The sequence below is a fragment of the Staurois parvus genome, unplaced genomic scaffold, assembly GCF_062004578.1.
Source record: "Staurois parvus isolate SC_StPar_1 unplaced genomic scaffold, SC_StPar_1.0 ptg000375l, whole genome shotgun sequence".
Lineage (NCBI taxonomy): Eukaryota > Metazoa > Chordata > Amphibia > Anura > Ranidae > Staurois > Staurois parvus.
The window spans coordinates 1441897-1586075 of NW_028318171.1; the positions used below are offsets into that span (position 1 = coordinate 1441897).

General features: G+C 40.6%; 1 protein-coding gene across 1 annotated transcript; it reads left to right on the forward strand.

Annotated features, from left to right (window-relative positions):
- Window positions 1–4578: 4578 nt before the first annotated feature.
- Window positions 4579–93706, forward strand: AMPD1 (adenosine monophosphate deaminase 1). The gene is made up of 15 exons (XM_089685428.1): window positions 4579–4689; window positions 22822–22996; window positions 27926–28082; window positions 46428–46593; window positions 46937–47156; window positions 48410–48539; window positions 52009–52203; window positions 53472–53603; window positions 56205–56368; window positions 61673–61799; window positions 64384–64547; window positions 75007–75127; window positions 77498–77671; window positions 82565–82675; window positions 85200–93706. The coding sequence occupies exons 1-15, from the start codon at window positions 4674–4676 to the stop codon at window positions 85356–85358; spliced, it is 2211 nt and encodes a 736-aa protein (XP_089541554.1). The 5' UTR covers window positions 4579–4673; the 3' UTR covers window positions 85359–93706.
- The last annotated feature ends 50473 nt before the right edge of the window (window positions 93707–144179 follow it).

Consider the following 144179-nt stretch of genomic DNA (forward strand, 5'->3'; position numbering starts at 1 on the left):
TCTGGGTATAAAATAATTTGTTTACTAGTCTTTAGATCTGGTGGCTTCATTATTTTAAATTTTTCCTTTATTTTAACCTGGTGCAACCTGGGCAACCCCTCTACCTAAAATCCTCCTGAGGAAATTAGGTGCCCATTATTGCAAAACGCGTAGAGGAATAACAATATATATAAAGAAGTATACATTTTACACGCTGGAGGGACTAGTTACCCCATGTTTGAAACCAATGATTCACCAATGAGTCACAGTATAGATGGATGATGTATTATTATTGGAAGGGAGCTGGTAAAGCAGTTTCTTCTATGCTAAAATTCTTTAATTATGTAGATAATTTGTTTTAATTATTTGTAGAAATAAAACTGGTTAAGGGGTATATATCCCCTCTATTTTTCAATGTGTGTTGTGGTGGCTTTATCTGGGGCACCTCAAAAGTCCATTGTTTAAGGTTTTGAGTCTATATTGTGAATAGGATGTGCTGCCCCAACATAATCCTGAGGCATCCCAAAATTATGTGATTGAGCTGCTATATTAAATTATCCCCTAAAAAAAAAATAGAATTGAATGAGCCATAAATACAGCACTGACTATTCTGTCAAAATGTGCGAAGAAAAGTTTGCAATCACCATTCTTCTCCTGATAGCATGAATAAACTGGAAACAGTCCCAATGTGACTGCAATTAAAGGGTTAAACAACACAACTTTAAAGGATACACATAGTGTCAAAGGAACATAATCCACAGTAAAATATAACACTCTACTTCATATGTGAAACAAATCAAGTAAACGGATACAGTGTAATACAACATTGTTGCCAAGAAAAAGAAAAGTGTCCTTCAAATATCCACAGGAAAGTTCCAAGCTTTAAGCCCTGGGTTCACACTGATGCAGTGCGGAATTCACGCCGGTTTCTGTGTGAATTCTGCACCGCATCAAAATCACACCCCGTTCATGCAAACCGATGCAGGTGTGTATACTACGTTAACAACACCCCGAAAGCAGTCCGCAAAACATGGTGCAATGTGTAGAATTGCATCTCATAGGTGTGAATACCCATGCGATCTGATTCTAGTGCGGACCCAAAAAGAGTCCTGCACCTTTTTGGTGCAGGTGCGGTGCGATTAGAGCCATACAAAATGTATGGCTCCAATCGCACCGCACACAACTCGCATGTGATTTGCACAGGAATGCGGTGCAGTTCCTGTGCAAATCACATGCGATGTACCGCATATATGTGAACTTGGGCTAAGGGATAAGTTCGCCTTTTGAAAAAATATAATAGATGCACTTCATTTTGCAGGTTAAAAAAAATGTGCGTTTATTCATTTTTTGTCTAAGGAGTCTGCAGAGCATTGCACCAAAAGAGATAGCAGTAAAAGTGATTACAAAAAGACAGTGCAAAAAAAAAATTTTTAATTTTTAAAAATTTTTAATTTTAAAGTGCCCCTGTGCTCGTACGCAAATGTGAGTGCACACATTTGTCCCGCATGCATATGTAAACTTCGATTGCACCTCACAGATATCGCCACAACTGTCAGAGTGAAAGCAATCATTTTACCTCCATACCTCCTGTGTAACTCTAAACTGGTAACCTGTAAAGGCATTTAAAGCATCCCTTATGGAGATTTTTAGGTGCAGTAGTTTGGCGCCATTCCATGAGGGTATGCAATTTTAAAGTGTGGCATATTTAGTATCTATTTACTTGGCATAATATCATATTTTTTATTCTACAAAAAAAATATTATTATATTGTGTTTTTGTGCATTAAAATTCAGTAAAGTGTTTTTTTTTTAAATTGCATTTGAAAAACGGCTGTGCAAATATCATGTGACTTAGAAATATGCAACAACCACAATTTTATTCTTTAGGGCCTCTGCTTAAAACTATATAATGATTGAGGGTTCTAAATAGTTTTCCAGCAAAATAAAAATGTTTTTTTACATGTGGAATGTCAGAATTGAACTACTGATCACTAATGTAGGATTGTTCTGTTTTTTTGGGGGGGGGATTTAAAGTGCCACTGACCACCAATGATGGGGTCGGGGGTTTAAACTATTACTAACCATTAATGATTTTGGGTTTTCGTTGGAGGAAATTAAGTGACACTGACCACCAACGTTGTGTGATTGCTTTGGAGGGGGATTTAAAGTGCCAGTTAGCATCAGTGAAGCCAATAAATGGGTATTGTTTTATGGGGGGGGGGGGTGTTTAGCTGCCACTAACCATAAATGATGGGGGTGGGGATTATAAAAAGCTACTGATCATCAATGATTTTGTGTTTGCTTTTGGGGTATTTAAGTGCCACTGTCCTCCCAAAATTGTAGGATTGTTTTGTGGTGGGAAAGGGTAAAATGTTTCGGGTTTATCCATGACATCTAGCCATTTTCATGCAATTTTATTCTCCAGGGAACATTCTTAACTTTCTTCCAATAATAATACAACACCTTAATTTTTTTTCTTTAACCACTTCAATACCAACATGTTTCTTAATTTTAAAAAAAAGTGTGATTGTGTGTGGGATGTTCATTTTCCAGAAAAATAAATTATTTATATATATATATATATATATATATATATATATATATATATAGCCTTGAAAAAGTATTCATACCCCTTGCAATTTTCCACATTTTGTCATGTTACAACCAAAAACATAGATGTATTTTATTGGGATTTTATGTGATAGACCAACACAAAGTGGCACATAAATGGGAAGTGGAAGGAAAATGATAAATGGTTTTCAACATTTTTTTTATAAATAATTATCTTAAAGGTGTAGCATGGATTTGTATTCAGCCCACTTTACTCTGATACCCTTAACTAAAATCTAGTGGAACCAATTGCCTTTAGAAGTCATCTAATTAGTAAATAGATTCCACCTGTGTGTAACTTAATCTCAGTATAAATACAGCTGTTCTTTGAAGCCCTAAAAGGTTTGTTAGATCACATTAGTGAACAGCATCATGAAGGCCAAGGAACACATCAGACAGGTCAGGGATAAAGTTATGGAGAAGTTTAAAGCAGGTTTAGGTTATAAAAAAAATATCCCAAGCTTTGAACATCTCACGGAGCACTGTTCAATCCGTCATCCAAAAATAGAAAGAGCATGGCACAACTGCAAACCTACCAAGACATGGCCGTCCACCTAAACTGAGCATTAATCAGAGAAGCAGCCAAGAGGTCCATGGTAACTCTGGAGGAGCTGCAGAGATCCACAGCTCAGGTGGGAGAATCTGTCCACAGGACAATTATTAATTGTGCACTTTACAAATCTGGCCTTTATGGAGGAGTGGCAAGAAGAAAGGCATTGTTGAAAAAAAAAAAAACCATAAGGCGTCCCATTTGCAGTTTGCATGAAGCCATGTGGAGACACAGCAAATATGTGGAAGAAGGTGCTCTGGTCAGATGAGACCAAAATTGAACTTTTTGGCCTAAAAGCAATATGCTATGTGTGGTGGAAAACTAACACTGCACATCACCCTGAACCAGGGGCGTACTGACTACTCATGGGGCCCCTGGGCAATAGGGGATCATGGGGCCCCTGTGTCCTGGCCCAAACTCAAAAAAGCCTATGAAAAAGGTACCAGGTGCATCTCATGGGGCCCCCTACTGACCCTGGGCCCTCGGGCAGTGCCCGAGTTTCCAAATGGTCAGTCCGCCCCTGCCCTGAACACACCAACCCCACCATCAAACATGGTGGTGACAGCAACATGTTGTGAGGATGCTTCTCTTCAGCAGGGACAGGGAAGCTGGTCAGAGTTGATAGGAAGATGCATGGAGCCAAATACCGGGCAATCTTAAAAGAAAACCTGTTAGAGTCTGCAAAATACTTGAGCCTGGGGAGCAGGTTCACCTTCCAGCAGGACAACGACCCTAAACATACAGCCAGAGTTACAATGGAATGGCTTAGATAAAAGCATATTCGTGTGTTAGAATGGTCCAGTCCAGACCTAAATCCAATTGAGAATCTGTGTCAAGACTTGAAAATTGCTGTTCACAGACGCTCTCCATCCAATCTGACAGAGCTTGAGCTATTTTGCAAAGATGATTGGGCAAACATGTCACTCTCTAGATGTGCAAAGCTGATAGAGATATTCCCCAAAAATCTTGCAGCTGTAATTGCAGCGAAAGGTGGTTCTACAAAGTGCAGACTCAGGGGGGCTGAATACAAATGCACGCCACACTTTTCACATATTTATTTGTAAACAATGTTGAAAACCATTTATCATTTTCCTTTCACTTCACAATTTAGTTCCACTTTGTTTTGGTCTATCAGATAAAACCCCAATAAAATACATTTATGTTTTTGGTTGTAACATGACAAAATGTGAAAAATTTCAAGGGGTATGAATACCTCTTCAAGGCACTATATATATATATATATATATATATATATATATATATATATATATATATATATGTGTATATAATATATGTAAGTGCTGTAGCTTTGTACTTAATCTCTTTAGCTGTAGTAGGGAATGGGTTTCATAGCATCTGCTCTTCTAGAAACTACTTTAAAGCCTATGCTGGAAATAGATTCCTATCCTTTTAAAGTGTATAGATCACATTACAGCAAAAGGAGACTGCACACACTAGCAGTTTGACACTCCATCCCAGTACCAGTTAGACTGCTCACTTATCCTTCTGCTGAGCTGTGAAGATCCAGCCTCAAGATGTCAAAAGAAGCCAGTAAGTTTTGTTGTGTGCCTAGGATCTCAGTGCATGCTGCAAACACTTTAACAAGCCAGACACCATCTAGTGCAGACTTAACCTGTGGCTTTTGTTTCACTGTTGAGCAAGAGCTTCCAGACTGCATTGTCTGCTAGTGGCATACAAAAAGCACAAATAGGCTGGTCAACCTGTTAGCACTAGGGATGAACAAATCTCTTTCAGGAAGTCACACATTTCTGATTTGTTAAGGTGTGTATGTATGTTTATTCAGTCTGTGTGCTGGGACTCATGCTATTCCTGATCCTAATTTTATGGCTTTATAAAGTAGGTGATTCTCTGTAGACCAGAATGACAGATGCACATATGTAGGAGAAAACAACTCTACAAGTCTCTGAAAAAATATGATTATTCGAATTTGCCCAATTTTCCAAATTCCCCTTTGCTTTGCAACACAGGTGTTCTAGTTTTACTCCTCAGCAGGACAACTGCATGGAGTTTGCATGTTTTCCCATTGTTAGTGTAGTTTTCCTACAAATACTCCCATGCTTTCAAAATTGACTCGTGCGTTTATGACTTAATATTGGATTGTAAGCTCCTCTAGCAGCAAGAACCAACGTAAATACAAGTACTTTGTAAAAAGCAGTTCAGTATTTGTCTGCAATATATAGATATAAATATTACAATTTCAAGAGCAATAATGTTGTGCAATGCACAGTAACCCACAGCAGCCTTAGACTTCATGCGGCTCTAGTTTGATCAATGAAGAGATGTTTTCTCACAGGTTTGCTCAGCACATGGTCATCATTCTTGCTGAAAGGCAAACAAAAAAAATCACCCACAAGTCCTTATGAAAGGATAACATTTGTAGTGGACATATGCTGAACATTAAAATTGTTACATAATACACAAATTACAATTGTTACAACTGGTTTAAAATAAAATAAAGACATTTCTTGTCAATACAGTCTATAGGGGAACACATTAGAAGGGCTGCCATCATTATGAAATGTGAAAATCTTCAACTACGTGTTTACTGATCTGCACAGGTGTGCAAGACTTGGAAACAGTACTATATCAGTGGAATAATTCAAATATTTAGTGCTGGATAGCAAGCAAACTAATGCAAGCAGAAAACTATTATCAAAATTAGCAGAAGTAGGATAAAAAGTGAGCACTTTTCAAATAAACAGCTGTACACTCAAGGCAACCAATGTAAATCCTTAATCAAAGTAACAATAAAAAGTGCAGCGCTAATAATGATGCGAAGTTATGTAGGAGAAATAAATCAACAATGAATAATGACCAATGAAGTAAAATAAATAAATAAAATTAATATACCAGAATCATATACAGCAACTACAGGTGTATATATATATATATATATATATATGTGCAAACATCCGCAGGGATAACTAAATTAAGAAAGAAAGTCCCACAGTTTCAGACCAATGCTAGTGCCTTGTGTGAATAGGAGAAATGCGCATTCTCCGGACGTGCACTATTAATGTGCAGTGTATATATAATATCCTGGTGTCATCAGGTACTCATCTGGGTCAGCAGATGAAAAGCCCCCTCTTGGGATGATTATAGTCCAGGGATGAAGGTATTAATGCTCCAGGAGTTTCCAGAGTTCCCTTTTAGGGATAGGTGGGTGCTGCTCTCAGATGTCAGGAGTATCCCTCTCTGGATACACTGGGTATTGGGGCATCTAGGAAAATAATAATCCTCCCCACATGGGGTCAGAACAAAAAGGTGCCCATAGTGTAGTAGATAAAATGAAGTTTATTAAATAAATGAAATAAAACAGGTAGGATGCATCCAGATAAGAACATAGTAGAGAATCGGTGAGAACAAACTGACCGTCCCTGAAGGGAAATGGCCGCCGGAGCTCCACGATGCTCCGACGGCGTGACGTCAACGACGCAAGCAGGCCCCTTACTTACACGTTACGTGCCATGCACATCATCAGATGGCTCACCCTCTGATGATGTGGAGGAGCCTGCTCGCGCCGTTGACGTCACACCGTCGGAGCATCGTGGAGCTCCGGCGGCCATTTCCCTTCAGGGATGGTCAGTTTGTTCTCACCGCTTCTCTACTATGTTCTTATCTGGATGCAACCTACCTGTTTTATTTCATTTATTTAATAAACTTCATTTTACCTACTACACTATGGGCACCTTTTTGTTCTGACCCCATGTGGGGAGGATTATTATTTTCCTAGATGCCCCAATACCCAGCTTATCCAGAGAGGGAGCCTCCTGACATCTGAGAGCAGCACCCACCTATCCCTAAAGGGGAACTCTGGACACTCCTGGAGCATTAATACCTTCATCCCTGGACCATAACCATCCTGAGAGGGGGCTTTTCATCTGCTGACCCATATGACTACCTGATGACACCAGGATATTATATATACACTGCACATTAATAGTGCACGTCCGGTGAGTGCGCATTTCTCCTATTCACACAAGGCAATAGCATCGGTCTAAAACTGTGGGACTTTCTTTCTTAATTTAGTTATCCCTGCGGATGTTTGTACATATATTTATATATATCTATCTATATATAGATATATATATATATATATATCCACCTGTAGTTGCTGTATATGACTATTTGTCACCCTTCTTCTGGTATATTAATTTTATTTATTTATTTTACTTCATTGGTCATTATTCATTGTTGATTTATTTCTCCTACATAACTTTGCATCGTGATTAGCGCTGCACTTTTTGTCGTTCTTATCAAAATTACATTTATTAAAGTATATATGAATCCTCACCTTGTGAGACAAGCCATTCAGTTTAAAATAGAAACAAAAGGCAAACGTGCGTATACATATAAAAAACATTAAAAATACATTTCCCCCTTTTTTATAAGTGATCACATAGTCTCTGTTCTCAGGCTGCATAAGGAACTTCAGAACTGGGGCAGGAGAAGCAGCAGTACACTGGTCTTCCCAGTGAATGGTTGCGCATGGGAGGTTAGGGGGTGTGTTAGCAGAAGCCTGATCATTGGAAAAGAGCAGGCTGAGTATTCAGCACAGCCAAAAAACTGACCATGCCATGCTCTCCTGCCTAGTATGGTCAGTTTTTACTAGGAAAGCAGAGGAACTGCTAAGCACACCAGGGATTTCACAAAGAGGAAGCAATGCAGAGAGAACAGGATACTTTTTCAAGTGCATGGTAAATGCAGTAGGCACATATCAGGAATATGACATTTTGGGTTGACATACTCTTTAAGTCCTTCATACTACTTTTTTGTTTAAGTATATGGCTGGTCAAAGTAAATAAATCAAAATAAATGCAGCATATATCTGCAATGCATTGCACATTGTGCCAGTTTTTGTCTTAAATTGTTGAAAGTACAGAAAACATAACTGGGAATTCTGCCAAAAATCCATCAATCTCCTAGCTTCTTGTGTAAGCTGACAATGCTGCCTCTAGTGGACTGAAATCCCAAGCAGTGTTGTCAGACCTGCCTGACTTTTTTCTGATGGACTACAGAACACCCCCCTTATGGTATGAAGAAAAGGGAAGAGGAGGTGATCTGTAGTTCACCAGAGAATAACTGCAAGAAAACAAGTGTTGCTGGCTTACTACTGAAGGGGAGAAGTATTTGCAGGTATTTCCAAAGAGGAAAAACATACGGAAATGTGCATGAATCGCTGTGACTCACTGCTTATTTTTTTAATAGTTTGGCCAAACATGAAATGTAAAGGCCCATACACATTTGTGTGCATCATTTTAAAAAAGAGGTAGGGGGAGGGGCAAAAAAGTACCTAATTTTTTTTTTAACCTTGCACTGTCAGGCAGGTGCTAGCCTGATGATCTATTGGAATGATGTATGAAACTCCTGCACATTTGTACAGAATTTACTTTGTATCCTCACAGAATCATACCATGACTGTACAGTAAGCTGCATATGTGCAGCTCAGTGTACACAAACAGAAAAAGTGCTGACAGTTAGGAAGAAGCATCTATGACAGAAGAGACTTACATGGTTTATCCTGTCATAAAAAGCCTGCTTTTCAGCCCTTTTTTTTTAAAATACGGTCTTTACTTCCACTTTCAATTGGACCATAATGGTTTAAACGTAATATTATTTTTCTTAAGTTGATACATTTTGAAATGGTTATTTTATACCAGATAATTATACCTGCTGTTTTATACTTGTTTTCACTATTTAGGTATAATCTTTTTTTTTTTTTTTTTACAATCTTTTACATGACTAAGGATTCCCAGAGCACTATGGGTTTTCCTAACAGTACAGCAGTTCAGCTTGCTTTGCAGCTCCTTTTGCCTAAAACCAAGCCATCTGATAAGGAATGGTCTTATGACTTGATACATAAAGAATGAAAATATGTACAAAACCATTATACATTTCCATTAACAAAACCAAAATGATCACAAATCCTTAATAGGCTCTGTTCACACTTGTATGTATTTTAGATGTGGTGCATTAAAAATAATCCTACTTTCTGCATGTTTGATTTGCTTTCATCAAAACACGTGTTATATAGAATTCAAGGGTAATGCTATTAATACACATACAAAACACACCCAAAATGCACAGCAGTGATGTAAACCAACCCAAGTCAAATGTACAGTATGTACCAACATACAGTACTGTGCAAAAGTTTTAGGCGAGTGTGAAAAAACGCTGTAAATTAAAAATGCTTTCAGAAATAGAAGTGTTAATAGTTTATTTTTATCAATTAACAAAACGAAAAGTAAGTGAACAAAAGAGAAGTCCAAATAAAATCAAATATTGGTGTGATCATCCTTTGCCTTCAAAACAGCATCATTTCTTCAGTTCTTCTAGGTAGACTTGCACACAGTGTCCAGGAACTTGACAGGTAGGTTGTTCCAAACATCCTGGGGAACTAACCCCAGATCTTTTGTGGATGTAGGCTGCCTCAAATCTTTTTGTCTTTTCATGTAATCCCAGACAGAATCGATATTGAGATCAGGGCTCTGTGGGGTCCAAGCCATCACTTCCAGGACTCCTTGTTCTTCTTTACACTGAAGATAGTTCTTAATTACATTGGCTGTATGTCTGGGGTTGTTGCCTGCTGTAGAATAAATTTGGGGCCAATCACATGCCTCCCTGATGGTACGGCATGATGAATAAGGATCTGCCTGTATTTCTCAGAATTGAGGACACCACTGATCCTGCCCAAATCTCCAACTCCATTTGCAGAAATGCAGCCCCAAACTTGCAATGAACCTTTGCAATGCTTCACTGTTGCCTACAGACACTCATTATTGTACCGCTCCCCAGTCATTTGTGAACAAACTACCTCCTGCTACAGCCAAATATTTCTAACTTTGACTCATCAGTCCAGAGTACCTGCTGCCATTTTTGCTGCACCCCAATTCCTATGTTTTTTGTGCATAGTTGAGAAACTTAGCCTTGTTTCCATGTCCTATGCACGAAAACAGAAACCGGGGCTGCATGTGGGTAAAGGAATGCTATTTACACGCACTCCCTCACCCTCACTAATGTGAACCTAGACTAAAACAATTTTTGAATGTTGATTAAATATATGCTTTATTTGCAAATAATATTTGTTACATAGTTGGTAAGACTGAAAAAAAACAAAACACTGGTCTATCCATTTCAACCTGTGTGTGCATGTCACTACCATTTTCAATATCCTTGTACATTGTTTTCACTAAGAATCAAAGTTATTTGAACACCAACTGTGGAAGGGAGTTCAACATCCTTAGCACTCTAACAGTAAAGAACCTCTTAAGCAGTTTAACCCCTTGACACTGACGTAACACAAATATGCGGCCTCACAGAATTGGGCTTTTTTCCATGGGGTCGCACGTATATTTCAATACCTGTCTTTTTGCTGGGAGCGTGCCGCACAGCGTGTTCCCAGCACAAAGACCGTGGTGTCACTGGGAGCACCGGGTCCTGTTCTAACGATTGGGACCCGGAACTCCCGATTCCGGGTCACATGATCGCTGTGATAGCCTTTGATTGGCTATCACAGTGATCAGTCACTGTACAGCCCGGCCCCCTTGTTTTTTTCTCTCTATATGAATGGAGGAGAGAGATACATTGTATCTCTCTAACTCCTGGCATAGAGGGGGGAAAACATGTTTGTAATGAATAAATATTAAAAAATAAAGAAAAAATACATAGATCAAGATTTGATCTAGTTCAGTGCCAGGGTTAGTGTTTGGGTCAAGGTCAGGGTCAAAGGTCAGGATTAAAAAAAAAAAAAATTGGTATCAGTGTCAGTTAGTGTCAGTGTCAGTGTTAGTGTGTTTTAGGTAAAAAAAAAAAAGACAAAACCAAAATGCGCACTATTGTTTCTGGGCTGTACTAAGGGTACAAACAACAAATAACATACACATATATGGTATTTCTGCGATCGTCAAGAGCTGGAGAATTTATTTTGTTTTGATTTTTGGTAGTAGGTTCTGGTAGTAACAAGAAACACACAGCTAAATAAAAATAATATATATTTTTTTTACTATTTTGGACCAGTTTTCCTTTGATAATAAAAAAAAATCAGGAGATATCCATTACCATTTACCACCAAATGAAAGCCCAATTTGTCCTGAAAAAAACAAGGTATAATTAACCTGGATGTACAAAGTAGTTGTGATGATATGTACGGTTTTACTAACACATGTCAACCTTGCAAAATTGTGCTTAGACATTTAGATTTGTTTTACCCTTAGGCGTGAAGGGGTTAAGATTGAACTGTTTCTTGTCCAAATTCAATGAGTGGCTACGTGTCTTCTTAAGAGACCTAAGAGTAAATAGTCTTTTCCCAGTGATACAGTCGCCATTTAAATATTTGTATATCGCTATCCTATCACTTCTTAACCACTTCAAGTCCGGACACTTTTACCCCCCTTCCCATCCAGGCCAATTTTCAGCTTTCAGTGCTGTCACACTTTGAATGACAATTGTGTGGTCATGCAACACTGTACCCATATAAATTTTTTAGCATTTTTTTGAGGCAGATAAAACTTTATTTTGGTGGTATTTATTCACCACTGGGAGTTTTTTTTTTGCTATATAAATGAAAATGTCCAAAAATTTTGAAAAACAAGGTTTTTCTTATAAAATTTTGCAAATAAATAATATTTCTTCATAAATTTTGGCCGAAATGTATTCCGTTATCTTTTTAGTAAAAAAAAAATAACCCAAATTAGTTTATAACCAAAAATTATAATTTTTCTAAAAAGTTTTTTTACATTTTTGTTTTATTGTTTAATAAAATGATTTATGTTTTTTTTTTAACATGCTGTCACTCTAGCAGTATAGTGTCACCATAGTGACACTGTACTACATGTGGAGGGGGGGTGATTTTTTTTTTCACACTGATTGCTTTTACACTCATAAAGGCTGTAAAAGCAATCATTTCTCCTTCTCTCTGGCTGCATTTTTGCAGCCATTGAGAAATACTGTGTGAGCTGTAATTGGTCACAGCTTGTCACATGGTACAAGGCTTTTGTGAATAGCCTTGTGCCATGCGATCTCTGTGATCATTCACAGATTTCACACGTAGTAAGCAATGATGTCAGGAAGTGACATCTTGCTTACTCCTATTCATGTGATCACTGATTGGCCAATCAGTGATCACATGATTGGGACCTCACACAGTGGTCCCATACAGCGATTTGTGTTCCGCTGTGTCTGAAGTGGTTAAAGGATAAGTTCATCTCTTTACATGTTACTGATGCAGCAGCCCCACCGATCCCCCATTGGGACAGAGGGCAAAGGATCTTCTCCGCGCACCCACTGTCACAATTTAAAACTTGGCCCATCTGGCCATGAGTTCTGTGAATGGGATAACTACAACTACCACAGCCATAGCAGCTGACTGTTTGTAGTTCTCAATGAACGCTAATGATGCTGCTAATGATGGTGCTAATGAGCACTCCAGCTAGTTCATTGATTCTTCCTGTCATTCAGTAACTGCCTGCCCGTACAACATATGAGCAGACAGCTACACTGACAGTTTGCAAGAGCCTGAGTTTGCACTAGTGATCTGCTGATTGCTGGTGAAATGCTTTACAGGCTCCTATTAAAAAAATATATAAATGCACATTTTTTACCTGCAAAAAGATGTGCATGTATTATTTTTTTTTTACAAAGGTGAACTTATCCTTTAAATGCCTCTTCTTCAGGGAGAATAAATCATCCAGCCCATTTTTAGCTTTGTGGCCATTCTCTGGACTCTCTCCAGTTTAAGCACACCCTTCCTTAGGATTGGTGGTAGAAATATCGTTTTATTTCTTGAGTAATTACCCTTTTTAATGCATGTAATAATCGACCGGCCTTGCTTGCTGCACCTTGGTATTGCATGTCATTGCGGAGTCTGTGATCTACCAGGACTCCCAGATCTTTGCCATCCTCCTTTCCTCCAAAGGTTCTCCCCCTAGCATGTAACTTGCTTTCATATTTGTAGCTCCCAAGTGCATTACTTTACATTTTTCTACATTCTACATTGAACCTCATCTGCCAATTGGCTGCCCACTCCTCTATTTTATTGGGGTCTTCTTGTAAAGTTGCTTTATCCTGATATTAAGTTATTAGCTTGCTTAGCTTTGCATCATCATCAAACATTTAGAAAGAACTATTTATTCCAACCTTTATATCGTTTATGTACAAGTTAAACAGAATTGGTCCCAGGACAGAGCTCTGTGGTACCCCACTCACAATTCTAGATTAGTGATGGGCCGAACACCACGGGTTGGTTTGTGGTCAAACATTCAAACCTAACAAAAGTTTGACCATGACATTCGAACAGAGGGGACAATTCACTAAGCGGTATCTTACCACATCTGAGTATGCGGTAAGATACTACACAGGTACTAAAATACCGCATGAGTTATAATATTAAGTCATGTGCTATTTTAGTAGTGAAAACACTCTTTCATGTTTCAGCTGTCAGATGGGTTCTCCGCTGACAGCAGAATCTAAAAAGAAGTGCTGGCCTTTCCCCGGCAATTTTTTTTTTTTAACACGTGGTGTCTCCCCCAGCATTCATACCAAGCTCTTTGGGTCTGGTATGGATTTAGAAGGGAACCCCCATGCCAAAATGGTTTTAAAAATGGTGTGGGGTTCTCCCCAAAAATTCATACCAGACCCTTTTTGGAGCATGCAGCCCAGCAGGTAACCCGTCCTCCTGAAAAATACCAGGCCACATACCCTCAACATGGGGGGGAGGGGTGGTTGGGGCTCCCCCCCAAAGCACCTTGTCCGCACATTGATGGGGACAAGGGCCTCTTCCCCACAACCGGGGTTGTGGGGGTGTTCTCCTTTAACAAGGAGACCCCCAGATTCCGCCCCCCCCATGTGAATAAGTATGGGGTACATGGTACCGCTACTCATTCACAAAGAAAAAGCGTAGTGTAAAAAATGACAGTCCTTTATTAAACACAAGAATAACAAAAATGTCCCCTGAAGTAGATCCAACATCAATCACGATGCCCGCCGCCACTACTGATCCCAAAAAGGAAAAAAAAAGGCGCCTCTCTCAAGGCTGGCTCCTGCTGACTAACAGCCGCGCTGGAATGACAGTTCTTAAATAGTGTGATGATGTCACAAGGGGGTGGGGTCATCCCAGGTCCTTGTGATGTCATCATGTGCTGTGATTGGCCAAAGCATTGCACCTGACCTGTAGTCAGGTGCATTGCTTTGTCCAATCACAATGCACTGTCAGGGTGCAGTGAATTGTGGTGTGTGGTGGGCGAAAAGCCAGCCGAATGCCCATACCGTTCGTGTGTTCGCCAAACACATGAACGACCGATGTTCAAGTCAAACTTATGTTTGACCCGAACATAATGCCCATCACTATTCTAGACCATTCAGAAAATGCTCCATTAACCACTTGCCTTCCAGGCACTTATACCCCCTTATTTACCAGGCCAATTTTCAGCTTTCAGCGCTGCCGCACTTTGATTGACAATTGCGCGGTCATGCAACATTGTACCCATATGAAATTTTGATCATTTTTTTCTCACAAATAGAGCTTTCTTTTGGTGGTATTTAATCGCCACTGGGCGCTTTACTTTTTGCGCTATAAATACAAAAATTGCAAAAAATTTGAAAAAAAAAAAAAAGTTTCTTTGTTTCTATTATAAAATTTTTCAAACAGGTAATTTTTCTCCTTCACTGATGTGCGTTGATGAGGCAGCACTGATGGGCACTGATAGGCGGCACTGATGGGCACTGATAGGCAGCACTAAAGGGCACTGATAGGCAGTACTAATGAGGTGGCACGGATAGGCGGCACTGAAAGACAGCACTAATGAGGTGTCACGGATAGGCGGCACTAATATGCAGCACTGATAGGCGGCACTGATAGGTGACACTGATGATGGGTACTGATAGACGGCACTGACTGGCACAACCCCTGGGCACTGACTGGCGGCACTGACTGGCACAACCCCTGGGCACTGACTGGTGGCACTGACTGGCAGCACTGGTGGGTGGCACTGGTGGGTGGGCACAGGTGGGTGGGCACAAGTGGGCACAGGTGGGTGGGCACAGGTGGGTGGCACTGCTGGGCACAGGTGGGTGGCACTTCTGGGCACAGGTGTGTGACACTGCAGAGTGGCACAGGTGGGTGCACTGCTGGGCACAGGTGGATTGCACTGCTGGGCACAGGTGGGTGATCTGCTGGGCACAGGTGGGCGGAGCTAGTGGGCGCACTGCTGGGCACCGATCATCAGGGCACTGATCATCAGTGCCCTGATGATCTGTGCCGATCCCCGCTCTGACAACTGCCGGTTCTCGGCAGTACTTTCCTCACGATCTGACAGCGTGAGGAAAGTGCAGCCGAGAACCGGCACTTGCATTTTCCTCTGATCAGCGTGTCATTGGACACCGCTGATCACGTGGTAAAAGGCTGCTGTGATTGGCCTTTTACCACATCACGTGATCAGCTGTGTCCGTAGGACACAGCGATCACGGAGATCGCCGGGTGCGCGCCCCCTGGGGGGCGCAGGAGAGCGCGTTCTGGGAGGACGTCATATGACGTCCACCCAGAACTGGCCGGCCGCAGTGCAGCCGTCATTCGGCTATCTGCGGTCGGCAGCTAGTTAATCACCACCCTCTGGACACACCCCTGCAACCACTTTTCTATCCAGGTACATATGATTTCATCAATGCCAAAAGACCTTCATTTATAAATGAAGCATTTGTAGGGTACTGTATCAAGTGCCTTTAAAAGTAAACATTTATTTTTAGAGATTTATTTATTACAGGTACCTATATAGCGCTGTCAATTTATGCAGCGCTTTACATATAAATGATAAATTCACAACGGTTGCTGTCCTCCTGGATCTTACAACCTAAGGTCCCTAACACACTTTCATACATAGGGACAATTTATACAGAAGCCAATCAACCTACTAGCACACACTACTGTCTTTGGAATGTGGGAGGAAACCAGTGCAGCACAAGGAGTACATGCAAACTCCAGGCAGGTGGTGCCGTTGTTGGGATTCAAACCGATGATCGTAGTGCTGCTAGGCAGAAGTGCTAACCACTTAGCCATTGTGCTAAGTGGTTAGCACTTGGATCATGTGGATACATACAAATACATATTGTAGTTGGTCTAATAAGCAAAACTGTAAAATCTGCTAATAAAATAATTTTTTTATAAAAAAAAAATTCTTGAGCTTTTGAAAATAGCTAAGACAAGTAGCTTAAAGGATGTCAGTGTGACACCCACAACTGAGAACTTCAGCTACAGACACTCAGTTACTGTATATGTCTCAGTTCATAACTCATGTTGAATGTAACTGGTGAAAAGTGGGATACATGATGCTGTGTTTATTCGTACACTGTGGCTTCGCTATGCGTAGTTTACAGTCACTGCATAGCTGCAAAAGACAAGGTCTCAGCGAGGACAAAAACATGAAACGTTTTAGTCAAGCAATGTGTACATTAGGATCTCATCACTAGAGAAGTACGGGATTGTAATAGGAGCACACTATGGAATTCATATTGACATTTTCCTGTGGCGGGGTTATGAAGTTACATCATTATCTTAATTTTGTTATCAGCACTTTATAATTATGAGATGTGATTTTAATTAGCTTAAAGCTCTGCTGTCATAATGAGAGCTTTTAAAGCCTCCAACTGTCTTGTCATTTGGAGGGGATATTCTTCTATGGCAGTGGTCTCCAAACTGTGGCCCGTGGGCAAGATGCTGCCCTTTGCAAGCCTTTACCTGGCGCTTTATCTGACACTATTACTCTTAATGTTATGAGGCACTGTTCCTGCTACTGACACCAACAGAGACATAATTCCTCCCACTGAGACTAATGATGGAGCACTATTCCTACCATTAGTATTAATGATGGGGTGCTATTCCTCTCACTAGTATCAATGATGGGGTGCTATTCCTCTCACTAGTATCAATGATGGGGCACTATTCCTTCCACAAGTATCAATGATGGGGCACTATTCCTTCCACAAGTATCAATGATGGGGCACTATTCCTTCCACTAATATCAATGATGGGGCACTATTCCTCTCACTAGTATCAATGATGGGGCACTATTCCTCCCACTAATATCAATGATGGGGCACTATCCCTTCCACTAGTATCAATGATGAGGCACTATTCCTCTCACTAGTATCAATGATGGGTCACTATTCCTTCCACAAGTATCAATGATGGGGCACTATTCCTTCCACTAATATCAATGATGGGGCACTATTCCTCTCACTAGTATCAATGATGGGACACTATTCCTTCCACTAATATCAATGATGGGGCACTATTCCTCTCACTAGTATCAATGATGGGGCACTATTCCTTCCACTAGTATGAATGATAGGGCACTATTCCTTCCACTATATCAATGATGGGGCACTATTCCTCTCACTAGTATCAATGATGGGGCACTATTCCTTCCACTAGTATCAATGATGGGGCACTATTCCTCTCACTAGTATCAATGATTGGGGAACTACTTCTTCCAACAGTATCAACGATGGTTCACTATTCCTTCCACTAGTATCAATGATGGGACACTATTCCTTCCACTAGTATCAATGATGGGGCACTATTCCTCTCACTAGTATCAATGATGGGTCACTATTCCTTCCACCAGTATCAATGATGGGGCACTATTCCTTCCACTAGTATCAATGATGGTTCACTATTCCTTCCACTAGTATCAATGATGGTTCACTATTCCTTCCACTAGTATCAATGATGGGGCACTATTCCTTCCACTAGTATCAATGATGGTTCACTATTCCTTCCACTAGTATCAATGATGGTTCACTATTCCTTCCACTAGTATCAATGATGGGGCACTATTCCTTCCACTAGTATCAATGATGGGGCACTATTCCTCTTACTAGTATCAATAATGGGGCACTGTTCCTTCCACTAGTATCAATGATGGGGCCCTATTCCTCTCACTATTATCAATGATGGGGCACTATTCCTTCCACCACTGATTATACAATGACGTCTATGTCTCCTGAATGATTAATTCATGCAGTGGTAGCTCATGAATAGGATATTGTATGGGGAGGTGGGTGGTAATCTGTACTGCTGCATTGACAGCGGGTGGTGGGCAGGTTTATAAGAGAAAGGGAGGGTGATGGTTGGGGCTGAATGATGCTGGTTGATAGTGGGGGTGTGATCTCGCTATGCAACTGGAAAGCATTCTCGCTATAGTGAAGCAGTCATGATTGAAGACACAAGTCATTCCTTACATGCACTGCAGCCACATGAATGACTCATTCAGGGGAAGATGTAAACATTAAACTTTGTGAGCATTATGAAGACCTTCACATCTCTGAAAAGCAATCAAAAATTGAAAATAAACCACTGTAATAGTTAAACTAAATAAGTATATACATCTGCCTTTTGAAGACCCTCATCCCTCTGAAGGGCAATCAAAATTTAAAAAAATTAATTGAATAAACTGAGTGAGTACAGTAATCATAAATACGTGCAAAAAAACATGATATGTGGTCATATTAATAAAAAATATCATGCATTATCTATGAGCCCTATGAAAACCCTCACACCTCTGAAAGATGATCGAGGTTGAGGATAGGTCAAATTTCAATGTGCAATTAAATTCACCTCAAATATACATAAAGGTTAGTAGAAAAATTTAAAAAACAAAAATTTCAAAAACAAAAAACAATAACAAAAAGTTCATAAAGACATAAACCATAGTCCATAAGTATGAGCAGAAAATTCAACAATCGATGGTATTATTGTAGATAATGCTGTAAATGCAATAAACTTGCTTCAACAGGTCAGCAGAGTGTACACCACCACCAAAGTAACGAATGGAGGCTTACCAGAAATGGAGACCCCTTAATTACAGGGGGTCCCAACCAGCTTTATAATGTAGAGCACTGGCAGGTTTCCCGTATTATGCCCCAAAGCATGGAACTTCCTGGACTCCAACTCGACTGTAAACTCAAAGTGTAGCGCCTGACAAGGTCATGGAAGAAAAAACATGCCTCTTAAAGTGCAATACGTATCAAAAACTTCTTTATTTGCACAAATAGGATCCTCCTTACAAGCTGTAGAACAATTAAAAGCATTCCCATGAACCATATCCAAGATGGCCGACAGCGTGATGACGTCAGAGGGAGGCTATGCCTGACATGTTTCGTCATCAAAAGACGTCCTCTAGGGGCTACCAACTGTAGCAGTGTATATTTACTAAAATAATAGCATTTTCATGTTGTGTGTATTGTGGGAGACCAGATATAGCGAATGCAGGTTCTTGAAAGCCGATGGTTTTGGGTCCCCCTTTTGTCCTGCACATCCAGGCACCACGCTTTTTCTAACTTTCATTCAGAGTCAGTAACCAGTCCATGGGCTTGTTTTTGTTGTTTTATTTGGGGATAAACAACTTGGATAGGGTCTTGGGGTATGTGGGATGCCCAACTGGACTAGAACAATAAGTCTGAGGAAAAACTTTACAAAAAATGTAGGATCCTGGACTTTCTACTCTCTGCCAAGTGGCAACAGTCTTTTCACGGATCAGTGACACAGTCTCTATAAGCAGTTGGTCCCTTCTAAATGAACCTCTTCAGACCCCAGCTAGAACTATCCATCCACCTGGCTGTCTCTCGAACAGTATCCCAAAGCAAGAGATTCCGAAACAGGCTTGCAGCACTGTCCCAGGAAGAAATGGTTAAGTATAGAGCCTAGCATCCCCCCTAGGCCCTGGGGGTGTAGAGGTACTCACACAGTCCTTGTGTCCTAAAGCTTTGGATGAACTGCTGTCAGGCTTTTACTGGGCTGGTTCCCTTCCAGGCTAACAGACTGTCCTTCCTTGGTGGACTGTAAAGCAATGGAGCTCCCTCTGTCTGCTTCCTTCTGACCTCAAGCCTGGAGGCAGAGCCCCCTTCTCCAAGATCCCCTTCCAGGCAAATAGCAACATTCCAGGCTAACAGCAGCACTCTTTAGTACTCCATTCTCCACCTGACTCCTCTACTGGCCAGGCTCTCTTATATTTATGGGCCACTCTGCCACACTGTCTGCCACACTACCAGACCTCCTGCTTGGGATTGGTCACACTGTAATGAACATGTAGATCAGCTCCTACTGATCTCCACCTACTGGCTTCTAGAAACATCTCCAAGCTTCTAAAGCTGGGGGAGGTACCAAAGAACTGATCTGTAGAGCCCTCAAGACTGACCTGAAGTAAATCCTCTGACTCACACTCAGGCTTCTAGCAAGCCACTAACTACACTATATACACTAGAGGGTGCTTCAATAGTTTTAGTAGGTTTTAAACCAGCCATAGGACAGAATAGCATTAAAGTGGTTATATAGGTTTGTTTTTTTTCTCTTTAAAATAATTAACACATCATACTTACCTGCTCTGTGCAATAGTTTTACACAGAGCAACCCTGATCCTGACCCCTCCCTCCTGCTGAGTTCCTGAGCAGCTTGCTCTGGGGGCTCCCAAGCCACCACTGTGTATAACGGATTACATAGGGTTAACACATGGCAAGAGTCTGAACTTAGCCTAAAAAGATGCAATAATAGTTTTGGTTCCATTATTTATTTTAGGTTTCAGATGTTTTTACACTGTTTATTTTTTATTCTTTACTGCAGGTACTTATATAGCACCATCAATTTACACAGTGCTTTATTTACATATATTGTACATTCACATCAGTCCCTGCCCTTGAGGAGCTAAGATCCCTAACTCACAATTGTACATACGTACTATGGCCAATTTAGACAGGAGTTCTACCTACCAGCATGTCTTTTGTAGTATGGGAGGAAACCCACACAGGCACAGGGAGAACATGCAAACTCCAGGGAGGTAGTGTCGTGGTTGGGATTCGAACCAACAACTCCAGTGCTGCTAGGCAGAGGTGCTAACCACTTAACCACTGTGCTGTTTCTTTAAATCTGTTTTTAATATTTGTCATATACATTTAATACATGAAAAAGCACAATACTATGGATTAGCCAAAAAGAGAGTACAGCAGACACTACTTGCTTTGAGGCCTTGTGTGTATGAAAACAACCTCAGGTAAACCATCTGATTAAAGATGAGTCTCTGCTGTGATGACCTATTGAGTTCTGTAAACAATAGGCTTCTTAAAGCAAAGCTGAAAATGATACAATGCTTTACATGTGTAAAGAAGCTTACAGCTCCACCTGCTGAATCAAAAGGGAAAGCAAAATATTTATATGTGATACAAAATTTTTTTTTACCAAAATAATCATTAGATAATTGACATGAACGTAGGCTAGTAGTAAGATTACTTTTGTGATCCTTTATATGTAAACATCATTTCCTGCAAGATTTTTCCTCCATAATTTAGCAAGAGGCCATAGGGGTCAAGAATGATCAGCCAAATGAGACTCACACTCTGCCATTTCAAAAAAAAATATAAAAATACTGATTAGGTATTACAGAACATGACCTTTGTATACAGCAAGCTGTTCTGGGAGTTTTTTTATCACCTTATTATCTTGTACGCCAAGTTACAAGTTGCAAATCCACCGTGAATAGTTTACCCAGCTGAAGACTGGCATGGCACAAAGAAATTGTCCAATGAAGCAAAGTATCATCTTTGGGTGACACATGTCGAATGTCGACTGTTAGGAGAATGAAAATGTGTAGCTATTGTCAAAGAAATCTTACAGAATTCAGAAAAACATCCCATTCTAGCTTCAAATTTGGAAGTCCAAGGATTGTTGCAATTAATCTTATCAAAGCAAGCAATGCTTCTGGTTCTGAACATGGCTTGAGATTACTGGGCTAATAACAAGACCCAGTTGAGGGTACTTTTTTTCTGCACAGGTAGACTTTCTAACCTGTTGTAAAATATTTCTGTGAGTGGACACTTATACCTTTTAATTATTGTTAAGAAGGGTCTGAAGCAGTGTGCGTGTGAATCCACACCAGGCAAGGGTTGTGCCATGCTGATTATTGTATATCTGTTTTACAATTTAAGCTATATTAGAACATATGACATGGTTGTTGGGTGGCATCCATTTACCCAAACATATCATCTTTCTACTACGAAGAATCAAATAATTCATTTATAAATAGTGTAAGTAAAAAATACAGCATATTCTAAGTTATAGAGAGCTTTCATTGATAAATAAATTATTGATTGATAGGCTGTTGGTGGCAATAAAATAGCTTAGAATGCCCCTTGCCTACTTCCATCTAAACCAAGTAACACCTGATGATACAAATCTCCGAATGGATTTTGTTATTAATGCAAATGTCTGGAGAAAGAACTGTTCATGCCTATCAAACCATCCTTTTTATTTTTTCAATGCAGTATGGAAAATCAAAACAGGAATCTGTCTGGCTAATATACTGGCGGCCCTTCAGCTGTTGCCAAACTACAAGTCCCATGAGACATTGCAAGATTGACAGTTACAAGCATGACTCCCAATGGCAGAGGCATGATGGGACTTGTAGTTTTGCAACAGCTGGAGGGCCACCAGTTTAACACCCCTGATCTAAAGCAACTTTCTCTGGGGGTGGTTTGTTGTATATGCGTAGGTCACTTGGTTTAATTATTTAACCGTTGCTATACCGAAAGCCATTGTCAGGAATAGTTAGGCTGTATCTTTAGTTATTTCATGTTTCCACGTTTGTATTTTGTCTATGGTAAATCTGGCTTTCATCTCTGCAGAAAGCAAAGAAGACATTCGTACATTAGCTGAGAAAGTGTTTGCAACCGAGGTTTTTGGTGATGATGCCAAGGATGAACTTAACCTCTTTGATGTTGTGGAACACTGCCCCATAGCACACCATGAAATGAAAGATCACATGGTTCTTCTAGATACCAAGGAGGCTCAGGATAAAAGGTAAAGACTTATAGCCTAAGGTAAAGACTGATGTATAGTCTACACCAGTGGCTGTCAACTTTCTTGATATATGGGGACACGCATGAATTGAATATAAAACTACAGAAAACTGTCAGAGAATGTGACATGCAACAGGAGATGTTCAAGGAATATAGGCATGCTATAAGAGATGGTCAGAGGCTGCAAACAATAAAGAAAAATTATATATAAAATGAATAATAATAAAATAATATAAAATGTAAAATTTTAAAAAATTATTTATCTTGAGAAGTAATTATTTGCTGGCCATCATCTGTAAGAGTTTTTACTCTGGATCGGTATATTGGGCTCCATTCAATAAATTAGATCACATGCGGCATTTAGTTGTCCAGACACATTTTCCCTAAACATCGCATGTGATCCTGTAATTGTCAAAAACACACGATACAAATGTTATAAATGGAGTTGCAGTTCAGTGAGTAAAATAAGTGTTTGATCCCCAAGCAAAACAGTGCTTGGTAGAGAAACCCTTGTTAGCAAGCACAGAGGTAAGATGTTTCTTGTAGTTGGTTACCAGGTTTGCACACATCTCAGGAGGGATTTTGGTCCACTCTTCTTTACAGATCTTCTCTAAATCCTTAAGGTTTCTTGGTTGTTTCTTTGCACCTCGAAGTTTCATCTCCCTCCAAAAAATTTCTATAGGTTTAAGGTCTGGAGACTGGCTAGACCACTCCATAACCATAATGTGCTTCTTCTTGAGTCACTCATTTGTTGCCTAGGCGGTATGTTTTGGGTCATTGTCATGCTGGAAGATCCATCCACGAACCATCTTCACTGTTTTGGTTGAGGGAAGAAGGTTCTCATCCCAGATTTTACAATACATGGCCCAGTCCATTGGTCCCTCAATGCGGCAAAGTCGGCCTATACCTTCAGCAAAGAAACAGCCCCAAAGCATAATGTTTCAACCTCTGCACTTGACTGCAGAGATTGGGTCATAGTCAGCATTTTTCTTCCTCCAAACACCATGAGTCGAGTTCAATTTTGGTCTCATCTGACCATAGCACTCTCTCCCAATTCTTCTCTGAATCATTTAGATGTTCATTGGCAACTTCAGATGGGTCTGTACATGTGCATTCTTGAGGAGGGGTACCTGGCGGGCGCTGCAGGATTTCAATCCATGGCAGTGTATTGTGTTACCAATGGTTTGTTTGGTGACTCTGGTCCCAACTGCCTTGAGATCGTTCACAAGCTCCTCCCGTGTAGTTTTGGTTGTTTCATGGAGCTCCAGACCGAGGGTGAATGATGGTTATTTTGTATTTCTTCCACTTGCGAATAATCGCTCCAACAGTTGTCACCAAGCTTCTTGCTGATGGTCTTGTAGCCCATTCCAGCCTTGTGCAGGTCTACAATCTTGTCCCTGACATCCTTTGACAGCTGTTTGGTCTTGCCCATGGTGATGAGGTTTGAATGGAAGAAAGATTCCATGGACAGGTGTCTTTTATACACATAATGAGTTGTTAGGAGCACCTTTTTAAATTGATAGGACTAATCTGTGTACCACATGAGCACATAGCCAGTCTGTGGGAGCCAGAATTATTGTTGGTTGGTAGGGGATCAAATACTTATTTTACTCACTGAACTGCAGCTCAATTTCCAAAATTTGTATCATGTGTTTTTTCTGGACGTTTGGTTGATATTCTGTCATTTAAAATAAACCTATGATAAAAATTATAGACCCTTAATTTCTTTGTAAGTGGGCAAATGTACAAAATCTGCGGTTGATCAAATGATTATTTTCCCTAGTGTATCATACATTTATTATATAATTGCATGGTTGATATTTGTGGTCCCATCCTGTAGGTGTCAGTATAACCCGATTAACTGACTCCTGTGTCCCTTAAAGTGGAACTAAACTCACCTACAGTATGCTTTACAGCCTGTTTGATCTACAGTTGTCATATTGCTGCACATGTAATCAGTTATGACACCAGCCTTTTGATGGCTTGACAATTTCAGTTGAGAGCACAAGCATCTGTGACAGTGATCATTCACGGCATATACACAAATCCTGTTTTTCTGCACTCACTGAAAAAGTTTTTAGCCTGATAAATTAAAAATAATACAGCCACCATATGCAGGACTGGTATACTAAAATATATTACATTTTTGCTTTTGAGTTCAGATATGCTTTTATATAAAACCACTTGCCTACCGGGCACTTTCACCCTCTTCCTGGCCCGACCAATTTTCAGCTTTCAGTGCTGTCGCACTTTGAATGACTATTGCGCGGTCATACACCACTGTACCCAAAAGACATTTTTATAATTGTTTTGAGACATATATAGCTTTCTTTTGGTGGTTTTTACTCAACACTGGGGTTTTTTTTTTCTAAACAAATTAAAAAAGACCAAGGATTTTGAAAAAAAATTAAAATTTTTTCTTAGTTTCTGTTATAAAATGTTGCAAACAGGTAATTTTTCTCCTTCGCTGATGTGTGCTGATGAGGCTGCACTGTTGGGCACTGATATGCGGTACTGACAGGATGCACTGAAGGGTACTGATGAGGTGGCAATGATGAGGCTCCACTGAAAGGCAGCACTGATGGGAACTGATAGGCTGCACTGAAGGTCACTGATAGATGGCACTGACTGGTGACATTGAATGGCACTGTCTGGAAAACACTAATGGACACTGACTGGTGGCACTAATGGACACTGACTGGTGGTACTAATGTACACTGACTGGCGGCACTAATGGACACTGACTGGCGGCACTGGTGGACACTAACTGGGCAGCACTGATGGACACTGTTGAAACTGCACTGATGGACACTTCTGGGACTGCATTGATGGACACTGTCGGGACTGCACTAATGTCCCCTTGGGTCTGCACTGATGTTCTCTGATGTGTAAATACACTTGCTCTCGGCTCTCCAATCTTCTCACTCCGTGACAGCGTGAGAAAAGTGCAGCTGATAACCGACAACTGATCATGTGATAAAAGGGCGCTGTGATTGGGCCAAAGGACACAGCGATCACAGAGCTTGCTGGGTACGCACCACATGGCACATGGTTCTGGAGCACGTCATATCACGCCCTCCCAATACGTGACAACCGTGCTGTAGCCGTCATCCAGCTATAGCCAGGTCATCAAGTGGTTAAAGTGGCTGTAAAGCTTTGTTTTGTTTTTTAATTAAAATAACAAACATGTTATACTTACCTGCTCTTTTTAATGGTTTTGGACAGAACAGCCCTGATCCTCCTCTTCTCAGATCCCCCACCAGTGCTCTTGGCCCTTCCCCCTGCTGAGTGATGCAGAGCAAGCTGCTTGCTCAGGAGGCACTCATATGTGCTCGCTCCTGAGCAGACCCTATATGTCCACCCCCCGTTCCCTTGTCACTGGCTGTGATTGACAGTAGCAGGAGCCAATGAGGAGAGAGAGAGGCCCGAGAGAGCCCAGGCTCCTGTGCACAGTGCTGGATTGGGGTCGGGATCAGATAAGTATTGGGTGGACTAAGGGGGGGAGCTGCACACTGAAGGTTTTTTACCTTCACGCATAGAATGCATGAAGGTAAAAAACCTTAAGCCTTTACAACTACTTTAAACAGATTATTTGTATATTTGTAATAAAAGAGCAGCTGAAGTATAGTCCTCTTACTGGCAGAGTGAAAAAAATAGTGTCTATACCCCCATGGCCACTTGCCACTGTTAGTATTTGTGCATACCTTAGCCACTTCCCGACTGCCCTATAGCTGAAATACTGCAACAGGGCAGTACGGTGCACAAAATCACGTATATATACGTAATTTCGCATTTCCTGTTAGGGGGTGTGCGTGCCCTACATGCACTGCCATTCGCTGCCATGGCTGTCATTCACCGGGTCCCAGCTGGTAATTATTTGCCATCGCCCGGTGATTTCTGAAGATCTCTGACAGGGAGGAGGACTGTTTTGTTTACTAACAGTTCTTCTCCCTATCATCTTGGGCACACTGCTCTGGATGGCTGTGCACCAGGGGTGGACGTACAACTCATGGGGCCCCCGGGCAATAGGGGATCATGGGGCCCCTGTGTCCTTGCCAAAACTCAAAAAAGCCTATTAAAAAGGTACCAGGGGCATCTCATGGGGCCCCCTACTGACCCCGGGCCCTCGGGCAGTGCCCGAGTTTCCAAATGGTCAGTCCGCCCCTGCTGTGCACAGCACATTCATCCAGAGCAGTGTGATTACAGTGAAGCACACAGACACCACCCTCTAGTAAAACACTCCCTGCACACAGTTAACCCTTTGATCGCCCTTCATGTTAACCCCTTCCTGCCCAGTGCCATTAGTACAGTGTCTGTGCTTTTTTTTAGCACTGATCACTGTATTGGTGTCGTTGGGGATATCAGTGACACCAAATCAGTTCTCCCCAGTTTCAGAATGTCTGCCAAAGTCCTGCAGTCCCGCTATAATTCGCTGATCGCTGCCATTACTAGTAAAAATATATATACAGTATACTGCCATTTGTAAACACTATAACGTTTGCATAAACCAATTAAATTACACATATTGGGATTTTCTTTAGCAAAGACATGTAGCAGAAAGCATTTTATTGTAAATTTATGATGAAATTTGTTTTTTTAAACATTTTTTACTGGACATGTTTAATAGCAAAAAGCCAAAAATATTGTTTTTTTTTTCTCAAAATTGTCGCTTTTTTTATAGCGCAAAAAATAAAAAACCACACAGGCGATCGAATACCACTGAAATAAAGCTCAATTTGTGGGGAAAAAAGGACATAAATTTAATTTAGGTGCAGCGTTGCATGATTGCGCAATTGTCAGTAAAAGTATCGCAGCGCACAAAAAATGGCCTGGTCAGGAAGGGGGGTAAATCCCCAAGAGGGCATGTGGCTAGTAATGCTTTCCTTTGTAAAATATTTATACATGTGTTGGTCTTATTTTTCTTTTAAAGGAAGAAGCGTCTACAACGTCTGAAGACAATTGCTCTCAAAGTCCCTGAAGCAGAGCAGAAACACGCTTCTGTAGCAGACATAGCAAATTCTGCACCTCTCTATCAAACTGTACCAGAGTTCCAAAGGGTAGAGATTACTGGTGATTATGCATCTGGGGTAAGGAATAAAACCTTGTACACTTTCTTTGAAGCTGTGTTCATTTGATGGTAAGATTGTAATCCTAAGGTCATTTTTTTTTTGTGGCGCTGTCAAAGAGCAGCAATGCAGGTTGTAAGTCACCGTCACCTATTTTAGAATGCGTCCCACCACGGGACACAGATAGTTCACATTTGTACATTGTGGAGCACACTCATGTATAAACCTTGTGCAGCTCCCCCCAGACCCAATCACTCAAAGCCCAGTAAAACCTTAACAACGAATGGCACAAGGCTCTCACCAGTGAAACTGGTCCCTGAGTCTCCAGATAGTCCTGTGTTTGCAGGCAAAGGGTCCTCCCTCTTGAGCCTGCTCCTATCAGCTGTTACAGGAGGCCCCCTTAGTGACACCATACACAGAAACTCCTCTTTAGGATCAGTAAGCCTAGAACTACAGACCTGTATGGCACTCACTGGAACCACAGATCTGGTAGAACAGCCTGCACAGTCCAGGTGGCCACATCTGTGGCTTTTTAAATTGCAATTAGTGTCAGTGCACAAATAGCCAATGAGTTTGTTAGCTCTTACGTGGAAGCACTGACTAGGCTAGATACTGAGCCATGGGGAGCAGAAAAGAACTGTCAAAAGTCCTGTGTAACAAAGTAATGGAACTTCATAAAGATGGAAAAGGACATATAAAGATGTCCAAAGCCTTGAATATGCCAATCAGTACTGTTAAATCACCTACTAAGAAGTGGAAAGTTTGGGGATCTCTTGATACCAAGCCAAGGTCAGGTAGACCAAGAAAGATTGCAGCTATAACTGACAGAAGACTTGTCCGGGATTCAAAGAAAAACCCACAGGCAACCTCAAAAGAAATACAGGCTGCTCTGGAAAAAGACAGTGTGGTTGTTTTTAAGGAGTACAATACGGTGATACTTGAACAAAAATGAGCTGTTTGGTCGAGGTGCCAGAAAGAAGCTTTTACTGCACCAATGCCACAAAAGGCCAGTTACAATATGCCTGACAACACCTTGACATGCCTAACCAGGCCTTTTTGTGTCATTGATGCATTTTTTCCAGAGCAGCCTGTATTTCTTTTGAGGTTGCCTGTGGGATTTTCTTTGAATCCACTTCTTAATAGGTGATTTAACAGTACTGATTGGCATATTCAAGGCTTTGGACATCTTTATATGTCCTTTTCCATCTTTATAAAGTTCCATTACCTTGTTACGCAGGACTTTTGACAGTTCTTTTCTGATCCCCATGGCTCAGTATCTATCCTAGTCAGTGCTTCCATGTAAGAGCTAAAAAATTAATTGACTATTTATACACTGACACTAATTGCAATTTAAAAAGCCACAGATGTGGGACATTAACCTCTAATTTCCATTTTAACCTGTGTGTGTCACCTTTTGTGTCTGTACCAAGGCCAAACATTCCAGGGTATGTAAACTTTTGATCATGGCCATTTGGGTGATTTCTGTTATCATTATGATTTAAAAAGGAGCCAAACAACTATATGATAATAAATGGCTTCATATGATCATCATCCTTCAATAAAAGAGCATTATTTGGTATGATCAGTCATATTTTCAATATCAATGCCAAAATGTCACAATTTCTGTCAGGGTATGCAAACTTTTGACCACAATTGTACATATCTCCCAAAGCCTAGTTGAAAAAGTTGCAGAGATGACATCATTCCATCCTGCAATCTAAGGTCCCTAACTCACATTCCTACATACACATACAAGGGCCAATTTAGACATGATCCAATAAACCCAGCAGCATGTCTTTGGATATACTGTCTCTCCCCTGCAGCAGTAGCTCTGAGCTTAGCAATTCTGCGATGGAGGAGATAGTGGACCACACATGTGCGAGGGTTTGAGAGCTTACTCCCATGATGGAGTAACAGCTGTGAGTGTCTTAGCAACACCCAAGCAATAAGTCAGGGTGGGAGGATGCCATCTCTGGGAGTTTTTCATCCAGGCTTTGTGAGGAACGTAAAAGACCTACACTTATAGCAAGGGCATTATCAAACTTTAGTCAAAGTTTGTTGTTATCTACAGGCAGCCTTGCCGGCATAGGCAGTTTTTTGATAAAGGTGAACTAACCTTTAAGGGATCTTGATCTGCTGGTGTTACTACTTAAAGTGGAACTAAAGCAATTGATTTGTTTTGAAAACAGTTTCATTTGAGGCATGCTGGGAATGTCTGTTACAGTTGCTTGTGTTCTCAAACAAACTGTCAAGCTAAAAGGCTGGTGTCCTAATTGATCACAAGTGCAGTCCCATGGCAACTGCAGATCTAACAGAGGCCAAGATGGTAGCTTCCTTGGCTGTAAATAATAGGAGGATTTAGTTCTGCTCTAACTGTAATCCTTTTCTTTTAGAGAACTTACTCCAATCAGGAGATGGAGTATTAAAGTTCAAAGGTCATTAATTGGCAGTTGGAAAGTTCAGTTTAGACTGGATAGAGAAAGAGTTTCTTTTTTTTATAATGCAGGTGGAATAGCTACCCAGCCATGTGAAATCTGATGCCATCTGAAGTCCTGAGGAAAGACCTGCAGTGCAATTGAAGAGAACAGCTGAGCATGCTTGACCCCTAAAGGGGAATCCCCTTCTGCTGCTCCATGTGGTAATGGAGTGTGTGGAGTACCCGGCCAGGAATACATTTGCTTACTAAAAGTGATCAAAATGAGAGATATGTATTTCTTGAAAAAGATAGCCATAACAAAACAGGTTTCACGTTCTTAACAATTTGAGATGAGAGTTATGCCAATTGTTGCTGCGATCGGTATGCTAGCAATCCTGCCTTGACTTTTCTCTCCAGTCTGTTTGACCTTTGACTACAGACATGGATGTTAAAAAAACATTGTTTTCTCTTTTTTGGAGTAAAGAGAATGATTTCTTATTGGCTACAGAGATATTCTAACGTGTTAAAAAGCCTTGGTAATTTAAGATGTATTTAAATTTGTTTAAATATATATATATATATATATATATATATATATATATAAAAATAATTTTTGTTTGTTTGTTTAGTTAGGTACTTGCAAACGGCTGTTGCATATAAAAATCTAACTTGAAACTGTGGGAAAATTAAAAAAAAAAATGAAATATTGTTTTAGGTGGTCTCTAATTTATCAGCAAACAAATTAAAGCCCAACTCCAGCTAACACGTTTAAGCACTTACAGTAACAGTTTTTTATTCTTTTTTCAAAAAACACAGAAATATAAAAGAGTAACAACCAAAAAAAGTGGTCAACCAAGCGTGCCACGTTAAGAAAAAAAATACATATTTTTGTCGGAGTATAGACCTATGTTTGTTCCAAGCATGTTTGAGCCTGGGTTCACATATATGCCATGTGGTATATTGCATGTGATTCCCACAGGAACTGCACAAAATCTTGTGCAAATCACGTGCGTGAACAGGTATCCCAGCCCATGATGATTGGACTACATTCCACAGTTCTTCTCTATTTCTTGGTTTTGCCTCAGAAACTGCATCTTTGATGTCACCCCACAAGTTTTCTATTGGATTAAGATCCGGGGATTGGGCTGGCCACTCCATAACGTCAATCATGTTGGTCTGGAACCAAGATGTTGCACGTTTACTGGTGTGTTTGGGGTCATTGTCTTGTTGGAACACCCATTTCAAGGGCATTTACTCTTCAGCATAAGGCAGCATGACCTCTTCAAGTATTCTGATGTATTCAAACTGATCCATGATCCCTGGTATGCGATAAATAGGCCCAACACCGTAGTATGAGAAACATCCCCATATCATGATGCTTGTGCAACCATACTTCACTGTCTTCACAGTGTACTGTGGCTTGAATTCAGTGTTTGGGGGTCGTCTGAAAAACTGTCTCCGGCCACTAGACCCAAAAAGAACAATCTTACTTTCATCAGTCCACAAAATGTTACGCCATTTCTCTTTAGGCGAGTCAATGTGCTCTTTGGCAAATTGTAACCTCTTCAGCACATGTCTTTTTTTCAACAGTGGGACTATGCGGGGGCTTCTTGCAGATAGCTTGGCTTCACATAGGCTTCTTCTAATTGTAACAGTACTCACAGGTAACTTTAGACCTTCTTTCATCTTCCTGGAGCTGATTGTTGGCTGAGTCCTTGCCATTTTGGCTATTCTATCCGTTCGAATGGTAGTTTTTCGCTTTCTTCCACATCTTTTCAGGTTTTGGTTGCCATTTTAAAGCATTTGCGATCATTTTAGCTGAGCAGCCTATCATTTTCTGCACTTCTGTTTTCCCCTCTCCAATCAACTTTTTAATCAAGGTATGCTGTTCTTCTGAACAATGTCTGGAACGACCCATTTTCCTCAGAATTTCAGAGAGAAATGCACTGTAACCAGCATGTACAAAATTTGCTGCCTTCCTTCCTTAAATAAGGGCAATAATTGCCACCTGTTTTTCAAAGAATGAATGACCTCACTAATAGAACTCCACACTGCTATTATTTTGAACATGCCCCTTTCAATTAGTGATTCAATTCCACAGAATCAGCAGCATGCATGTCATGACTGTTGGGTCTGTTGGATTTCTATTACTCTACTACACCTGCTAGTAAATTATTTGCCATGTAGAAATATCATTTCTACCAAAAACAATGATTGATCAGGTTAGTGATGTCTGACTGCTATTATTTTGAACACAACTGTACCTATATCATCAGCAGGTGGAGCTCTAGGTTTATTTTCACATTTGTAGCTTTCTAGCCTCTTCTACTCTGTTGAAAAAAAAGCTTTTGTTTACAGAGCTAAATAGCTCAAGGTGCAATTTGCAAGAGTCAGTGAGATTAATAATTTGGCCTCCTCCCTGCTTGAGTTCAAACAATTCTGTACAACATTTCAATCAGAGGTAGAAATTCTAAAAGCAAATGGCTATTGCAATGCTCTCTTTTCAAAAAACCTTTGGGGCCCTTCCAAGGGAGTTTTATAAGATCGGGGGACTGCATGCAAGATTATAAATTAGCCACCATTGATTGATGAAAAAAAAAGGGGTGAACAGTGGGTGTGGCAAAATGATGCTTACAGTGAGAGACCCTTGAAAGGGGCATTGTTAAATAAAACAAAAGCCTTCTTGTACACATAAAAATTCTTAGATTTATGTGCACAATTAGGAGACTTACTGTAAAGACATGTGTACACCTCAGCACAATCATTTTTGAAAAAATGATTCTCTTTCATGACGTGATTTTGTGCAAACTGAAAACAGACAGAGAGCTAACACTTTGTCTGAGCCTACCTTAAAGAAAAACGTCATTAAAATAGTCGGGGACTGCTTAGCAACTATCGGCTGTTGCGGCAATGAACACTTTGGTCAGATATAGGTAATGTACACAGGAATGTTGGATTCCTATCGCCTGACGCCCGGGACATGTAGTTCCGGATGCCGGTCAGGTAGTTTCTTTCTACCTTAAGCCCTGCTGCGGGCAAGCAGCGGACTCACCTGTCATGTGAAGCAATTGGCGGCAGTGCTGCCACCGAATGCTTCACACAGTGCCAGCCTCTCCGCGACCCTGGTGTGAGGTCTCCCGGGCTCCGCTTGTCCATCTGCAGGCCCGGCTCACCATCAACTAAAGGGGAGGGAGAAGAGCGGACACGAACGCTCCCCTTCTTATGGTGACCCGGAGGTGATGTTTGTCACAATCGCGGCGTCAGACCCCAGACCTCCTCACCAAACTCGTGACCGAAGGACTGGCCGATCCAAACCGCAATGTGACGTGCGTAACAATGCCACACCCAGCTGCACCCTGCACAGCGATTTTCCAGCTAATGGACTACAATCTGTGCCTGCAGCCTGAGCGCGCTTGTTACTGGGTCAGGTTAATCACGCAATTAACCATTCACTGCCACCAGCTCCTTTTTATCAGAGAAAGAGGAAACTCGGGGTTCAGCTATAACACTATAATGATTGAAATAACTGTCTGTATAAAACGGTCCGCAGGCCGGTTATACAGAGGTTAAACAAACAGTAGCGTCTCTTCAAAGGCAGGGATTCGTGAATTGCGATTAAGAGCTATAGGAACAGTTCAACACTTTCAGAAGAAAGATTTGTTACTAAAAGGGTCAAACAGGTGCAATAAAAATATTTACAAAGAAGATGTAACTAAGATAAATATATACATATATAAAGAACCATAGCATAGAAGGAAGTTAAAGGGTTAAGTTACTTGCCAGTACGCCTTGGTTTGTAAGCAGATCCAAGCTGCAGAGCAAAAGGGTCTCCCCAGGTGGTATTGATGTTAAAATGGGAGATGTCTTTAACTTAACTCTTTAGGCCTGCTAGCCTGTTTTTTAAAGTCCCCCAGCAAGGGGGTGGCTCTGAGTAACTGACCAATACTCTGTTTAGGGAGGAATTGACAGGCGGAACCCAAAAATAGAACCAGCATCTTTCATAATTCATATTCTGGCCTATAACTTCCCAGCTGCACAAGCGACAATCTCTCCGCGAGGATTTTATTATGCAGATAAGTCTAAGGATCATGTAGATAAGAATTATGAAATTGTATGTTACACTGTGTATGAGTTCTATGTTTTGGCTCCCTTGATGATCTGAGGTGGATGAGTGACCTATTAAACGATTCGCCTGCTCATCGTCCATCCAATGATATGTCCGGCTTTTATGTATGTCTCTCATATTCCAAGATATGAGACATTGGATAAAAATTGATTTGAGGAATGTTCATTTAATTCTGTCACCTACGCTGCTAGGTTTTATGAGGTTAGAACCTCTTTCAATTCCTGGGAAAGCTGCCTCTGTTACGAGGTGAGAAATTACACAGGTTCTTGGGCAGAGAGGCTCTGTCTCTCTTGGGAACGCTGGCCTTATCCTGGCCTAGGTGAGAAAGGCTACACTTTCCTAGACAGCTTGGCACGGAACTAGGGCTGCCTTGCCCTGCCATTGACCCATAACCAGCACACACACATCTGTCACTGTGCCTCTCAGGAAGGGAGGGGGGGAAGGAGAAGGATAAGGAGGAAGATGGAGATGCCAAAATGGTTGCACCGCGTCCATCTTTGATGCACAAGTTTACGACAAAGTTACGATGTCATTTCCGGGTCCCTGCTGAGAGATTATAATGCTATCCCCTGGGAAAGAATGTAATATGGTGAGATGTGCACCACATTACATTCACTGGAGCACAGGGGAGCCATGCAGGGTCTTTTAGACCTTGAATGTCTCAAAGAGAACTTGTCACCAAAAATCATCACATGGGGACTGTGTCCCCATGTGATGAAAAAAAATAAGTAAAAACAAAAATTATTATATTTTTATTGCAAAAAATTTAAGTTACACCCAAGCACATACCATCCCCCCAAAAAGAATATTGAGGTACCCCCCCCCACATATACAAACGTACAAACGTAAAAGCACACGCTGGGGCGCCTATGCATGAAACCGTCGATTGCGATACACATGTCACATATCACTGCGCATGCCAGAATGAGAGCAATAATTCTAGCACTAAAACCTCCTCCGTAACACTAAACTGGTGACTTTCAAGAAGCTTTAAAAGTGTTGACCTACAGAAAATATAGGGTACTGAAGTTCATAGCCATTTCATGAGAGCGCACAAATTTAAGGTTTGACAAGTTGGATATCTGTTTACTCGCTGCAACCTCATCTTTTATATTTTACTAATAAATAAGGCAATTTATTGCTTTTTTGTGCCCTAAAATGAACTTATTTTTTACTGAATTTTTGTGGTAATATCATGCAACATAAAAAATTGGAACTACCACTATTTTATTCTCTAGGGTCTCTGTTTCAGAAAATATATAATGTTTGGGGGGCGGCACAGTGGCTTAGTGGTTAGCACTTCAACCTGGCAGTACTAGGGTCGTTGATTCGAATTACAACCACGGCACCACCTGCCTGGAGTTTGCATGTTCTCCCTGTGCCATATAGGGCGCTATATAAGGACGGCGCTATATAAGGACCTGAAATAAATAATAAATAACTGTAATCTTCAGGCCTAAAACGATTTTTTAAACGTGTGCAAAAAACGCAAAAATGGCTCTGGCAGCAAAAATGCAAAAACAGCTCTGGCAGCGAAAAGGATAAAGTAAATGCCCCCCCCCCCTTTTCCAGCCAATCGGTGCTGATTACATTGCAAGGTCTTTCTCCTCCCTGATAGTCCCCAGGTGTTGGAGAGAGGCAGGGAGGGGAGGAAATAAACAGTGCAATGTTAAAAATATTACATGTTTAAATCACCATAAAGCTTCTTTTGTTTTCAAAAGCCCCAGACAATCCTAAAATCACCTCCAATTTAAATACGGTTTTGGTTAAAAATTTTTTTTTTCATCTGGACAAGTAGATTGTCATGAGGGGACAAGGAGATTGGGGCCCCGATTTCGTCCCTGGGCAAGTAGTTTTTTTTAAAAATTTCCACACCCCCGTGTACAATATATTGTATATAGTGCAGGATTCTGTAATGTGCAATATATTGTATACAGGTGAAACTCAAAAAATTAGAATATCGTGCAAAAGTTCATTTATTTCAGTAATGCAACTTAAAAGGTGAAACTAATATATGAGATAGACTCATTACATGCAAAGCAAGATAGTTCAAGCCGTGATTTGTCATAATTGTGATGATTATGGCTTACAGCTCATGAAAACCCCAAATCCACAATCTCAGAAAATTAGAATATTACATGCAATTAATAAAACAAGGATTGCACATAGAGCAATATCGGACCTCTGAAAAGTATAAGCATGCATATGTACTCAGTACTTGGTTTGGGCCCCTTTTGCACCAATTACTGCCTCAATGCGGCGTGGCATGGAAGCTATCAGCCTGCGGCACTGTTGAGGTGTTATGGAAGACCAGGATGCTTCAATAGCGGCCTTCAGCTCTTCTGTATTGTTCGGTCTCATGTCTCTCATCTTTCTCTTGGCAATGCCCCATAGATTGTCTATGGGGTTCAGGTCAGGCGAGTTTGCTGGCCAATCAAGCACAGTAATCCCACAGTCATTGAACCAGGTTTTGGTGCCTTTAGCAGTGTGGGCAGGTGCCAAGTCCTGCTGGAAAATAAAGTCAGCATCCCCATAAAGCTCGTCTGTGGAAGGAAGCATGAAGTGCTCCAAAATCTCCTGGTAGACGGCTGCGTTGACCCTGGACTTAATGAAGCACAGTGGACCAACACCAGCAGATGACATGGCTCCCCAAATCAACACAAACTGTGGAAACTTCACACTGGACTTCAAGCATCTTGCAGTGTGCCTCTCCATTCTTCCTCCATACTCTGGGTCCTTGGTTTCCAAATGAGATGCAAAAGTTGCTCTCATCAGAAAAGAGGACTTTGGACCACTAAGCAACAGACCAGGTCTGTTTTTCTTTAGCCCAGGTAAGACGCTTCTGACGTTTTTTGTTGTTCAGGAGCGGCTTGATAAGAGGAATATGACATTTGAAGCCCATGTCCAGGATCTGTCTGTGTGTGGTGGCTCTTGATGCACTGACTCCAGCCTCAGTCCACTCCTTGTGAAAGTCCCCAATACTTTTGAATGGCCTTTTCCTGACAATCCTCTCCAGGCTGCGGTCATCCCTGCTGCTTGTGCACCTTTTTCTTCCACACTTTTCCCTTCCGCATAACTTTCTATTAATGTGCTTTGATACAGCACTTTGGGAACATCCAACTTCTTTTGCAATTACCTTTTGAGGCTTTCGCTCCTTACGGAGGGTGTCAATGATGGTTTTCTGCACAACTGTCAGGTCAGCAGTCTTTCCCATGATTGTGATTCCTACTGTACCAGACTGAGAGACCATTTAAAGGCTCAGGAACCCTTTGCAGGTGTTATGACTTAATTAGATGATTAGAGTGGGACACTTTGAGCCTAGAATATTGCACCTTTTCACAATATTCTAATTTTCTGAGATTGTGGATTTGGGGTTTTCATGAGCTGTAAGCCATAATCATCACAATTATGACAAATCACGGCTTGAACTATCTTGCTTTGCATGTAATGAGTCTATCTCATATATTAGTTTCACCTTTTAAGTTGCATTACTGAAATAAATGAACTTTTGCACGATATTCTAATTTTTTGAGTTTCACCTGTATAGTGCAGGATTCTGTAATGTACAATGTAGTTTATATAGTGCCGAAGTCTGTAATGTGAAATTTAGCATATATAGTGCAGGTGTCTGTAATGTAAAATATAGTTTATATAGTTCAGGAGTCTGTGATGTACAATACAGTGTACAGTATGTGGTATGGGAGACTGTAATGTACAACATAGCATACAGTATATGATGCAGGAGTCTGTAATGTACAATATAGTGTATGTAGTATAGACGTCTGCAATGTACAAAATAGTGTATTCAGGGTCTGTTAAGCTACCCATAGACAGTTTTTTTCTTGTTTAGCCAGCAGGCTGAATGAAAAAACAAACAAACAAACAAATAGATTCCTCCATCCACACAAATTAGGTGTCCCTCAATACAATCCCTTCCTCTCAGGTCAGTCTGTCCGCAAGCACAATTTCCCTCTAAGGTCAATATGTCCCCAGAACAATCCCCTACCCCCCTGGTCAGTCTGCTCCCCAGAACAATCCCCTGATGTCAGTCTGTCCCTGATTACAATCTCTCCCCAGGTCAGTCTGTTCCCCAGAACACCCCCATCAGAGTAGTCTGACCTCCAGGTCAATATCCCCAGGTCATTCAGACTGGGGGAATTGTACTGGGGGACAGACTGACTTGGATGGGTGTAATGATTGTATTGGAGGACAGTCTGTCTCCCAGTACAATCCCCTATCCCTTCCCCCAGGTCAGTCTGTGCCCAGTACAATAATTATATGCCCCCAAGTCAAGTCGGACATTATCTGCACCATGACCCCTTTCCTATATTTACAGATCTCAAACAGATCTCAGGCGGAGATTTCCTTTCTTTGAGACTGCTGGTGGTTAGGATTACATCATCGTGCCCCAATCCCACCCCCGAGCAATGCCGAACCTGCCCCCTAACAGCTGCCTGCAGCTCCTGGTTAGCAACAGGATCCAAGTGTGACTGTGAGTCACAGAGGATCCTGTGACGGGGCAACTTGGGCAGGGACAGGCACGGCTGCAGTGCTTGAGACTTGTCTCCTTCATGAGTGCACAGTGGGCCATCCTCCTTTAGGACACACAGATGATACTGCACTGGGCCCATCTACCCTTCTACTTTGTGTTCTTGTGCACATTACTGTAATGCAGTGTTTTATGATAAGGGTCAGGTACAATTTTTAGCATCTTAGTTTATGTCGGCAATTTAATGCACATTAGTGCATGTGTGCTAATGCACCACAAAGACTTAAATGGGCTCTTAATGGTTAGTGGTGCTGTAATGGATGCACCCTGTATTAAATGTTTACTTGTATAGTCTGTCTATCTATCTATCTATCTATCTATCTATCCACACACACACCCTAAACTATCATAGTTTCACGATAAAATAGGTGCTATTAACACGTGCCAGGATGTGAGGATAACCTACATAAGTTCATTATTGCAAGTGATGCTGAAATAATAGCGCCTGTTAAAATTGGGCTGTATATGGGCACCCTAATAAAAAAAAAAAACAGGTCATTCAGGTATCAGCTGTTATTAGTAAAAATTAGGTGAAGCTAGGTCAAGCATAACCAGAAGCAATATGAGTGAGTAGCTGACTGGGAATAAAGCTGGAGATTATCATGTAGTGTGTGCAAGGAAATGAATGTAGGACATTAGTTAAGGAAGAACCTGTCATGAAAGCTAGGTGAGGTGATAATTTACAAGTATCTGCTTTATTGGCATGTCTCCACAAAACTGAAGGATTTAGATGAATGACCTTGGAGTATTTGGGAAGGACTGTAGAGCAGTAGATATCTGATGCTGGTCCCTACCCAAAGCTGTGGATATGTGACGGCATATAAAATTCCTAGCTGTGGAGTTTATAGGCTTGTGTGATATAAAAAACAGTTGACAGCTCTTCTTAAATTAGTATTAGGTAAACGCTAATTGAATGAGATTTAGTTTCCTAAAGCACTTTTTATTATAAACTATTGCCATTAAAAAATAAAAATTATACAATCATATCATTTCACACTCATCTATCATTGACTTTTGGTGCTGATTAGATTTTAGTATTACAGGCCAAAATTCTGGTAATCTATAAGCATTCTGTAGTCTATTAACGTTCCTTATTTGTGATCCAAGCCACTACTGATTTATCTCTGGAGCCAATTTAAAATTTTTCTAATGAATCTTGCAAAAATGATCAAACATCAGCTGTTGTATGGAACATGAAAGTGTTATTTTTCATTCCTAGTATGGCAATCATAAAGATTTTTGGTTACTAAACACAAGAGAACATGTCTGGTTTATTCCTTTCAATGCATGTACAGTAGATCAAGGAATCATGAGTTCTTTGTGTGGAAGGTGATCTGAGAGCCTTTGCTTGCATACTTGATAACATATTAGTCCTAGTCTCAAGATGTTGCCCCCCACCCATGACCCACACCTAATATGCCCATCTTAAATAAACCTGTCCAGATCATGCCCACTTTATAGGTTGTCCCATACCTAATTACGTAAGAGTTTCCTAGTCTTCGCATGCTCAGTAACTGAAAAATGGGTGACACTGTGATTCTGGGATGCAGCCCAGGACACAACATCATGGGAATAGAGCACCTAGATGTGTGATGACAATTCCAATACAGTTGGGATCTATGCTTGTTATGCAACAGAAAAAAATCTGAAATCCACTATAAGCTTCATGCTGTGTCTCGAATAAAGAACTGGTTAACAGAACCAACAACAGGATAGCAATGCAGAACAGGGCAAATATTCACCTGGTTGTACGTGTCAAAGCCTTTATGACCAGATGAGCACAGTATCACTAGCGAGTGATGTTCGGTGGTGTTCCATCAGCAGTGGAGCAATGGTTTGCTAACCTGGACAGTGAGGGAGCGAGAGGTGGAACCATGTGAGTGACTACTCTGCTCTGCATTGCAATCCTGTTGCTAGGCTGTTGACATGTGACACAGCCCTCAGACTAGAGTTCTGGTATTCCCCATTTTTCTACAGTTGAGTTTCCAACAGTGAGTGAACAGCCATAGAATTAGAATTAAATCCTTTCTTTATTAGGTGCCATTACATAACTGGGAATGTTCAGACACATTAAGACCTAGAGAATGCTATTAGGTGACAAACCTTGATTTCTCATTTACAAAACTGTGACAAGATATGTCTACCATCTTAATAAATATGGCCAAGACGTGGGTATCAGTTTACAGATGGCTGTCAGCTGTTGACCTGGATGACCATGATATTGCAACTTTGTAAGACCACTTGAAATAGACTTCTACTCTTCTCAAGTATTAGGAATGTGCCATGTTAGGGGATGCAATGCTGGGCTTAAGAACTAGGGCTAAGAAAGATATTTAAGTACACATTAAAATCAATAAATCATAATGTTAAAACATGGAAACGAACATTAAATAAGCATTACTTTGTCTTTTTTTCTAAAACATGGAAGCCTATTACGTATGGCAGAATGTTTCCTGCATAGAAAAGAGCTGATCATACACTGCATCAGGTATTGATATCAGCTGGACAACTATTATTTGATTTTATTCTAGTGGTCATTGCTTTTCTATTCCCTGTCAGGATCTAAAGTTAAACCTGAACTCCAAGAAGATAGAAAAGACACAAATCAATGCAACTCTGTGCAACAATAAACACTGGAGGGACCATTGAAAATTAATTGTGTCCCCCTTACCTGGCCAGAGGCTGCCTGTGTTCAGTCCCAGAAGCACACTGACACATTCAGGCTCAGTCTAGAGGGGTCTTTTGAAGATTTATTACAGATTTTGAACAAATGCGGGTTTTGGGGTTGCGTGATACTTAGTGGAACATTAATTCAACTCAAACATTGGCTGTTCGTGTGTTCGGCAAACACATGAACGACAAGAGCATTCAGCAGGTGGTTTGCCCACTGTGCCTCACAATGCACTGCGTCCTGACAGTTCATTGTGATTGGCCAAAGCAATGCACCTGAGCACAGAAGCAGAAGATCCCCCAAAAATTTGCAGGTTGCCCTGGGTCTCTGCCAGGTCTATAAAAACAGCATAACAACAACATACACTATATTGCCAAAAGTATTGGGACAACCCTCCAAATCATTGGATTGGATTCAGGTGTTCCAGTCATCTGCATGGTCACAGGTGTAAATCAAGCATCTAGGCATGCAGACTGCTTCTACAAACATTTGTGGAAGAATGGGTCGCTCTCAGTAGCTCAATGAATTTAAGCCTGGTACCGTGATAGGTTGCCACCTGTGCAGTAAGTCCATCCGTGAAATTTCCTTGCTACTAAATATTCCACGGTCAGCTGTTGTGGTATTATAACAAAGTGGAAGCAACTGGGAACAACAGCAACTCAGCCACAAAGTAGTAGGCCATGTAAAATGATAGAGCACGGGCAGTGCATGTTGAAACGCACAGTGCGCAGAAGTCACCAGCTGTCTGCAGAATCAATAGCTAAAGACCTCCAAACTTTGTGTGGTCTTCAGATTGGCACAACAGTGCATAGAGAACCTCATAGAATGGGTTTCCATGGCCGAGCAGCTGCATCCAAGCCTTACATCACCAAGTGCAATGCAAAGCGTCGGATGCAATGGTTTAAAGCACGCCGCCACTGGACTCTAGTGCAGGAGAGATGTGTTCTTTGGAGTGATGAATCATGTTTCTTTGTCTGGCAATCTGATGGACGTATCTGGGTTTGGCAGATGCCATGAGAATGGTACTTGCCTGGCTGCATTGTTCCAGTAAATGGAAGTCTTAAGGCGTCAGCATACCAAGACATTTTGGACAATTTCATGCTCCCAACTTTGTGGGAAAAGTTTGGGGATGGCCCCTTCCTGTTCCAACATGACTGCACACCAGTGCACAAAGCAAGGTACATAAATACATGGATGAGTGAGTTTGGGCTGGAGGAACTTGACTGGTCTGCATGGAGTCCTGACCTCAATGAGATAGAACACCTTTGGGATGAATTAGAGTGGAGACTGGGAGCCAGGCCTTCTCATCCGACATCAGTGTCTGACCTCAGAATTGCGCTTCTGGAAGAATGGTCAAACATTCCCATAGACACATTCCTAAACCTTGTGAACAGCCTTCACAGAAGAGGAAGCTGTTATAGCTGCAAAGGGTGGTCAATATTGAACCCTACATACTAAGACTGGGATGCCATTAACGTTTGTGTGTGTGTAAAGGCAGGTGTAACAATACTTTTGGCAATATATTGTATATGTGTATGTGTGAGATCTCGCAAACTGCCTCCTGGGATGTGTGACATAGACATCCCAGGAGTCAGTGAGTTGCAAAAGATGTCATCCTCACCTGGGCAAGGATTCCGAAAGTGAACCTGTAAAGAAAAAAAGGGTTATTTACTAAAAAAAACTGTAATTGTGTAAGAGGATGGAAGTGAACATGGGCTTACCTCACTTCATGCTTCAATAAGTCAGGTAAGTATAAGACAGTGCAGAAGGAAGTAGACATCACAGATCCGTCTTGTGATCAGCCTGTCACACTTGTCTGAACAACCTCTATTCAGGTAAACTACTGCAGTTGAATTCATCCTCCTATGGCAATTTCCTTTTCAGCACTTTTCTTTGACATACAATAAGAGAAGACTGTTTAAACATAACCTGATTTTCTTCCACTATGTGGTTCGGACCTAACTTCATATGATGTTTTTTTAGCTAAGCTCCAATAACTGCCATTCCTATGTCTAATTGAACTTCAGCAGTACCAGGTAATGACACTTACTGGACAGGGTAATGACAATTGATGGAACTTTGCCATAAAGTCGGGTAAGGTCAAGCTAAAGTAACACAATGAATCTAGATCAGAGAGGGGCACAGAAGCTGCTTTTTAAGTTCCACATGAAAGCCACTGACACTGACCATCAAACCTTTTATTGTCTACAAATTAATTGTTTGTCTAATGAACTGGCACAGCTTTATAAACAGTGTACATTAAGAGATCTTTGCAGGATTAAAAGTATACTTGTAATCTTTTGGCTGAATTCATCCATAAACTGGAATAGTGATACCCTCTAGTGATGAAAAGTGAAAATGCAGTTGCAGGCAGTTACTTTTCGCTTTGTAAAATCTCCACTCCAAATACTCTACTCTAAGGGTTTGTTTACATTTGTGTCGCTCTCTGAAAAGTGATCATTGTTGGATTTAATTTCAGAGGGTGTTTGAAAGGTGGCTGGGAGGCGATATGTTGACTCTTCACCACCTGTTTTAACCCTGTAAATCCACCATTTTGCCACTATTACACCACAACTGTGTTCATTGCATGTGGTTGCAGTGTTGCTGCAATGCGGCCCCATTCATTTAAGGGGATATAATTTTTGCCTATGAAGTAAAGCATAGTGGCCACGGTATGTATATAACCCACTCTAACCTCTGTGTTCGGGACTGTAAAACTGCAGCTCAACCACCTGTATTTTTTTTTGTTTTTCCACAAAGTTTATTAAGAAAACACAAATCATATAAAAAGTACAAAGAGATACAATGTGCCAATGAAAATTGCAATGTACAACAATTAGCAAATACCATACATTGAGAGATGCTAAGATAAGCAGACAGAGAAAACGATCTCGTCACACATATTATTAATGGCATTCGAGTAGAGAAGACAACTGAGGATCACAGCAAAAATGAAGGCATATAATAACCATAATAAGGCTTAAGATATCCACAAGACGGGCGGGATCATTTGTTTGTTCCCCCATATGTCTTTCATCATATAAAAGCAGGGTAGAGGGGCAGAAGATATGAGTAGAGGCTCTAGGCATCTTATAGTGGAAAAATGGTGTAGAGAGCTCCATGCTATCCATGAGGTAGAACGGGGGCTATGATTAGTGGTTGCCAGTGTATGAGGAGATGTCTTCATGAATCAGATAAAGCACTTTAGCAGGTTGTGTATGGGTATGGGAGTATGTCACCTATGGGCAGGGGAAAAAGTGATAAGGGTGGGAGGAGAATAAGGTAAGACATGGAAAGTAGAAAGGAGGAAAAGGAGGTATTTGAAGAGCACCTGTGATTGATTTGCATCTTCTTCAGTGGAGTAGGAAGCGTCTTCCTATCAAGAAATTGATCTTTGTTTGGACACATTATTTGGACACTTTGCATATTGGGACTTTATTTTATTTTTGTTCTTTTATATATATTTGATATTTTTTAATTTTGGGTAATCTCTTTGGGTCTTGATTTTTTCACTATAATTGTGGGTTTTTGGGTTTAAGTCAATGAATATATGTTTTATTAGTACTTCAGGGGAAGGATATTGATATGACTTTAAGGGATTTCTGAGGATTTTATATATATATATGTGTGCTGATTTATACTTATTCAGTATGTACAGCATTGCCCTAGCTCATAGGATCCATGGTTTCCATAACTAACTACATTAGTGTTTGACAACTTCTGGCAAACACATAGAGAGATTTATTATCAACAGCTAGAGGAGTCTGCTGGATTGAGTTGCATACTTGTGCATTGGCCCTTCCATGTCTCTGTATTGGTACATCAATGTAATTTATGGTTTTACAGGCCAATTAGGAGCCACAGGAAAAGTGAGGCCAACCACCAACTTTAACTGGGAAGTCAATATTAGCTTACTTGGGGCTTAAGTATTCCCAAGGCATTTCAAAAGACCATACAGACTGGAGATAACCATTACTGCTTTCACAGTGACTGATTACAATGATAATTCATCTACAGGTTTGCTCTGATTATATATATATAGGCGAAAAAAAAAATGGAATGGAGAAAAACTCCTAAAATCTGTTGAGAGGTTTTCTATACACATGTAAACATAATATAATGGAGATATTTGTAACTAAATATATTTTCACCTATTTTAAAAATATTCTTATATATTCTCAACTAAAGTTTTAAAAGATATAATTTATTTTTTACAGGTACTTATATAGCTCCTTCAATTTACGCAGCGCTTTACATATATATATTACATTCACATCAGTCCCTAACCCTCAAGGGGCGTACAGTCTAAGGTCCCTAACTCACATTCATGCATACACATACTAGGGACAATTTAGACAGGATCCAATCTACCAGCATGTCTTTGGAGTGTGGGAGGAAACTGGAGTACCCGGAGGAAACCCACACAGGCACAGGGAGAACATGCAAACTCCAGGCAGGTGGTGCCATTGTTGGGATTTTAACCAATGACCCGAGTACTGCCAGGCGGAAGTACTAACCATTTAGCCACTTTTTCTCTTTAAAACCATGATCACTTCTGGAAATGTAATAATAATAGTAATATATTTAATTTACTTGTATTACAGGTGACAGTTGATGACTTTGAGTTGGCTGGAAAGGGTCTGTTTCGTGCATTGACCATAAGGGAAAAATATATGTGTACATCTATCCAGAGATATCCAAGAACAGTAGCTCAGTACCTCCGAGACATTGAAGGTAGATCTTGGAATGAGGGAGATGAGATCTATCCAGGTAAGACATGCAAAGGATAGTTATCATACTCAAACCAGGGTTCACACAGCACTACCAATGTTTAGTGGATAGGATGCATCTTGAAACAAGTGGTGTCATTTTCTCTCTTTCTGTTTGCTGTATTACTACTTACATTCAAACGTCTTAGGCAGGTTTGAATCTAATGTTTTGTACAGGCTCCTCAATCTTTCAATCAATTTTTCTTTGCATGTATTCAACATGCAAAGAAAAAAATACACAGATGTGTAACTCACAACTAAATGCTGTCCCTAAATCTACCAGGGTGACAAATATAGAAAAAAAAACATCATCAAGGCAATATCTTATTTGTTCTTCTTTGCAGACTTCAGCCCACCACCACAAAAGGGAGAAGACCCTTTCAGGACTGATAATCTGCCTGGTGATCTTGGATACCAGCTGGCAATGACAAACGGTGTGATTTATGTTTACCCAGACAAAGATGCCGTGTCCAAGGGTAAACCTAAAGATTTAAACTACCCAGATCTTCATGAATTTATTGATGACATGAATTTTTTGATTATGCTGATTGCTCAAGGGCCTGTGTAAGTACTTTCAACCAGGGCAGAAAGGTAGATATACATAATACATGTTCTGCGTATTTTAATGCTAAATGAACTGCCACTTCTTTTTTAAGTGTACCTCACAAAATTTCAATATCTAGGATAAGTAACGATATATCCTCCTTTTTCTAGTCTGCCCAGCTCCCCCAACTTTCTAACACCTGAACATGCTCATATATAGAATACTACACTAATTAAGAGAATTAAATTGATTATTTTCACTCCAAAATTGAAACAATAAGTATTAAATTATGCTTAAGTGTTGTTCTGTTTCAAATGCCATTTTATGCATTGACACACCTCCTTAGGCCCAGTCTGTCCAGACAGTATGATCACCTGCTGAATTAGCACCATCCACAGACAGCTTAACTCCTTAAGACACAGAAGTTGAATCCAATGCAATTTTACTTCACCTAATGACACTACATAGCATGTTTTTCCAGTCTTCTGAACTGTAAGAACACAATCACTTTCTTGAGCCCTGTCTCTATGAATAAATAACACTGACTGGGGGTACATGAAAGAATTGTGGAGGGTCTAGCTTGGACTAAACTAATGAGCAATGAAAAGGAGGGGAGGACAGAGGAAGATATCAAACTCACATTAGTAAACAAGTTGCATTGATCCACAACTGTCACTAGATGTCAGCATACTACAGAAAACTGCTAACCTAATACAAGACATACATGAAAGTGGGGCAGAACAAGTACCGTGATCTCATTTTTTAACTCAAACTAAAACCTTTCCTGTGATGGGGAGATAGAATGTGCAGTTGTTGCTCTCTAGTTCAGTTAAGGGAACGATGTTGAGTTTTCTCAACTGGTAAGCTTTACTAAAGGTAAAACATTTATTTTGTTCCTTTGTCAAGATGATTTTAGGCAACTGTCAGAAACAACTCTTAAGAGATTCCAGGTGGCATTAGATTATGACTAGACTGGAGAATTTTCCAGTTTTCCCTACAAATTTGAAAAACCACAAAACCTCAAATACAAGAGAGCATGGCTAATAAAGTATACCAATGATCTTAGAACTGAGAAGGCTGGGACAACAAAGTCTTCTGCATGTCTGGTTTAGAAGATCAGGAAAAGCAGAAGACCTTAACTTAATAACTGAGGCATGTTGGTGATGCATAATATAGAGATCTGAACAGATCTTCCATTAGAAGTATACAAATGTTTACTTAGATAAGATTTGTCTTTAATGTAATATATTTACACATATGTGTCTGACTGCAGTAAGACCTACAGCCATCGACGTCTTAAGTTTTTGTCATCTAAGTACAAAGTCCATGAAATGCTGAATGAAATGGAAGAGCTGAAGGAGCTGAAAAATAACCCACATCGAGATTTCTACAATTGTAGAAAGGTAATATTCATAAAAGTACTTGAAAAGTGAACCCCACTGTCTAGAATATCAGAACCTTAATATAGATTTAACTCCTTAATTTGCACATAGTTGCCAACAGTCACGGATTGCCTGGGACATTCACGGAAATCAGACAGATGTCCCACTCAGAGCTTGTCCCAGGCAGAATCCCAAAAACTTGGCTTTGTCACGGACAGTGGGAGTTTGGCACTGATACAGTTAATCACAACCACTGGTATAGCTACAGGATTCCCATGAGGTCTCCTTGTCAAACTCACGCCCACTATAGGGCTCCTTCTAGTCTCCAGTCCTGGTTCTGACTCAACTGCCTGTGATTGCTGGGATTGGCTGAGGAGAGGCTGGGTGTCTACTGTGCCTTATGATGGTACTGGAGCGTCCCCTTCCACTCGACTTGTCTCTGGGATATTGAAGGATAAGGGTGGCGCGGAACAGAGCGAGACACCCAGCGTGCGGCAACACCATGTCTGCATCCCTGCCAGCCATAGTGCCCATTGCCAGAAAAGCCACATGCTGGTGAGTGCTCCTATAGAAGGCCATCTGCTGATTGTCCTGTGCCGAGTCTGACTCCTCAGTGTCACTGCACACTGCATGTACTTGGCAACTTCTGTGTGCCTGTCTCCCCAACCGTCTCTGTCCCAGTGTCACTCTTCCCTCCCAGCAGCCTCTGCTCTGACCCCCAATACATAAGTCCTGACTGCCCGGAACAGCCCAGCTCTGATCATTACCACCCTTCACCAACTCCGAAAGGGGCTGGAAAGGAGTTGAGTCTGTACTAAGGTGGGGGGGAAACAAGGAAGGATGGTCTGTACTAAGAGGGGGCCTGTATTGAGGACTATCTATAATGAGGATATGGGCTGGCAGTTTACACCACACCCATTTTTTTAGCATGGCTAGGTCACACCCACTAATGAATGTTTCGCCCCTAATTAAAATTACTCCACCTACCTGAAAAAAAAGTTTCCCTAAAATTGTTTTCGGAATGCTGGCAACTATGAATTTACACTGCAATCTGTCTACACTGTGACATATAGTATGTCTTCACAAAGACGTCACTTAGCTGCTGTTGAGCTGATAACATTATGGTGACTTGGAGGCTGTTTTGTAATGTTCTAACAACCCAGATGAGATGTTTTTCTGTTTGTGGTTTGGATGTTCTGAATTCCACAAGTAGTTTTTGGTGCAGGGCCTGCATGGCTTGTGACTGATCCTACTACCAAATACTTGCCTATGCAGGTAGGGGACATCTGTAGATAAATGCAAACTGTGCAGTTTTGACCAAAGATGAAAAATGCCCTTGCTATAGGTATAGGTCATTTATGTACCTCATGAAGGCTGACTTATAAACTGCCAGAAATTGCATCTCCTTGTCCTGCCTTGTTGCTAGGGCGTTGCTAAGACACACCCAGTTGTAGCTGTTCACATCTACTATCACAGGAGCTCTCAAATGCTGATCTAAGAGCTACTGCATCAGGGGAGAGAAAGTGCAGAAGAGGGGGTTTGAAACAGAGAAAGAGCTCAATTCAAGCTTGAATTTTGAATAGTGTATGGGCAGCTTTAATTAGGAACAGCAGTGTATAGTAAGACTAATAACTGATTAGCTGTTGAAAAATCAGTACATTAAAAAAGGTGCACACGGAGGGAAAACCTGCTGTGCTCCTGAATGGTTGCAATTTGCAAAGATAGAAGTTTATTGATTTTAACAGTTTTCAAATACTTTTTTTCACATAATGTTGCCTGTGTAAATACAGTGAGGAACAGGAGTATTTGAACACCCTGCGATTTTGCAAGTTCTCCCACTTAGAAATCATGGAGGGGTCTGAAATTCACATTGTAGGTGCATTCCCACTCTGAGATACAGAATAAAAAAAAAATTCAGGAAATCACATTGTATGATTTTTAAAGAATGTATTTGTCTTGCACTGCTGAACATAAGTATTTGAACACCTGAGAAAATCAGTGTTAATATTTGGTACAGAAGCCTTTGTTTGTAATTACAGAGGTCATACGTTTCCTGTAGTTCTTGACCAGGTTTGCACACACTGCAACAGGGATTTTGGCCCACTCCTCCACACAGATTTCCTTTAGATCTGTCAGGTTTCGGGGCTGTCACTGAGCAACACGGAGGTTCAGCTCCCTCCAAAGATGTTCTATTGGATTTAGGTCTGGAGACTGGCTAGGCTACTCCAGAACCTTGATATGCTTCTTACGGAGCCACTCCTCGGTTATCCTGGCTGTGTGCTTCGGGTCGTTGTCATGTTGGAAGACCCAGCCATGACCCATCTTCAATGCTCTGACTGAGGGAAGGAGGTTGTTGCTCAAAATCTCACAATAAATGGCCCCATTCATCCTCTCCTTAATACAGTGCAGTCGTCCTGTCCCCTTCGCAGAAAAGCACCCCCAAAGCATGATGTTACCCCCCCCATGCTTCACAGTAGAGATGGTGTTCTTGGGATGCAACTCATCCTTCTTTTTCCTCCAAACACGCGAGTGAAGTTTAGACCAAAAAGTTCTACTTTGGTCTCATCTGACCACATGACTTTCTCCCATGCCTCCTCTGGATCATCCGGATGGTCATTGGCAAACTTCAGACGGGCCTGGACATGTGATGACTTGAGCAGGGGAACCTTCCGTGCAATGCATGATTTGTAACCATGATGGCATAGTGTTCTACTGACAGTGACCTTTGAAGCTGTGGTCCCAGCTCTCTTCATGTCATTGACCAGCTCCTCCCTTGTAGTTCTGGGCTGATTCCTCACCTTTCTTATCATCAGTGATACCCCACGAGGTGAGATCTTGCATGGAGCTCCAGTCCGAGGGAGACTGACAGTTGTCTTTAGCTTCTTCCATTTTCTAACAATTGCTCCAACAGTTTATCTATTTTCACCAAGCTGCTTGGCAATTGCCCCGTAGCCATTTCCAGCCTTGTGGAGGTCCACAATTTTGTCTCTGGTGTCTTTTGACAGCTCTTTGGTCTTGCGCATGGTAGTAGTTGGCGTCTGACTGACTGTGGGGTGGACAGGTGTCTTTAAAGAGCTCAGACAGGTGCTACTAAGTTAGAATAATGAGTGGAGTAGAGGTGGACTTTTTAAAGGCACAGTAACAGGTCTTTGAGAGCCAGAATTCTTGCTGTTTCTTAGGTGTTCAAATACTTATGTTCAGCAGTACAAGACAAATACATTCTTTAAAAATCATACAATGTGATTTCCTGAATTTTTTTTTAAATTCTGTCTTTCAGAGTGGGAATGCACCTACAATGTGAATTTCAGACCCCTCCATCATTTCTAAGTGAGAGAACTTGCAAAATCGCAGGGTGTTCAAATACATCTGTTCATCACTGTATATATGAGCAAAGTTATATATCAACAAAGTCCTAGTGATGTATCATTTAGTAAATTGAAAACAAGGATTGCTATTATAATTCTACTGATTGTCACTTTCTTCTTATAAGGTTGACACTCACATCCATGCTGCTGCCTGCATGAACCAGAAGCACCTTCTACGTTTCATCAAGAAGTCATACAGGATAAATGCAGACCGTGTAGTGTACAATGCAAAGGGAAATCAGTTGACTTTAAAACAGGTGTTTGAAAAGTTGAACCTTCACCCCTATGACCTCACTGTAGATTCTCTAGATGTCCATGCTGTAAGTATTTATAAGCACATAATGAGCTCAGATAATTCTGTATATTTTGTAATTCAAATTTTAATGTAATTACTCTATCTATCTAATCTATCTATCTATCTATCTATCTAATCTATCTATCTAATCTATCTATCTATCTATCTATCTATCTAATCTATCTATCTAATCTATCTATCTATCTATCTATCTATCTATCTATCTATCTATCTATCTATCTATCTAATCTATCTATCTAATCTATCTATCTATCTATCTATCTATCTATCTATCTATCTATCTATCTATCTATCTAATCTATCTAATCTATCTATCTAATCTATCTCTAAAGCTGGAGAGTGTAAAAATCTGGTGCAGCTCTGCAAAGAAACCAGTCAGCTTCTATTTTTATTGTCAAAGCTTAATTGAACAAGCTAAAGTTAGATGCTGATTGACTACCATGTACCGCTGCACCAGATTTTGCACTCTCCCATTTACGTAAATCTACCCCAATGTGTATTTGTTGAGGGAATCCTTGGTTTATGGATGATGTGGAGGAAATCAACTTTTTGCTTTTTTCAAAATAAATTCTGTTCTGGGTTTTGGAGCCTGAAGGCTTTATAAAGCTTTGGCTGAGATAAAGCCTCCATTCCTAGGTCCACATTTTACCTGGTATCCAGACCTAATTACTTATCTCAGCTGTACACAGGCCTTTATATATGTGATCTGGCTGATGCTCAGGGTTCTCTCTTTCACTTTCTGTTGTGGGAGTCTGCTGCTGGGTGAAAAGGCTGAGTGATGGCAAAACACTAAAAAGTACATGCGATGCCTGTTTGTTTTGGGGAACCGAGTATGGGGCACCCTATTAGTCAGGAACTGATTTGAATCTAGTTAGTGGCTCAAATCAGCAGATGGTTGTTTTTATGCTATATACCAATATATTTCTAAATATATTGAATATGACCAAAATTGTAGCATTTCAAATATATGTGAATATATTTGAGAAGAATATTTTTAAATATATTTCAAATATATTTTCCTTCCATGTGGGCTGTCCTTGTGATGCAACAGGGTGAAAACTTGAAAGTATCATAACTTGAGAGTTGTCATAGGAACTGGTGTCTCTGATTTTTCCTCACTCCTTACTCTGAAAACTCTGAAATGCTTGATTTTTCTTCAGTTACATTCTCAATACCAATGGTTTTCAGCACAAGTAGAGGGTGGATCTCTCTAGTGGGAAAACAGACAGCAGTGAAAACCCTGATAATAACCTAATGCTTATTTTTCTCCAGGGAAGACAAACATTCCAGCGCTTTGACAAGTTTAATGCCAAATATAACCCAGTAGGTGCCAGTGAATTACGAGACTTGTATCTGAAAACAGAAAACGTAATTGATGGGGAATATTTTGCTACTATCATTAAGGTAAGAATTATTATTTTTATTACAGCGGTGCAAAATCATGGTATTGCTTATAGCAGGGGTCTTAAACTACAGCATATGTTGCACACTACAGATTTCATCTGACATGCAGCTGATGTGTACAGTCTTTGCCCTCAACCTCAAACACCCCCCCACCCCTTCCCAAGTGCACTCTCCAGTTCAGATTTTCCTTTGCTGTGCTGTGTATTTAGTTTCTAGGACTGATGGCACCCTAGCGACCAATGACATGCATGGCTCAGCATCATTCACAGGAGGAAGGAACTTCTTCCGTTCAGACATGTTCTGCCTCCCATCTCCCACCCTGCTGCTACACAGCTACAGCCACACTGTAAACTGAATTAAATAGGTAATGGAGACTCTGATGGGGACATGTATCTGGGGGAGGAGGGGGCACTGATATAAGGCTGGACTTTGATAAGGACACTGATGCAAAGGGGAATGCTGAAGTAAGGCTGGATGCTGATGGGGACACTGATGTAAGAAGAGACACTGATGTAAGGCTGGATGCTGATGGGGACACTGATGTAAGAAGAGACACTGATGTAAGGCTGGATGCTGATGGGGACACTGATGTAAGAAGAGACACTGGTGTAAGGCTGGATGCTGATGGGGACACTGATGTAAGAAGAGACACTGATGTAAGGCTGGATGCTGATGGGGACACTGATGTAAGAAGAGACACTGGTGTAAGGCTGGATGCTGATGGGGACACTGATGTAAGAAGAGACAGTGGTGTAAATCTGGATGCTGATGGGGACACTGATGTAAGAAAAGACACTGATGTAAGGCTGGATGCTGATGGGGACACTGATGTAAGAAGAGACAGTGGTGTAAGGCTGGATGCTGATGGGGACACTGATGTAAGAAGAGACACTGATGTAAGGCTGGATGCTGATGGGGACACTGATGTAAGAAGAGACAATGGTGTAAGGCTGGATGCCGATGGGGACACTGATGTAAGAAGAGACACTGATGTAAGGCTGGATGCTAATGGGGACACTGATGTAAGAAGAGACAGTGGTGTAAGGCTGGATGCTGATGAGGACACTGATGTAAGAAGAGACACTGATGTAAGGCTGGATGCTGATGGGGACACTGATGTAAAAAGAGACAATGGTGTAAGGCTGGATGCCGATGGGGACACTGATGTAAGAAGAGACACTGATGTCAGGCTGGATGCTGATGGGCACACTGATGTAAGAAGAGACACTGATGTAAGGCTGGATGCCGATGGGGACACTGATGTAAGAAGAGACACTGATGTAAGGCTGGATGCTGATGAGGACACTGATGTAAGAAGAGACAATGGTGTAAGGCTGGATGCCGATGGGGACACTGATGTAAGAAGAGACACTGATGTCAGGCTGGATGCTGATGGGCACACTGATGTAAGAAGAGACACTGATGTAAGGCTGGATGCTGATGGGGACACTGATGTAAGAAGAGACAATGGTGTAAGGCTGGATGCCGATGGGAACACTGATGTAAGAAGAGACACTGATGTAAGGCTGGATGCTGATGGGGACACTGATGTAAGAAGAGACAGTGGTGTAAGGCTGGATGCTGATGAGGACACTGATGTAAGAAGAGACACTGATGTCAGGCTGGATGCTGATGGGGACACTGATGTAAGAAGAGACAATGGTGTAAGGCTGGATGCCGATGGGGACACTGATGTAAGAAGAGACACTGAATGTCAGGCTGGATGCTGATGGGCACACTGATGTAAGAAGAGACACTGATGTAAGGCTGGATGCTGATGGGGACACTGATGTAAGAAGAGACACTTATGTAAGGCTGGATACTGATGGGGACACTGATGTAAGAAGAGACACTGATGTAAGGCTGGATGCTGATGGGGACACTGATGTAAGAAGAGACACTGCTGTAAGGCTGGATGCTGATGAGGACACTAATGTAAGAAGAGACAGTGGTGTAAGGCTGGATGCTGATGGGGACACTGATGTAAGAAGAGACACTGATGTAAGGCTGGATGCTGATGGGGACACTGATGTAAGAAGAGACACTGCTGTAAGGCTGGATGCTGATGAGGACACTAATGTAAGAAGAGACAGTGGTGTAAGGCTGGATACTGATGGGGACACTGATGTAAGAAGAGACAGTGGTGTAAGGCTGGATGCTGATGGTGACATTGATGTAAGAAGAGACAGTGGTGTAAGGCTGGATGGGGACACTGATGTAAGAAGAGACACTGCTGTAAGGCTGGATGCTGATGGTGCCTCGATCCCACTGCTCTTATTTTGACAATAGTTTATCTTTTAGTTTGCTAGTAAATTCCATGGGGTTACTTAGGAGAAAGTTAGCTATGGGTTGAAAATAAATTGTCTCTGGCCTGCCATCTTGAATTTAAAGATATTCTGTTTTGATAATCTTCTGTAACATTTTCATATTTTTTTCATAAGTTTTTTTTTTACATCAAATTATAAATATAATAATTATATAATTTGTGTAAAGCGACCCTTTAAATGTAAAGCTGAACAAATGAATGCACTTTTTTATAAGTACATATTCTACAAGTATTTTACAAGTACATAATCTTACATATAAACATTTTCTTCCTAGGAAGTGGGATCAGATTTAGAAGATGCTAAATACCAGTATGCTGAACCCCGCCTCTCAATCTATGGACGTTCCCCAGAAGAATGGACAAAACTTGCAAGTTGGTTCAACAAGCAAAGAGTCTACTCTCCCAACATGAAGTGGATGATTCAAGTGCCAAGAATATAGTACGTATTTCTATGAAATACCAGAGTTTACTGTGTCCATATACAGCAATAAGTCTCCATCCTGGCTGCAATTGTTTCTGTTGTAGCCCTGAAGGAGGGGAGCTGTTTGTAACCCTAAAATGTATTGGCTCTTTTATTCTGTGTTATCCTGCCTACAAGGCTATTATTTTTTACTCGAATATCAGTCGTGTGGTACTAAGATTACTACCTTCACCATAGTATTCCACCCAAGATGTCCCTGGTAGATGAGAGGTGCCCAGGCAGAGCAATTGTTCTCTATTTACCAGACACAGTTAGTTGATATTGGACTATAATGATTTAAGATCCAGTTCCTTATATCCAGACCCCAGTACTAATGTGACAGCCAGGGCTAAACCTTTTGGTTTCCCTTTCTAAAGTGCATTCTTTCAATGGATTTTCCATAGTCATACCGTATATTGACAATATGCTCCAGAGATCAATTTCTACCAATCTCTTGCAGTCACAGATAGCCATAAAGACTTGTCACCCTTCTCACCCACAACCTCTAGGGGTACTTACTTCAGGGTAATTTAGTAAAGCAATGATGAGTTTCTAGATTTTAAAAATGTTTTAATCAATTTCTTGGTATAAGACATATTACATTTTATTATATAAAATAATTGTAATGTGGATAGTTATTAACCTTTCTTAATGATTAAAAGCATGCTGATATTGCTCAATTTTAGAGGCTAAAATACTGTATATTTACATATCCTTCCAAAAAACATTTGTGCTTGCATCGCTTTCTATAATGAAAATATAGATCATCTTTCTTGCAATAAACTATTTTCCAATGAAGTTTTGATCTTGAAAATCTGGTTTATAAATCTAACTATAAATAGGGACTGGGCTGTGGCAACACTGGGGTGGCTTGTTACGTGATGAAGATTCTACACAATGCCACATCTTATTTGTAATAAAGTGAGCTTGTTCAGACATGCTTGCAGAAGTTCAATATCTGTATACTACAACATCAAATTAGAAAAAATGCAGACATTAATGACTTGCATGAGGAAAAAAGCAGCTGTTTCTGAAATGACTATCAGTGACTACAAGCTCTTCCTCACCTGACACCTGTGGAAATGCCCTTTCTACATTTAGCCTGTCTGAAAACGCTTGATCGGCCAGGAAAGGTCCAGTGCGTGAAGCAGTCTACCAGTAAAATGTCGAAAAATCTGTGGCTGGCCAGAAAGGAAGGGGCAATAAAGCCAACCAAGCTTTATTGCATTGCACAGGGAGCTGGCTGATAGACTAGTATGAGAGATATGACATCATCAATGTATTGCTGCTCCTTCACTATTCAATAACAGGCTGAAGTGCTTCTTCACCAAGGTATTTTTCTTTAACTGCAGTAGAGCTAGCCATAGACTGATCAAAATCTGATCAGTGTGTGGCCATCCCTGTTTGACAAAAGTTGATATTTTCCCAATCAGCAGCTGTAGCTGCTGATCAGTGTAGTCTGGCAACAACCTTGCTTGTGTGGCTGTAGGAATCTGTACATTTTCTTTTTTGTTTAACCCGCTGGCTGATCGAGAAAAACAACTACTCGTCTTTTGCCATCATAACTGTTTCCCATTTCTGCTTTAACCACTTCCTTTCTTTGTAACAATGACATGCACTGCAAGGATTTTAACCAACTTCATTGTAAATCCTTACCTGCTTCTGCTATGAAGATAATACAAGTCATTCCACTGATATCCTGGAGGTGATTGTAGCCGTAGTAGTGCACTTGCTACAGAAACAATTGAGTACTGTCCGTGACACTTTTTTAATTAGCTCTAACATACAATCAATTTTGAGGATGAGCTTTCGGGGTATGTCCCCTTCTTCAAAGTCCAGACATACTCCGAAAGATAGTCCTCAAAATTGTATGTTAGTGCAAATAAAAAAAATATTACTGATATCCTGAAACAGAATGAAGTGTATAGGGGGCTGAGGGGAGTGGGAGCATATACCTGCTTTAATCACACAAGCAGATATGGTGTTCTAATAAGATAAAAAAAAAGCAGCGAGCCAGTCCCATATGCAAGAAATTCGATTTCTGTTATTTTTAGGCACATAATGTACAGGATGCTTCCAACAATGCCATTGTTATCATGGTGTAATATCTGATTTTTGTCAATTTTGCAAAAACATATCTGACTAACGATTGAAATATAAAGATTAAATGTATTAATCAAGCATAACAAAGTAGCTTTTGTTGCGATTGCATGTGTTATTTACAATTGTCTGATGAAATGGAGTATTGCTTTAAATATCTGAGTATTTTTTCATGATGCTAGATGGCGACCAATGACGCTTTGCACAAGTATGAAGCCTATTACTTGCTGTGATTGCAGTACAAACCTTATAGTTAGCAGTGTGGGGACAGTAGTTGCTTTGTAGACTGCTATATATGACTTTCATTTCCATTTATAAGTAGGGCAGCTGGTTCCCTGCCATGGGAATAATAACATCAGGGTGGATATAGGTAAAGGTTGTTATTTTAGCAGTGAAAGCAGGAGGTGCTACTATGGAATACTTGGCAAAGACATATAAAAGGCCCCTTTCCCTCAATTAGGGCAACATCGCAAAGGCACAGCCCTTCCATGAAACAAGAAAAATAAGCTGCGTTAAACCAGTTTCCATGTGCATTCTAATGATATACACTTCTCTGGCAAATTCCTTAATCAGTAACACACCTCTTCTCACCCTCTACCATCTGTTGGCACTAACTCCCCAGCAAAATGCTTTTTCTCTTACAACAGTTGCTTTCTATGTCAAACCCAACCCAGTACCAACTCACATCTATTACCCTGATTTACTAAGGCTAGGTTCACACCAATGCAGGTTGCGTTTGAGCCGTTTCTGCATTGCGTTTTCGCCGCGTTTTGCATTATTTTTCTTTTTTCTTCTTTTGCTGCTAGGCTGATTTAAAACTCATAAAAAATGCGGCAAAAATGCATCAAAAACACAATACATGATTTTCTGCAGCTTTTCCATTGGTCTATAGAACCAAAAACACAATTTTGTGTGTTCAAAATAGTCCCTTGTAAAAAATCGCACCGGGTGAAAACACGCAGATGTGAACATGTCCCAAAGGAAATCATGTTAAATAGACTGTACTGCATTTCTGCAAAACGCACGCTTTACTTTCAGTGAATTTTCACTTTGCAAACTACATTTTTACTTATCTTAGTGAGTAAGGTGAATTAAAGGAAATACATAATCAAGTTGCAAGGAAAGAAAAAAAAACAAAAAGGAAACAAAAAAAAACAGGATTTCGCTTCCATTGGATTGAACAGTTAAAGTCAGCACAAATTCACCTTTTTCATTTAGCTAAGTGCAATTCTATTTGCAAAAAGAAATTTCACTTGGCTTTGGATTGAGGTTAAGTTGTGCTTACCTCAATTTTCCAATTATAGCAAGCTGGGGTTTTTTTTAGCTTTTTTTTGATGATTAGTGAGAAATGGAAAAATGCTGCTGTGCTTAGGAATAAATCAATACTATCAAAATAACCGTAATGTGCAGCAGTCCTAATTGTGAACTCAAATACACAAAATCATAAATAGGTACCATATGGACCGCGCATATACCTTGCTATTAATAAAACCTTAGTGACACTAAATAAATGACTTGTGACAATCAATAAACATTTGTAAAACTGGTATTAATTATTCTGTCCCAGTGTGTGAAAATAAAGTGCTCAATTCTTGATTGTGACAGGTGCTCCATTGTGCCCAGACTGGTGCCCCACATGGACTTGCACTCACTGTCATCCCATGACCACCTATCTCTAGGATGGTCGTTTGCACTTTTGGGACTATCCCAATGACCATCCTAGAGATAGGTGGCACAGTAGAGCACATCACAATCAAGAATTGAGCACTTTGCACTTAATTTTCACACACTGGGACTAAATTATTAATACCAGTTTTACAAATGTTTATTGATTGTCACAAATCATTTATTTAGTATCACTAAGGTCTCATTAATAGCAAGGTATATGCGTGGTTCATATGGTACCTTTTTTTGATGATTGCATATTCTTTTCAAAGCAAATTTTCACTTTGTTTTACCTCATTCACTAGGAAAAGTGAAAAATTTTCTTTGCAAAGGGAAAAGGCAATTTGAAAGTGAACATATTCTTTCACTCTTGCAGTTGGGGGAGGGGAGTAAATACGTGTGGCTGAGCCACATTTTTACCATAATCACTGCAAAGGCAGAGGACAGGGGAAGGAATATGCTGTGGCTGAGAGCAAACTGTCCCACAACCACATGAGATGCATGTGGTTGTGGCACAGTGGTGCAAGCATTTAGGGGTTAAAATAAGCAGCGAGGAGGGGACATAGTGCCTTCTCAACAGCTGTCAAATGTCCTCTGAAAACTGATCCACTGCATATCGCTCTTCAGAATGCCAACACTTGCTTATATGATCCATTAGTAAATCAATCCATGTGTGTAGTATTGCACACGTACAGCATATATTCAGCTGCAAAAAAGCAATATAAAACACGCAGGCCCTTTGTTACACTTTAGGTGTACACAAATGATCAGAAGATGTCTTCAATTGGTAAGACAACCAGGTTTTTATATGGCAATACCACAGCACTCTATTAAAGGGGTATCAATGGAATAGTGAATAGAGTACACAGAATACACTGACATCCTTTGGAGTTCCCTACCAACCTGATGGAGAAGTACTATCCAGGGGTGGACTGACAACTCATGGGGCCCAGGGCAATAGGGGATCATGGGGCCCCTGTGTCTTCGCCCACACTCAAACCATACCCAAAAAAGCCTATGAAAGGTACCAGGGGCATCTCATGGGGCCCCCTACTGACCCCGGGCCCTCGGGCAGTGCCCAAGTTCCCAAATGGTCAGTCCGCCCCTGGTACTATCATATTCTGCTTCAATCATCTCCAAGTAATACTGTATTTAAGCTCCTCAGTTTCTGTTCAAGTGGAAGATGAAGATAGAAGTCATATATACTGCAGAAAATCAGTTCTAAATAGCAAGTCTTGATATTGCCATTTCATCTGCAGCTGACTGCTACTAACTTTATTAAAGTATATGTAAACCTGATAACTTAAATCTAATTTATACTTTAACATGTTAATGTACATAACATGGTAAAGCTTTTTAAATTTACAGGCATCTATATACTATGTAGTCGAGTTATACTATATGTTCCACTTTAGAAGAGCTCAAATTTAATGGTTCTCATTTAAAAAACATGCACATCAAAATCAAGGCCATATTCCTGATAATTAACTATTTTTTTTAATTAATTTTGCATTATAGTGATATTTTCAGAGCTCAGAAGTTTGTGCCACATTTTGGAAAAATGATTGAAAATATCTTCTTGCCAGTGTTTGAAGCTACTATTAACCCCAGTGCAAACAAAGAACTGAGTGTGTTCCTCAGACACGTAAGTGTATTACTTTGACGTGTAAATGTATAGCGTCATCAATCCTCCACAACTTGATTATCCTTCTGTCCTTATCAAATACTGCAGCCAAAAAATGGTTTACATGACTACATGTATTATAGTGCCTGCCACATGCTCATCTAATACTGTTTAACAGCAAAATTGTTCTCAATAAATCTGCTGTGCTAGGATTTTAAAGAAGCCTTTCTAGAAACATTGTGTATTTGTATGCAGAGTCAGATTTCTGCCAACATAGATCCTACTAACCAATAGTAACAGTAGAAAACATAAATTGCTGAAATCCACATCTAAATGTTATCGGATTCTGAATAACATTCTAAATATTATTTGCTCTGTGTTGTAAAATAAAGGTCTATTTAAGGTTTATTTTAATCATTGAGAATTAAGCCTTTCTACAGCCATGTTTTAGAGTTGAAAAGAGTAGGATCCTTCACCAAGTGTCTATTGTTGTCTGTGTCCTTATTGGGGAATGAACAGGGGCGGACTGACAACTCATGGGGCCCCCGGGCAATAGGGGATTGTGGGGCCCCTTTGTCCTTGCCCAAACTCAAAAAAGCCTATGAAAAAGGTACCAGGGGCATCTCATGGGGTCCCCTACTGACCCCGGACCCTCGGGCAGTGCAGGAGTTTTCAAATGGTCAGTCCACCCCTGGGAATGAACTATTTACAACGTACATTTTAACCCAATTGTGGGTGTATATGGGTAGTCTATGAAAGTAAATCTCCCTGACAGGGACATAGGGTATGATAAAATCTTGACAGAAGTTCAAACCCTTTTCCTTTCTACCCTCCATTCTACTTTTACCTAAGGTTTGGTTGAGGATGGGTTTTTGCTGTAACTAAAAATTTTTTAGCTCTATAAATCATACCAAAGTACAGGGGAAACTCAAAAAATTTGAATATCATGCAAAAGTTCATTTATTTCAGTAATGCAACTTAAAAGGTGAAACTAATATATGAGATAGACTCATTACATGCAAAGCAAGATAGTTCAAGCCATGAATTGTGATAATTGTGATGATTATGGCTTACAGCTCATGAAAACCCCAAATCCACAATCTCAGAAAATTAGAATATTGTGAAAAGGTGCAATATTCTAGGCTCAAAGTGTCCCACTCTAATCAGCTAATTAAGCCATAACACCTGCAAAGGGTTCCTGAGCCTTTAAATGGTCTCTCAGTCTGGTTCAGTAGGAATCACAATCATGGGAAAGACTGCTGACCTGACAGTTGTGCAGAAAACCATCATTGACACCGTCCATAAGGAGGGAAAGCCTCAAAAAGTAATTGCAAAACAATTTGGATGTTCCCAAAGTGCTGTATCAAAGCACATTAATAAAAAGTTATGTGGAAGGGAAAAGTGTGGAAGAAAAAGGTGCACAAGCAGCAGGGATGACCGCAGCCTGGAGAGGATTGTCAGGAAAAGGCCATTCAAAAGTGTTGGGGATTTTCACAAGGAGTGGACTGAGGCTGGAGTCAGTGCATCAAGAGCCACCACACACAGACAGATCCTGGACATGGGCTTCAAATGTCGTATTCCTCTTGTCAAGCCACTCCTGAACAACAAACAACGTCAGAAGCGTCTTACCTGGGCTAAAGAAAAACAGACCTGGTCTGTTGCTCAGTGGTCCAAAGTTCTCTTTTCTGATGAGAGCAACTTTTGCATCTCATTTGTAAACCAAGGACCCAGAGTATGGAGGAAGAATGGAGAGGAACACACTGCAAGATGCTTGAAGTCCAGTGTGAAGTTTCCACAGTCTGTGTTGATTTGGGGATCCATGGCATCTGCTGGTGTTGGTCCACTGTGCTTCATTAAGTCCAGGGTCAACGCAGCCATCTACCTGGAGATTTTGGAGCACTTCATGCTTCCTTCCACAGACAAGCTTTATGGGGATGCTGACTTTATTTTCCAGCAGGACTTGGCATCTGCCCACACTGCCAAAAGCACCAAAACATGGTTCAATGACCGTGGGATTACTGTGCTTGATTGGCCAGCAAACTCGCCTGACCTGGACCCCATAGAGAATCTATGGGGCATTGCCAAGGGAAAGATGAGAGACATGAGACCGAACAATGCAGAAGAGCTGAAGGCCGCTATTGAAGCATCCTGGTCTTCCATAACACCTCAGCAGTGCTACAGGCTGATAGCTTCCATGCCACGCCACATTGAGACAGTAATTGCAGCAAAAGGGGCCCAAATCAAGTACTGAGTACATATGCATGCTTATACTTGTCAGAGGTCTGATATTGTTCCATGTACAATCCTTGTTTTGTTGATTGCATGTTATATTCTAATTTTCTGAGATTGTGGATTTGGGGTTTTCATGAGCTGTAAGCCATATACATCACAGTTATGACAAATCACGGCTTGAACTATCTTGCTTTGCATGTAATGAGTCTATCCCATATATTAGTTTCACCTTTTAAGTTGCATTACTGAAATAAATGAACTTTTGCACTATATTCTAATTTTTCGAGTTTCACCTGTATAGCTTAAGAATGGTGTCAACTTCAAATGGTAGAAACCATATTAATTGTTTGGTACTTTGGCTTTTATTTGACAGATTACTGGCTTTGATAGTGTGGATGATGAGTCTAAACACAGTGGTCACATGTTTTCAACAAAGAGTCCACCACCCGAGGAATGGACCATTGAGAAAAACCCATCATACACTTATTATATCTACTACATGTATGCCAACATCAGAGTGCTGAACAACCTCAGGCGGTAAGTTATAAATTGCTACATACTGTATGTTCTAGATTATCTAGATCTTATACATAAAATAACATCCTCAATTTTTATATTGTAATTTTACATAGTTATTGATATCTATCTAGAGGCTATGCCTAGGATTCAGAACCATAGATGCAGTTTAATACAATCTATTAAATTGAGAAAGTTATAGCAAATTTGGTTTGCACCAAAATTCTAGAAATCAATTTTCCATTTTTATATAAATGTTCAATTCAGTATTTCTCAATGGATGCAGGAATGCAGCCAGAGAGAAGGAGAAATGTAAAGAAATGTAAAGAAGCAGTGTAAAGAAAATCTTCATCACCCCCCACAAGTAGTACAGTGTCACTATGGTGACACTGTACTGCTAGGGTGACAGTATATAAATGAAAAAAACATAAATAATAATATAAAAATGTTATAAACTAATTGGGTTATTTTTTTTTTTAACTAAAAAGATAGTTGAATACATTTTGGCCACAATTTATGAAGAAAGATTATTTATTTGCAAAATTTTATAAGAAAAACACTTTTTGTTCAAAATTTTTGGCCTTTTTTATTTATATAGCAAAATAATAAAAATCCCAGAGGTGAATAAATACCACCCAAATAAAGTTTTATCTGTCTCAAAAAGATGCTAAAAATGTCATATGGGTACAGTGTTGCATGACCGCACAATTCTCATTCAAAGTGTGATAGCACTGAAAGCTGAAAATTGGCCTGGACTGGAAGGGGGTGAAAGTGTCCGGACTTGAAGTGGTTAAAGTGTTATTCCAGTCAAATTCGAACTAAGTCTAAATCTTCTTCCACCCCCATTCTAAGATTATTCAAAATATCTTGCAAAGGAAAGATGTCTATACTTACCTATTCTGAAGGTCAATCACATGGTTGGGTCCCAGCACTAGCTTCAGTGTAGAGCAAGGACAGCTGAGAACGGATGCTCCATAGTAAGCCTATGAATGATGTAATTGGCCATGCTCTGCCTCTCAGCCATTGTTGCTGCCTCTCGCCCTCGCTTTTTAAAATTTAGACATTTTTTACTGTTATTACGTATTTGTTTTTACTATTTATATACTATTTATGATGGATTGCAGATTTCCAGTTTGCTTCACAGTGCATTCACAGAAGGTGCTTTTCAATCTGCATAACATTTACACAAAAATGTTCAAACTGGTCCTGTTCTTCTGGCAGACTTCCTTCTAGGGAAATGAGTTGCTGCTGTATGGTGAATTTTACATAGCGGTAGCGGCCAGATTGATCAAGTGTAACAAATTATATCATTAATATTTGGCATTTATGGAAGCCCTAACTTGTTATCAAGCATCACATCCAGGCTTTTGATGGGAAAAAACAATCTTTTAGATTTATAGTGATCTTCCTAAACCTTACTGTATGCCATTCATATCATCAAAGAATAAATTAAAAACTCTTGGAACAGCCATTGTGTTACTTCTAGTCAGATATCTATGATATAAGGATCTTCTGCTCTAGTTTTAGACAACTAATGATGGTACTTATCATGATTTGGTCAGCTTATATTTTTGAATATGACATGTTCACAAGTTAGATATTGTAATTTAATACAATTATGGCTTTAATTGTTTTTATTTTACTTTGATAGCAATAAATATTGCTATGTATCGCCAACATTTTCTTTGGTGCAATATGAAGCAATATTTCTCTTGGAATGACCTTTTGGGCTTGATTACATTACTTATTGTTATTGTATCTGTTGAACTCAGGAAAGGAGGGCTCTTTCCAATAATACAATTTATGTAACCCTATGACTCCAGAATTCCTAATTTTTAGGTTTAGAGAATCTTTTCTGAGTTTTGATGTCTATGAAATGTTTTACATATAGACAATTAAATGACACAGGATTCACAAAGCACTGTGAGTTTCCTAAAGAAAGTGCACAGTAAACGCTGTTCACTTGTAGACTTTGTATATATGTGTTTCATACATTAATTCATATTTACCTGACTAAATTATTTTGTTAATGTATTTTAAATGCTAACCATAATAGGTATTTTGTATACAAAATTACTATGATTACCTTTGAATGTAATGCTAGCCTTAAGCTGCTCTCAGAGTACAGACATTAGATATGCAAGTGTCACAACTGTCAAAAGATATTTTCTCCTGAAAGATATTTATATAAACCTACATGCTCAGATTGCTCAAGTGTGTATGCGATAGTTATAGAGGAAGTTGGGTATAAGGCATGCACAGCATTGTTGTATCTTGTGAAAAATAGCAAACAGCCAAAAAAGTTCAACAGGGTTCTTCCCCAGATATTAATCAGACAGCTTCCAAAAGTCACAATTTCCTGATATGTCTGTAACCAGCCAGATTAGATGTAGTGTTGTACCATTTATGTACCAAAAAAGTGTCTCTTTTAAGTAACACATGGTGCATTGATATATTTCATTACACATGAAAGTACTACAGGAGATTCATTAACAATTATGTTCATGATAATTTATGAGTTTTGTTGCTGTTTTATGGAGCCCATGCATCTCAATCTAAACTTAAACATTTGACCAATAATCCCCAATATTTTAAAATCATGCAAATGTTCACAAGGCCATTGGTTGTAATCTAGATGATGGGTTAAGTGCCAGGATGAGTGGGCTTTAATCGCAACTCGAAGGGAGGTACCGTTTTGGCCCATGATCCAAAGCATTACATAGGGATCAGTTTGAATACAACACACAGGTATGTGCAGGCACCAGATAGCACTGTTGAAATCCTATGCATTGTTTTGGCCATGTTAAATCCAAGATCCCTTTAACTTTGCACCTCAGAGGCAGGTGAATAACTGTTGTAAAAAGGTCATAGAACATCTCTGTTATGCTTTAGGGATACTTATTAACTTTAGAAACAATATATATCTATATTTGTATTTATGAATTAAAAAGTTATGTTTAATTAATGTTTAATCCCCAGCAGGTGTATAGCTACAGGAATTGCTGAAAACCCCCCCCCACACACACTTTTACTGTATTTACTAGTTTATATATGTTACACATATTAGTGAAAGGGCTTTATTTGTACAATTGCCTATTAGTATTATGCCAATGCATGGCTGAGACATACAAAAAAGACAATGCTAGCCTTCCTCACAACACTAACCTTGCCAGGAGGAAAATGGGGACTCTGTAAAGTAAAGGTCTGAAAGGTTCAGGGAACTCTGGGGAGGTGACTTCCCTGGATTCTCTGCTTGTATCTGTAGAGCTACCTCCATAGGAGTCGCTTCCCCTAATAGTGTAGAGGTTGTCAGTTCACATAAGCACAAGCGCATTAATTCCAGCTTCAATAAACAGTCTAGGAGTTTGTATTTTTGTTGCTTTGCAGAACTTGTTGCAGGAGAGGGATTGGGGCATGGGATACTCCAAAACGCTTAGTAGCATTAAGCTGAGGACACTCTTCTCCTTGTTGATATAGCACTAAACCTTCACAGCTGGGGACCATGAGGTAGTCTCAGATCAATCTAAGGCCTTTAAGCTGAGGACCCTGAGGCAAGTTTTTTAGCATCTGGTTACCCTGCACGAATGCACAACTTTACATAAGCAGTGCAGTTGTTGGGGTGCTGCATAGTCAAAGGGGTCAGGGTGTCTTACTCACAAGATCCCAGTACAGCTACCTCCTTCCAGCTTCCTTTGGACACGGTCCAGTGAGTGACACTTTCCCTCCAGATTCGAACCCCTGGTAGAGAAATCCTGAATCCAATTTCACATTAGTCCCAAGTCCCAGCCCTGCCACAGGCAAGACCTAGCAAACCAGCAACTCAGTCCAAAAGGTGCTTCAGGGACTAATCAACCACCTGAATCTCTCGGAACTTTCACTGACAAAAACAACAGTCTCCTTAGGGCTTCAGGCTATTTAACACCTCCCAGACCACCTTCTGGGCACACCACCCAACCAAACTCTCAGTCTGTGAAGCCATGAGCAGAAGAGAGAAAATGATTACTGCTCCCCTAAATACAGAAGTAGAAGAGAGCTAAATTTACCTAGCATCCTACACTAGGAGGGTGCTACACATCATTAAATGAATTTCAATATTAGGTATAAAAGTCTAATATTTTAAATTACATATTTGAGTTGTGATTCTGTCCTGCCTTGCAGAGTATACACATGTCTCCTAGGTACCACCACTCTAGTGTCTATCAAGCAGGGGCGGACTGACAACTCATGGGGCCCCTGGCAATAGGGGATCATGGAGCCCCTGTGTCCTTGCCCAAACTCAAAAAAGCTTATGAAAAAGGTACCAGGGTCATCTCATGGAGCCCCCTACTGACCCCGGGCCCTGGCAGTGCCCGAGTTTCCAAATGGTCAGTCTGCCCATGCTACCAAGGTGAACCCAACATGTGCCTTTACCTCATTCAAGAAAAGGGCCTCTTCTATGTTTGGCAGCCCCATCCCTCTTAGTCGGAGCATCATGAATAAACCCAAATAAAACACAGGAAGAACATGAACTTCATGGATGTGATGTCCTAGGTGGGAAGTGAACTGAAGACTAGAGCTGCAAGACAAACTCCTTACCACTATTATCTTTGTACTTGCACAAAGCTAACTATTATTTGGTATTGTTGCATTTTTAGTAACTATCGGACTGATTTTGCTGTAAAATACTAAAATAAAAGCAGGTTTAATCTGGTTATTTATAACACTTTGGAATTGCAACATGATTCTTCCTAATATATATGACCCATATTATTTACCATTTTAGTTTTTGTCCTACCCATCAAAAAAATTCCTTAAAGCAAGAATGTGAGCGAGCCAAATACTACTTCATATTCTACATCCACCCCATGGGAAAATTATTATTTTGCAATAATAGTTGGATTACTTTACATGTCTTAGTTATCAGTGACATATCTCTTAACTAGATGTCAATAGTGCAAATCTCATTAACTGCATACAATATGCCTGTAAATCAGGTACTTTTTCTCTTGTAAACTAATAATTACCCTGATGTGTATGAAATGCAGAATTTATTAAGGCATTGTCTGAATTACAATAGGCTTGTAAATTCAGAGATTACAATAAATGTGGTAAATGTAGTGCTAAGTTTACAAGCTAATAGTTGGCATTCAAGGGGGGTCAATTCACTAAGAGTTAACTACTGAATAAATGCGGTAAAATAATGCATGCGGTAAAACTTTTACAAATGTGCAATTCACTAAGAATTTTGTGGTAAATAACTCATGCAGTAAAAAATCGTTATTGCGGTATTTACCGCATATTTTCATGCAGTAATTTATCGTACAGAGGCTGGTTGTAAAAAACAAGAATTTCCGGCAATTCTAAATTACTTAAAAAAAACCTTTGGGTCTGGTGTGGATTTTGAGGGTAGCCCCCATGCCAAAACATTTTTAAAAATTGTGTGGGGCCCCCCTAAAGTCCATACCAGACCCTTATCCAAGCATGCAGCTTGGCTGGTCAGGAAAGGGGGGGGATGAGCGAACGCCCCCCCCCTCTTGAATCATACCAGGCTACATGCCCTCAACATGGCGGGGTGCTTTGTGGCAGGGAGACTCACCCCCAAAGCATGTTGCCCCCATGTTAATGGGAACAAGGGCCTCTTCCCCACAACCTTGTCCGGTGGTTGTAGGGGTCTGGGGGTGAGGGGCTTATCAGGATCTGGAAGCCCCCTGTAACAAGGGATCCCTCAGATCCCGCATTGTCTGAATTACAATAGGCTTGTAAATTCAGAGATTACAATAAATGTGGTAAATGTAGTGCTAAGTTTACAAGCTAATAGTTGGCATTCAAGGGGGGTCAATTCACTAAGAGTTAACTACTGAATAAATGCGGTAAAATAATGCATGCGGTAAAACTTTTACAAATGTGCAATTCACTAAGAATTTTGTGGTAAATAACTCATGCAGTAAAAAATCGTTATTGCGGTATTTACCGCATATTTTCATGCAGTAATTTATCGTACAGAGGCTGGTTGTAAAAAACAAGAATTTCCGGCAATTCTAAATTACTTAAAAAAACCTTTGGGTCTGGTGTGGATTTTGAGGGTATCCCCCATGCCAAAACATTTTTAAAAATTGTGTGGGGCCCCCCTAAAGTCCATACCAGACCCTTATCCAAGCATGCAGCTTGGCTGGTCAGGAAAGGGGGGGGGATGAGCAAACGCCCCCCCCCCCTCTTGAATCATACCAGGCTACATGCCCTCAACATGGCGGGGTGCTTTGTGGCAGGGAGACTCACCCCCAAAGCATGTTGCCCCCATGTTAATGGGAACAAGGGCCTCTTCCCCACAACCTTGTCCGGTGGTTGTAGGGGTCTGGGGGTGAGGGGCTTATCAGGATCTGGAAGCCCCCTGTAACAAGGGATCCCTCAGATCCCAGCTCCCCCCCCCACGTGAATGAGATTTTGGGTTTTTTATTAAAAAAAACAAAAATAAAAAAAAGTCCCCAGTGCAGATCTATTGTCAATCACAATGCCCGCCACTGACCCCAAAAAAGAAAAAAAAAGCTTAGCTCTTCTAGCTTCCACAGTCTGACAGCTCCGCCAGCCTGACAGTTCTTAAATATCACCAGGGCATGCAGGGTAGATGATGCCACAAGGGGGTGGGGCAACCTGGGTGATGTCACTGGTTGCCCCTTCCCCTTAGATACGTAAGAACTTTCAAGCCAGTGGAGCTTTCAGACGGTGGGAGCCAGTGTCGAGAGAGGCTGCCTTTTTTTTTCTTTTTCTTTTTCTGTCTGCTGCGGTTTTTTCACACTACACTTTTGTTTTTTGAATGAGTAGCAGTACCAGGTACCCCATACTCATTCACAAAGGGGGGGCTGAGATCTGGGGGGCCCTTTGTTAAAGGGGGTTTCCAGATTCTGTTAAGCCCCCCTGCCCGCAGGCCCCCACAACCACCGGCCAAGGTTGTGGATAAGAGGCCATTAAAAATTTTGGGGTGGGCGTTTCTCTCAAAATTCATACTAGACTCAAAGTTCTTGGTATGGATTATTTTATAGTTGTCAGCAATGCTTGTTTTTTACATTCAGCTGATGAGTCATCTGTGTTAAGGGCTCACCAGCCGGCTACTTTAACAACCAGCTCTGAAAAAATACCGCATGTGATACCGCCAGCAAAACCCTGATGGTAAATATTGCATCTTTTTTTACACTCGGTTTCGTTTGTGAATTGGACTTAACAGATTACTGCATTTTATTTGTGGTATTTACCAGCACATGCGTTAAATAACGCATAATCATTTTTTTTAGTGCATTTGATATTTTGTTACCGCATACAATAATTTATGCAAATGAGTCACGTGACCAAGTTATCGTATGGTAACTTTTTGTGAATTGCTCCATTCTAACTAGACATTTTGGTTATGTGAATGCTTACTGCTGTGTGGTAGCTGCTTTATTTACTAGATTTACATTGGATAAAAACCTTCAAGTTGTAATCTTGGTTTGACATTTTATTGTTTAAGTCAGTGATACTTAAAGGAGAAGTTTAGGATTTTGTTTTTTTTAAATTAAACTTACCTAGGTAGATGCAGCATCAATCCGATGCTACATCTGTTCCCCATTGGTTCTAAAGGTGAGAACTGACACTGCTGATCACTCAGTTCTCTCCCTCTGCTCTGAGCAGAGAGCCAGGACTGTCAGTCTCTGGCTCTCTGCTCTGCCCCCCAGCGCTCACTGTAGTGCTGGGCTGTGAAGCGGAAGGGAGAGGCTTGCTCAGGCAAGGTGCCTGTCCAGGGATCTGGGTGGATCCCAACTTTAAAGTCAGGATCTTTCCCCAGGCTGGACCGGCTGCATGATGTCAGTCGACAGTGACCGTAAGCCCGTTGTCGGCTGAAAAGGAGTCACAGGAGTACAGAATGAACTGCGAAACAAGCTGCACTTCTCATTTAAAAGCATTTCTAAACCCAAAAACAAAACTTAGTATATTACAGATTATCAGTTTTTTTACGATGTGGTGGCTGCTTTCGTTTTCTGTTTGGATTTTCCCCTTAATACTACCCAGAGATTCTGCCAGTAATACACGTCCTGTCCTAGGGTGGCAATGCTCGCTCCCTCTACTCACCCTACTGTATCAGGACAACAGAAACAGGATAGAACTATTGAAACCTTTCCCTTACTTTATAACATAGATGGGAAGAGTTGCTCAGAACAATGTAAAAGAAAAAATGCAGAACAGGCAGAGAACACAAAAAGTTGTTAGCTTACAAGATTTAAGCAATATCAACATATTTTTTATATCAACGAACTTTTGAAACAGATATAACAAAACCTTTAATTGTAGATTTAACAGACTCAAAGGGCGCTAATAAGAGAAGTTCATAATTATGGTTGGATGACCATAGACATCAGACAGTGGCCACAACATTTTTTTCAAGCAGTTCATATTACCATAGCATGGATTTTTATTTCTACTGAGGAGAAATGATCACAGCAAGCAGATAACCCAAGCACTAACCTAATATTTGGAAATCAAAATTAGTTGGCCAAACATCCCCTCCCTCTTAGATTGTAAGCTCCAAGGAGCAGGACCCTCCTATCCCTCTTGTATTGAACTGTATCGTTGCTGTATTGTCTTCCTTTATATTGTAAAGCGCTGAGCAAACTGTTGGCGCTATATAAATCCTGTATAATAATAATAAGTATAGTCAGTTATTCTATTATGAGATAGCTTGACTCTGCTGATATCCTATGCTACCTATAAACATGACAATTGCCAGCCAGACTGAGCAACAATCTTCTCATATCTTCTGATGCCTTAGCTTCTTTCTAATAGTGCATGTGTACCAATATTTTTGCTGTGATGTCAGAGCAACCTTCTGCACAACTGATCAGTTGTGGTTCAGCTGTATTTTTAAAAGACTTGGGAACCACCGAAATTCAGAAAAACTGTGCAGCATGGTATAGGAAGCTTCTAGAAGCCATGCCTGGTGAGTTGCAAAAACACAACCGTAGCAAATTCTACCAGGGAGGCTATGGTAGAAAGATGGGACCTGGGGCAATGGCACTCAAGCAGATATAAAAAGAAAGAGTCTTTTGATCTCTTTCTCCTAGAAATCCAAGCTGCCAAAAGTAACATCAATTCGGATTCAGCTTGAGACATCTGAATTCATTAATTTTGAGTCTGAATTTAACGTCATCCAAATTTCAGGCTCTACCCTAGTCAGAACCAATGCTTTTAACTGAAATTCCTGCAATGCCAAGACATGCAGCATAAGTGTGTACAGTGATTGGAGGAGATATCTTGAACAACTTAACAAAGCTGAATCTTACTATGTGATACATGAATTTTGAAAAGTATCTACAATATTTTCACGGTATGTGGATATTTCCTTATCTGAAGATTGATGTTTGATGGCAACTAAGCAAATTGAAAAAGTACCTGTGAAATTCCAAATAACTGTCCTATAGGTAATAATGCAGAGATCTCCCAACATGCATTGGATAGTAGATGTGTATATTGATCAAAATTATTAAAAAAAGCATTTTTTGACAAATAATTAGATTGCTGCATTGAATGCCAATCAAAAGAATCTGAAAGACTACCATCTAGAGCAGTGGTCTCCAAACTAGCCTGGGGACGGATGTGGCCCTTTACTTAGTTTTATCTGGCCCTTGGGGCACTATTCCATCCACTGACTCCAACATTGGGACATCATTCCGGCCATTGACACCAAAAATGGGGCACAAACCCTCCCATGTACATAAATGATAGTATACAATTCCACTCAATATCATCAACAATGGGGCACTATTCCTCCCAATGACCTAAGTGATATGGCACTATTTTTCTTGCTGACACCTACAGTGGGGCACAATTCCTTCCAAAAACACAAATGATAGGGCACACTTCCTTCCACTGACACCAGCAGTTGGGCACTATTAATTCCACTGACACCTACAGTAGAGCACAATTCCTCTCACTGACACCAGTGCTGGGATACAACTCCTTCCAATGACACCAATCATGGGGCACAATTCCCCCAAGTAACACCAAGGTTGGGTTATTGCTTCTCCCACTGATACCAATGACAAGCCACTATTCCACCCACTGACACCTGTGATGGGACACAATTCCTCCCACTGACATCAACAATGGGCCACAATTCCTCCTGACACCAATGATTAGGAACTATTCCTTCCACTGACATCAACGGTGGGGTACGATTCCTCTCCTAATTCCAATGATTGGGTGTTGTTTACTCCCAGTGAAGCCAGGGCATTTACTGCTCTGACTTTCACAGTCCGGCTCCCCTAAAGTTTGAAAGACCATTAACTGGCCCTCTGTTTAGAAACTTTGGAGACCCCTAATCTAGAGAGTCATTTTAAATGTTATCAGGGTTAATGGAAAAAAAAACAATTTTCACCTTTCTTGATGATTTCAACAGTTTTAAAATGCAAAGCTTGGTTATTATTTCTGTTGTATTTAATTACTTTTATTTATAAACGCATCACTTTATTTACAGGGAGAGAGGAATGAACACTTTCCTTTTCCGTCCTCACTGTGGAGAGGCTGGTGCTATCACTCACTTACTGGCATCATTTATGACAGCAGACAACATCTCTCACGGCTTAAACCTTAAGAAGGTACACTTGTTTGTTAATGGTTAACATACATTGATAGCATGTATAACACAATTTACTTTTCTGCCATACTGGTATTTGGAACTCCAGTACTGATGCCTATACATTTGAGGAAAGCATATTTTGCAAATATTAAAAAATGTTCCTACTAAAGGTACCACAGGATGTGTTGAACCTCAAACAATTCTAGAGAGTACTATCTACAAGGCCAAAAGTTTGTGGACACTTGATCCTTACAGGTAACGTAGCAGAACATAAGTAAATTTCGGGTGCAATTTCTGAACCACGTTGTGAAACAAATGTTAAAAAACAGTAATGGCCATTTTCTAGGCAAGGAATTGTCAAACAAATTGCACAGAGGGCTGGGCACCACCCAAGACAACATGCACCAAAGCAAAAAACATTTTAAAAAAAGAAATGTGGGGGGAGTAGTGTTTTCAATAATGTTTTAATTGAAACATTGAAAATGCTAAATTCCTTTACAAACCATGCCAGGGAGATGTCCTTAGCCTACCTGTGAAGCAGTGCATCTGAATACAATGCATTGCAATGCAATTAAAATGTTCAGATGTGAGAGACCTCTCAGAAATTTTCCCCAGACAACATAGCTACTGCAGATAGAAGACTAAAGCAGAACCTGGATACATACCCACCTTGTAAACTGAACAGTCAAGGAGAAGAAATTTGACAGGGTTATCCATATGTTATTTTGTTCTCTCCACCTGTCAGCATACTAACCACCAGCACATATGCACTTTTGCAGAGCTTAATTGGCTACAAGTGCTGGCCTTCTTTCAGCAAATCTGAGTGCTGCTACACAGGGGTTTGCAGGAGGGGGGGGGGATCAAGACATATTTAGGTTGCATATTTGCATTCATATATGTATTTTTAATAATACATAGTTGGGTTAATTGGTGTTCTTAGCATGTGCTTGGAGTTCAGATTTCAAGTACTGATGATGGTGCCAATTAGATCAGGCCTTCCCAAGAAGGTGTAATGTACTTAAAATACAAGTAATGGAAAAACATTTGTTTCTCCCTCTCTCTTTGACCTGTTTACTGTTTACCAGAACAGAAATAGAGAAATCTTCCAAAGGGGTGTAGCACCCTCCTAGTTAGATGCTAGATGTATGGCAAATTTAGCGTTTTGGCTTCACTGTGGAAGTCGAGACATAATTGTGTTTTGCCTACTCTGAGTTTTACAGCTGCAGGCTTGCCTGTCTCTCCGTCTTTCCAGATATATCTGGAAACATAGTTAGCAGGAGAGGGTAATGTCTGAGCTGGCCCTGTATACAAGCTCAGTCAATCCCTGGTCAGGAAAGTGGCCAGCAGGGGACTGAGAGAGGTATATAAAGATGAGAGCAGAGGGTCCTTCGCCTGCTGGAGATGGACCCAGCCTGGAAGTGCTATCAAACCTTCCTAGGCTTAGGAGAGGCCTAAAGAAGTTCCAGAGGACTCTAGCTCACCAAGGAGCAGAAGAGTCATCCCCTAAAGTTGCAGGAACGTTAGAGCAACACCTAGAAAGGAACTTTCTGGAATACCTTGTGTCAAAGTCAGCTAAAGTGAAGGAGGCCTTCAGTTTGCCTGGATCACAGTGAGTAGGCCGCAGAGAATCCTGAGAGAGTAACTGCTGCTTGTGCCCATCTGGATAGAGGGACTGTTCCAGACCTAGCTGCCTGGGCTGCTCTGTTAGAGGAAGCCTCCTTGTGATAAAAGCTGTTGCTACCCTTTTTGTGGAGGAAACTCTTTGTGTTATTCATCTTTTTCAAGATAATGTCCTCAGTTGAAAAAGTTCTATCTATCAAACAAATAAAACATCAAAAAAGAACAACTCCTGCCTCATCACTGTCTGAGAACTGAGGGAGATTTAACCCCCGAGATGAAAATACCTTGTGCCTGGCTGATTGTACCATTAAGGGATAAGAACCAGGGCTTAGCAGCAGGACCAATCACTGGGTCTGCGCTACAGGGGACACTAGTTCTGGTGACCCCGGTGATAGCCTGGGAGTCCCTCACTTTGGGAAAGGGGGATTTCTTCTCACTTTCTGTTTTGGCTGTGGGATAGGAAATGAAGAGAAATCTCCTTAATGGTACACATATGGCCATACCCTATTCAAAATGAAAAACAATCCCTTTAGTTCTACTTTCAAGCTAAGTACTGAAGCTAAATTAAGTCTGTTTGCTGTTCACAGCAAAAATTAGTCAAACAGCATCACAACTCTGCAAATCAATGCATAACTTCAATACAGGTATCAAAAGAAAATTGTGGCTGCAGTGATAGTGATTGGTGTTGTTTAGGCTTTGTATATTTTCTATTTCTTCTCATGGTGTGCATTGCCTTTGTTGTATAACTGAAAATTATTTCATTTTTCAGAGCCCTGTGTTGCAATACCTATACTTTTTGACCAAAATCCCCATTGCTATGTCTCCACTGAGTAACAACAGTCTGTTTCTGGAGTATGCCAAGAACCCTTTGCTGGACTTCCATGAAAAAGGCTTGGTGGTCTCATTGTCTACAGATGACCCTATGCAGTTCCATTATACCAAGGTAAAATCAAGATACAGTGTTTTTGCTGTTTTTCTTTTTAGTGTATAATATGTGCTTCAAATGAAGGGACAAGCAAAAAAAATCAGTAACTTTACAAGAGTGCATAAGCACATTCCTGACATGTCACCGCATACAGCAACTGTAGAATTTTTCAAAAAAGGAAACTGCAATATTTATCATTAAAAATCCATCCTTGTGCTTCAGGTCAATGACTTTTCTTATTATGAGAAGGTACCATCTGTTTGCTGCAGGCAAGAGATATTTTTTCAATCTCCGATCTCCCAGTAGTCAGACTATAACATTGCAACTTTGTAACAAGACACAAGGAGAGAAACTTTAGCAGGGGCCAATCTACGTCAAGATCCATTGACACGTGGATACATGGTAATGCACACCAAGGCACTATACACGTTAGTGTGTTGCAGTGCCATCTATTTTCAATAGCATGCCAATGCAAAGAACCAGCACATGATAATGTACTATCATGCGTTGTGGTGAGCTTTGTTACAAAAAATAGTATGTGTCTAATTTTCAGTCTGTTGTGATGCTTTGGAAGCCTAGTCAAATGAATGGGCTGCCTTAACCATTTGCTCTCCTGAGGATTTACCCCCCTTCCTGACCAGGACATTTTTTGCGTTACAGCGCTGCGTTACTTTGACTGACAATTGCGCGGTCATGCAACTCTGCACCCAAATGAAATATACGTCCTTTTTTCCCACTAGTTGATCTTTACTTTGGTAGATCGCCTGTGTGTTTTTTATTTTTTGCACTATAAAAAAAAGATAATTTTGAAAAAATAACAATATTTTTGACTTTTTGCTATTAAACATGTCCAGTAAAAAAATTTTAAAAATCAGATTTCGTCATAAATTTAGGCCAAAATGTATTCTGCTACATATCTTTGCTAAAAAAAATTCCCAATATATGTAAATGAATTGGTTTACGTGAAAGTAATAGCATTTACAAATGACTGTATATATACTAGAATTTATTTTAATTTTTACTAGTAATGGCAGCGATCAGCGACTTATAGTGGGACTGCAGCACTGCGGCGGGCATTCTGGCACTGGGGGGAACTGACTTGTGTCACTGACATCCCCAGCGACACCAATACAGTGATCAGTGCTAAAAAAGCACTGACACTGTACTAATGGCACTGGGCAGGAAGGGGTTAACATGAGGTGCGATCAAAGGGTTAATTGTGTGCTGGGTGTGGTTTACTAGGGGGTCCTGTCTTTGTGCTTCACTATAAGCATACTGCTTTGTATGGCTGTGCTGTGCATAGCCATGCAAAGCAGTGTGCACAAGCTGACAGGGAGGAAAACTGTTTTGTTTACAAACAGTTCTCTTCCCAGGGCGGGACCCAATGATTGACAGCCGCGGCCACGAATGGCGGCGCAGGTAGGGCCCCATACCTGGAAATGCTGGCCTTATGCACACAGGATGTTTTGAAAACTCTCCTATTAGCTTTTCCTCCTGGCAGCAGCGTTTTTGTTGGAAAAACACCTGACGCTTGCAAAAGTGGACAAGTTAATTCATTTTTTGGCTAGAATAATAATTTATTCTGGCCATTTAAAATTAATGTTCAAACGTGTCTAGCATTAACACATACAGTATTTACAAGCATTTTTTCTGCCAAAACGCTGCTGCTCCTGGATGCAGTGGCAGTGGGTTTTATCTTCCTGCCTCTAAACTCTCCTACTACTAAACACTGATAAAAGTCTATGTGTGCATGGACACATAGGCTACCATGGAGGGGCGTTTGGAAGCAGGAAAAAAAAAGCCTGATGCCCCTAAAAAGCGACAGTAAAAATGTCCTATGTGCATGAGGCCCAAAGTCTAAGTTTATTCAAAACATTTTTGCCAGAACAATCAGCACAATGAACCATACTTACAATCAATGTAACGTGAATCTTGTGTTGCTGGCTGTGATTTAGTTGAATTCTTCAGTCCTCTGATCCCACCCCACAGCAGCAATCTTCCAGTGCTGTGGGGGTTAAATTGAACTGAAGGATCTGACATATGCACTTGTCAAGATTGCCAACTATGCCTACCCTTTCTGTCCACCCCCCCCCCCTTCATTTATAAAAGCTGCACTATAGCTTCCATGAATGAAAAACATTCTAAGAAATGTAGGACAGGCAGATGAATGAAAGGTCTACCTCTTCCATTCATAGATCACCAGTCCTATAGCTTCCATGAAGGAAAAACCTTCTAAGAAATGTAAGACAGGCAGATGAATGAAAGGTCCACCTCGTCTATTCATAGATCACCTATAGCTTCCATGAATGAAAAACGTTCTAAGAAATGTAGGACAGGCAGACCAATGAAATGCCCACCTCTTCCACTCATAGATCACCTTACCACACTGCGATGATTCAATACATACTCGTGAGCCTTCAGGCATTTGTGAACACAGTCATGTGCCAGGATTTACATGAACATGCGATATCTGTGCCAGCATCCAGGTAGAGGATGCTGATCCTATGTGGTGTATGAACAAAGATGGCACCCTAAAAGCATGGAAGGAACTGACAATGGCTCTGACCTATCTGAGAGTAATAAATACCTCAAAGTATTACAGTTTACATAGTATCAATGCACTTACCATGGAAATATATAGTATGTCTTATGCTAGGCCCATCTTAGCCTTGGACAGAGGGAGATAGAATGTCAAAGTGTACAGTTGTGTTCAAAATAATAGCAGTCAGACATCACTAACCTGATCAATCACTGTTTTTGGTAGAAATGATATTTCTACATGGCAAATAATTTACTAGCAGGTGTAGTAGAGTAATAGAAATCCAACAGACCCAACAGTCATGACATGCATGCTGCTGATTCTGTGTAATTGAATCACTACTTGAAAGGGGCATGTTCAAAATAATAGCAGTGTGGGGTTCTATTAGTGAGGTCATTCATTCTTTGAAAAACAGGTGGCAATTATTGCCCTTATTTAAGGAAGGAAGGCAGCAAATGTTGTACATGCTGGTTACAGTGCATTTCTCTCTGAAATTCTGAGGAAAATGGATCATTCCAGACATTGTTCAGTACCTTGATTAAAAAGTTGATCGGAGAGGGGTAAACATATAAAGAAGTGCAGAAAATGATAGGCTGCTCAGCTAAAATGATCGCAAATACTTTAAAATGGCAACCAAAACCTGAAAGATGTGGAATAAAGCGAAAAACTACCATTCGAATGGATAGAAGAATAGCCAAAATGACAAGGACTCAGCCAACAATCAGCTCCAGGAAGATCAAAGAAGGTGTAAAGTTACCTGTGAGTACTGTTACAATTAGAAGACGCCTATGTGAAGCCAAGCTATCTGCAAGAGGCCCCTGCAAAGTCCCACTGTTGAAAAAAAGACATGTGCTGAAGAGGTTACAATTTGCCAAAGAGCACATTGACTGGCCTAAAGAGAAATGGCGCAACATTTTGTGGACTGATGAAAGTAAGATTGTTCTTTTTGGGTCTAGTGGCCGGAGACAGTTTGTCAGACAACCCCCAAACACTGAATTCAAGCCACAGTACACTGTGAAGACAGTGAAGCATGGTTGTGCAAGCATCATGATATGGGGATGTTGCTCATACTATGGTGTTGGGCCTATTTATCGCATACCAGGGATCATGGATCAGTTTGAATACATCAAAATACTTGAAGAGGTCATGCTTCCTTATGCTGAAGAGGAAATGCCCTTGAAATGGGTGTTCCAACAAGACAACGACCCCAAACACACCAGTAAACGTGCAACATCTTGGTTCCAGACCAACAAGATTGACGTTATGGAGTGGCCAGCCCAATCCCCGGATCTTAATCCAATAGAAAACTTGTGGGGTGACATCAAAAATGCAGTTTCTGAGGCAAAACCAAGAAATAGAGAAGAACTGTGGAATGTAGTCCAATCATCCTGGGCTGGAATACCTGTTCACAGGTGCCAGAAGTTGGTTTACTCCATGCAACACAGATGTACAGCAGTTCTCAGAAACAGCGCTTATACAACTAAATATTAATTAAGTGATTCAAAGGAAAGCAAAATCTTCAAACATTTTTCAGTTTATATAGTGAATAATATTCACTTTTCTTCAATTTTTTTAGAGGAACAACAGAAATTTGATATATTTTTCGTCATGTTTTGATTTGGAATAGAATGTGTAGTGTTCCCAATGCATTTGTGTGTATGGAAGTAAAAGCTATTAGAAGGATTTTGAGCTTTATTCACTTTTATCAACACACTGCTATTATTATGAACACAACTGTATGTACATCCTAAATCGGCCTATTTGACCTGATAAGCACTCCAAGAGCCAACCGAAGAAGCACATGTAGCAGACTGACAATGCTGTTACCATTTGTAAGGACTTGGCTTAGCATTGTCATTCTATAACAGGAAGTGCTGTTACTGGCAGGATCTCCAGGTAAGGCACTGTTTAATATATGCACAAAAATGATTCCTTATGAAAACTATAGAGTAAGACATAATGTCAAACACACTAAAAGTAGATTTTGTATTGTATTATACTTTAAAGTTTTTTTTTTTATTGCAGTGCAAATATATTTTAGGTCTTAAGAGATTACTGTACACATTGATTCAATGGAAGTACTGCAGGGGCGGCTATAACAGCTGCAGACTGCTATACACTGAAGTCTCAGTGCTGTTCATTCACCTTGCTCTCCTCTTGCCCATTCACAGAATGCTTTGTACACAGAATACAAAGGGTTCTGTATATGAGCAAGGGGACTGTAGGGACCAACAAACATCAATGCAGCTTCAGTGTATGATAGCCTTAGTAATCCTGCTTTAAATTCTACACCATAGTAATGTGCAGGTGTGCTTGTATACAATTAACCAACGCCAAAACCAAATATGATCATACCTTGTTTGGGTCTACAGGAACCTCTTATGGAGGAATATGCCATTGCTGCCCAAGTCTTCAAGCTTAGCACATGTGACATGTGTGAGATAGCCAGGAACAGCGTGTTGCAGTGTGGTATGTCTCATGAGGTAAGTTCATGCTTCGCTAAATCTGTCATACCCAGGGGCGGACTGACCATTTGGAAACTCGGGCACTGCCCGAGGGCCCCGGGTTAGTAGGGGGCCCCATGAGATGCCCCTGGTACCTATTTCATAGGCTTTTTTGAGTTTAGGCAAGGACACATGGGCCCCGTGATTTCCTGTTGCCCGGGGCCCCATGAGTTGTCAGTCCGCCCCTGGTCATACCCAAACTTTTTCATATTGTGAACCACATTTGAATATGACATGTCGCAGTGAGTCATACTAGTTAGGAAAATTAGCTTTCAAGAAGACTTACCTACTTACCAGTTGACATCCTTTGCACAAACTGTGAATGTGTAAATATTGTAATAAATACTCTAGAACAGTGTTTCTCAACCATTTTTTAGTCAAGGCACCCTTTAAAATTATGGACAGTCTTGAAGCACCCCATTCTAAATTGTGAAAAACTACTAGTAGTTTTATATAACGCAGTAACATCCACACATGTGGGACATCCAACATTAGAGGTGATTTATTCTTCCAAAGTAAATACACTTTTGCACACTGGTACTAACTAGTATTCCAATGTTTCTCTTCTCCCTCAGTTTTTCTCCATCACTGAGCTAATGTGACCCCAGCACTGATGGAGAAGGGCAGGGGAGGGTCAAACTAGAATGCTGGGCAATTTTCAGAGATTTTGCCAAGGCACCCCTGAAGAAACCTCAAGGCACCCTGGTTGAGAAAGGCTACTCTAGAATGCGCTATTGGAAGTAGCATAGGGTTTGCGTCATATGCAAAACTATTTTGCAACTCTTCATACCACAAGAGAAAGAAGAGAAAATCATATGCTTTCTGATCCATAGAGAACTTTCAGACCTCTTCCCCTGTACCCATTATATCCTACAGACAAAGGATTTCCCAGCAACACTTGCCAGCCAGCCTGCAAAACAGTTATATCCTACAGTTCTCTGCTGGATGTAGTCAAAGATGTTCAGATGGGGCCAAAAGAGAAAAACATTTATAATTAGTACATTTTGGGCTTAGTGCTGTTCCCTCTAGCCCTGCTTCCCTAGGCACTTGCTTTTATAGTAAATACAGTCCTGTCACTTGCTGCAAAGAACCACTTCCTAACGCTGGTAAAATGTTTTTTTTTTTAATTTTCTTTAGACTAACTTCTTTTGATTCTTTACTCTAACCTTGAGGGTCTTCACATACCCCAATTAAGTGATATCCACACATGAAATTCAACATTTATTACTAATTAAAAAAGTTAAGCTAGCTATAGGAGGGTTGAAATTTAGCCTGTTCATCAGGGACTGGACGAATTTCATTCTATCTATGGGCAGGCTGGTTCAACAGAAGTTGATCCCTCAATAGACTTCTGTACAATCAGCTCGTTGGAAAATTTGCTTGATCAATGCCGCTGGCTATAACTGGCAGTGCTGATGAGTGTATTCTGATGACAGGGAAGCCTCCCCGCTGTCAGAATACAAAAGGTCAGCGGGTGGATTACCCTATACACCTTGAATGTGTGGATGCGGGAATTGATTCATATTCTTTCATTCACCCCACTGATTGAACAAAAGAAAATGAATCATGTTTGGCCTGCCTTACAGTATAAGCATATATGATTTTATGCTGGTGGGTGCTGGATTTTTTAAAAGTGTTATTAAATATCAACAGTAAAATCAGTCTGTATATGCAGTAAGGCATGCTTGTTATACTCACTGTGGAGCCTAAGGGGTAATCCTCTGCACTGTGTAAAAACACTCTTTGATCCTGTCTTCTCTGATCCTCCCCTTCTTCCAGTGTCCCCCTCTTATCTCCTGATAAGACATATCCTGTGGAGTCACTCTGCACATGCTCAGTTTGGTGTGTATTGCTAGAGAGGCTTTTTTTCTTGGGAGAGTGCATGTGATCAGCACAGGGCCAACCAGCACTGTCCAGACAGAGGTCAGGGGTTCTGCATTCTCCTAGAGCAAAATAAAAACTCCTACAAGTTTTGACCAGTGCTTGTCTGGACACTGATAGAAGTAAAAAAACTGCTATATTTTGCTGATGAGAAAAGGTATTTAGCAGTTTGTATTTACTAAAATAACTGTAGTTCCATATTCTGTGTACTGTGGGACACCAGATATAGTAAATGCAGGGTCCTGGGTTTAGTAACACTTTAATTTTCCCTATGGTTCTAATAGACAATGAGTCTGATTTACTAAGGAATTCAAGAATGTTCCCAAAATCAATTGTATGAATGTTCACATGAATTATCTAATCATGTACAGATGACATGAAATTAATAGGGATTTTCTTTGCACATGACTGGATAAACATTTTATTGTGTGAACATTCTCAAATCCTTAGACATGCTGACATGTCAACATGCATCTAGATTGCTGTATGGACAATCCGACTCAACAATACAGCCATAAGATGTGTCCAGAGTCCAACTTTACTTTAAGATAGCATGAAAAATTATTTTAATAAATTGTATTATGTGCATTAATATTATGCTCCATGTATTTTATTTGTCTAGGAAAAAGAACATTTCTTGGGAAAAGACTATCACAAGGAAGGGCCTCAAGGAAATGATATCCGTAAGACAAATGTAGCTCAGATAAGGATGGCCTACAGATACGAAACCTGGTGCTATGAGCTCAATCTAATCCTCCAAGCTCTAAAAACAGCAGAATAATGAACTTTGTTGCCTTCTTGACCCATTGCTGGGGACATTTCAACCACAATCAGAGAAATATCCTTGCTGTTAAGTCCATGTCTGTAGGGAATACATAATTTGTGAATTTAAAACCAAATGAAAATGAAACAATAGTTTTACTGGTCCTAGCATTTCACTGAACTCTCTACCATACTACTGATTTTGTATTAACTGTTTTGAACATTTCATATATAATTTTTAATCATACCATTCATTACACTCTTTGCTGTAGTGAAGGTTTCCTAACTGCAAACACAGAGAATTGTTTTTCTTTTCTATTTAGTCATTGTTACCTTCTATAAAAAATATGCATGTATTTCAGATTTGCCATAATTGTAACAATTGCTTCCCACCAAAATAATGCTGACTGCTACAGTTGCATTGTATGTAGTTTTTATACTACTTACACCCTGTATCAGTAAATGATGACACCTCTCATCCAACAAATACCTACAACCAGGGCAGCAGTTAGAAATCTCAGGGCCCAATACAGCCAACCTGACAGGGCCCTCTGCAAAAGAAATAGTTTACTATGCTTCGGTTTATGAATGAACACAGTGATTGATATTTACCGATCACTCATTGTGTTCATTCAGGAAAGGTAGGGCCTGGTAAATGTGACATATTTACCGGACCTTTCCCCTGCTCTCCATCCTGAAGGATCTGTACTTGCAGCTGCCGGTGGGAAGGAGAGGAGGGAAGTTTGCAGCACTGAGGGGGTGTGGGCAATGTATGGTGCACAGGGAGGGTGATGGGTGCAGCCAGGGAGGGGTGGGGGCAACCAATCCCCTGTATGTCTCTCTCTGCAGAAGCTGAAAGCCAGTAGGAGGGAGAAGAGAAGCTTTCAGCTGCTGCAGAAAGAGCCATTCATCGGTTCCAGTAATTGCCCTGATTCACTAACTCACCCAGCTGCATGGGCCCCCCTGTTGGGCTGGGCTCTGTACAGGAGGACTGGTGGTACCCCCATATCCACAGCCCTACCTACAACTCATACATTTATAATCAAATAAAAAAAACATGAAAATAAATATGCTGGCAGCACAAATGCAGGGCAAATTTTAAAAAATGTACAGTACTGTGTAGTTTTGGGATTGGAAACAATGCAGATGTAAGCATGTACTGTTGTGTACAATGGATATTGCACCGTACAATAAAGGAGACAATGGGAGACATAGAGGGTTGTGTAGACAGATGATATCTCACTGTGCTACTGCTTTCCTAAAAGGGTAGTTCACCATTACCAAAAAGCTTCCTATAAGGGGTGTCTGTACATAAAAAACAAACCGTGTAGCTCTGACTAAAGTTTACTAATGCCCTTGCTATAGGTGTAGGCCATTAACGTACCAACTGAGACCTGACTGGAATACTCCCAGGACATTGCTAGGATGTTGCTAAGTGAGGCATAGTCATTACTGTTCACCTTCACCATCACAGGAATGAGTTCTCACATTCTGAGCTCAGAGCTACTGCTTTAGAGGAGAGAAAACACATGTGAGAAGTTTTGAATCAAAGAATGTGCTCACTCCTGCGATGGTGCAGGTGAACAGTAACGGCTAGGCCTTGTTTAGCAACCTTCTCTGATATTTCAGGTCAGGCTCCATGAGGTATGTAAATGGCCTACACCTATAGCAAGGGCATTATTTAAAGGATAATAATAAATGCACATTTTTTTGCAGGTGAAAAAATTTGAATTTTTTCTATTTTTGTCCAAAGGAGCCTGGAAAGCATTGCACCAGCGATCAGTAGATCACAGATGCCATGCAGGTCTCCTGCAGACCTGTCAGAATATCTGCTTGCCGTACGGGATGTATGAGCAAGCAGATTTACTGACAGGGAGCTTCAATGAACTACCACGGCACTCTTTTAAATCGTTAATTGTTAGGATACTCTTTGGTCTAACATGTGCCTTACAAATCCCACCAACAAGAGGGCTTCTCCATTGTATCTTCTAGGGATGATGGCACTTCTTGTATCACATTTATTCCTTTTTTCAACAGCGTGGTAGTTCATTGAAAACTACAAGCCCACAGCTGCTAAGGCTGTCGGGACCTATAGGCTCTCATTCACTGTGAATGAGTGATGTGGCCGTATGGGTGGAGCCCCACACAGCCACGGTGTTTTCAAATCTGACAAATAGCACGGGGAGACTTCTGCCTGAACTATTTGTCAGAGGGGAGGAGTGGCGGGCGCGGCTGCGGCTATGGGAACATGTTACATGTTCCACCCTAAAAACGGGTGAATTTATCCTTTAACCATTAGCCGCCTGGCCAATGGCCATTGGGCGGCCAGCAAAATCCTTCAGCATCCCGGGTGGATGCCATATGGCGTCCTCCTGGGCATGCGCAGTTTGTGCGCCTGCAAAGCCGCGGAGCGGCGCGATCTGTCACCGGCCGTGTACCTTGGACACGGCCGATGACAGATCTGAGTACCTGTCCTGTTGGTACCATGTGACCTGCTGTGACCAATCACAGCAGGTCACATGACAGTTGTATACTAGTGTGGCTAGCTGTGAATGGTCACAGCAATCACATGCACAAGCTGGGCCAATCACAGCCTAGCTGTGTCATGTGATTAGCCGTGGCCAAATCACAGCTAAGCACAAAAAAAAAAAAAACCCTGAATGAATCGATATCATTCAGGTAAATGCTTGCTTATAGCAAAGTAATTCCTTGCTATAAGCAAATTGTGTAAAAAAAAAAAAAATACTGATCACTTCCCCAAAGTAGTACAATGTTACTATGGTAACATTATACTACTTTGGTCATAGTGAAATATAAAAAAAAATCTTTAAAAAAAGAAAAAAAGTAATAAAAAATTAAAAATAATAAAAAAAAAATTATATATATATTTTTTTCCTACTGTCACCAGTCAGTGTCCCTGATCACCGCCATGCCAGTTATATGATGACGCTGTACTGCACTGGTGACAGTATGTAAAAAAAAATAGTGAAAATATTTCTGTTCTGACATTCTTGGACCTCAAGAAATTAGATTGGCTGTCAGTACTTCAGGACTGATCAATATTCAGATATATCCCACTAAAAAAATACATCCTAATTTGGGTTATTTTCACCAAAGACATGTAGTAGAATACATCTTGGCCTAAATTTATGAAGAACAATTATTTATTTGCAAACTTTTATAACAGAAACAAAGAAAAACGTGTTTTTTTTCAAAATTTTCGGTCTTTTTTTGTTAATTTAGCAAAAAAATAAAAACCTCAGTGGTGATTAAATACCACCAAAAGAAAGCTCTAGTTGTGTGAAGAAAATGATAAAATTTTAGTTTGGGTACAATGTTGTATGACCGTGCAATTGTCATTCAAATTGTGAGAGCGCCGAAACCTGAAAAATGGCCTGGGTAGGAAGGTGTAAAATTGCCCGGTATTGAAATGGTTAACTTTAGTCAGAGCTGCACAGCTTGTTTTCATCTGGAGACATCCCTAATCTGCATAGGCAGTTTTTTGGTAAAGGTGAACAAACTTATATGGTAAAGCGCTGAGCAAACTGTTGACGCTATATAAATCCTGTTTTACTAACAGTAATGTCACTCATCACATCAGTGAACAAATGGCAAAGGACCCACATGGAAGAAAAATATATTTGAAATATATTTAAAAAATATTTGTCCCAAATATATTGCCATATATTTGAAATGCTACAATTTTGGCCATATTCAATATATATATATATATATATATATACATTGCATGTTGAAATACATTTTTATTTCAAGATATGTGAAAAATATTTTTAAAAATACATTTCAAATATACTGTATGTCTTTAAAAATACAAATCTACATTTTTGGAATGCATTTACAAATATATGTTAAAATTACTTTTTTATATACTAAAAAAATCTGATGAATATATTTAAAAAATATATCATTTAAGAAATTTTTTTTCTAAATATATTCTTCAGATTATTTTTAACATATAAATATATTTATTGAAATATAATGAATATGGCCAAAACTGTAGCATTTTCAATATATGGCAATATATTTGGGAAGAATATTTTTAAAATATATTTCAAACATATTTTTTTTCCATATGGGGATGGAGGTTGAAGCTGTAACTACCATTGTTCTATGTGAACTTGCTAATATGAGATTTCTTTCTATTTACATTTGCATTAAATACAGATTATATATCAATTTGCATTAACAAATGTGTAAATGAGAGACCACTCTATTTTTGTATCCAGACATACATCTTTATATACAGTATGTACTATAGCAGTTAGTATTGTTGCCTCACAGTGCTGAGTCCTTGAATTGCTTTCAGACAAGGACAGTATCTGCGTTGCTTTGTATCTTCTCTTTAGTTTGCATTGGTTTTGTTTACAATCTAAAGCATACTTGTAGATTGGCTGCCAGTGGATTGGATGCCAGCCTGTGTGTGCATGTGTATGATAGTGGCCGGAAAATTTGATTTTAATGGGACAAGGAGTGATATTCCCAGCAAAGTGCAGTGAAAACTGTACATGTTATATAATTACATGAGATAAATAAATGATGTATGTGTGTATTTATGAGAGAAAGAGAGAAATTAGATGTACTCAGGGAAATTCTTTGTGTATTTTGTATGTATGAATAATGTTATGCTGATAAATTGCTTTTTTTTTTTGTTTTTTTTAGCTTGCTAACATTATACAGCTTTCTAAATCTGTTATTACTATAGCAGTACATCTTTGGTTGCCTAAAGTAGATGTAAAACTTGATGAGATTTAGCTTGCTAAAGCACTGTGTATTATAAACAATAAATATAAATGAAGCCGCAACGCTTATAATTAACAAATGATAAATAATACAAAACTGTGCAATCTCATATTTAAATAAATATAATGCAAACAAAAAATCCCATGAAAAGTCCACCATATAAAGTGCAAATCTAGGCCACTCACCCTGATGTGTTGGGCGGGCCACAGGTTGTGACATCATTCCGCTGATCGAGACCCAGAAGTTGAGCTTTGCACGACATGAGTGGAGAAGGAAATATACTATGAAGACTGTATAATCATTGCTTGACTATTTGTCAGGAATGGACTCACCGCTGGTGATGCTAGGGCTCACCTGCCGTGTGGGCTGCAGTACCGGTGCTTGCCAGCGGGTGCTTTCAGCAGCCAGGATCTCACTCCTGCAGTCAAGCCATCACCTGAGGCTGATTGCAGGAGGTGTATTTAAGCAGGACTAGGCCTGCAATTAGCGCCTTGGTGTTTTCCCATGAGCCCCTGTGTTTTGTTCCTAGTTTCCTGTGCATCTGTTCCTCAGAGAAGTTAGCTTGTTGCCGACCCTGCCTGATCCTGATTCCTGTTGACCGTCTCCTGCTCTGACTCCTGGCTCGTCCCTGACTATTCTTCTGCCTACTCCTATGCTGTTTGACCTCCTGTTGCTGTACCTTGGCTCGTGACCCATTTACTCTTTGCCTGCTGCTCTGTACTGATCTGCCTCCACCGTTACTGACCCGGCTTGTCTGACTACGCTACACTCCATACTGTCATCCATCCATCCCACATGGATCCAGTCACTACTGTCCGAACCTGCCAGCCCCTTCACATCAGGCTCTCCCCCAGTACATACCCTCGGCGGACCCCTCTACCACAGTTGGGTGCACTCAGGGGCCGCGACCTGGTCTCAGTCCCTCCCCACCATCAGGGGCTCTGGTGAAAAGGCAGACTGGGGCTTAGACTCCGCGCCTTGGGGAATCCCGTTCTGTGGGTCGCTAGAGATCCCGCCGGGCGGTGCCTGACAGTGCCTTACGGCCTGCCTTACCATTCCACCTCTCCTGCCCTAACTACGCCTGTGTTCCTGCACATATTGATTTTAGTGTAAGGTTGGTTTTGTTTACTATGCATTTTGTATATTTGGGAAGCTAATAATAAATTATATTATTATTACAACATTCCTGAAGCCTGCTACTTCCCTGTGTCAGTCCACACATTTCTGGTCATATCCGGATCCCTGACACTATTACACACTCTTGTGAGTAGTTTTAATTTTTAATAAAATGTGAAGTTTTATATTTATTACACTGTGAGAGTCCTTGGTGTTACTATTCACCTTTATTGATACCCTTGAGATGTTACGTTGGGAGGAACTTTGTTATTCAAGATATGCATATCCTGAGCGTGGATTGATATGAAGCTTTTATGACTAACTGGTGGTCGTATCATTTGGTAAGGGTTCAACCACATGCACAGGGGTGGATTAGTGGAAGCGTCTAGTTTTTTTCACTTTTGCTTGACATTGGTTTGGACGATTCCTTTTCTCTCCTCTCTGAGGATGGCACTGGATTTGTACTTTATATGGTGGACTTTTCATGGGATTTTTTGTTTGTATTTTATTTGTTTGCATATGAGATTGCCCAGTTTTGTATTATTTATCATTTGTTAATTATAAGCACTGCACTTTCATTTCTATTTATTCTTTAGAGTTTGTATCATCACTCTTAGTGCTAGCTGCTAATACGTATTGTTGCACCTGAGCACAGTATTTTTATACATACATATCATAAACAGTTGCCTTGTGTTATGTTTTTTCATCTTGTTTTCCATCATAGTGGTGCTGATTTTCTGTAACCTATTTGCAGCAACCTTCTGTCTACATGCAGCAACTGCAAAATAATTGCTACCTATCATTGCACTGGGCCATCTTCCTGATAGTGACAACAATAAAACATGCCTGTGCAGCGTGTGTTAACAGGGCTGCTTTTAAGCCATAGATGGATTGAAATTTAGTGGGAACCGTCCAAATTTTGATCCATCTATGGGCAGGCTAGTTGCACTGAAGTCAATTTCAGTACAACCAGCCTGTCAAGCAGGGGCGGACTGACCATTTGGAAACTCAGGCACTGCCTGAGGGCCCGGGGTTAGTAGGGGGCCCCATGAGATGCCCCTGGTACCTTTTTCATAGGCTTTTTTGAGATTGGGCAAGGACATAGGGGCCCCATGATCCCCTATTGCCCGGGGGCCCCATGTGTTGTCAGTCCGCCCCTGGTAGGGGGCCCTATGACATGCCCCTTGTACCTTTTTCATAGGCATTTTTGAGAGTGGGCAAGGACACAGGGGCCCCATGATCCCCTATTGCCCGGGGGCCCCATGAGTTGTCAGTCCGCCCCTGCTGTCAAGTGTTTTTCATTTGATCACTGCCTGCTGCTATAACTGCCAGCAGTGATCATTGTATTCTAACAGCTGGGAAACTTCCCGCTGTCAGAATACAATAGCGCAGAGGGAGGAATTCCTCTATAATCACTGAATGTGTTGATGGAAGAATCAAGCAGTTTTCTTTCCTACAACCCCTGGTTGCAGGAAAGCAAATTGATTACTGTATGGCCTGTCTTTATCTGCACTGTAAGTGCAAATGACAGGCTGACATCGCAGAAGCACAATTGGGAAACAGAACAGAGGAGCACAATTGGGGGGAATGTTCTCATTCTATAACTGGGAATGCTTAAACAAGAGCCTTCATGGCACGATCATTAGAGATCATTTTAATGAAAGCTGTAAAGTTAAAAAAAAAATCATTTTTAAAATGATGTCAACATGTTAAAGTATATGAGATTTTTGTGATTAGGTTTATGTATACTTTATTTAATTGAATAATAAAGAATAACTGTACTTCTGTATGGAAATACAGAATATGACTATACAATCCTCCGAAGGCACCTTCACTCCCATTGCACTGTCCTCATATATACAGTATATGGCAGTGTTTTGAGCAGAAACCAAAGCAGGCACCACTTTTGTACTGTGCATGGGGTGCCCAATAAATGAAAGGAAAGACCATCTCCTATACATACACATCACTACGGAAGAGTTGTGTGGTTACAGACAGCTTTGTTCAGCATAAGGGTTAAGGAAAATGTCCTACTGTTGCAATGCATGTCAGACAGGAGACTGCACCTTAGAAGCTTGTGAGAAACCTTCTAATATATTGTCCATAGCACAGACAGCAAGCAACAGAAACATATGCGATAGCAGGTCATTGGAACAAGGCTTTTGGAACCATGAAATGTGGCACAGTGCCGAGTAAAACCCCCCCATGACACCATATTTTACAAAGCATTATCCTTCTTCTTTAATTAATCCTACATTAAAAGAAATTTGTGGTGTAGTCAATTACACAGTCAAACTGTTTATTATACAGTGAAAACAGCCACAACGTAAGGAGTATTGAATTCTTGATGCAAGGCCTTTGACTCATAAAACAAGAACCTTATTTTTGGTAAGGTCACATTTCATATTTGATTTGTAAAAACGAAATAACCTTGTGCTCCAATTATAAGATGCAGTTGATGTTCTCAGCAATAAATATCGTATGTAAAGACTCAAGTGTCCTTCCTTTTATTTCTATGCACCCTCCTATTTCCTTCCACATGACTGCACCCTGCCTCTATATATGGAATCTGTTAGAGCAGTATAGGATGCAGGGTCAAGAAACACACAGCTAACAGGCACTGAAAGTACGCAGCAAACAAGGCTATTTAAGGGTCACATTTCTGAAATGCGACAAAGGAAAAGAAATATGTTCACTTCTTTTGACAGATTTGCTAATACTAAAATGTAAGCAATATGACTAAGTGTCTAGACTTAGGTGGTTTTGTAATAACAGTAATAGATTTCTGCAGGTGTTAATTTTGTAATGTACAGAACAACCAGACAGCAGAATATGAGTTCTCCATTGTTTTTTATTAGATATTGGTGTTGGATTGGGATATGCAGGGCACATAAATAAATTCAGGTCTTAAGGTTTTTTCAGTTATGTAAAAGAAGTTACACCGAGCCTCTGGATCAGTGGTCGTCAACTGGAAAATTATAGAGGGCCTCAAGTGTAGCCTCCGACAACTTCAGAAGGCTGCACAATAGCAACACATTTTCATACTTCAACACCAAAAAATGTTGGTTCTGCTGCATTTTTTTGCAGCCTGTCACAATGCACACTTGGAGTGTTATACCTCCCAGCACTGCTGTCAGTGGTTTCAGTAATAACACCCAGTACTGGTGTCAGTTTATGCAATACTAACACCAAACATTGGTATGAGTGGACGCAATAAATCTCCCCAAAATTGGTGTCAGTGGATGAAATAAAAACCCCAACACTGGTATCAGGGGAAGCAATAATAACCCCCAGCATTGGTATCATTGGACGCAATAAAAATCCCCAGCACTGGTGTATTGGTATCTGTGGATGCAATAACAACCCCTAGCATTGGTATCAGTGGAAGTAATAATAACTCTAATCATTGGTGATTTTGGACACAAAAATAACCCTCAGCATTGGTATTGGCTGACATAATAATAACCCTCAGCATTGGTATCAGTGGATGCCATAATAACCTACAGCAATTGTATCAGTGTATGCAATAATAACCCCCAGCTTTGGTGTAATAATTCACAGTATTATTGTCAGTGGACACAGTAATAACTGCATTGGTGGTCAATGGCATTTAAATCTAAACATCCTTTCATTGGTGGCAAGTGTCAATGAATGTTAATACCCCCATCCCCCCTCCCCCCTGCAATGGTGATCATGACAGTTAGGTTTTACTCATTTAACCTCCCACTTTGGTTGTCAGTGGCAGTGAGTTAACCTCTCCATCATCCCTGTAATGGTGGTCACTGGCTGTGAAATGTAACCCCTCATACCCCCCTGCATTGGTGGTCAGTGGCAGTGAAAGTTAACCCCCCCATCCCCCCTCCATGCTGTTGGTCATGGCAGTGAAATGCAACCCTCGTCACACCTGGCATTGGTGGCCATGGCAGTGAAAGGTAACCCAACCAATGCCCCTCATTTTTGGTAATCCCTTACCTATTACATACTTCCATGCCATGGACACTTGCTCACGTCCTGGTGGGGTGATCCTGAGGACTGAGCATCAGAAGCTCTGGTGAACACCAATTAGTGCTTAGACTCCACACCTCGGGTGAGCCCATGCCACCTGCCAGGGTAACCTGCTGCTGCACTTATCCAGCTGGTCGGTGGGAGCCTCTCTACTGCTATAATGTAGATACTGGTCTAGAAGCTTGGCCCTGACCGTAACACGAGGCGTGGGCAGGTGTACCCCACACCCCTCCTAAAATCTGTACTATACTCTTGTACACTAAGCAGATTTTACACATATGCTTCTTTTTCCCATATTTGATCAATAGCATTAAATTTCTAGCTTTACAAAATTAGACTTGCAGAAATGGTGGGCAATAACAGTAGCTGCTCATACCCTTAGGCACACATGCCTGCTTGTAGGCAGGTGCAGTCTGCTTTCTCCACTGCAGGTAGTGCTCAGCTGGAGTGGTACTGCAGCCTGGAAAGGAAGTCAGGAGAAATATGGTTTGTTTCCTGGACCATGAAGGTGGCATTTCGATTGGCTATGCTGCATCCAGGCGACCCCTGGTGGCCATGTTGGGTCAGCAGAGATTTTATGAGTCCCTGTCCCAAGGTTTTTGCACGCATTTGTGAAGTGGTCAGAATAGGGAAAGTGATTAGTGGCAGGGAAAGGTTCCTGACAAGTAGGGACAGGCTTGGGACATGAGCAAGGCCCTCTTATTCCTGCTGTATTAATTTTTATTGTAGTTGTACTGTCTGCCCTTATATTTTAAAGTGCTGCATAAACTGTTGGCACTATATAAATCCTGTATAATAATAAAAATGCAATCCTGCCATCTTCATAGGCCGACTCTGAATGCACACAAGAGTCTTGGCATAAAGGCATGCCAAGAATGTACACTGAGCTGTGCTTACATTTTGTGAACAGGAAGGTGAAGATATGAAAGGGATATGCACTCATAAATTGTTTGCCCTTGGCCCATATGTGTTTATTAAAGTAGTCTAGAATACAGCATTTATCATTTTTTTGGTTTTACTGCTAGAATAAAAAGCAACAATTATCCATAGTGTTGTAGTTTTTTTTCTATTGTAAAATTAATGCTAAATTGGTAGAAGTCAATGTGTTTGCACAAGGGACTGTTAAATTTTTAGTACATAATACAGACCAGCTGTAATTGGGCATATGTAAAATGCTTACACAAAATATGTGTTGATAGCGCTGTTAGATTTATATTGCTGCCAGCTGTGACAATATGCCCTATTTGTCCTGGTGATCACTGCTACTGTGAAAGAAAGTAATGGGAAATCCCACATTTTACAATTATCACAATAACAAAGGGATGGGGGATATCTTCCAGTGGGATAACCCGTTTCAAAGTAAAAACTGTCTGATAGGGGATTTACTATGATTTTGAAGATTTTTCCCCTTGCTTTCTTTTGTGTCTTAAAGTGGAAGTAAACTCATGTAGGACACTTTTACCTACAGGTAAGCTTATAATAAAGCTTGCCTGTAAATACAGGGAATATCTCCTAAACGTGCACTGTTTAGGAGATATTCAGTGTCCTTGCAGCAGATGACATCACAGGTACATGCACTCTAAAAGAACAACATACAAGTGCCGTTCCATCAGAGCTCTGTGCCATAGCCAAGACTCCTGCGCAAATCTATACTGTACGAGAGTGCGTTTCCTTACGTACCATCTGGCCAATTGGTGAATGTAAATATATAACCTTTATTTAACTATATAGAACATGTATGCTCAGCTGTAATTAATGCCTATTGGAGTGGAATGTGCACAACAATATGACTGGATACCATTGCAATTTACCTTACATCCAAATGGTTAATAACACCAGACCAAATCAAATACCGTACTGTTTTAGATGAAGTGATGGCATACAAACTGGCACTGTAGTTTGATCATAAGCCTATCAGTTTGAATATATAATCTATGTTAAGGAAATGGAGTTACCCCATGGACAAAACTAATTAGATAGTATAATCTATCTTGCTACAGATATGTAATACGGGTACACTCATCCACGGGCTCAAGGGTGGACTGACAACTCATGGGGCCCCCGGGCAATAAGGTATCATGGGGCCCCTCTGTCTTTGCCCACACTCAATGCACAACCAAAAAAAGCCTATAAAAGGTACCAGGGGCATTTCATGGGGCCCTCTACTGACCTCGGACGGTGCCCGAGTGCACGAATGGTCAGTCCACCCCTGTACGGGTTTAAATGTCAGTCTCTCATGGATAAGCCCCATACATCACCATATCCAGAAAATACCTCACTGTCTTGATGATTGCAAATGATGCACTGTAAAATGCAGTACAGACCTCTACAAAAAAGGGGGGGGGTGACATCATTGTGGCTCGACCAATCAAGCAACCAGAGCTCGCGAACCCAGAAGGAAGACAGAGTAAAGATGGAAGCCAAGTCAGAGGCTTAAAAAAAAAGTTTTGGCTTTACATATACTTTAAATTCACACTAATAAATGATTAGTTCATGCACACACACCCAGAAATGTTACAAAAGACGTTGTTTCAATTCTTTAGCTTTTTACTTATTTTATTCATGCTCTGTCATCAGTTAGGAATTTGTATTTTCATTGTCCTGGAATATGACACAGAGATGCTCACTGACTACAATTATATCAGACAGCTCAGAAGCGTTGTATCATAGCTCAATGGAGGAGGAAAAAGACTAGCATTAAGCATATATTAAGAGAAAGTAAGAGGGAAAGTAAATTAATGAACTGTAAAGTGCATAGCTGAATTTTGAAAATTATTCAATATAAAACTAGGTGATCTCCTTGCTCTAATTTTGCTGTTCCTGCTTGTCTAAGTTTTGAGCATAATCCTCATTTAGCTGTCAAAAAAGAAAAAATACCTACTAACATTTGATTTTTATACCAAATTTAGCGCCACCAGCCTACACCTCTCGGGTGCTGACATAGGCGTCTTGTTAGAGTCTGAGGATTGGACAGAAATCTGGCAATCCATTAACCCATCCACTGTTAACATATTAGTGCTGTAAACAAATGATCAAGTCTTAACCAGATGGTATTACTTAGCCAGAATAGCTAAAATATTGCCCCATTACCCCTCAAATTGCTTTTGGGGCTGCCCAGATGAGGGAATGCACCTGCATATATGGTGGACCTGTCCTGTAGTCTCTTTATTTTGGACTGAAGTATTTGGCATGCTCTCTCTACTGAACACCCAAATTCTGCTCAACCCAAACACAGCACTATTAAATGAAGGCTACCAAGATTTGACTCTGCACAATTTAAGCTCCTCTTGTATGTAACCACTGCCTCTAAACAGGCCATTGCTAAATCTTGGAAAAAACTAAAAAATAACTCATTTTATGAAACACAGCAAAGTTGAGGGTACTCTGTCAGACCACATGTCAAAACACCTAAAAATCTGGCAGCATGGGTTGACCAATCATTAACCAATCATTAACTCTGATCAATCATTGCTGGAACCCTGGTCACTTTATCTGTATCAAGTGAGTCTCTCCTGGTTGTTGGGGCACACAGTGTTGTCAGACCTGACAGACTCAGAGCATCTCTTTTTTTCCCCTCTTTGTTTTTTTTCCTCTTTGACTTTTCTTTTTCTTCTTTCTACATTTACTTTTACTCTTTTGTTGTATTTTCTTTCTGCTACAAGGATTGTTATCAGCCACTCCGAGTAGGGTACTTTGGAACTTTTTGTGTACTTCACCTACCCTGTATGACAGGGAACCTATGCATGTCACTTTAGTTATAATGCATTCTAGTACATCGCCTAAGTTGTTATATCACCAATTGCATATCCCATATAATTTGAAAATTATGTATGACAATGGAGTGTACCAAATTGTAATTCAGTATATGCTTTGTTAGTGCCTCTACACCACTGTGTCTCTTTTAAAGAAGAAAAAAAAATGTCATTCAGGAGGTGGCAGTATCGCCTTCTGAATGCCTGGCACCATGGATCACTTTTCAGAGGGGCAACAAGGCCTGACATCTGTGTGAACAAGTCATTAAAATGTATATTTGGCCATAATTAAATAAATGAAATAAAAGATATTCAGAATATTTTCATATGCATTTCCCCACGCTTTATCCCATTGAAAACATTACAAAGGTACTTGTTGATCCTGACAAAAATCCAATTTGCCCCTAAATTCCTGTGCACTCTGCTTTTGCTGCAGTGAAATTCCAAGCAGTGTTATTAGTCACTTTCTCTTTCATGGACTAGAGAACACTTCCTCATATGGTGATGAGAAGAGGGGGAGATTTTATGTAGTCCAGCAGGAAAGAACTGAGCAGTGCTGCTAACACTGCTCAGGATGTCAGTGCAGCAGAGATAGTGTGTTCTCAAGCATGGTCAAAGATGGTTGAAGTCTAAGGCCCCTTTCAGATGGGGCGGACCTGTCAGCAGATCTGCCTGCTCAGGGGGATCTCTCCACTGATCCAGACTGAGCAGGTGAATGACAGATCTGCTGCAAAGCGGATACAGACACTGCCCACTGTCTTCTATAGGGTGGTCGGATGGAAACAGACCGCCTGCCTGTTTCCATCCAACTGCCATCCAACCCAATCTACCCAATTGGGGAACAGATCCCCAACCGTCTGTTTTTGGTGTACAGGATCAGCCCAGATGCCGGTCCATATAGGTCTATGGATGATCCAATTGGGTCCGCCTGAAAAACTGAAAGGGCGACCTAATCGGACCGTCAGTGTGAAAGGGGCCTTAGAGAGCATGGTTTATTATAGCACACCTTTTCACACATACAATATATGCTAAAAACTAAGGATTGTAAGGAATTAATTGTAATTGAAGAAGTAATTTATGATCTGAACAAAATAACTGCTGCTTTGTGAAAAAAAGACTTACCTATATTAAAATACTAAATAAAATAACATGCCATCATTAAAAATGATATTGATCATACAACTTTCCTTAGTAAATAATTACAACACATTTCATGGCTCTACATTTTTCCTTTATTGATCTTCTTTTCAGCACTCTTTATTTGGCACTGGAAGACTTCCCTCTGCCACTGCTATGTTATCATCGGTCTGAAGAAGGGGTGTATCACAAAATCAGTGGGCCCGTGTGCAAGCATCAAGGAAAAGCAAAATACAGAGCGCAAAGCGCACCAGGGAGGGTGCTGGCCATGGTTTTAATTGCGCTAAATATTGGGTGTGACTTAAGGAGGGTGTGGTTCAATAGTCTGAGATGACTTACATAATGCAGAATGTGGTAATGTTAACTAGGGAATGTATAGGGCAGAGTGTATGGCGGTGGGTAGTATGTGCAGTGAGAGGAGTATGGAGTGTATGGCATTGGGTAGCATGTGCAGTGAAAGGAGTACATAGTGTATGACGATGGGTAGTATATGCTGGGAGGGGAGTGCAAGGTGTATGGTGATGGGTGGTATGTGCAGGGACACATGGCCTCTCTTCAGGGAGAAAAGTGCAGAGTGTATGGTGGTGGGTAGGATGTGCAGGGAGAGGAGTGCAGAGTGTATGGCGGTGGGTAGAGTGTGCAGTGAGAGGAGTACGGAGTGTATGGCGCTGGGTAGTATATGCTGGGAGGGGAGGGGAGTGCAAGGTGTATGGTGGTGGGTGGTATGTGCAGGGACACATGGCCTCTCTTCAGGGAGAGAAGTGCAGAGTGTATGGCGGTGGGTAGAGTGTGCAGTGAGATGAGTACAGAGTGTATTGAGGTGGGTAGCATGTGCAGGGAATGAGAGTGCAAGGTGTATGGCGGTAGGTAGTATGGACAGGAGGGGGCAAGTTACAGGAGGGGAGCAGTTGGACAGGAGGGGGGCAGTTTTACAGGAGGGGGGCAGCGGGACAGGAGGGGGTCAGTGTCACAAGAGGAGGGCAGTAGGTCAGGAGGGGGGGCAGCATCCCAGGAGGGGGGCAGTGTTACAGGAGGGAGCAGTGTTATAGGAGGGGAGCAGTGTTACAGTAAGGGGGCAGCATTACAAGAGGGGGCAGCGGGACAGGAGGGGGGCAGTGTCACAAGAGGAGAGAAGTGGGACAGGAGGGGAGCAATGGGACAGGAGGGGTGCAGGGGGACAGGAGGGGGGCAGCGGGACAGGAGGGGACAGCAGGACAGGAGGGGGCAGCGGGACAAGAGAAAGGCAGCATTACAAGAGGGGGGTATCGGGACAGGAGGGAGGCAGTGCCACAGGAGGGGACAGCATTATAGGAGGGGGGCAGGGTCACAGAAGGGGGACAGCATTACAGGAGAAGGAAAAGGGACAGGAGGGCAGCAGGACAGGAAGGGGCCAGTGTTACAGGAGGGGGCAGTGTTACAGGAGGGGGCGGAGTTGCAGGAGGGGGGAAATGGGTCAGGAGGGAGGCAGCGTCACAGAAGGGGAGCAGAATCACAGGAGGGGGGCAGCTGGACAGAAAGGGGCAGTGTTAGAGGAGGAGGGCAGTGTCACAGGAGGGGGGCAGTGAGACAGGACAGAGGAAAACCTCTTCAGCCTTAGGTCAGCAGGCAGTGGCAGGTGGTGGGGCTCGTTCAGTCCAAGTTAGGGGGTGAGCTACCACTGTTTGACCCCTACTCTGTCCAAGTGGCAGGGCAGGCATTCTGCCTGGATTACCAGCCATCCACCTGCAGCCTGGAGTTCCCGCTGCTCAAATGAGGAGCGCTTCTCATTTACGATGGAGCGCTCAGCTCCTACCTTCTCGCTGTGGCCAGCTTCCTCGCTGCTCCCTGTGCTGTTGCCCGTGGTCGGATGTGCAGGGGATCTCCCTGCACAGGTGAAGGTGCATGTTATTGCCTCCCTATCTTGATGCCATAAGGCATCCATGAGTAAATAGATAACAATATAACACCCAGCAACTCTCACTGACTGCAGGTCCTACACTGATTTAGGCTTGATTGGGGGAGCATCTCCACTCAGGGCCATCAGTCCAATGTATGGTATATGTACTGGCCAATAGGGCAAATAGCCTCTGTCCCTAAAGATAGACATTATGTTCCGATAATGTAATGCTACTTTTTCCCACCCCAGTCACACATAGAAAACTATTGTATATTACTGCAAACGTTTTAGGCAGTTGTGAAAAAATCCTGTAAATTAAGAATGCTTTCAGAAATAGAATTGTTAATAGATTGTTTTTGACACTTAACAAAATGGAAAATAAATGAACAGAAGAGAAATCCAAATCAAAACAATATTTGGTGTGACCTTTGTCTTCAAAACAGCATCAATTCTTCTAGGTACACTTGCACACAGTTTTTGAAGGAACTTGGCAGGTAGCTTGTTCCAAACATCTTGGAGAACTAACCATATATCTTCTGTGGATTTAGGCTGCCTCAAATCCTTCTGTCTCATCATGTAATCCCAGACAGACTTCGTGATGTTGAGATCATAGCCCTTTGGGGGCCAGACCATCACTTCCAGGATTCCTTGTTCTTCTGTACACTGAAGATAGTTCTTAATTACATTGGCTGTATGTTTGGGGGTCATTTTCCTGCTGCAGAATAAATTTGTGGCCAATCACACGCCTCCTTGATGGTATGGCATGATGGATAAGTATCTGTCCGTATTTCTTAGCATTGAGGACACCATTGATCCTAATCAAATCTCCAACACCATTTGCAGAAATGCAGTCCCAAACTTTCAAGGAACTTTCACCATGCTTCACTGTTGCCTACAGACACTCATTATTGTACCGCTCTCAGGTTCTTCAGTGAACATACTTTCTCCTGCTACAGCCAAATATTTCAAAAACTGACTCTTCAGTCCAGAGCAGCTGCTGCCATTTTTCCGCACCCCGGTCCCTATTTTTTCGCGCATAGTTGAGTTGCTTAGCCTTGTTTCCAGATCGGCAGTATGGCTTTTTGGCCACAATTCTTCCATGAAGATTTGTGCACAGATTTCTCCAGACTATAGATTGGTGTACCTGGATGCTCCCACTGGTCTCCACCAGTTTTGTGCTGATGGCACTGCTGGACCTCTTCTGATGTTGAATGATAGGTCTTTTATCTGCTGCATTAACTTTCCTTAGCTGACCGTTGTGTCTACAGTCCTCAACATTGCCTATTTCTTTGTGCTTTTTCAAAAGAGCTTAAACAGGACATATTGAAACCCCAGTCTGCTTTTAAATCTTTGCCTGGGAGAGACTTTGTTGATGCAGTATAACTACCCTGTGGGGTTTATTTAATGGAAAGTACAAAATCTGGAGTAGCTGTGCATGGTAGCCAATCATCTTTTAACATCAGCTTGACAAAAAACCTGGGAGCTGATTAGTTTCATGGCACAGCTGTAATCTCCAGTTTTAGTAATTTAGTAAATCAAACCGTGTCTTGTTGTTGTGCTCATCCTGCCATGGTGTATGATTGTGACATGAAACTGTCTTCCACAACCTTATCATAGTAGAAGAATATGGCTGTTGCTCACCCAATTTTAAGACTCCTACACAGCTGTTTCTGTTTCAGTTAATGACTGTGTTTCAACCTACATATGAAATTGATGATTATTAGCACCCATGGTATAATTGGTTAATCATGCAACTGACTCTAATCCAACAATATCCCTGATTTGTGCAAGTGTACAAAGTGTGCAAGTGTAAGAACTGATGCTGGTTTGAAGCCAAAGGGTAGTCAAACCAAGTATTGATTTGATTTAGATTTTTCTTCGCTTACTTTGTATTTTGTAAATTGATAGAAATAAACTATTATTAAACTAAATATTTTTGAAACACTCTTACTTTACAGCATTTCACACCTGCCTAAAACCTTTGTAGAGTAGTGTGTGTATATATATATATATATATATATATATATATATATATATTGTATATATAGGCAGCGCAATGACCCACACTGCATGGAGTTTTAATGTTCTCCTGCACTTGTGTGCATTTCCTCTGGGTTCTCTAGTTTCCTCCCCTCCCACACCCCACAGACATGTTGGAATAGGGACCTTAGATTTTAAGCCTCTTGAAGGCAGGGACTAGTATGAATGTACATTATACAAAAAAGGCTGTGTAAATTTCCTTTAGGTACTTCAGTTTCCTCACACATGGCAACGACATGCTGGTAGATTAATTGGCTCCTGTCTTGTACCGGTCCACAACTTTATCGTGGAGATCTTTTGACAATGTCTTGCCACCCACAGAAGTTTGAAGGTCCTTAGCTATTGACTCTGCAGACAACTGGCAACTCCTGCACACTGTACACTTCAGCATGCACTGACCCCACTCTGTCATTTTACGTGGCCTACCACTTTGTGACTGAGTTGCTGTTGTTCTCAGTTGCTTCCACTTTATTAGAATACCACTAACAGTTGACCGTGGAATATTTAGTAGCAAGGAAATTTCACAGGTGGCAAACTATCACAGTACCACGCTTGAATTCACTGAGCTGCTGAGAGTGACCCATTCTTTCACCAATGTTTGTAGAAGCAGTCTGCATGCCTAGGTGCTTGATTTTATACACCTGTGGCCATGGAGGTGATTGGAACACCTGAATCCAATGATTTGGAGGGGTGTCCCAATACATTTGGCAATATAGTGTGTGTGTGTATACAGTTGCAAGAAAAAGTATGTGAACCCCTTGGGATTACGTGGAGTTTTGCATGAATTGGGCATAAAATGTGCTCTGAACGTCATCTAAGTCACAACAATAGAAGAACACAGTCTGCTGAACATAATACTACACAAACATTAGATGTTGCCATGGTTTAATTGCACATAACATGTAAACATTCACAGTGCAGGGAGGAAAAAGTATGTGAGGCCCTGGCTTAATGACTTCTCCCAGAGCTAATTGGAGCCAGGAGTGAGCCAACCTTGACTCTAATCAGTGTGATGATATTGGATGTGTTGCTGACAGCTGTCCTGCCCTTAAAAAACACACGCCTGTTTTGGGTTTACTGGTTTCAAGAAGCACTGTCTGATGTGAACCATGCCTCGCAGAAAAGAGCTCTCAGAAGACCTACGATCAAGAATTGTTGACTTGCATGAAGCTGGAAAGGGTTACAAAAGTATCTCCAAAAGCCTTGATGTTCATGTGTCCACGGTAAGACAGACTGTCTACAAATGGAGAAAGTTTAGCACTGTTGCTACTCTCCCTAGGCATGGTCATCCTGTAAAAATGACTGCAAGAGCACAGCGCAGAATGCTGCATGAGGTAAAGAAGAATCCCAGAGTGTCGGCTAAAGACCTACAGAAATCTCTGGCACATGCTAACATTTTTGTTGACACATCTACAATAAGGAAAACATTAAACAAGAATGGAGTACATGGGAGGACACCATGGAGGAAGCCATTGCTGTCCAAAAAGAATATTGCAGCACATTTGAAGTTTGCAAAAGAGCACCTGGATGTTCCACAGCACTACTGGCAAAATATACTGTGGACAGATGAAACCAAGATTGAGTTGTTTGGGAAGAACACACAACACTATGTGTGGAGAAAAAAAGGCACAGCACACCAACATCAAAACCTCACCCCCACTGTAAAACATGGCGGAGGGATCATCATGGTTTGGGGCTGCTTTGCTGCCTCAGGGCCTGGACGGATTGTTGTCATTGATGGGAAAATGAATTCCAGAGTTTATCAAGACATTTTGCAAGAAAACGTACGACCATCTGTCCGCCAACTGAAGCTCCGCAGAGGATGGGTGATGCAACAGGACAATGACCCAAAGCATACAAGTAATTCAACAAAACAATGGCTGCAACAGCACAGAATACGCCTTCTGGAGTGGCCCAGTTAGAGTCCTGACCTCAACCCGATTGAAATGCTGTGGCATGACCTTAAGAGAGCGATTCACACCAGACATCCCAAGAATATTGCTACACTGAAACAGTTTTGTGAAGAGGAGTGGTCCAAAATTACTCCAGATCGTTGTGCAGGTCTGATCTGCAACAACAGGAAACGTTTGGTTGAGGTTATTGCTGCCAAAAGGAGGGTCAACCAGTTAATAAGTCCAAAGGTTCACATACTTTTTCCTCCCTGCACTGTGAATGTTTACATGTTATGTGCAATTAAACCACGGCAACATCTAATGTTTGTGTAGTATTATGTTCAGCAGACTGTGTTCTTCTATTGTTGTGACTTAGATGACGTTCAGAGCACATTTTATGCCCAATTCATGCAAAACGCCACGTAATCCCAAGGGGTTCACATACTTTTTCTTGCAACTGTATATATATATATATATATATATACACTGTATATTGCCTATATATATATATATATATATATAAAAATCTCATTTTGTTTTCCATTAAAGCAACCCCTCTACACTATACCATTTCCTCCATTGTTGGCTCCTTGTGCATACAATCTGCTTGATCATGTTGTTCCTGTATAAATATACACCAAAGTGAATTAATCTATTAAGTTGGGAGTCTTTTTTAAGCTTCATACTCTGATTTGTAGTGCTCAGCACCGGAGCAATGAAATTTAACTCATTGTCATCATTTAGGCATAGCATTTTTTGAAATCTCTCTAAATTCTTTGGTCACAATAATTTATAGTAATATTTTCTGTTATAGATGGTTTCCCTAGCTCTTTTTATGTGAACTGCAAGTCTCTTCTTGTACATAAATCATGAGTGTAATTGGAGGATTTGTCATAAGATTTTAAGTAAGGTGTGTGCATCGTTTCTCATGGCCACACCCCATTAAGCATGTATCTCATTTCCCTTTGCTCTTTGAGGTCACCAGTTGCTTATATTTAACCTTGAGATTGTAAAGCTGTGTTCAGACATGTTTGACATGATTTAAATTTTCACATGCACACCCTGGTCTATCTAAATGACAGGTGGCTATGGAAGATGTTTTAAATGATTACATTTTAGCATCAACTGAAGCTCATGTATAATTTCATATATATATATATATATATATATATATATATATATATACACACACAAATACTTTTATTTATTTATTTATGAATTAATTAATTAATTAAATTCCAATTATTATTATTATTAACTTGTACAAGCAAAGCAGAGCTACCTTGGTATAGCATTTTCATATATTCAAGTTCATATATTCACTAGTTTTTTTAGTGCTTCTGCAACGGTTTACTTAAGGGTAAATAATATTCTTTTAATGAGGCTTTAATGACATGAAGAGCAATTGTATAATATTATGGTTATGCAAAATTCATACAGCTGTGTGCTATTGTGCCAAGTGGACATCAAAAGCATGGAGTATGTTTGTTCATGCACAGATAATAAGCTTGCATAGATGTCTGGCATGCAATATACAAGCTTCAGTAGTATAATGTTAGCACAAGATTGATCATAGCTAGTTACAGGGGTGTATTTACCACAAGGCAAACAAAGCATTTGCCTTGGGCAGCATTTTTCAGGGGGCAGCACTGCTCCCTGGAAGAAGGGACAGAAGAAGGGACACACGCGGCATGGGAACCAGGTGGGATCCGAGAGAGGTTGCGGGCTATTTGACGGTGGACTGTGTATACAGAGCTCGACTCTCATTCCAGGGGATGTCGGGAGCTGTGACAGTAAGTGTCTCTCACTGCTGGGGGGGGGGGGTGTTGGTAGTGGAAGGCTTTCTCGGGTGGGGGGGTGGTGTTGGTTGATGTCAGGCTCTCTCTGTGGGGGGGGATGGCCAATTTTTATTGCTGTCTAGGGCAGCACAAAACCTAAATACACCAATGGGTAGTTGTATGAGTATGGCAGCCACTATGTTAAATTGTCTTTCTCCATTCTGTGAAACCCTAGTTGCCTACAACATATACCTGTGTATGACATGACACCATCATCCTGGAGCTCTTTTCATGCTGTTAATGCATTGTGTAAGCTGTACTACCAGCCTCCATATTTATGAGGACTAATGTTGTCATGTTATTAAAAAAAGTATAAGTAAAGTGAAAATGTTTCTTTTTTAGTTTTGGATAAGATTTGAAAAGATCAGAACTCTTTGGATTTTACTGCTATCCAGGACTTCCACTAGCTTCCACTTCTGCATATTTTGACCGACAGGAAGAGATGAGAACTCTTCAACAGCAACCCAGACAGAAGGCTAGAATCCCTGTCAGCTTTTAACTTCTGTCTACAACCCTGTTACTGATTTTCCCTCTCTTCCTGTCTGGTAAAACCATTGTCACCAGGAAAGGGAGTGAGTGAAGGTCTCTGTAACGTAGCCAGAATTGGAACAAAGTCCTGGATAGCAGTAAAAACAAACAATAATTTAATCTATCCCCACTGTATCTAAAACTAAATCAAATTTTTTTTTGTTTTCTGTTGTTTGATATACACTTTAAACAGTTTTTTTATGATCCATATATGTGAAGTAATAATGTTGTCAGTTTGCCAAAAAGTTGTCCTGATCTCCTGTATGTTGCTGAGCATACTGCACTTGCACACCAGATAAGCCCCAATGATTGGCTATATCTTGCTATCAAACCCCATGCAAATCTCATACATGTGGACATTAGTGCATTTTCTGTGTAGCACCCTAATAGATAGGTTGCTAAAAAAAGTTAAGTAAATCAGTGGAACAGTTTGTGATTGCTTTGGGTTGCTCTGAGCTTCACTGGCTGCAGGTTCCATTGCTTCCCCTTGCCTTCTGGAGGATTTGAGAATTTAGTGGGTTGGAAGAGGCAAACCCACAATATGAATATTTATGTGGTCTCGACCAATCCCTCGGGAAGGATGTCCAGTAGGTGGCTGGATAATATATAAATAGTCTGGGGCCTGACTCAGCCTTATTCTTGTCCAAGAGAAGTTCCCAGCCTGGAGGTCTGCTGTCTTTCTGGCCAGCGCAGCTGAAATTCTTACAGTAGCTTTTTGAGGTCCCATGTATGCAAGAGTTGGGGGGCCTCTTTGCTGAAACCTACTGGAGATGACTAAGCAGTTTCACTGAGGATCTGGTCTGGAGAGTTCATGGAAAAATGCTTGGCTGATATTGAAAGTATCCAGAGGCATTGTAAGTACATACCTGTGTGTAGGATCCTAGTGACTGTTTGCGACTACTATTCCTTCTGCATCAGTGCCAGAGCTTTCTCAAACCGGGACAGTTCCTATATTGTCTCAAGAGCAGGGGCGGACTGACCATTTGGGTATTCGGGCATTGCCCTAGGGCCCGGGGTCAGTAGGGGGCCCGGTGAGAGGCTCACTGAGCACAATTCACTAAGTGGTATCTTACCGCATCCGAGTATGCAGTAGGATACCACATAGCATTTAAAAAAAAAGTTTGAAAAAAAACGCTACTAAAATACTGCATGAGTTATTTTATCAAGTTATACAGTATTTTAGTAGTGAAAACCATGCGTTAATGTTGCAGCTGTCAGTGGGGTTCCCCACTGACAGTTGAATGTAAAAGAAAGAATTGCAAGCAATTAAGAAAATAATTTAAAATTTTGAAAAAAAAATGGTGTTGGGGTCCCCCCTAAAATCCATACCAGACCCATATCCGAGCATGCAGCCCAGCAGGTCATGAAAGGGGAGGGGGGATGAGCAAGCATCCCCCCCCTCCTGAACCATACCAGGCCACATTCCCTCAACATGGGGGGGCTTTGGGGCACGGGGGCTCCCCACCCAAAGCACCTTGCCCCCATGTTGATGGGGACAAGGGCCTCTTCCCCACAACCCTGGCCGGTGGTTGTGGGGGTCTGCAGGTGGGGGGCTTATCGGAATCTGGAAGCCCCCTTTAGAAAAGGGGACCCCAGATCCCTCCACCCCCTATTGGAAAGAGTATGGGGTACATGGTACAACTACCCATTCACAAAAAAAGTGTAGTGTGAAAAAAGGCAGGAGACAGTATTTGAAAAGCCAGCATCGGGAGCGAAGGAGTGAAGGCTTTTTTTTTTTTTTCGGATAGCGGCGGCGGGCATCATGATTGACGTTGGATCTACTTCGGGGGACCTTCTTTTATTTTTCTTCTTTTAATAAAGGACTACACTTTTTTTTGTGAATGGGTAGCGGTACCATGTACCCCATACTCATTTACATGGGGGGGCAGGGATCTGGGGGCCCCCTTGCTAAAGGGGGCTTCCAGATTCCGATAAGCCCTCTGCCTGCAGACCCTCACAACCACAGGTCAGGGTTGTGAGGAAGAGGCCCTTGTCCCCATCAACATGGGGACAAGGTGCTTTGGGGATACCACAAGATGACTGCTACTACTGTTATTGGTATAGTCTTTGCTGTGCTCCTCGCAGATTTAGTTTTGCTTTGCTGTGGGGGGCTGACATCCCTTGATTTTATGGCTAATCTTTCCAAAAGCTATTTCCCGTTCACTTAGCTTGCCTCTACAAGCCATTGAGATATTCTCAGACAAAATGGCAGTTGGCCAGGCGTTAGAGAAATATGGACCCCAAAGTAGATCTAAATCATGGAGTGGTTCAGTTAATGAATTTGTCCAGAGATTCACCTGAAAATACTTGGCAGAACCAGCAAGAAGGTCTAAACTCTTTACATATAAATTACAGAGTAATTATGCACATATGTCATGATGTAGAATTTTTTAGGTTAGCTGGCTGAGATCTTATCGAGGCTTATATATATATATATATATATATATATATATATATATATATATATATATATACATACACACAAGCATCCTTATTTGGGATGGATAGAGCACCTGTAAGATAACCTCAGTACATGTTGGAAGGAGAAGGCTGGAACATGCTCATACTTATGTGCATGCTCATAATTTTGAGCAGAAGCTCAATACAAAACAGGCATTGTTACACTCGCGCAAACATGTTACCACTGGCGCCAAACAGCCTAATTAAGCTGCACTCTGGCATGGATGGATTGCTGAATGGTCTTCAGCTAGTTGCTGCTTAACCTCAGCCTTGACCTACTATACTTGCTTACCTGTGCATGACTTGGCTTGCCCTTGACCATCCCTGGATTTCTGCCTGCCTACTCTGACTTCGGCTTGTAGTCTGACTCCTCTCCTGTCTAGCGTTTCTGTACCTCGCTGCCCGGCTGTGAACCAATCTTGGCTTGTATCCTGATTCTGTCCCTGCCTGATGTTCCTGTACCTTGCTGCTTGGTTGTTGATGACCTTTTGGGTTGTGTCCTGGCTACACTACTGTCTGCCAAGCAAGTTTCACTGTGTTCCAGTTCCTGGCTCCTGCCTGGTGATGTACGGTCATCTGCTTCCTGCAAGCCCCAGCTGGCGCTACCTGCTACATCGGACCTCATGCCACTCTGTGTCCCCACACTCCTTGTCATCACTACCAGGGGTGTTGGACAAGAGGTGCAAGAGAAGCCCCTTCTCCAGCTTGATCTCCACCAGGTACGTGACAGCACTTTATTTGGTAAAACATCTGAATACGTATAGTATATTTTTTTAGCCAAATTAGGAGATGGAAGCTTTAAGAAAAAACTATTTCTAGTATGTTTCCCATCACTATTTTTATACAATTAGTAAAACTCCAGTTATTTACCATAAAGCATAATTAACAAAGCAACATACAGTATTAGCATCATGGCAGGTCCTGTTCCCTAGTTGTTGCATTTAAACTTCTGATATATTTTGATAAATATTTAGATATACAGTATATAGAGGGTCTTCGGGTCTATGTTTCTTTTATTTTACCCATTTTGCAGCACTCTCTACTTAATTGCAGGCTTCCACCCCTTTTTGGTCGCTTATTTTCTCACTGTTTTGTCACTATTTGTGTGTTGAGAGCTATTGAATAGGTGGTCACTGTAGAAATAAAAGATAATAATCATTTTGATTCTGTAGAAAATACAGGATTAACAAGATTTTTCTCCCACACTGTCAAGCTGAAAGCAATGGAAAATTAGATTGTGTTTTGATGATTTTTACAATGTGACAAATATCTTAATGATTTTCAAGGCACACAGTAGGTTTCTTCACAGCTGTGATGGATAGTGATCCAAAGAGTAATTAGTCATGACTAAGTTTATTTCTAAATTGTCACTGTTCCTTTGGTGCATGTTCTAATCCTACTTAAAATAGCACTGAATTCACTCTTAGTATGAGGATAAAGACAGAAATACATAATTTGGTCCAGACAAAAACATATCTATTTGTATACAATATTAAAATACATGTAGTAAATCTAATTGCAAAAATTTTCCAGTATTTTAATTCTTCCATTGATTGTACTAAGCATTTTTCAGGGGTACAAGGCCTCTCATACTAAATAATTATTGTCAATAATTCTATGCATGCTATAATAAACTAATCAGTATACAGCCATGACTATCTTAAAGGGTGTGTAACCCTTAACCTGTTGGTGCTGATGGTATGCAAATGCCCTGCACACTTCCGTTACATTTACCGGCGCCTCACAGAAAGGTCCTGATCACTACTTGCTATTGGGACCTTTCTGATCATGTGACCACTGTGACAACCAATCATGGCGGTCACATGACCCTAAACCCTACCTTGCTTCCTGGCATTACAAAACCCTTAAAGGGCCAATGAACTTCTTCTTTTTGCTCCATTTGGGTCTGACAAATATACAAGTGAAAGTACTTTGCTATATCTTTTTTGATAAGTGCAAAAAACATCTATTGATTTTTGCCAGAAATTTGGTGAGCTGAATATCTCTTGTGTTTTCTGTTGGTTAACAAGGAGGGGTTTTGGAGATGAGAAAGGGGGAGGAAGATGAGAAGAAAGCTGTTTTATTTGTAATCCATAAGAAATTAAGTACGCAAGGCTGACAACACATGTTTAGGAGTTCAGAGCTGTGTTGTCATGTAAAACAGTAAGGTAGGAGCATACTATAATTCTGGCACATCAAGAGTTTTTCTTACAGTGTGTTTAAATGAATAAAATGTGGGGAAATGTGCATGTATTCCAGAGATGTATTAAATATGTTTTTTAGTTTGCCTTGACATACTGTATGCTTTCAAGATAAAATTACTGTTTTTACATTTAGATAACTAGAAAGTGTATTGTTTTCTGCATCTTCTAAGAGTACTATTATCAACAATGTTTTTTAGGCAACACTGAAAGATCTATGGGGTGTTTACAACCATACACAGTGTATCAACCTGCCAATAATATATTCAAAAAATATAGCACATCAAACATTAGAACATTCTTTTGCAATAGATTTGTATTAAAAAAAAAATTATATATATATATATATATATATATATATATATACAGGCGCAACTCGCTTTACAAACGCCTCGGTTAATGTAATTTTCGGTTTACGGATGAAAATCCATTGAAAATAATGCCTCGGTTTACAATTTTTTTTCGCAATACTAATGGATTAATTGGTTTTCAATGCATTTATGAATTTCTTTTTAATCATGTCCCTGTACAGTAATATGGCTTTAACCTCCCTGGCGGTATGATTATTTCAGATTTTTGGTGCTGAAAGCGGTACCATTTTTTTGCATGGAAATATGTATTTTTTTAATTGTAGGCCTGTAATATTTAGGAATAACTCACTGAAATCTGTCCGAACAAGAGTCTAGTAAACATCCCGGGTATGATAAAATTTGAAACACAAAATCATAATTTATAATTTAATAAATAATCATAAAAATAATATAAAAATAATAAAAAATTTAATTCAATAATATAATCAAACCAAAAACACTGAAATTTGAAATATAGCGCCAAGTTCGCACATCGCTGAGCTCAGTCGCAAAATCGTTTTCAGTGTCTGATGACGAATTTCCCCACGAATCATTTTCACTCAATTCTGCAAGTGGTTCTGATTTACTATCGCTGTTCTCTAGCTGATCTAAACCGCTTTTGACCTAAAGGGACACTTTTTGGATGCCATGGACGTTTCTCAGTTTCCAGGCAGCAAGAACAGACAAAATGCAGGCAGGGCGCCGGACAAAGCACTCGGGACAAAATGTATGTGAAATTGGTTGAGACAGCAATGTTTTACTATGTAAAATGTAAAAAAAAAAATGACATTTTTTAAAATTTTTAAATTTCCCGCCGCCGGCGGCGCCCGTACGTCCCGACGTCACAGGGACAGGACACAGAAGCCGGATGCCGGCATCGGCCGGAGGAGATGGCCGGGGACGCTGCAGGGGACACATTGCGGGAGCGCAGGGAAGGTAAGTGAAGAACACATGCCGGAGCAGTGCCGCATGGTATTCCCGAGTGTAGCTCGGGGTTACCGCTTTTGGTACTGAAATGTTACCCCGAGCTACACTCGGGAATACCGCTAAGGAGGTTAAAGTTCACTTTATAAAGAGTTTTGAATACATAAAACTTTTTTTTACTTTTTCTGACCTCCAGAACGGATTAATTGGTTTTCAATGCATTTACAAATTTATTTTTAATCATGTCCCTGTACAGTATTTATGTCTTTAAAGTGCATTTTATAAAGAGTTTCGAATAGATAAAATACTTTTTTTTAACTTTTTTGTGACCTCCGGAACGGCTTAATTGGTTTTCAATGCATTCCTATGGGCAACTGCGTTTTGGTTTACAAATTTTTTGCAATATAAAAAGTCCCGCAGAATGCATTAAATTCGTAAACTGATGTACACCTGCATATATATATATATATATATATATATATATATATATAATATAGAAGAACAATAAAAGGGAGGGGAACAAAATGTTTTTATGTAGAACAAAGCCTCATATTTCAAAGACCTCCTACTTGACTTATCCTCTTCATACAAGCTCCACAGATCAATGGTTGCATCTTCTAGCTACTCCCCCCCTGGCTGGCTACAAGTGGCATTAAGCTTACCGTGTTTATACCAGGCGGTGATGTCACTTACAGTTCTGCTGAGCTACAGGAAGTGCCAAACACAAAATGGTTAGAAATATTGCCAACCAACTTGTAATAGGATGAGTTCAGATGAGGGAAGGGCATTACCAGGCTTTACAAAGCAAAATGTAATAAGTCAACCATGGAAAGCAGCAAACATAATGCTTAAAAGGAACGCTTATCCATAGATTTCAGAGAACCAACTTCAGCAAAATGATTTGTAGTAGTCCACAATCTGTAATGCAACAAAAAAAAAACAATTACTGTGAAATTGGAGCAAGTAGAAGGTATGTGACTGTACGTACAGTACATACAATGTGCACCCAATATATTGTACATGTATTGTACTATATATTATATTAAATGTTTGTACAATACATAAATATTGTACAAACATTTATTAAAAAGCTTAACTATAAGAAAAGAAAGATTGTAAATATGCACAGCAGTGAGAAACCTATCCCTGTAGAAGATCTGGACCAAGTCAACTATTAAAGGAATACAGTAAAATCATATTCTTCATTTATTCCCTTCAGGTAAAACATGTCTAATTTGTATGTAAATCCAGTATAATTTTCTTTGCTGTATCAGCCTGGAAAAGTCCCCAACTCTTACTGGGCTTTTTACTCCTTTGATTACAGTGAACCATTGTTGGAAATGGTTGGTATTCAAAAAATGAAGCAATACTGGCAAGGTAGAGTCGCCCCTCCACCCCTCCTCACTTAATTTCTCTGTTCACCAAATGTAGTCCCAACCTTACGTAAGGTTTGTCTAACATGTGACAGAGCAAGAAGACATATAATTCTGGAAAAGCTATTCGCAAACTGCTTTTTTGGATTTTTTTACTATTCTGGGGTGTGTAAAAATGTTTTCTTTAACCTTTTGTAATTTTGTAGTTATATACAGCTGGAATATGCCTTGATGTTTTCTTACTGTAAAAATGTCAAGTGTCTAGGCTGTTGCAATGCTCTTTCAGGTGGTTTCCCTATATGGCTGACGTGAGTCAAAAATCAGTAGAGTCAAACAAAAATAAACTGACACTTTGTGATTTAGAATTTGATCCAAAAAAAGTCTGGCTATAGACTGGAGAACAGAATTATTTCTTGCCGTGATAGGTGATCCTATCTCAATCTCAGGAAGGTGGTAAAACAGTGGAGTTTTTGAAAAATTTGTTCTCAAGAATTTTTTAAGTTAGCTATTAATAACGTCTTGTTCCGAAGCATCACTAATAACCATGTCTGTCCTAAGTAACTGCTGATAACTGCCTCATTCCCTGTGTGGACCCCCTTTCATTTTCTTTACATTTCTGACAATGCTGTGGCTGATGAGTCCCAGGACCTTGGAGGAACAAGGTGTGATGTCACCCTCACGTTACATGACATGACATGACAGGCTAGACACCACATTTGGGTGACCTGACAGAATAGTGGCAAGAAGCAGCCATTGTATTTATGTAGCCTGTGGAAATAGGTCAGACAGAAGGTTTTTGATAAAGGTGGTGCTTCTCCCCCTCTCTCTCTTTACCTTGTTTCTGGCTCTGCAATGTTTCCCATTTCTCTATCTGGGTACTAATCCTTTGCATGTGCTCTCATCATAAACAGATGTATGATGGGGTTGTTCTTATTTTGCTTATGTACATGCATGTATTCTTCTGACAATAAGCTGTGATATACATACCCTTCTTGTATTATGCTTTATGTAACATGATATACTAGGATAATTGTACCTATTGCATGGTTTATAGCAGGGCTTCTTGACTAAGGTTCCTCCAAAGGTTACTAGGGGTCCCTCAAGCAATACACAATTTCTGTCTCACAGATGAGTAACCAATGACACCAATTATCTTTTAGCTGTCTGAAAGAGAGAGTTCTTCCCAGTGATCAGAAATGTAAGGAACATTCTTCACACTGACCTTTACACTAATTTATGCTGTAAACCTGTAAATATAAAAATTATTAGTAGGGGTTATTTTAAGGGTTCCTCTATGTTAAAAGGTTGAGAAAAGCTTGTTTATAGTGTGTCAGGGTCTGCATCTGAACCTGCAACCTCTGCGGTGGCTGGCTGTGGATCTTCTTGCTGTGCCAACATATATGCTAGACAGCTCCCTGTCTGATCTTTTGGACTATCTTGCCTTGTCTCTAGTTTTGGGGGAACCTTTTGCTCCTCCCATGAGCTTCCTGATTTAAGCCATGTCTCTGCACTTCCTGTTTGCCAGATTACTTACTCCTTTGTGTACCTGCAGCTCTTCTTATCTTCAATACCACTCGTTACCGACCTTTGACGTATTCCTCAACAACACTTTTTGCTTGATCCCAACCTGCAACCACTTGTTACTGACCTTTGGCTTATTTACTGACTACGCTTCTGTTTGATCCCTACCTACAGTGCTCAGCATAAATGAGTACACCCCAACAGATTTGTCAGAAAATCTTTATTCTCCTTTCAGAATCAACATTTTCTATGAGACACTATACTACAAAATACTCCCACAAATGTAGGGCCATTGATTGCAAGCAACATTGTTAATTTGTACACACAAAAAAGTATTATTCCTAACAAATTCATTCAAGACCATGTTGCAAAAATGAATACACCCCAATGAAAGTCTTAGGAGCAAAGCTAAATTTTAGACAACACAATCCTAATGAACAAGAATTCAACTACAGGTGAGTCTGATTATTCATTAAACAGGTGTCCAGCAGACAGTTGATTATAAAAGGGAGTTACCTAAGAAAGAAAACCCCTTCCCATTTCATGCTTTCAGCAATGGCACCACATGGAAAAGAAATGTCACAAGGCTTGATAAAGAAAATTATTTCTTTACACAAGAAGGGTGAAGGCTACAAGAAGATTAGCAAAGCTTTACTTATCAGTCAGAATACTGTAGAAAAAGTGATACAAATGTTGGGCAAAGTGGGGCAGAGGATTTAGGCTAAGAGGGGGCAGGGGATTTGGGCCAAGAGGGGCGGAGGATGTGGAAAGGGAGAGGATCTGTGCTGGGAAGGGTACCTTGGCAGGGGGTCGTGCTAGAAGTAAGAATTTAGGGGAAATTGTCAAAGGGAGGGGATTGGAGGATGGGGATTTTTTTTAGTGGGGGGATATGTGCTAGGAGGGGGGTTAACAGGGGATTTGTGCTAGAAGGGGGGGATTGGGGGGATTTGTGCTACAAGGAGGGCATTTTGCAAGGGGATTTGTGCTAGGAGGAGGGTATTAGTGAGGGGTTTTGTGTTAGATGGGGGGATTTGTGCTAGAAACGGGGATTGGGGAGGTTTCTGATAAAAGGGGGAATTAGTGGAGGAATTTGTGCCAGAAGGGGGATTGGGGGGGCAGTTTTGCTAGGAGTTGGTGAAAGAATTTGGGTTAAGAGGGGGACTGGAGGGGAATCTGTGCTAGGAGGGGGGATTTGTGCTGGGGGGGTATTTATGCTAAGAAAGATAATTTGGGGGAGATTTGTGGTTGGTTGGGAAATATGAGGGGAAAGTGGATGCATGGAATGGTGATTTTTTGGGTGAGGGAGATTTGTGCTAGGAGGGGGAATTGGGTGCATTGGAGGTGGGATTGGGGGGCAAAGATTTGTGCTTGGCAGGGCTTACACTGGGAGGAGGGGGAATTCTTGCATTGTTGTTTGGGGAGAATTTTGGCTTGCAGACAGAGGTTATGCTTGGGGGGATGCGTACTGCTTAGTACTTTTTTTGAGGGGGAGGGATTTATGCTGAGACAGGATGCTCACACATGGAGGGGCTTAGTTTGTCATCTTCACTCTGGGAGATAGATGACCTTGTCCTGCCACCATGCACAGGGCAGTCAATAGATCTCCTCCTCCCCACACAGCACATAGCTGAGATCAGACTCCCTTTCAGACACAGCCTCAATCTGCAGTGTATAGCTGGCTGCAATGTTGCAGTTCTGGCCCTATCCTCTTCTCTTCTGAACCCTGTCCTCTACCCTGCTGACCTTCTGTACCCTGCCCTGCTAACCCCTGTCCTCCATCTTGCTGACCCCCAAACACTGCCCTTCTGACCACTGTCCTCTTTCCTGCTGCCCCATTTTCTGCCCTGCTGACCCCCTTTTGACTGCCCTACTGCCCTGTCTTTGGCTTACTATCCCCCTCCACCCTGCTGACCCCTGTTATCTCATCTGTTGACCCCTGTCCTTTGCCCTGCTGACCCCTAGCTTCTGCCCTACTGAACCCCTGTATACTGCCCTACTGACTCTTGTACACTCCCCTGTTGACCTCTTATCCTCTGCCTGCTGACCCCTATCCTGTACCCTACTAAACCCCTCTATACTGCCCTACTGACTCTTGTATACTCCCCTGCTGACCTATCATCCCCTGTCCTGCTGGCCCCCTGTACACTGCCCTGCTAACCCTGCATACTGACTTGATAACCCACTGTAAACTGCCCTACAAACTAATGGCCTCTGTACTCTGCCCTACAAACTGCTTTCCCTATCTCTATGCCCTGCTGACCCCCCTGTACACTGCCCTACTGACTTCTATACACTGCCGTGTTGACCTTGCATCCTCTGCCCCCCTGATGTTTTTTACTGCACCCCCCACATTAGACAGGCTAGATCTGGCTCTGATATATATAGTGTAATTTTCCAGCACAAAATAATTTTTAGACAATTGGTTTGCCTACTGTATATATTTTTTAAGTAAAGTAGAAGTAAGTGAAGTAAGTACTTTGGAAGTTCTCAGTGTTAATTGATAAATACAGCATTCTGATGTATAATTTTTAGCCCAAAGGACAAAGCTACATCATATACTTGAATGGTGAGGTGTACAATGATAGTATACCTACAGTATGATGTTACCTTTTATATCCACACTGCCAGCCTCACATCCCCCATATCTTTGTGACCCACCTCAATCTGTCATCCCTCTTCTACAATAACTCCATTCACTGTTGCTGATGTTCACATTCAGGATATTAACGATGGCCAATACAATCAAGTACAAAGCAAAAATCTTGTAAGAGCACATGTTCATGGTCTTTTCTTCCCTATATTAGTTGAAATTACTGCAACTTCTTGAGGAACTGAAGGTTAATGTGACTCAATGCAAGTCAAAGCAACCTAGAAGTACCTAAACACATACTTCATTTGAATTGATCATTACCGCCCCCTTCACCTCCTACATCCGACTGTTTACTAAATAAATTGTCAATACTGCACTTAGAGGCGCCTTCCTCTCTTTTTCTTGTTACTGCATTAGAGCCTTGCTTCCACTGTAAGAAGAGCTGCCTCAGTGTTCCTGCTCCCATCCATTCATCCCTGATATCCATCTGGCACCTTTATCTTACAGCTACAGAGGCTGGGCTCCAACAAGCGCGCCCTATATAATATACAACTTCACCTTTTTGACTAAGCTCACTGAAATTTAACTTTGCAGTCCCTTAGTAAATCAAACCCAATGTATCAGCCAACAGCCAGGCAACAAGAATTGCAGAGTACAGCTATGGCAGCCTTATATTTTTTTCTCAGCACTTTTTTAATCACTTGTCACGTTGAACTCTGCATTTTGTGGCAATATGGGAAAATCTGTAGCCATGAGTAATAAATGTTTATTTACCTTAGTTTATAATTACACTTTTAGTTCTATAAATTCAAGTTGCTGTTTGGCCATGTTGCAGCATTCATTCAGCAGAGACAAACCAGTGAGATCTGTGCCGTTCAATGCGTCATCACTGTAGCGTGGGTTTTTAAGGAAAGATAAGTATGTCCTTTTAAAGAACACCCAAACACAAATATCCCACACCTTTAATCACAGTGCCTCCCAAACCTGCAATTAGAGTTTCAAAATAAAAATGTACTGCCTTCCCACTGCACTTAGTTACCCAGTTTTATTTAAACTTATGATCTGTGGGAATGTAACACAGTATGTGAAATATTTAACCCATGGCAATTTTTAATATTAGATTGCATTTACAATGCCTGCTTTTCAAGGAAAGAAATAGGGCGGACCTCTGTTAAAGCCCAACTCCATGCAGTGACTGATTTTTACCTGCACACGATGGGATAATTGAAGTCAGCACAATTTTACAATATTGACTAAGATAAAGTAATTTTCTATTTGCAAAGTGAATTTTGTCTTTAAAAAAGGGTGAAAGGTGAAATTGTGTTGATTTCTATCATTTAATCACTTGCAATGAAAAATATTTTTTTTTTCTCTTGCACATGATTGGCTATTTTTGGCAAAGTGAGTTTTCAGTGTTCAACTTCTTTTACCAAGATAAGCAAATAAGATAGTAAAAAAGCTCTACTGTAGTAAACTGGGCTCATTATGTCTCATTATGTTATTATGGTTCTATAGCTATGTAATGCTTGTGTGTATCTATCTTGCAAAAGAACATTTAACAGATCCCTCATATAGGGCTTAATCATCCTGACTGTATTTAGCACAAGGTCCCTACTCACTTTTTCCAAAAGGTAAAACACTTTTTTTTTGCATACAAATATACCATTGACAACACTTTGCTGCACTACAGTTTTGGCACACAATCTACAGAAATTAGTAAAAGAATAAAACAGATCTGTGGAACTGTGTTATAGTGGAAGTCACCCATAAGGGAAAACACAAAAGGTTCATTAACCCCTTACTCCATTGCATCCTCAGCATAGGGGTGGCATCACTGAAGCTTTTGCATGGGGCTCCCCAGAGGTCCTGGTTACATAGGGGTGGATCAGTAAAACTGCATCACCTCTTGGGAACTCTAGGTAAGGCCCAGCCTGGCAAACCCAGATTATAGCCACACTATCAAGTCCACACTCTTCACTGGCATCTGTCCCTTTTTCACTGCACACAGGTTGATGATCAAGAGAACTACCCCTGAAAGAATGACAGTCTAGGCCATAATTGACTATTTAACAGGGTAAACACTTTACTGCACATTTCCAACAATATAAAAGTCAACACCTACAACACCTACAGCATGGTGCCGCCAAGGAGCATGGTGTAGGAGCTCCGGACACTTGCCTGTGAGACAGGACATGAAGGAGACCCTGGAGCAGTGACACCACACCGCCCTAACTTACCTTCTATTGGATTAATATTTTTGCAAGAGACGCATATATCCCACGACACGAACATTAAGTTATACTCAAACCGTTACCCAATTTGGTATTATGCTGATGCACCAATAAGGCTAGCTAAAGGGGTAGCATTTGGGATAGCAAAGAATGTGAGATTTAACATCAAAGAAAGGCTGACTGAAACAGAGGGTAGATATATATTTGTGAGAGGGGACCTTAATGGAATGGAATGTACACTTGCAAATATTTACTGTCCTAATAAGATCCCAACGGTATTTTTGGAAGACATGTTAAGAAAATTAATGGATTTTAAGAGGGGCAGGTTGATCGTGGCAGGAGATTTTAATTTTTGTATGGACCCTCGGATAGATACATCGTGCAATGGACAGAGGGAAGGAGATAAATGGTTAAAGTCCATTAGAAATATGTTGCACCATTGTCAGCTGTTGGACTCTTCGAGGATTAATCATCCAGGAGAAAGAGACTATACCTTCTATTCACCTGTGCATAAAATGTACTCAAGATTGGATTATATCATGATAGAGCACAGGTCAGTGGAATCATTAGTTAAGGCTGACATTGAGGTGACATCAATATCAGATCATGCTCCTGTCACAGTGAAGCTGCGTTAATTAGGAGAGCGGAACAGGACAAACATATGGAAGTTGAACGAGACACTCCTACAGGATCAGGATACAGAATGAGATTAAAAAAAGAGAATCAGCAATATTTTCAGTGAAATGAGATTAAAGAGGTCTCAGTTGCAACAATATGGGAAGCACATAAGGTTTATATAAGGGGTATTCTGAACTCCATAGGGGCAGAAAGGAAGAAAAGGTGGGAGGAGAGAAAAGGAACATTATTAGAAGAATTATATGAATTAGAACAGCTACATAAAAAAGAAACTAGATACAGAGGTACATCAGAAAATAATACTAAAAAGGGAGGAATTAAAGGATTTAATGGAGCAAGAAACAAATAAGGTGTTTAACATGGTGGCAAAAGAAAGATACCAATGGGGGAATAGACCAGGAAAATATTTAACGAGAAGATTAAGAAAACAGAAATCAGCAAACTACATGGAGAGAATTAGAGATGAGATGGGTAAAACGGTATATTCAACCACTGAAATAGCTAAAGTATTTCAAAAATATTACAGTGGGTTATATGATGTAAATCCCAAGAATCAAAAAGAAGAAGTAGAAAAAATAAGGAGGGGAAGTTATTTTTAAAAGAAGCCAATTTATTTAAATTAAATTAAGAAAGTTCACTAGGCTTAGAAAAATCAATCTTACAGAAAGAAATACAAACAGCCTTAGAAAACACGATGGCAGGGAAGAGTCCAGGACCAGATGGGTATTCAATAAGGTATTATAGGAAATTTAAGGAACAGCTAATCCCGAAAATGTGTGCATATATGAATGCAATTGGAGTAGAGGTGGAGATGAGAAAGGAGTTATTAATGGCAAATATTACAATTATCCCTAAAGAAGGAAAAGGTGTGTCCCACTGCGCCAGCTATAGACCAATTTCGTTACTGAATACGGATACAAAATTATATGCAAAATTATTAGCAACTAGGATGAAGGATTTAATGGCGGAGTCGATACACTTAGATTAGGTGGGATTCATCGCAGGAAGAGCGGGAAGGAATAATGGTCTGAGATCATTGCTTCTTTTGCAGAAGAGTAAAAAAGAGGAGTCTCCTGTGCTATTCCTGTCTATAGATGCTGAGAAGGTCTTCAACACAGTAGACTGCGGATTTATGATGGATACATTGGAAGCAATAAGGATAAAAAATTTGCATAGTTATCCATCAGCAGCAGTGAAGATTAATGGCTCACTGTCACCAGGGTTTAAAATGTTCAACAGAACTAGGCAGGGATGCCCACTTTCGCCCCTTTGTATTTTCCTTAAAGTCGCTACTGGCGATGGTTCGAAATAGCTTCGATATTAAAGGAATACAGATCGGGGACGTGGAACATAAAGTCACAACGTATGCAGACGTTATGTTAATTCATATGGTAAACCCTATGCTAACATTACTAAACCTAAAGAGAATATTAAAATACTATGGAGAACTATCAAATTTAAAAGTAAACCTCTCAAAGTTAGAGATATTAAATATTAGTGTCTCAAAGTCAGAGAAAACAATATTACAAAATGAATTTTCTTTCACATGGAGGGAAAAATAACTAAACTATTTAGGCATAAAGTTGACCTCATCTCATATCAGGTAAATTACATCCCATTAATAAATGAGATAAAGAACTAGCTGAGGGAAAGCTCAAGAAAATCACTCTACTGGATAGGAAAATTAAACTTTGTGAAAATGGTGATAATACCAAAAATCTTGTATAAATTTAATATGCTCCCGATATATATACCAATTACATATGAGACCCTAAAAAAAGTAATATTAAGATATATATGGGCAGGTATAAAACCCGAGAGTAAAATCCTGTAAAGTCCTGTACAAAGATAAATCAGATGGAGGTTTAACCACCTCCCGTCCGGCCATTGTATATAAACAGGCAGACGGTGGCAGTGCAGGGTCGGGTGGCCGTTTATAAACGGCCTTCCCGCTCCCTGCTTGTGCGCGCTCCCTGGGAACGCGCAGCACTGTGATCCGGTGCCCGCTGTGTAGAGGACACAGTGGAACATCGATCATCGGACAGGACCTCTGTGCGAGGTCCCGATCATGTGATCACTGATTGACCAATCAGTGATCACATGCAGAGTAGTAAGCAAGATGTCACTTCTGACATCATTGCTTACTACTAGTGAAATCTGTGAATGATCACAGAGGTCACATGGTACAAGGCTATTTACAACAGCCTTGTACCATGTGACAAGCTGTGACCAATCACAGCTCACACAGTAGTTCTCAATGGCTGCAAGAATGCAGCCAGAGAGAAGGAGAAATGATTGCTTTAACAGCCTTTATGGGTGGAAAAGCAATCAGCGTAAAAAAAAAAAAAAATCTTCATCACCCCCCACAAGTAGTACAGTGTCACCATGGTGACACTGTACTGCTAGGGTGACAGTATGTAAAAAAAAAACAACATAAATAATAATATAAAAAATTAAAATAAAAATGTAAACAAAAAATGTTTAAAATTATAATTTTTGGTTATAAACTAATTTGGGTTTTTTTTTTTTTACTAAATAGATAACAGAATACATTTTGGCCAAGATTTATGATGACATACTATTTATTTGCAAATATTTATAAGAAAAACACTTTTTTTCAACATTTTTGGACTTTTTCATTTCCAAAAAAAAAAAAATCCCAGTGGTGAATAAATACCACCAAAATAAAGCTTTATCTGTCTCAACAAATGCTAAAAATTGAATATGGGTACAGTGTTGCTTGACCATGCAATTGTCATTCAAAGTTTGATAGCAGTGAAAGCTGAAAATTGGCCTGGACAGGAAGGGGGTAAAAGTGTCCGGACTTGAAGTGGTTAAATATGCCAGATTTTAAGAGATACTATTATTTGGTAATACTATCATGGATGGTAGATTGGGTATATAATATAAGAGGGAAAAGTTCGGTAAAAATAGAAAGTACACTTAGCAAAGCACCGTTAGATAAAATTATTTGGATTCCACAACAGTTTTGGATGTTTTCTAATAACACTAGCACATTAACAGGAATGTGTTTAGAGTATGGGATGCGATTCACAGACAAATGGGATCGGAGTATAATGCACCGTTAATTTTACTTGTAGGAATAATTTTTTTTGCACCCGGGAAAGATCAAATATTAGGAAAATGGATAAAGGATAGAAATGCACAGTTAAAGGATAATATGAAGATGGGAGAAATATGTTCTTTTCAAGAACTGAAACACAAAAAAGATTTATTGAAATGGCACTACCACAACCAGTAAGAGTTGTAGAGGACCTACATCCATTTGAATAGATGTTGAGTTCAGGTACTATACAGAAACACAGTACAACGCGTATATACAAAATATTCACTAAAATATCTAGACCTATCTCTCCATTGTTTTTGGAGAGATGGGAGACGGAACTTGGAACCCAACTGAATAAACAGCAAAGAAGGAAAATATTTAATTTAGCACATAGGGCGGTGGATATGAAAATTGTACAAAATAATTATAAATGCTTGGCAAGATGGTACATTACACCAAGAGTAGCACACAAACAACAACCAGATAATTCACCACTCTGTTGGAGAGAATGTGGGATAAAGGGAACTATGGCACACATATGGTGGGAATGCCCTAGAATACAGGAATATTGGCAGGACAACAAATACAAGAGATCTCAGGATTTAAAATCTTAAAAAAACCCAAGGGTTTGTTTATGCCATAATACTGAATAAACAGTGAAACAGTACAAGAATATGATGATTTTTAAATGTGGCAAAGGGATTGATCCCAAAGTTTTGGCGGGTCCAGGAGAAACCAAGGGTAAAGGATTGGATACTCAGGGTAGAATATATTTATAGGATGGAGGAATTATACCATAGCGAAGAGGATAAAATGGAAAAAAATGTAAGAACCTGGAAGGGAAGGAGTGAATTTAAAACCTCAAAAAGATATGCAGAGCTGATGGGAGAATAAAATAGAGAGAAAGATAATAAAATAGAGAGAAAGAGAACGAGAAAGATGAAGTTGTGAAGGGAAGAGGGAAAGAAGAATAAGAAGAGAGGAGAGAGTTAGAATACATGTAGCTTAGAAGAATCGAAGGAGGAAAAGAAGATAAGAGAGGGTAATGCAGGAGGAGGTGGGGTGGGAGATGGGAAGAGAAGAGACTGTGGGGATATTGCATGAGAAAAAGGGAAAAAAAGGAAAGGGGGGAAAAAAGGGAATTGTTGAATGTTATGATATTATGTAAGGTTTTTAAAATATTTGTATGTAAATAAAAATATAATTAAAAAACAAAACAAAAACCTCAACACCTACAGAGGTATCTAATACTTCTGTGACCCATATAATTATAAAGTTCCAAATGACTAAGCTCCCTCTGGGAGACCCATGTCCACACATAGTATAAACTTCCTTATACTCTAACCAACTAAGGCACAGGTGTCAAACTGGCGTCCCTCCAGCTGTTGTCAAACTACAAGTCCCATGAGGCATTGCAAGACTGACAGTTACAAGTATGACTCCCAAAGGCAGAGGCATGAGGGGACTTGTAGTTTCGCAACAACTGGGGGGCCAGCAGTTTGACACCCCTGAACTAAGGGGTGCACGTGCACTCACATGTTGTTTTATTTGCAGGATCTAGACAAGAAGGTCCATCTGCTGCTTCATGGACCACCAAAAAGCCTAGTCACTCCACCCTCAATTGTTTATATACCAAGCAACAGCTACTTGATGGACTACTACAGACCGGTTTCAATGTAGGAGACATCAATCTGCAGCACAGTGACAGCAAAGAAATGAAGAGGCTGCTGATGGTTGCTGGTGCACCCAAAATACATTATGGAACATAAACGTCATAACACAAGGCCAAATGTCACAGAAAGCTAATGGATTTTGGGCTCTGGATCTGTATTAGCCCTCATCTCTTCTTTCCTATTTTGTGTGAAAACACTACTCATACATCCATGTTGTATCATACTGTATACTGTATATTGGTCTGATTGGCTTTGCCTTGTAATGCTGGATATCATGAATCCCGTTGTCAGAATTACTGTAGGCAGATGGTGAAATGGTTCAAAGCTAATATTTAAAATATAGTACTGAGCTGCTGCCAAATTCTGTATAAAGTGGGAACTTGGTATGTTGGGTGATCCCAGCCTCTCCCCTGGATAAAAGCTAAAGACAAAATTGGTATTGCTTATGAATATCGATACTGGACTAGAATATGGGTGCTAGACAAAGCATGTGTATTTTTAAAGGAACAGTATGCTACAATAGAAATGGAGGCTTCCTCTACTTACCCATTCTAAAAATACTAGTTTCCTGGTTGCCTCATTTATAAGTCACTGACCATGTTTGAGCTAGTGGTAAGGTAGAAGGAAAAACCGGAGCTCCTGATTTGCATACTGAACTGGAAAGTATCTGAAGCCTATAGATCAGCATTGCAACTAACATGTATTTCCCTAGTACAGACTGATTTTAATATTTTCTTTTCTATGGAAATAATAATATTAATAATAGGTTACAGTATCTATGGCTTGTTCAGATAACTTGAAGTGTTTGTAGATAACTTACACCTAATAATAGGAGTGCACCAAAAATAATGCAAAAGGGGACATAACTTTTCTGCTAACTTACATAGGTCATTCAGATTTCATATGTTGGTAGAGTAACTCTTTCTCTATAGCAACTCTTCTTCTTTTTCATTGCAGGTAAATACTGGATTCCATGCAGAAGCAATGTGCAGTCATTGAATTCTTGACAAAGGAGGGATGCAGGCTGTCCAATATCCACATAATGCTACAGAATATTTACAGAGATGATACCATTGACAAGAGCAATGTGCATAGATGGATGAAGAAGTTTAAATGGTGTCACCCCCAGCTTGCACACCTCTTTCGTCAAGAACTCAGTGAAGGCACATTGCTTCTGCTTGGAATCCATTATTTACCTGCAAAAAAAAGAAGAGTTGCTATAAAAAAAGAGTGACTAACGTAAAATTTCAATGACCTATAAAAACGTTTGCATAACATTCAGTACAGGCCTAGGAATTTATGAATGAAAGTATTGGTATTGTGCAAAATTTAATCAATTTCAGAATTGTCAAATCTGGGCAAATACATGAATATATAAGGTAGATTGCTTTGCTACAATGGACCTCCACGTTTTAATTGAGTGCATTCATTACATTTTATGTTTCACAAAAAAATGAAGCTTATGATAAATGACTTTAAAAATCTGACTCAGTGATAGAGTGATTGGATCACACATTTTTAACCCACAGGCTATTTCCATGTTAAAAATAACTCAATCATGTTGGGGCTTAGATGAATTTTAAGAATACATTTAAACAATATAACCAAGCATGTGCTACTTAGTAATAAAATAATATCCCTGATACCTGGCAGGATTGGACAGATACCTTCCCACTCCAAACGAAACAGCGAACAGGACAGGACATGCATGTTCATAGACACGCACGTGCAGCCATCGTATGCCTTGGGCACTCCAGTTGTTGATAATAATTGCTTTAGCTGCCACTCAACTGTTCTTCTCGGTCATGCCCTCTTTTTATTTGCATATTTAAGGGGAGAGTCTGCTCTGGGGAGAAAGGTTATGTCAAATTGTAACAATGTGTAAACTGATGAGGCACAGATGCTAAGCTTTGTCAGTGTATTAGTTGAAAGTTACTCCGTCAGTGAAATAAAGAGAAAAATATTGCTGTAAATGAAGAGCATTAATACTCACCTGTCCCACCAACCATGCCTTGGATCTCCACTCTCTTTAACTACTTGCCCTCCAGAGGATTTACCCCATTTCCTGACAAAGGCCATTTTTTGCATTACGGCGCTGCGTTACTTTGACTGACAATTGCGCGATCATGCAATGCTTCACCCAAATGAAATTTACATCCTTTTTTCCCACGAATAGAGCTTACTTTTGGTGATATCGCCTGTGCATTTTTTTGTTTTTTGCACTATAAAAAAAAAGTACGACAATTTTGAGAAAAAAAAGATATTTTTGACTTTTTGCTATTAAACATGTCAAGTAAAATTTAAAAAAAAAATCTAATTTCATTATAAATTTAGGCCAAATTGTATTCTGCTACATGTCTTTGCTAAAAAAAAAATCCCAATACATGTAATTTAATTGGTTGTAGCGTTTACATATGGCGGTATATATACTTGGTTTTTATTTGTTATTTGTACTAGTAATGGCGGCGAACAGTGCCTTATAGCGAGACTGCAGGACTGCGGCGGGCATTCTGACATGGGGGGGGAGAAATGACTTGGTGCCACTGACATCCCCAGTGACACCAATACAGTGATCAGTGCTAATAAAAAACACTGACACTGTACTAATGGCACTGAGCAGGAAGGGGTTAACATGTGATCAATGGGTTAACTGTGTGCTGTTTTACTGTGTGTTGTGTGTGTGTGCCTCATTGTAAGCACACTGATTTGCATGGCTTTGCTATGCAAAGCCGTGCATAGCAGTGTGCAGGAGCTTACAAGGCAGAGAACTGTATTGTTTACATACAGTTCTCTCCCTCCATTGGTAATGCTCCTCAATCACCAGGTACCGGCAAGTAATCACCAGCCAGGACCCGGTGATTGTCAGCCGATGCCGCAAATAGCGGCTTGGGCAGGGCTTGCACATGCCCCCAACCCGGAGATGCAAAATCATGTATATATTTGTGATTTTGCGCATCCGTGCTGCCCTGTTGCAGTATTACTGCTATAGAGCCGGCAGGAAGCGGTTAAAGTGTCACTAAACCCACATAATAAAAAAAACTATAAATAAATACAGTATTACATGCTGTTCATACTCATTCAGCTACTATGAGATATGTTTTCTATATTCTGCAAAAAACCTGGTTAATCCTGTTGTTTTCTATCTCCCTCTTTTGTCATCTGTGCATGCTCAGTTTTCAGTGAGTTTCTATGCTGAGCATTTCCTCTGTATCACATCTGAGCAGCCCGTGTGACTATAGTGTCACACATGTGGGCGTATACACAGTGGTAAATGACAGCCCACTTCCTCCCTCCTCCTCCATGCCCACTCACCAGCTAAACACAATGGGGATGGGATGTTACATCTTGATTGATGGAGGCTTCACCTCCCTGTTATTCTAAGACACAGGCTGGAGGGGCGTGACTGCCAGAAATCCACCCACACCAGGGGTGGACTGACAACTCATGGGGCCCCTGGGCAATAGGGGATCATGGGGCCCTGTGTCCTTGCCCAAACTTAAAAAAGCCTATGAAAAAGTTACCAGGGGCATCTCATGGGGCCCCCTACTGGCCCCGGGCCCTCGAGCAGTGCCAGAGTTTCCAAATGGTCAGTCCACCCTAGACCCACACCATGTTATTGCAAAAAAAATAATAAAGATTTGATTTCAAATATATACTTGTGTTACTTTTGTTACAATTTAAAACAGTTTCTTGATATTATTTATTTTTGCTCTGTATTTCAAATGCTGTTTTTTTTATTTTGGACAAGAGACCAGCAGCAGAGGCCTGGAAGCTCCTCATGCCTCTGTTTCTCTACAGATAGGATGGAAGAGCCAGGTCATGTGACATCTTTTTATTAATTAGGAAAAAAGTACTTACTTTTTTTTAATAAGTACAGTGCAACAGTGCCATCATCCACATAAAGAAATAGAAGGGACAATGTAAACAGTGTGTGTTTTGTATCACTTTAAGATGTATCCCTGATGAAGAATCTTTAATGTCTGACATATTTCTGGGTGACTTAGGGGTCGGCAAATGGAACGAAAGCATTTCTGAATGGATGCAGACATACAGCACACCTGGAAGTGGTGGATACTATAAATCAAGGGAAAGGGTGGTGGGACTGGTGAGTATTAATGCTCTACTTTTTCAGGTTTTCTTTTCTATTTACACATCAGTGCTGGTGAGACTTTCAAGTGGAACATCAAGCACAACTGTAAGTTATGATCACCACCTTTGCAACACTGATGTGGAATTATTATAATAAACTCATGAAAAATACTTTTTTTAACCAAATTTTGTAGCGGCCACGTGATCCTACTAAATCAAGATAAAGCATGTTTTAATGGATGGGTCCATAATGTCACCTCCATGTCATTTTCCTGTGGCAGCAGGCTGCTGATCAACTACATCTCCCATTACTTTTTTAATTCTGGAGCTGGCACTGGTGGTTGAGTGTTGGGATCAGAGAGAGTCAGTCCTGCTAAATACTACCAGTATGCTTGAATGGGTCTGCCAGATGGTCAAGGGTGGCAAAGCTGCTCGTAATGGTGGTGCAGCATTAGGGTGTATGTTAACGTTGATTGGGAATGTGTCAACGGAAACATTCAGCTTGCTTAAGGTGCATTTTTACTCGCCTATGAGGTAATTTTGAGGCACTTCTGAGATCATTCAGAGATTATTAAATAGATGCATGTGACCTGTACTTTGCCTCCTTCCTACCTGCATATGGCCAGCTTTTAAGCAGCTCCAACCTGCTGAAAGCTGCTTATGCATTGCCACTTACTTGTATGGAGAGAGATGGCAGTTCTGACATGAACAATAGCACATCAACCATCAACACAGGCTCTTTATAATGTTTTTTTCAGTAGTCCAGCTGTACACAAAAACAAGGAGGAAACTAAGCAACCATATACCACTGTTGGTTTACTTCATTGTCCATTTGGTAGGTTGGTGATCAAGCAGTGCTGTTTAACTGCACTGTCCTAAGACCATTTAAAACTTTTAAAAAATAATTTTCATGGTAGAAATATGATCATTGCTTCTGTTGTTTTAATGAAGTTTTTAGTTCTTTAGCTTTCATGCTTCTTAAATGTCTTATGTACATGAAAAGAACAAGCACACACTGAAGTCAGGAGTCTAACCAATATGTTTTTTTCCATATTCTTCTCACTTTGGGGACACTGTTTCTGCCACTTGGATAGGATGTAAGGAACATTTCCCTATTGTGGGCTGAGATAGTAATGAAAATTTCAAAATGTTCCCTCATTGCAGTGCTCATCCCAAAAGTAGAAGATAAAAGTTTGGTCTGAAGTTTCATTTTAAAGTGCAACTCCAGGATTTTTTTTTTATTGTTAAATCCCACTCCTACTGTATTAAAAATAAGTGCCAGTCTTCACTTTACATCTCCACACTTTAGTACTGTCCCTGATTTCCTCCTCAGGGCAACACCAGTGCCTTCACTCTGCCATTTTGCCCATTTTCTGTGAGCACAGAATGTATTAATGTATACACACCATCCAAGGGGCACATCATCACGCAGACCAGGGCTTATGGCACTTTGGGACTGAGTGGCACCCACGCATCATCACGAGTGCTGTTCAGTCCTGGAAGAATGCCCATCTCCCTGCACTGAAGTAAAAACTGTGCTGATGTCATCAGATTGGAAAGAAGACTTCAACAAAAGGTATGTATAGAGGTTTTTAAAAAAAGGGGACTTGGAAGATAAAAAAAATTAACATTCATGTCCCATGGCTATGACTGCACAATTTTTTTCAGCAGCTAAGGTAATGGTACACATACATATTAAAAATTTTTTTTCCATCTGATGGTACACAAAACACAGATGTATATTGCAGAACAGCATTTGTCTGTTTTCAACATTAATTGCACACACAAGCAACAAGATGTCAAAGTACCAGTCTTCTATGCTGTAAATAACATTGATAGGAGCTTTAAAAAAAGGATCATAAAAATGGTGAGGCTATTGGTATGCAAATTCTATTGTTCAACATATGGGAGAGACATAGGTTAGAAATAAATAAGACACAATTTGATGTACATAGGCATATAAAGTAATGATGTCCATCATGCTATAAACTCTATTGAAAAACACAATTCCATCCAAAAACTGTCACTGCTGGTAAATAATTTGAAAAAACATTTGAAGTCACATCTCCTACTTTAATCCAACTTTTGTTTTAGCTTGTACTAAAACACAAGGCGTTACATAATAATGGGATTTCTTTTCTGTCGGGCAATTGTAGTATCCAGGAAATAAAAGCTGGCTACAACCGACACAGTTTCCTACCATAAATATTACCAAGCAAATTTATTTTTAGATTTTGATTTATCCATTTTACTTGTTTATAGTGTAAATAAGTGAATCTAACAACCAGGAATTACATTTCATGTCTGATGGCAAGAAATTACTCTTGTGTATTAATAATGCATAACAGTTCCTGTCTGTAAAACACTGCATTGGTAAATTGACTGTTAAATTGATTGAAAAACAACTGTGAGTAAGCCCTGATGGAAAAATTCATGTTTCCAACATGCTAGTCTTAATGCAGAAAATGGATTAGTTTTACCTGCAATAATGATAAATTAGCTTTCAGACTTTATGCCCTGCCCTAAGACCCCACTTACATTAACTCTTCCTATAACTCAAACTTTCACACTAACCCTCACCCTAACCATTCCCATAACCCTATCCTTACACTAAGTGCCACATTAACCCTCTCTATAACCCAAACCATCACAATAACCCTAACAATCCTGTCACACTGCCCTCCCAGTAACCCAAACCTTCACACGAACCCTCACTCCAAACTTTTCTGCAACCCTATCCCTCACACAAACTGTCACATTAATCCTTTTTGTAACCCTTACCCTTAGGGCTCATTCACACCATATGTGCATGAAAACTGATGGAAACGGACGTGCAGGTTTCACTTGCAGAGACATCAGTTTACATCAGTTTTCATGCGCGCTTCAATGAGTTTTATACAAGTTGCAGAAAATTGCAAGTGATACGAGTGTTATGGTGTGAACAGAGCACATAGAGAACAATTATTTGTTTGTGCCATTGCAAAATGTGTGCAGAAAAACCGATGTCTCTCCACCATGTGTACAAGGCCTTAAGCTAAATGCTACACTTTCGCTCCTTGTAACCTAGACCCTCTCACTAACTCTCACACTAACGGTCCCTAAAACCCTAGTCCTCACCCCAATTCTCACTGTAACCCTATCCCTTACATGAACTGCCACATTAACCATTAGCTGCCTGGCCAATGGCCGTTTGGTGGCCGCAAAAACGCTTTGGCATTCCGGGTGCACGCCATTTTGCGTGCTCTCGCAAATGCGCAGTTTGCGCGGTTGCAGAGCCGCGCAGCGGCGCGATCTGTCACCGGCCGTGTACCTAGGACACGGCCGATGAGAGATCTGAGTGCCGGCCCCCGTTGCCGGTACCATGTGACCTGCTGTGACCAATCACAGCAGGTCACATGACAGTTGTATACAATGGATGGCTTCATTCATGCCATCCATTGTATACTAGTGCCTAGCTGTGAATGGTCACAGCAGGTCACATGCACATGTCATGTGATTAGCTGTGACCAAATCACAGCTAAACACAAAAAAAAAAAAAAAAACCTGAATGAATCAATTTCATTCAGGTAAATGCTTGCTTACAGCAAATAATTCTTTGCTATAAGCAAATTGTGTAAAAAAATAAATACTGATCACTTCCCCAAAGTAGTACAATGTTACTATGGTAACATTGTACTACTTTGGTCATAGTAAAATATGAAAAATAAAAAATTAAAAAAAAAAAAAATATATATATATATATTTTTTTTCATACTGTCACCAGTCAGTGTCCCTGTTCACCGCCATGCCAGTTATATGATGACGCTGTACTGCACTGGTGACAGTATGTAAAAAAAAAATAGTGAAAATAATTTTTTTTATTTTTTCATTTTCCGAAAAATTATGACAAAAAAAATACAACTTCAAAAAACTCGCCATTCCTCTTATGAGGTACGTCGGACTGTCTACTCTGCAAAAAGGGGTCATTTGGGGGATATCTGTACTATTCTGACATTCTTGGACCTCAAGAAATTAGATTGGCTGTGAGTACTTCAGGATTGATCAATTTTCAGATATATACCATAGTTTGTGGACTCTATAACTTTCTTACAAACTAAATAATACATCCTAATTTGGGTTATTTTCACCAAAGACATGTAGCAGAATACATCTTGGCCTAAATTATGAAGATCAATTATTTATTTGTAAACTTTTATAACAGAAACAAAGAAAAACGTGTTTTTTTTTCAAAATGTTTGGTCTTTTTTTGTTAATTTAGCAAAAAATAAAAACCCCAGCGGTGATTAAATACCACCAAAAGAAAGCTCTAGTTGTGTGAAGAAAATGATAAAGTTTTAGTTTGGGTACAATGTTGTATGACCGCGCAATTGTCATTCAAAGTGTGAGAGCACTGAAATGTGAAAAATGGCCTGGGCAGGAAGGTGTAAAATTGCCCGGAATTGAAATGGTTAACACTCTCTGTAACCCTGAACTGTAACATTAACCCTCTCTGTAACCCTAACCTTATGCCAGCTGTTACACTTACCTTCCTTTGTACCCAATCCCTTACTTTTAACTCTCACACTACTAGCCTATGTAACCCTATTGTTAACTATCACACTAATCCTAACACTTAGACTACATTTTGAACTAACCCTCCCTCTATCCCTTATACCACCCCCCTCCCTGGAATCCTAGTCTTTACACTAGCCCTCCCTGTAGCCCTAACCTTCACACTAGCCTTCCCTGTAACCCTAACCCTCACACTACCCCCCTTTATCATATCCCCAGCCTTCCTTGTATGCCTAGCCATCACACAACCTCCCCCCATAACCCCAGCCTTCACACTAACCCATTCCCCTGTAACCCCAGCCCTTCTTGTAAAATTAACTATTACAAGACCCACCTCCCTGTAACGTCAGCTCTCACAATAACCTTCCATGTAACCCTAACCGACACACCACCCATCATCCTCTTAACCCTAGCCTACACACTAACCCAACTTGTAACTGTAACCAACATACCACCCCTCCTCACCATAACACTGGCCTCACACTAACCCTCCTGGTGACCCTAACCACCACATTACCCTACTCCCCATAACCCTGGCCTTCACACTAACCCTCCTTGTAACCCTAACCACCACATTACCCTACTCCCCATAACCCCAGCCATCATACTAACCCTCCTTGTGACTCTAACCATCATACTAACCTTCATTGTTGCTCTAACCCTCACACTACTCCCTCCCCGTAACTCTATTCTTTACACTAACTCTCCATGTAACCCTAACCATCACACTAACCCCCCCCTCTCCTGTAACCTTAGCCTTCACAGTAACCCTCCCAGTAACCCTAACCATCATACAACCCTCCCTCCCCGTAACCCCAGCCTTCACAGTAACCCTTGGTGTAACACTAATGGTCACATCTTCCCCTTAACCCAAGCCCTCACAATAACCCACCTTGTAACCCTAACTATCACACCACCCCTCCTACTGTAACCCTAGCTTTCACACTAACCACCCTTGTAACTCAAAACACCACATTACCCCACTTCCCATAACCCCACCGGTAACACTAACCCTCCTTGTAACCCTAACCATCACACCACCCCTCCCCATAACCCCAGCCTTCACACTAACTCTCCCTGTAACATTAACCCTTACACTACGCCTCATCCCCCTGTAACAATTACTCAGCACATGAAGATCTACAAAAGGAATTCCCAGCTGATGGAAAAAATACTACCCTCTGGGCAGGTCAGATCTATATTTTATATGTAACCAGTGCTTATAATACAGTCTGCAGTCCCTTAAAGGTTCATGTCCAAAGTTGCAGGAAAAACGTATTTGAATTGTCAAGTTCTTCTTATGCTCTCACCAGATAATGAAGCAAATAAAGCCCTTCAATCCATACACTTATTTCTTCTTGTATATATGTGTTCAATTTGATCAAACGTGTTTGTCTCCCACCATGTAAAAACATAAATCGCATATAGTGTAATGGAACTTCACTCTCTCAATCAACATTGACTATTTTTAATCCTAATGCTGCTTACACTAGTAAATAGATAGAAAGGTATATTATATTTACTTGTTTTAAATTTTTTTTTTTTACATTTCTTCAATTACTTCCTTTTTTCTATGCCTACGCAAATGATGTCACACATCCCAGGAGCCTTCAGGGGGGAGGGAGGATTCTCAGCTCAGCTGATGCCTGAGCAGATGGATTCCAGGAGGTAACTGCTACATGTATCATCTGCCCTTATTCAAGATGGCCACTGCCAGTAATACCAGGGAGTAGTTTTTCAAAATTCTCAGCAAAAGAAAGCATGGAGACATGGATGGATGGGTGAGTTTGCTTTGAATATTAACAATGAATTAAATAGCATTTTTGGTCTGTAGTGCTCAGATGAAGTGCAGTTCTACTTTAAGATAAATGAGCTAATATAAATTAAATAATCATGCTAACATAAAAAAAAAAAATACCGTGCCAAACTTATTTCCTCCATGTGAAAAACTCATGGTGTCCACCATGTCTACCCTTAAACAGTTACTGCAGTGTTATAAATAATCCTTCTGATGTTCTCCACACGGTCTCCTCATTGGATAACCTCCCCAAACGGAGAGGTTTTTTATTATTATATAAAATTTTTACACTGTATGATTATCTTCTCTTTTAGGGAATTTATCCAAACAGGAGACCAACGGGAGGAGAACATCTGAAGGATTATTTATAACACTGCAGGAATTGTTTGGACTGAGAGTAAGGGTCTAGAGGTGGTGAGCACCAGTTTAATTTTTTTTTTATGTGAGCATGAATATTTTGTTTATATTAGCTCATTTCTCTTAAGTTATTGCACTATATGTGATTTATGTTTTTGCATGGTGGGAGAGAAACAAGTTAGTATTATTATTATACAGGATTTATATCGTGCCAACAGTTTGCGCAGCTCTTTACAATATAAGGCAGACAGTTCAAATACAATACATTTCTGTACAGAAGGAATAGGAGGGTCCTGCTCATGGAGCTTACAATCTAAAGGAGGGGGGGTGATACAAAAGGTAATAGCTGCGGAGGATGATCTGGCGGAGGTGATTCAAGTACAGTTCTTAGGTGGATGTGGGGTAGGCTTCCCTGAAGAAGTGAGTTTTCAAAGATCGCCTAAAGGCAGACAGGGTGGGGGCTGACCAGACATGCTGTGGTAGGGAGTTTCAGAGGATGGGAGAGGCTCTGGAGAAGTCCTGGAGGCGAGCGTGGGAGGAGGTGATGAGGGAGCTAGAGAGGAGGATATCATGGGAGGAGCGGAGTGGGTGATTTGGGCGGTATCTGTGGATGAGGTTGGTGATGTAGCTAGGGGCAGTCCTGTGGATGGCTTTGTAAGCTGTGGTTAGTATTTTGAATTTTATACGTTGGTTTAGTGGAAACCAGTGGAAGGATTGGCAGAGAGAGGCAGCAGTCGCTGATCGCTTGGTAAGGTGTATGAGTCTAGCAGCAGCATTCATAATAGACTGAAGGTGGGATAGCCTGTGTAACGGTAGACCAGTGAGGAGGGAGTTGCAGTAATCAAGGCGGGATATAACCAAGGCGTGGATAAGTTGTTTTGTGGTGTCATTGGTCAGGAAGGGGTGGATTTTGGAAATGTTCCGGAGGTTGAGGCGGCAGGATTTAGCCAGTGAGTGGATGTGGGGCCCAAAGGAGAGGTCATAGTCTAAGATTACGCCTAGCACCCTAGAATGAGGGGAAGGACCAATGGTAGTGCTGTTGATCTTAATGGTAAAGTCATGAGTGGGGGATCAGGGAGGAGAAAATATTACAAGCTCAGTTTTTGAAAGATTGAGATTAAGGTAGTGATGTGACATCAATGCTGATATGTCGCTTGGTAGATTTGTGATATGTGAGGAGATTGAGGGGGTGAGCTGGGGAGTGGAGAGATAGATCTGGGTGTCATCAGCATAGAGGTGGTATTGGAAGCCTTAGGAGGTTTTCAGTTGGCCCAGGAAGGAGGTATAAAGAGGGAAAAGGAGAGGCCCAAGAACAGAACCTTGGGGTAACCCAACAGAAGGAGGAAGCGGAGCGGAGGAGGAGGAGTTGTATGTGACACGGAAAGTGCGCTGAGAAAGGTAAGAGGAGAACCAGGAGAGAGCAGAGTTATGGAGGCCGATGGAGTGGAGTTTACTGAGGAGGAGCGGGTGGTCGACTGTGTCAAAGGCAGCGGAAAAGTCAAGGAGTATGAGTATGGAGTAACGGCTGTTGGTTTTAGCAGTTAGTAGGTCATTAGTGAGTTTTAGTAGGGCAGTTTCTGTGGAATGTTGTCCAGACTGTCAGGGATCAAGAAGGTTGTTGTCGGTGAGGTAGCAGTTCATACGGTTGTGAACAAGGCGCTCGAGAAGCTTGGAGGCAAATGGGAGCAGGGAGATGGGTCTTAAGTTATTCAAACAGGTGGGGTCCAGTGAGGGTTTTTTGAGGATGGGGGTAACCAGTGCATGTTTGAGTAGGGAGGGAAAGGTGCCCATGGAGAGTGGAAGGTTGAAGATGTGGGTTAGAGAGTTTAGGATAGAGCAGGAAGGATGCTGCAACAGTCATGAGGGGACAGGATTCAAGGGACAGGTGGTGAAGTGGGCCTTGGAAAGGAGTTCGGTAACTTACTTGGTGGTAACAGAGTCGAAGGAGGAGAGTGTAGAGTTTGGTGTTGGGCCTGGTATGTTGGTTAGAGGAGGAAGCTTGACACTGGAGATCTCATCACGAATTGTGTCGATCTTCTTCCTGAAGTGACTGGCAATCTCCTGTGCAGTAAGTAAGTTGGTGGGTGGAGGCAGTGGGGGGTGGAGTAAGAAATTAAGGGTCAAATTGAACACCTATATTCAAGAGAAGACACAAGTGTATGGATTGAAGGGCTAAATTTGCTTCATTATCTGGTGAGAGCATAAGAAGAACATAACAATTCAAATAAGGAAATTTTCCCTAATACTCTGGATATGAACTGCGGTCTGTATTATAAGCACTTGTTACTTATTCAATATTAACCTTCCTTGTAAACCTAACCATCGTACTAGCCTCCCCTCCCGATAACCCCAGCCTTTACAACTTTCCTTGTAACCCTAACCATCACTCTACTTCCCTCTTCCTATAACCCAAGCCTCCACACTACCCCTTTCTGCAACCTTAACATTCACATTTTTGGAGTTTATTAAATTCTTTAGTTAGAGGATTGCAAAAGAGAACAAGCAATGCATTGACTGTATACAAATGTCCAGTATAAGATCCAAGGCACTGTAAGGTACATTGTGAAGGACAAAAAGAGATACATAGATATATACCTACACATACATAGATATAAATATACGTACATCCAAAATATATGAACCATCCCATAACCAACTCCACGGAGGGGTTTACTGTAACAGTACATATAAAATGTTCCCCTTTAAACAAGTAACTGTCAGTTTAAATATGGTGATAGGGTTTGGCTTAATGTTCAGTTTTTGATGAAATGGGAAAAAGTTAGAACCCATGTCACATTTCTTATTGCCTCTGTGAAATAAATGGAGGGAATCTACCTGAGGGGAGAGCAATAAAACTTAAAGAGGTTGTAATATTTCTCCAGAATACTATAAAAATAACTTCTGTGCCCCTGTAAGAATGTTTTCCTCACTTTCTGTACTTTATTTATGCTCTTTATGTCCAGTTTATCAAGCATGATCTGTAAAAATTGCTACCTGCTTTCTTAAAGCTGAAGGAAAATCTGCTTATATTTTGCCTTCCCCGGTTTCTTCAAACCCTCAATCCCTCATCCACATGCTAATGACAAATAAAACATCAATCTTCTCTTTTGATTGCATACCTTATTTTAGACCCAATCATGTTATCACTGGGTATCTGTGCTCATCTATGCAATGCAGGCAGATCATGGCTGGTGGGAGGGGCTGTTCTTAACTTCCTTAAAACATCAAAACACCCTGCCTCACTACTTCTCACAAACAGGGGTCTGACTCTTGGAAGCAGCTATGCAAATATGAAAATGCCTTAATAGGTGGATGTCAGTCTGGAGCAGTGAGGGTTCCTAGGCAGACTGCATTTTTATTCATACCACAAGAGGTAACACCCACATGTGATGCTTGGCCTTTTTGAAACTACTGAAAGAGCTGAAATCCAAAAGGGGCGGGCCAGGGCAGTAAGGTTGGGGAGGAGCTACAAGATACTGGAGGTAATTAAACCAGAAAATGAGGCAGATTTGATCTACTTTAATGTAGCTTTATGGTAAGGTAAGGCTCAGGGGCGGACTGACCATTTGGAAACTCAGGCACTGCCCGAGGGCGGGGGTCAGTAGGGGACCCCATGAGATACCCCTGATACCTTTTTCATAGGTTTTTTGAGCTTGGGCAAGGACACAGGGGCCCCATGATCCCCTATTGCCCGGGGGCCCCATGAGTTGTCAGTCCGCCCCTGGTAAGGCTGTTCAACTTTAACAATTTGAACATTTCTTGCTTGCCCTTATTCACTACTTCCAGTGAAATGCAGTGGGGTAAATAATTATTTGATCCCCTGCAGATTTTGTAAGTTTGCCCAGGGTCTATAATTTTTATCATAGGTGTATTTTAAATGATAGAGACAGAATATCAACCAAAAATACAGAAAAAACTCATGATACAAATGTTATAAATTAAGTTGCAGTTCAGGGAGTAAAATAAGTATTTGATCCCCTACCAACCAACAATAATTCTGGCTCCCACAGACTGGCTATGTAGTCATGTGGTACACAGATTAGTCCTGTAAATTTAAGAAGGTGCTCCTAATGTGCATGTGAAGGTGCTCTACAATGTATATAAAAGACACTTGTCCACAGAATCTCTTTCTTCCACCTCACCATCATGGGCAAGACCAAAGAGCTTTCAAAGAATGTCAGGAAAAAGATTGTAGACCTGCACAAGGCTGGAATGGGCTACAAGACCATCAGCAAGAGCCTTGCTGAGAAGAAGACAACTCTTGGAGCAATTATTCACAAATGGAAGAAATACAAAAAAACTATCAATTGCTCTTGGTCTGGAGCTCCATGCAAGATTTCTCCTCATGGGGTAAGGATGATCATGAGAAAAGTAAGGGATCAGCCTATAACTACATAGGAGGAGCTTGTGAATGATCTCAAGGCAGTTGGGACCACAGTCACCATACAAACCATTTGCAACACAATACTCCGCCATGGATTGAAATCCTGCAGTGCCCGCAATGTCCCCCTCCTCAAGATGGCACATGTAGAGGCCTGTATGAAGTTTGCTAGTGAACATCTAAATGATTCAGAGAAGGATTGGGAGAAAGTGCTGTGGCTAGATGAGACCAAAATTGAGGTCTTTGGCATTAATTCATGTTGCCAGGTTTGGAGGAAGAAAAATACTGACTATGACCCTAAGAACACCATCCCTACAGTCATACACGGAGGTGTAAACATTATTCTTTGGGGCTGTTTCTCTGCTAAAGGTACAGGCTGACTTTGCTGCAATGAGGGGCCAATGGACGGGGCCATGTATTGTAAAATCTTTGATGAGAATCTTCTTCCCTCAGCCAGAACACAGAGGATGGGTTGTGGATGGGTGTTCCAGCATGACACTGGCCGAAAACATACCGCCAAGGCACCAAAGGAGTGGCTCAAGAAGAAGAACATTAACCCCTTGGCGCCGGCGCCTCCCGGCCCTTCAAGGGTTCCAGAAGCCGGGAGGCGGGTGGAGTTTTAGGGTCATGTGACTGTGATTCGCTGTCACGCCAGTCACATGATTGGGGAAGGTCCCGATCGCAAGAGGAGATCGGGACCTTTCCGTGAGTACCAAATGTGTGTGCTGGGAGCACATATGTTTTTTTTTAATAGAACACAAATGTGGGGCCACTCGGCGTCTAGGCCCAGACGCCGGGAGGCCGCACATTTGCATTCAGCCAGCGCCAAGAGGTTACGGTCAAGCAGTGGCCTAGTCAGTCTCCAGACTTTAATCCTATAGAAAATTTATGGAGGGAGCTGAAACTTCGAGTTGCCAAGCGACAGCCAAGAAACCTTAAGGATTTAGAGAAGATCTGTAAAGAAGAGTGGACAAAATCCCTCGTGAGATGTGTGCAAACCTGGTAACCAACTACAAGAAATGTTTTACCTCTGTGCTTGCCAATATGGGTTTCTCCACCAAGTACGAAGTCATGTTTTGCTTGGGGATCAAATACTTATTGTACTCACTAAACTGCAAGTCAATTTATAACATTTGTAACATGTCTTTTTTCAGGATTTTTGGTTTATATTCTGTCTCTATCATTTAAAATACATCTATGGTAAAAATTATAGACCGTTCATTTTTTTGTAAGTGGGCAAACTTACAAAATCTGCAGGGGATCAAATAATTATTTTCCCCACTGTATAAGGGTTCTCCAGAGATACTTGTGCATGCAAACAGCAGGTTACAGTTGGAATACATGTAGATGAAGTATCTATAAAAACATAAATACCTGGCTTTTATTATTGATATCTATGTTACATTATGTGTTCTTTCTTTACAGCACAATCAGTTATAAAAATATATATCTCGTCATAGCCCTTGAAATATAAGGCATGAATAACGTAATCTATTCTTGCCTAGACGTGGGCTAAGGAAATTTTTTCTCTGGAACAAAATTTAGAACTCCCACTCTCTAGGAATTGCATAAATTCACACCCACAAGTGCATCATCTCCTGGCAGAAAGAGATTACAAACGGAAATGTAAAAATACTAACGTGTTTCTTTTTTCAGTAGGGTGTAACTTAAGGCAAAACTTATTTTTATTTTT

What these genes read in the sequence shown, in the direction of transcription:
- AMPD1 (XM_089685428.1), top strand. An exon ending in ATTTCTACAATTGTAGAAAG is followed by an intron (nt 48,540 to 52,008) that starts GTAATATTCATA and finishes TCTTCTTATAAG; the next exon opens with GTTGACACTCACATCCATGC. An exon ending in TGCAGTTCCATTATACCAAG is followed by an intron (nt 77,672 to 82,564) that starts GTAAAATCAAGA and finishes TTGGGTCTACAG; the next exon opens with GAACCTCTTATGGAGGAATA.